Genomic DNA, 122,234 nt, shown 5'->3' with positions numbered 1-122,234 from the left:
TGCAAGATAGTTGCTAAAATAATCACAAATACTCAGTGAAGCTAACTGTGGCTAAAAACTAATTTAGTGACTATTTTTTAGTCATAAATTTTATAATTTTAGTCATCAGACAACATTTAGCACATAGCAACATATATATATATATATATATATATATATATATATATATATATATAGTAAAATTAGAAATTATTATGCAAAGCATTTAATGTTATCAAATATAATTTTCAACGTGACCTATAAGGGAATGATATCTATGGTGGTAATTAAAATAATAACGATTATATTGTTATCAACAAATAGGGTCATCAACCTGACATTGCAAAAAGAAAAAATCAATTGAAAGATCTCTTGGAGTTTTCAAATACAACTTAAAGATTGGGGAAGATGAAATGGAAAGCTCGTGCATTTGTTGCTTGTATCTATTATTAAACATGATCTTCCCAACAAAAAAGGGTTATTATTATTAGGTTAATGTTATGACCATATGAATGGTACCTATGAAGGTAAGACGCCAATAAAAATAATAAAACGTCGCCCTCGAGTTGCAAAAAAAATTAAGAGAATTTATGGAGATTATTGTAAAGAAAGAGTATAAATATCAACCTCACACTATCAATCCCAAAGGCAGATTGCAGCCTTCCATGGTGTAAAACCATGTTAAAGATTATTACTTCCATTGTCCTTTTTTTATGTTTTTTTAACAGCATTCAAGGGAGTTGTAGGCTGGTTACAGCCTGAGCTGCAAATAAAATGCATGGCAAGGAAACAAGGGATTTTATGGTTTCTATCATATTATCAATAAGTTGTGAAGGAGCAAGTGGCACACATAAAGTTAATTTATTTTATATATGTCAAAACATTGAGTGATATAAGATTTTATCTTTTAACAATTTCTAATAGAAACTTGCATGTTGTTTGTTGCACATAGTTTCATTGTACATTGAATCCTCATGCATGCAACTGATGGATTCTTATGGAATAATTGTTAAGTTGTTTAATCTACATGCAACTGATGGTTATTCTTATGGAATGCTTTTTTATATGTTCACCTTTAATTTGGCTTAAGCTTTTTACGTAACATAAACAACTTTTGAGGTATTGGAATTAGAGGAAGTGTCACATTACTTTTGCAGGTATTTGCAACTGTTTCGTCCCTATAGTGAACAACCGAACATGACACTTATGTACAAGAATACATGTAGTATAGCAAATGGTTATTTAGCACAGTAAGTTTAATTTTTATGATCTTCAATGTAGAACTATTCTCTACTCCTCACATATTGTGAAAAACATAAAAATAAATTTAGCTTACAATGACCAGCAAGACCAATTAGTGGCCATGGATTTTCACATCCTAAAAGCAAATTTGGTTATGATCCTAGTGAAACACAAGTTTTGCAAGTCAAACATATTATCCCTTCTCTTGTTTGGGTCTATCACTCCTACCAATTCAGTCTATGTTGGTCGGACCATCCATGAAGAGTGAATAAGAAATTTGCTATTTTTTTTTTTGATGAAAAGTTGCAAGGACAAGAGCCCCACATTTATGTACATAATAAAAATTAAGAAGGTGAAGGATACAACTAGAAACCTATAAATAAGGTACATAGTGACCTTAAGGGTCTGTTGGCCAATGACACAATATGTAACTGTTTCATGATATGACCCAAAGATTGAGGCGATTTATAGAATACCTTAAAAATAATTTCAAACAATTATATTTTCCAAACAAGAGCTAAGATCTTTGGTAGAGGCCAAAGGTCTTCATTGGTGATATCATTACAACAAGCACAAAAAAGAAAATATCTCTTGTGCAATGGCTCTTGGAAAGGAACAAGTGAGAAAGAAGAATTCTAATGAGTACGGAACAATCGTCATCTCTATGCATGTCACCCTAATTAAGGACCTTCCAACATCAAGTTTTTGCAATGATAACTAGGTCTCCAATGTCATTCTTAATCAAAGATCAAATTTCATCAAGAAAAACAATTTTTGACAACACCATTTCAGTATCTCTATTAGATGCAATCTATTCCTATACCTAAATCAAATGCTTGTTGATTAAAAAAATATCTATAAAATTAACAAGCTAGTTTTTGACACCTCTCTTTATCAAAATACCAAATATTTCTTTTAAAATTATATAAGAAGATAGTACTACCATCATGAAATGCCTTATTTCTCCACTACCAAATTTTTCATTGAATGGAACTGAAATAGTATGCCATTTCCCTGCAACCATGCCACCAAATAGTATCTTCTTTGGAGAAAGAAATTATATATATCTTCATTTTTTACCAAACTTGAAACAAATAAATTTCCAATGTTAATTGCATAGTCACACATGCTGAATAAGAGACAACATGCTTGGTCTGCATTCCCCTCTTATAAACCAGACATTTGGAAGCAAGACTCGATCATAAACCATGGAACAGTCTAGAATATGCGATAACGCATCCTTGACAAGCTAGTTAAGAATGTCATGGATCATCTCTCTCGGTTTAATCTTTGCAATGAACATATTTTCTAGGTAAACAAACTAGGATGAAAGATCCGGGAAATCAGAGATGCCCTAAAATGAAGAAAATTATGGTGAGAAACATTACGCTCAAATGGATTTTCATTATGTATTGTATATAAAATTGACATAGATATTTCTATTCAAGCACCCCAAACTCTTTCATATCATTGTTTTACCTTGCTACAGGCAACCTCCATTGCTTCACTCACACGCAACTCACCATGGAGCCTGACATGCAAGTTCTTCACAAGCCTGTTCCAACAACACTCCACTACTTGTGGTTCTAGACGAAAGGAGATATCTTTAGCAATTGCCCACATAGTCATCTTTCAAATTCCATGGATTTTTCATTTCGGGTTTCTTAATTTAGTAAATCATCTTTTTGAGTTGATGGGTATGCAAATTCTTCCTATCGAAAAACATATTTATTTAGGAAGTGAGAGAATTCTCCTTCTCAAAGCTGTGCACCTCCTAGGAGAGGAGTATACCATCATCCTTCTGTACTCTAAAAGAAGTTGAAGTACGAAGGCGACATCCCAATGATCCGAATGTATGCCATGCATCATAACAAGCAATGGGTTGAGTGAAGTGCTACTTTATGCTGGGGATGAGTTTTCTCTTTTACAAGAAATAAGAGAAGATGGCAGCATTCCAAAGATTTGAGCGATCAGTTTTCTCTTTTACAAGAAATAAGAAATAAGAGGAGAAGATGGCAGCATTCCAAAGATTTGAAAGCAAACCATGTACCATGCTGTTGCTCTTTGTTGGGCGGTGGATTTTTGGTTTACCAGAAATAAGAGGAGAAGATGAGTGAAGGAAAATAAGAGAAGATGATGAAAATGAAGACATCACTAGAAACAAGCTCATCATTCGATTATTATATCACCGCTGCTAAGAAAAAAAGGACCCATTGTTTGATTATCACCTCTGCTCCTAAAACCATGACTCAATTATGCTATCATATCACCACTGATAGGGAAACCACGAGACACTCTCGTGTTATTATATCACATAGCAGAAACCATTAGACACTCCGGACGCCCGTAACGGCCACCCTTTTCATTCCCACGTTAACACCCATAGTCCATAAACATGGAATTGACGCCCGCATTTTTGACATGCTCCACTAACCCTGCATGTTCTGCCGGCGCTCCTGCGACCTCAGCTGCTCGAAGAATCGAGCTATAAATTCCTCGACTTTCTCGTCCACCGTGGCATCATGCTCCTCCTCGTCGTCCTCTCATGGAAGCAGCGAGATGGAGGGGCTGATTTTGTCACCGTCGGCAAGGTCGATATTGGAGAGATCGGAGGCGGACAGCTCCAATTGGGGATCGTTGATGATGACATGGTCGTCGGAGTCGTCCGCGTGAGGAGGGTTGCCGTATGCGAGGGAAGGGAAGCAGTAAGGGAGCTTCATCTTGGCGCCCGAGATGGTGCCGGCGTGGAATAAGGGGGAGCCGGAGCTGTTGCTGCAGGAAAACTCGTAGGCCTGCGGTCGGAAGCCTTGGAAGCGGTGGGGGAAGAAAATGCGCCGGAAGGATCTGCCAAGCTTCTTGCCTTTCTGCATCACCATGGCGAGCTTGCGCTTGGGCGTGAAGCCTTTCTTCACCATCGAAATGGCTACGCGGAGGACGTTCTGCAGACGCTTGGCTCTAGTATCAGAGTTGATCTCCATTTTCATCTCCTCCTCCTTATTCTCTGGTAGAGTCTCCCCCTGCGAGGTGTGCGCTCTGAGAAGGGGAGTTCCCCACTTCCTGAATATATATATCGCATACCCATCAACTCAAAAAGATGATTTATGAAATTGAGAAAACCCGAAATGAAAAAGTCGATCGAATTTGAAAGGTGGGTAGTTACTAAAAATGCCTCCTTCGTCTACAACCAAAAGTAGTAGGGAGTTGTTGGAACGGGCTGGTTAGGAACTTTCATGTCAGTCAGCCTCCGTGGTGAGTTGCGTCTGAATGAAGCAATGGAGCTTGCTGATAGCAAGGTAAAACAATGGTATGAAAGAATTTGGTGTCTTTGATTAGAAATATCTATGTCCATTTTATATATGATACATAACAAAAATCAGGTTGAGCATAATGTTTTTCACCATAATGTTCCTCTGTTTGGGGCATCTTTTACTGCCCGAATGTTTCTTTGGAGTTGGTTTACCCAGAAAATACGCACATTGCAAAGATTAAACCTGGAGAGGACATCCATGACATTCTTAGCTTGCTTGTCATGGCTGTGTTATCACAGATTCTAGAATGTCGGACGGTTTATGATCGAGTCTGGTTTCCAAATGTCTTGTTTGTGAGAGGGAGAATGAAGACCATGCTCTCCTATTTAGCAAGTGTGCCTATGCAATCAAAATTTGGAAATTTATTTGTTTCATGTTTTGTAAAAAAAAAGGATTGTATATAGTTTCTTTCTTTAAAGAAGATATTATTTGGTGGGATGGTTGCAGGTTCGTTTAGAAATGGATGCCTAAATTTTGAGTTCTAACTTCTAACCTTCAATCTCATTTAATGGAAAATTTGGTAGTGGAGAAATAGTCATTTCATGATGGTAGTACTATCTTCTTATATAATTTTAAAAGAGATATTTCATATTCTAGTAAAGAGAGGTATGAAAAAAATATCTTGCTAATTTGATAGATGTTTTTGAATCTACAAGCATTCAGTTTATATATAGGGTAAGAGTAGATCCATGAACATGAGGTTATACTGTTTAATTTGTATTGCCTCCTTTTTGAAGATTCTTTTGTACATGCTTGAGTTGTTATTACGCATTTTACATTCGGTGAACAGATAGCATCTAATAGAGATGCTGAAATGGTGTTGCCTGAAATTGTTTCTTAATGGAATTTTACCTTTTACTCAGAATGACATTGGGGACCTAGTTATCACAGCTATAAATTGATGTTGGGAGGTTTTTAATTAGGGTGACATGCATAGAGATTTACAAGTGTTTCACACTCATTAAAATTCTTCTTTCTCACTTGTACCTTTCCAAGAGCCAATCTAATAAAGAGACTTTTTTCTTTTTTGAGCTTGTTGTGATGATGTTACTACTGTAGACCTGAAGCCTCTACTGGGGATCTTAAGGTCTCTCTCTAGCCTTATCTACATGTTCCTTAGCTGTTGACCGGGTTGTTATTTCCTTCCCCTTCTTAATTTTTATTATACTAATTAATGTGGGGGCTCTTGCCCTTCCGGTCTTTCATTGGAAAAAAAAAAAAAAAAAACACTTGTCAAAGGTTTCTCATGTACTCACCAATGGCGATCCTGCCAGCATATACTGAATTTGGTAGATGTCCTACGGCCGATTTGTCACCAAATAAGAGAAGGGTTAGCAGGTTTAACTTGCAAACATGAGCTTCACTTGGATCATAACCAGATTTGCGTATAGGATGTGGAAGTTGCATGGCCACTAATTTGGAGTTACTGGTCACTGAAAGAGACGTTCGTACTATTTTTTCTATCCATACCAAAAATTGTCATTGTATTCTTCATTATGCTGGGCGTCTGCTCATCTTCTCAGCTTCTTCCCTGTCTCCGATTCTCTTCATTTCTCTCTGGTGATGACGACAACCACAGTGAAGTAATGGCATTCAATTCTTCTGCTATCATGTGATTTTCCATTAACCTTGGCGTTTTTCTTCTGCAGATCAAGGAGTCCTCTGCATTTTGTTACCTAACGCTGACTTTCTTTCTCTCTGTACATGGCCTATAGCACAACCTCCAAATTTTTACAGACATTCTTTTGATGAACAGGACTGACATCACTGAAGAATATGTGTTTTCTTCAATGTAAAAGAATCTTCAGTTTAGATTTCTAAATTTCTCAACCAAGACAAAAAATAAATTATGCCTAGGCCTTCAGCAGGCCCCATTTTTAAAACGCTGCAGTACCTAAAAGGGCCACCCAGGCTGAGCACCAAAGGAACTGATAAAGGTTTCCTCTATGACTTTTCTTCTTCTTCTTCTACTTGTCCTTTTCTTTTTTATTTTTCTACCCCTTCTTTTTCTCTCCCTTCTTCCTTCCATAGTCATCTGTGTCATAATCATCATCTTCTTCCTCTTACTCTTTCTTTCTTTGTTTTACCACTCATGTACTTATGCTATGTTTTTTGTTACTGTTATGCACCTTTTTGCTTTATATATATATATATATATATATATATATATACACACACTGATATAGAACATGTTCCCTGTCTGCTTGTACAATTTACTGTTAATATACATGTCAACTCGTATCTTTTGACACTTTATTATTAGTTAGTGTGCTTCAGATACTATCTCAATATTGTATAACGCTTTTCTTTAACAGTACTTGTTCATATTTCTATTGGCCTGTCTAGTGCTTCTTGCTACAGACATAATAACAAAGACGAGTCATCATGACCCTCAAGAGAAAACTTTGGTAGGTTGTAGAAAGGAGCAATACTGCAGGGGTTAAAAAATATGCAACCTTAAAAGATGCTCCCGTGGTTGGTTAAAACTTAAAAGAATTCGAGCAAAATTTATATGTCTGGACTCTGGACTGCCTTGAATGAATTCGCCTGATTAGATTTGAGTGACAGATTTTTTCTGTCACAGAGGAAGGTGAAGACTACAAATGAAGACAGCCAAAGCTTCATGTTAGACTGCACCTGGTAGGCAGCAGAACTTATTATCATGGCAAATGATTCCTCTACATAATGGCCATGGTCTCTGATTCTGATTTTTTGCAGAGTATACGGATTTTGTTATTCATGGAAGCTGTCGCCCAGGCAAATACTGTCTGCTTCTTCCCAAGATTATACTTGAATATGCTGGATCACTTGATAGCCTTCCTGAAGGGGAAAACGAACTAAAATATTATAAACAAAAGTTATATTATATCACTGGATTGAATGAATGTCTGTAGAATTTGGAGATGCTAGAATTTGCATTTTAGGTCTCACAGTGATAGTTTTCAACTGCAACTCTTTTTATCAGGGGATGCTTCACATTAAACTTCGTAGGTTTCCAATCAAATGGATCTTCTTTCAGAGTATAACCTTTGTTGCTTGATGACTTTGTGATGGCATTCATGATTCATGGCTGTTGTTTTTCTTCTTTGGTTCTACTGCACTTATTCACCAGCTACTGCAACTTTTATGATGTCATGAAATTTTCACTTTTTGTGGTAGTTCTTTTCTTTTTCTTCCTGTCCATTTTTTATCCTTCTTGCGACATTCTTTCCTTTTTCTTCCTGTCCATTTTTTTATCCTTCTTGCGGCATTCTTTCCTTTTTCTTCCTGTCCATTTTTTATCCTTCTTGCGACTTTATCACTTACCTAATGGATGAAGGAGAAGTTCAGACCCACAATTTTGAGGGAGGAAAACTAAAACCCACAATAGTGCATGCAACAAATTAGCGAAAGAGAAAATGCTGAAATATATCACCTCTGTTTGCAATAATTTCCACACTTGAAAGAACTTCAAATGAGAGAGACATGAAAGTTATAGGCCAATTGTTTGGTAGCTAGAAATTTCTGTCAAACGTTGTGGATTGAAAGGGACACGTCAATGCCATTAATGGCAGACTAGGGAACGAGATTACCTCTGGACTGGCTAAATAATGCCGGTCAATTCTTTAAGACTATGGTTTCTGATACAGGTCCAATGTGAATTTGTATACAGGGAGAGGGAGATACTCAAATAACCATCGTTCAAATCTGTTATGCGTGTGGAACTCGTGTACAAGTGTTGAACCATGCTTTGATACCAATTTGTAAAAGTATTTAGGAAAAGGGGTTGGCGACATTAAACTTACAACTTTAAAATTGAACTTCTTTGTCAAAATGTGAAGGAAATTGAGCTTATAGTTTATTTCCAGCCTCACTTTTTCTTAAAGTATTTGGAAAAGGGTGTCTGAAATCCTGTTTTCTGCAAAATCTTAAATATTATTTTACTTTCACCCTGAAAGCAAGATTAGTAATGGATCCAGAAGCACAATTTTTGAAGCTTGGAAAAGGGGCTCACAACAGACCTGTTTCCCTTTACAAACTTGAAAAGTTATGTACCTTTAGTGCCTCTTTAATTGTGGAAGTTTTGAAAAGTGAGGACTCCATAAGGCTTGTGTAAGGGTCTTTGATGTTTGTTTGCTGTTTCTGTGTTCAATCATCAATGAAAAGGAGGGGATCCCGAGACCTCAGCAGGTTCCCATTGGGAAGGCTAGGATTTCAATTTAAACCTGTCTTAAGACGAGCTGGACACAGATTAGGAACAGTGGCGGAGTCAAGTGTGGTCAATTCCCCCACGAGCACCACACAAATAATATTATTTATATATGCTGACTCCATATCTTTTTCCTTATTTATATACAAGTGCTCTTTCAGGCTTCAAGTTTTAATCTAAAACTACCACTGACCCTGAGGAAAATGCTTCTAGCTCCACCACTGATTTGGACCCGAATCTTGAACGACATATACACTTAAACTGCAGGATCATCTTCTGTGCAGGATGGCTCAAGTTTAGCAGAAACAAGCTGGAGTCAAGCTTGAGTCTTGTTTGGCTCGGGTGTGTGGGCTCAAGCCGCAGAACTTGACAGCAGCTTGAGTTCCAGTAGAGCATGATAGGCATGAAGCCGGTTCGGAGCCACCTTAACTCAGCTTGAACTCGGCGCGTGGGCAGACCTGGTCAAAAGAGTGCAAGTATTTCCCACTGCCTCACTGTGATTTCGTAAGAAACAGAAAAGATTGTGTATGCTTGTGGTCGGAGCTCAGACCCTTTTCGCTGTGAAAATACAATTAATCCCTGGTTTGATGAAAACCATAGATGTAAAATTAGTAGTCTGATCTCACTCTGCTGTTTAACAGCTATTGTTTCACCGTGGAACTAATGCATTTTTTATTTATACATTTGAATCATTATGCAATAAATAAATGAGTCGTTCATTGGACTTGTGGTAAGTCATGGCTGAATTGTATGAGCATTGAAATTATTGCGATTTTCCCTTCAATCGGAATTTATTGAATTGCATCAAAGTGGTAACAGAACAAAGTTGAGGGAGAGAGATTTACCTGACTCTTATATATGAACTATTCAATTAGCAATTGATTCCATTAAATCTGAACTGCATGAGTGAACAAGAATTTAGCATAGGGATCGCAAACAAGCAATGACATATTCCCTTAGCAAATTGAATATTTAATTTGCATCAAAGTGTATCAGAGCCAGGTTAAGCAATGTAGCTTTGCAACGACTCACATATATTCAAGATCTATTTTGCCAAATTTGACTTTCATGAGATATTAGGAATTTAACCCGACCCCCTGTGACGAATGACAAAAGTGGCAGATTTTTTTTTTTTTTTGTGTGTCTCAAATCAAGTTAGAACTTGATTTGCATCATTTATGTTACCAACCACTGCTGAGAATGGAGTTGTCAAGTGACCATTCCATTTGAGTACCAACTAGCATAGTATCCTTAATTTGGCAATGCCCAAGACCACAAGATAGCATCTGCACTGGAGTTAATGTCCATGGGAAAATTTTTCCTACCGTGATAGGAACCTCCTATCATTGGGAAATCATTTTGAAATGCCTTTGAGGCATAGAACCAGCAGAAGCTTTGTATGTTTCAGTTGGAAGAACGGAAACTATCTACATATTTCAAGAGCAGAAGTATTTACTGCTGCATTCTTTTCCTGCCAACGGTTCCTCTGCTTTCTGGTGGGCACCATCTCATTGTTGGGGAAACTTACGATGCAGCGGAAGTTGCAAGTGGTAGCCTGTAAGATCACCAGCAGCTTTAGTTCCATGTAGAACTCATCCCTGTAGAAAACAACACAAGAGGAAGTAGAAGAGTATGTCAGTTTTGGGGTTTCCTTCTAAGGGGCTCCTCATGTGTAATCAACCATATATTACTTAGTCTCGCTGGATATAAATAGTCAGCCCCTTAGGTTTTCCCCAAGTCCAACAAAGGTTACAGTGAGTGAGAGATTTTAGGTGAGCATTAAAGCTCATAACTGCAAGTGGGCCCACTTGCAGTTACGAGATACGAGATGAATGATAGGGCTCTTGGCCACTACCACTACCCAACACTCATCATACCTGGGGAAATATTTTGAGACTGTTGGCAGACACTATATGCAGGCCGATTGTGCAGATCTCTCTCTTGATTTCGTATGTACGTCCATTCACTGAAGATCAGCAAGAACCAACTTTAACTTGGAATTTTTCTGTTATTAAACAAGCGTATTAGACAACAGTTAAAACCTTCAAATCTGAATGCCATTAGACATGGCCATTAACCTTAAGGTAAGTGATATTTCCAGCTGAACTGTTGAACCTTTCTGCGTGTTTCTCTGAATATACACTGAAAGAGAGAGAGAGAGAGAGAGAGAGAGAGAGAGTATGGAAGGAGGGAGGAAATGGGTGGGATCAGAAGAAGCTACAATTTACAGCATGATTGAAATTTTGTATAATTCAAAGTATGGAAGGGTTTGCAGAACATTCACACCTATGATCAATCCCCATTAGTTATACTTTTTGTAAAAATACTTTGTATTTTTCTTAATATGAACTATACTTGTCATAAAAACTATCAAATAAACATCTCAAGTACGGGTTCTTTAATTTGATAAAAGAATGTTATTTATATTTGTTATTACCATTTTCATTAAGTTACATGCTTACCTTTTAATGCGACATAACAGATTTGAATAAAAGTGAAAATAATAAAATATAATATACTAGAGAATGGTATTGATAAAAGAATTGCAGCCGACATATTTGTTTCTTATATTCATGACATTAAGTTTAGACTCCTATTTGGTAGTTTTTATGAAACTGTAGCAAAGAGAGAGAGAGTGGCTCCAGACAAGAAATTTTCCTAAGAAAAATCTAGATGAATGCGGTCTAGACCCAAGATCCAAGATCCGACTTAGCCTGGCGAGGGATTTATTTGTTTGTGGAATTTTATTTTCAGACTCATTTGCCGCACGTAGAAAACAACGGTTGCCAAAGGGTTGGATGCTCTATGGATTCAAGTAAACCGGATACCCTATCATGCTTCAAAAAATAGGTTACAGAAAAAATGTTACATTTTTTTAAGAAATCCAAATTTAAAACTGACATCTAATCGGGTGCAGGTCCGGATTCAGTTTTGAATATATATCTGATTAGATGTTGATTCAGATTCAGTTTTAAGTAAATATAATATATCTAATATCCATACATTTTGCAGTCCGTTAATATATCATAACATGGTCTGAATTCAGTTGTAATTTTAAAATGGGGTTCAGATTCAGATGTGAAGTTAAACGTCAGATGCATACTAATGTTAGGATTATAAATTTAAAAATCACATTTAAATGTGGTATAAATATTTTCAAGTATGGAGATTACAATAGATAAATTATATATGATAAAGCGTATATCTGATTTGATGCTATTTGCTCGACATCTTTAACAATATATGAACAGTGCACCTAAAACTTATAAAACACATTAATGGTTTCTTCTCGATTTTTTTTGCTAACATTTTTCACTATTATTGGTGAGAAGTATGCCCCATTATGTGGCGATTCGCTAAGAGGTCGAATCTACCCCCCCTTTCCCTGCTCCCAAAGGTTTAAGACTACTTTAGAACTTAGGTGGAGAGCAATACGTCTGTCAAATAAATCTAATTGATTATTGGACTTTCACCAAGCCACTAGTTCAACCAGGAATGCTATGCCTCTCAAGATTATTAAGCCTATTTAAGTGTGCCCGTGGAGGCCATTAAGCCCATTCAAGTGAAGTGGGGTGGATGTTTGTAAGGTTATTTTGCATTTTCCTGAATAACACATATTCTGATTTGGATCAAAACATTTTGTTCTTTATCTTTTACTTCGAAATCGCATTTACTAATGAGGAATTTAGGGATGTCAGTGTATACCATATGGATAAAATATATGGCTGACCTGTATAAAAAAAAAAAATCAGATATGGAAAAGGTTTTAATATCTGGTGAAGAAATCAGATCAGATTCATATTTAAGAAACAGCGTCCGAATGAATTCAGATATTTGAACTGATTTAGCTATAAATAAATATCATATATCCAATGCCAAGTCAGTTATATTTGGTTTAAAATTCAGATTTGGATTCAGAAGTAATTTCAAATATTGGATTGACCAGACTGGATTCGGATTGTGAAAACAGTTTTCATATGGATATACTCTGGATCGAACTCAGACTCGTGAGTAGTGAATATGTGTCAGATCACTAAGGTAAGTAAGAAAAACCAGGCCTTTTAATTTTATGTTAAAAAATATTATAAACAAAATATGTGTATCCTAAAATATTCTTAAGAAATAATTCAATGCCAACATGTTTTAATTCAAGTTATTGTTGTAACAAAACTTTATTTTTTGGCTATCAGAATTTTCATATTACGAAGAGCCGTTCGTTTTTTTTTTAATTATAAAAAACATTATTAAAGTTAAAAAATGACTAACATTATACATGTTCCTGATCAAGTCACCTCTAAGTTCATATCCATAAGGTCAGATTGCATAAAATTCTCCAACCACCTTGAGCTCTATCCAAATTGCATCAGGCGATATGTTGTGAGAGGCTGGAGGATTTTTTCATCCAAACCCGGATGAAAAAATCCACAATATATATATATATATATATATATATATATATATATATATATATATATATATATATATATAACCAATCTGAGAATAGGTTGGCTCCTTATCACATTGGAAATTGATTAAGCCAATTATGCTGGTTGCGTTGGAGAACTAGTTCCTTATCTATTGGAAAACCTTTACTTCCAATATGATTGTGTTTGTGTGTGCAAATGCTACTATGTGCAAGATAGTTGCTAAAATAAACATAAATACTCATTAAAGCTAACTGTGGCTAAAAACTAATTTAGTGACTATTTTTTAGTCATAATTTTTAAAATTTTAGTCATCAGACAACATTTAGAACATTGCAACATTGAACATATATATATCAATTATATTGTTATCCACAAATAGGGTCATCAACTGATATTGCAAAAAGAAAAAATCAATTGAAAGATCTCTTGGAGTTTTCAAATACAACTTAAAGATTGGGTAAGATGAGAATGGAAAGCGTCGTGCATTGTATCTAATATTATTAAACAGGATCTTCCCAACAAAAAGAAGGTTATTATTATTAAAGTCAATGTTATGACCCATATGGAAATGGTACCTATGAAGGTAAAGACGCCAACAAAAATAATAATAACGTCGCCCCCGAGTTGCAAAAAAATTTAGGAGAAATTTATGGAGATTATTGTAAAGAAAGAGTATAAATATCAAACCTCACACTATCAATCCCAAAGGCAGATAGCAGCCTTCCATGGTGTAAAACCATGTTAAAGTTTATTATTTCCATTGTCTTTTTTTTAAGTTTTTTTTAACAACATTCAAGGGAGTTGCAGGCTGTTTTTTTTTTTCACAAAAAAAAAACAACAACAACAACAGCGTGAGCTGCCAATGAAAGTGCAATGGCAAGGAAACAAGAGGATTTTATGGTTTCCATCATATTACCAATAAGTTGTGAAGGAACAAGCGGCAAAGACAAAATTAGTTTATTTTATATATGTTAAAACATTGAGTGATATAAGATTTTTATCTTTTAACAATTTCTAATAGAAACCTGCATGTTGTTTGTTGCACATAGTTCTTATTGTACATTGAATGTCTCATGCATGCAACTAATGGATTCTAATGGAATAATTTGTTCTGTTATTTTATCTACATGCAACTGATGGTCATTCTTATGGAATGTTTTTTTTAGATGTTCACCTTTAATGTGGCTTACATGATGTCATGATATGTGAGAAGCTGTTTTACATAACATAAACAACTTTTGAGGTATTGGAATTAGAGGAAAGTGTCACATTACTTTTGCAAGTATTTGCAACCACTTCGTCCTTACTTGTGTGAACGACCGAACATGGCACTTATGTACCAAGAGTACTTGTAGTATAGCAAATGGTTATTTAGAACTCTAAGTTTAATTTTTATGATCTTCAATGTAGAACTATTCTCAACTCCTCACATATTGTGAAAAACATAAAAATAAATTTTAGCTTACAATGACCAGACCAAATTAGTGGAAATGGATTTTCACATCCTAAAAGCAAATTTGGTTATGATCCTAGTGAAGCACATCCTTTGCAAGTAAAACCCGCAACCCCTTCCCTTGTTTGGGTTATCATTCCTACCAAATTCAGTCTATGTTGGTCGGACCATCCATAAGGAGTGCATGAGAAATTTGTTAGAAGTTTTTTTTTTTTTTGATGAAAGGTTGCAAGGGCAAGAGTCCCACATTTATTTATATAATTAAAATTAAGAAGGTGAAGGGTACAGCAAAGGAACCAATAAATAAGGCTACATAGTGACCTTAAGGGTCTGGTGGCAAATGACACAGTATATAACTGTTTCATGAATATGACCAAAATATTGAAGCTGATTCATAAAATACCTTAAAAATAATTTCAAACAATTATATTTCCCAAACAGGTGTAAGATCTTTGGTAGAGGCCAGAGGTTTTCATTCGTGACATCATTACAACAAGTACAAAAAAGAAAGTATCTCTTGTAGAATGGCTCTTGGAAAGGAACAAGTGAGAAAGAAGAATTCTAATGAGTTTGGAACAATTGTGAGTGTCTATGCATGTCACCCTAATTAAAGACCTTCCAACATCAATTCTTACTAATGATAACTAGGTATCCCATGCCATTCTCAATTAAAGATACAATTTCATCAAGAAAAACAATTTCTCACAACACCATTTCAGTATCTCTATTAGATGCAGTCTATTCCTCGAATCTACAATGCGTAATAACAACTCATGCATGTTCAATGGATTCTTCAAAATGGAGGAATATGAATTTAAGCTAAAACAGTATAATCTTATGTTCATGGACCTACTATTATCCTATACCTAAATCAAATGCATGTTGATTCAAAAATATCTATAAAATTAGCAAGATAGTTTTTGACACCTCTCTTTATCAAAATACCAAATATTTCTTTTAAAATTATATAAAAAGATAGTACGACCATCATGAAATGCCTTATTTCTCCACTACCAAATTTTTCATGGAATGAAACTGAAATAGTATGCCATTTCTAAATGAACATGCAACCATGCGACCAAATAGTATCTTCTTTGGAGAAAGAAACTATATATATCTTCATTTTCTTACCAAACTTGAAACAAATAAATTTTTAATGTTTAATTGCATAGTCACACACGCTGAATAAGAGAGAGCATGCTTGGTATGCATTCTCCCTCTTATAAACAAGACATTTGGAAGCAAGACTCGATCATAAACCATGCAACAGTCTAGAATCTGCGATAACGCATCCTTGACAAGCTAGTTAAGAATGTCATGGATCATCTCTCTAGGTTTAATTTTTGCAATGAACATATTTTCTAGGTAAACAAACTAGGAAGAAAGATCCGGGCAATCAGAGATGCCCTAAAATGAGGAACATTATGGTGAGAAACATTACGCTCAACTAGATTTTCATTATGTATTGTATATAAAATTGACATAGGTATTTCTATTCAAACACCCCAAACTCTTTCATATAATTGTTTTACCTTGCTACACGCAACCTCCATTGCTTCACTCACACGCAACTCACCACGGAGCCTGACATGCAAGTTCTTCACAAGCCTGTTCCAACAACACTCCACTACTTGTGGTTCTAGAAGAAAGGAGATATCTTTAGCAATTGCCCACATAGTCATCTTTCAAATTCCATCGATTTTTTCATTTTGGGTTTTCTTAATTTAGTAAATCATCTTTTTGAGTTGATGGGTATGCAAATTCTTCCTATCCGAAAACATATTTATTTAAGAAGTGTGAGAATTCTCTTTCTCAAAGCTGTGCACCTCGTAGGGGAGGAGTGTACCATCATCGTTCTGTACTGTAAAAAGATGGTCATCAATGTGCAAGTTGAAGTATGAAGGCGACATCCCAATGATCCGAAAGTAAGCTATGTATCATAACAAGCAATGGGTTGAGTGAAGTGCTACTTTATGCTGGGGGATGAGTTTTCTCTTTTACAAGAAATAAGAGAAGATGACAGCATTCCAAAGATTTGAGCGATCAGTTTTCTCTTTTACAAGAAATAAGAAATAAGAGGAGAAGATGGCAGCATTCCAAAGATTTGAAAGCAAACCATGTACCATGCTGTTGCTCTTTGTTGGGCGGTGGATTTTTGGTTTACCAGAAATAAGAGGAGAAGATGAGTGAAGGAAAATAAGAGAAGATGATGAAAATGAAGACATCACTAGAAACAAGCTCATCATTGGATTATTATATCACCACTGCTAAGAAAAAAAGGACTCATTGTTTGATTGTCACCTCTGCTCCTAAAACCATGACTCTTATCATATCACCACTGATAGGGAAACCATGAGACACTCTCGTGTTATTATATCACATAGCAGAAACCATTAGACACTCCGGACGCCCGTAACGGCCACCCTTTTCATTCCCACGTTAACACCCATAGTTCATAAACATGGAATTGACGCCCGCATTTTTGACATGCTCCACTAACCCTGCATGTTCTGCCGGCGCTCCTGCGACCTCAGCTGCTCGAAGAATCGAGCTATAAATTCCTCGACTTTCTCGTCCACCGTGGCATCATGCTCCTCCTCGTCGTCCTCTCATGGAAGCAGCGAGATGGAGGGGCTGATTTTGTCACCGTCGGCAAGGTCGATATTGGAGAGATCGGAGGCGGACAGCTCCAATTGGGGATCGTTGATGATGACATGGTCGTCGGAGTCGTCCGCGTGAGGAGGGTTGCCGTATGCGAGGGAAGGGAAGCAGTAAGGGAGCTTCATCTTGGCGCCCGAGATGGTGCCGGCGTGGAATAAGGGGGAGCCGGAGCTGTTGCTGCAGGAAAACTCGTAGGCCTGCGGTCGGAAGCCTTGGAAGCGGTGGGGGAAGAAAATGCGCCGGAAGGATCTGCCAAGCTTCTTGCCTTTCTGCATCACCATGGCGAGCTTGCGCTTGGGCGTGAAGCCTTTCTTCACCATCGAAATGGCTACGCGGAGGACGTTCTGCAGACGCTTGGCTCTAGTATCAGAGTTGATCTCCATTTTCATCTCCTCCTCCTTATTCTCTGGTAGAGTCTCCCCCTGCGAGGTGTGCGCTCTGAGAAGGGGAGTTCTCCACTTCCTGAATATATATATCGCATACCCATCAACTCAAAAAGATGATTTATGAAATTGAGAAAACCCGAAATGAAAAAGTCGATCGAATTTGAAAGGTGGGTAGTTACTAAAAATGCCTCCTTCGTCTACAACCAAAAGTAGTAGGGAGTTGTTGGAACGGGCTGGTTAAGAACTTGCATGTCAGTCAGCCTCCGTGGTGAGTTGCGTCTGAATGAAGCAATGGAGCTTGCTGATAGCAAGGTAAAACAATGGTATGAAAGAATTTGGTGTCTTTGATTAGAAATATCTATGTCCATTTTAAATATGATACATAACAAAAATCAGGTTGAGCATAATGTTTTTCACCATAATGTTCCTCTGTTTGGGGCATCTTTTACTGCCCGGATGTTTCTTTGGGGTTGGTTTACCCAGAAAATACGCACATTGCAAAGATTAAACCTGGAGAGGACATCCATGACATTCTTAGCTAGCTTGTCATGGCTGTGTTATCAGATTCTAGAATGTCGGACGGTTTATGATCGACCCTGGTTTCCAAATGTCTTGTTTGTAAGAGGGAGAATGAAGACCATGCTCTCCTATTTAGCAAGTGTGGCTATGCAATCAAAATTTGGAAATTTATTTGTTTCATGTTTTGTAAAAAAAAAGGATTGTATATAGTTTCTTTCTTTAAAGAAGATATTATTTGGTGGGATGGTTGCAGGTTCGTTTAGAAATGGATGCCTAAATTTTGAGTTCTAACTTCTAACCTTCAATCTCATTTAATGGAAAATTTGGTAGTGGAGAAATAGTCATTTCATGATGGTAGTACTATCTTCTTATATAATTTTAAAAGAGATATTTCGTATTCTAGTAAAGAGAGGTGTCAAAAAAATATCTTGCTAATTTGATAGATGTTTTTGAATCTACAAGCATTCAGTTTATATATAGGGTAAGAGTAGATCCATGAACATGAAGTTGTACTGTTTAATTTGTATTGCCTCCTTTTTGAAGATTCTTTTGTACATGCATGAGTTGTTATTACGCATTTTACATTCTGTGAACAGATAGCATCTAATAGAGATGCTGAAATGGTGTTGCCTGAAATTGTTTCTTAATGGAATTTTACCTTTTACTCCGAATGACATTGGGGACCTAGTTATCACAGCTATAAATTGATGTTGGGAGGTTTTTAATTAGGGTGACATGCATAGAGATTTACAAGTGTTTCACACTCATTAAAATTCTTCTTTCTCACTTGTACCTTTCCAAGAGCCAATCTAATAAAGAGACTTTTTTCTTTTTTGAGCTTGTTGTGATGATGTTACTACTGTAGACCTGAAGCCTCTACTGGGGATCTTAAGGTCTCTCTCTAGCCTTATCTACATGTTCCTTAGCTGTTGACCGGGTTGTTATTTCCTTCCCCTTCTTAATTTTTATTATACTAATAAATGTGGGGGCTCTTGCCCTTCCGGTCTTTCATTGGAAAAAAAAAAAAAATAAACACTTGTCAAAGGTTTCTCATGTACTCACCAATGGCGATCCTGCCAGCATATACTGAATTTGGTAGATGTCCTACGGCCGATTTGTCACCAAATAAGAGAAGGGTTAGCAGGTTTAACTTGCAAACATGCGCTTCACTTGGATCATAACCAGATTTGCGTATAGGATGTGGAAGTTGCATGGCCACTAATTTGGAGTTACTGGTCACTGAAAGAGACGTTCGTACTATTTTTTCTATCCATACCAAAAATTGTCTTTGTATTCTTCATTATGCTGGGCGTCTGCTCATCTTCTCAGCTTCTTCCCTGTCTCCGATTCTCTTCATTTCTCTCTGGTGATGACGACAACCACAGTGAAGTAATGGCATTCAATTCATCTGCTATCATGTGATTTTCCATTAACCTTGGCGTTTTTCTTCTGCAGATCAAGGAGTCCTCTGCATTTTGTTACCTAACGCTGACTTTCTCTCTCTCTGTACATGGCCTATAGCACAACCTCCAAATTTTTACAGACATTCTTTTGATGAACAGGACTGACATCACTGAAGAATATGTGTTTTCTTCAATGTAAAACAATCTTCAGTTTAGATTTCTAAATTTCTCAACCAAGACAAAAAATAAATTATGCCTAGGCCTTCAGCAGGCCCCATTTTTAAAACGCTGCAGTACCTAAAAGGGCCACCCAGGCTGAGCACCAAAGGAACTGATAAAGATTTCCTCTATGCTGACTCCATATCTTTTTCCTTATTTATATACAAGTGCTCTTTCAGGCTTCAAGTTTTAATCTAAAACTACCACTGACCCTGAGGAAAATGCTTCTAGCTCCACCACTGATTTGGACCCGAATCTTGAACGACATATACACTTAAACTGCAGGATCATCTTCTGTGCAGGATGGCTCAAGTTTAGCTGAAACAAGGTGGAGTAAAGCTTGAGTCTTGTTTGGCTCGGGTGTGTGGGCTCAGGCCGCAGAACTTGACAGCAGCTTGAGTTCCAGTAGAGCATGATAGGCATGAAGCCGGTTCGGAGCCACCTTAACTCAGCTTGAACTCTGCACGTGGGCAGACCTGGTCAAAAGAGTGCAAGTATTTCCCACTGTGTATGCTTGCGGTCGGAGCTCAGACCCTTTTCGCTGTGAAAATACAATTAATTCCTGGTTTGATGAAAACCATAGATGTAAAATTAGTAGTCTGATCTCACTCTGCTGTTTAACAGCTATTGTTTCACCGTGGAACTAATGCATTTTTTATTTATACATTTGAATCATTATGCAATAAATAAATGAGTGGTTCATTGTACTTGTGGTAAGTCATGGCTGAAGTGTATGAGCATTTAAATTATTGCGATTTTCCCTTCGATCGGAATTTATTGAATTGCATCAAAGTGGTAACAGAACAAAGTTGAGGGAGAGAGATTTACCTGACTCTTATATATGAACTATTCAATTAGCAATTGATTCCATTAAATCTGAACTGCATGAGTGAACAAGAATTTAGCATAGGGATCGCAAACAAGCAATGACATATTCCCTTAGCAAATTGAATATTTAATTTGCATCAAAGTATATCAGAGCCAGGTTAAGCAATGTAGCTTTGCAACGACTCACATATATTCAAGATCGATTTTGCCAAATTTGACTTTCATGAGATATTAGGAATTTAACCCGGCCCCCTGTGACGAATGACAAAAGTCGCAGATTTTTTTTTTTTTTTTTTGTGCATCTCAAATCAAGTTAGAACTTGATTTGCATCATTTATGTTACCAACCACTGCTGAGAATGGAGTTGTCAAGTGACCATTCCATTTGAGTACCAACTAGCAGAGTATCCTTAATTTGGCAATGCCCAAGACCACAAGATAGCATCTGCACTGGAGTTAATTTCCATGGGAAAATTTTTCCTACCGTGATAGGAACCTCCTATCATTGGGAAACTCCTCTTGAAATGCCTTTGAGGCATAGAACTAGCAGAAGCTTTGTATGTTTCAGTTGGAAGAACGGAAACTATCTACATATTTCTAGAGCAGAAGTATTTACTGCTGCATTCTTTTCCTGCCGACGGTTCCAGTGCCTTCTGGTGGGCACCATTTCATCATACCTCGGGAAATATTTTCAGACTGTTGGCAGACACTATATGCAGGACGATTGTACAGATCTCTCTCTTGATTTCGTATATACGTCCATTCACTGAAGATCAGCAAGAACCAACTTTAACTTGGAATTTTTCTGTTATTAAACAAGCGTATTAGACAACAGTTAAAACCTTCAAATCTGAATGCCATTAGACATGGCCATTAAGCTTAAGGTAAGTGATATTTCCAGCTGAACTGTTGAACCTTTCTGCGTGTTTCTCTGAATATACACTGAAAGAGAGAGAGAGAGAGAGAGAGAGAGAGAGAGAGAGAGAGAGAGAGAGAGAGAGCGAGAGAGCGAGAGAGAGAGAGAGTATGGAAGGAGGGAGGAAATGGGTGGGATCAGAAGAAGCTACAATTTAGAGCATGATTGAAATTTTGTATAATTCAAAGTATGGAAGGGTTTGCAAAACATTCACACCTATGATCAATCCCCTTTAGTAATACTTTTTATAAAAATACTTTGTATTTTTCTTAATATGAACTATACTTGTCATAAAAACTATCAAATAAACGTCTCAAGTACGGGTTCTTTAATTTGATAAAAGAATGTTATTTATATTTGTTATTACCATTTTCATTAAGTTACATGCTTACCTTTTAATGCGACATAATAGATTTAAATAAAAGTGAAAATAATAAAATATAATATACTAGAGAATGGTATTGATAAAAGAATTGCAGCCGACATATTTGTTTCTTATATTCATGACATTAAGTTTAGCCTCCTATTTGGTAGTTTTTATGAAACTGTAGCAGAGAGAGAGAGAGTGGCTCCAGACAAGAAATTTTCCTAAGAAAAATCTAGATGAATGCGGTCTAGAACCAAGATCCAAGATCCGACTTTGCCTGGCGAGGGATTTATTTGTTTGTGGAATTTTATTTTCAGACTCATTTGCCGCACGTAGAAAACAACGGTTGCCAAAGGGTTGGATGCTGTATGGATTCAAGTAAACCGGATACCCTATCATGCTTCAAAAAATAGGTTGCAGAAAATATGTTACATTTTTTTAAGAAATCCAAATTTAAAACTGACATCTAATCGGGTGCAGGTCCCGATTCAGTTTTGAATATATATATTTTGATTCAGATTCAGTCTTAAGTAAATATAGAATATCTAATATCCATACATTTTGCAGTCCGTTAATATATCATAATATGGTCGGAATTCAGTTGTATATTTAAAATCGGATTCAGATTCAGATGTGAAGTTAAACGTCAGATGCAAACTAATGTTAGGATTATAAATTTAAAAATCAGATTTAAATGTGGTATAAATATTTTCAAGTATGGAGATTACAATAGATAAATTATATACGGTAAAGTGTACATCCGATTTGGATGCTATTTGCCCGATATCTTAACAATATATGAACAGTGCTCCTAGAACTTATAAAAAACATGAATGGTTTCTTTGCGATTTTTTTTGCTAACATTCTTCACCACTATTGGTGAGAAGTGTGCCCCATTAAGTGGCGATTCGCTAAGAGGTCGAATCTACCCCCCCCTTTCTCCTGCTCCCAAAGGTTTAGGACTACTTTAGAACTTAAGTGGAGAGCAATACATAAGTCAAATAAAGAACCAAACAAATACTATTTGCGGTTAGGATGAGTAACACCTATAGAAATCTAATCGATTATTGGATTTTCACCAAGCCACCAGCTCCACCAACAATGCTATGCCTCTCAAGATTTTTAAGCATGCCCGTGGAGGCTATTAAGCCCATTCAAGTGAAGTGGGGTGGATGTTTGTAAGGTTATTTTGCCGTTTCCTGAATAACGCACTATTATCATATTTTGATTTGGAGGAAAACATTTTGTTCTATTTCTTTTAGTTCAAAATCACATTTACTATTGAGGAATTTAGGGATGTCAGTGCATACCATTTGGATAAAATATATGGCTGAACTGTATAAAAAAAAAAATCAGGCATGGAAAAGGTTTTAATATCTGATTTTAATCAGATCAGATTCAGATTCAAGAAACAGCATCTGAATGAATTCAGATATTTGAACTGATTTAGCTATAAATAAATATCATATATCCAATGCCAAGTCAGTTATATTTGGTTTAAAATTCAGATTTGGATTCAGAAGTAATTTCAAATATTGGATTGACCAGACCGGATTCGGATTGTGAAAACAGTTTTCAGATGGACATACTCTGGATCGAACTCAAACTCGTGAGTAGTGAATGTGTATCCGATCACTATGGTAAGTAAGAAAAACCAGGCCTTTTAATTTTATGTTAAAAAATATTATAAACAAAATATGTGTATCCTGAAATATTCTTAAGAAATAATTCAATGCCAACATGTTTTAATTCAAGTTATTGTTGTAACAAAACTTTATTTTTTGGCTATCATAATTTTCATATTATGAAGAGCCGTTCCTTTTTTTTTATTATAAAAAACATTATTAAAGTTTAAAAATGACTAACATTATACATGTTCCTGATCAAGTCACCTCTAAGTTCTTATCCATAAGGTCAGATTGAATAAAATTCTCCAACCACCTTCAGCTCTATCCAAATTGCATTAGGCGAAAAGTTGTGAGAGGCTGAAGGATTTTTTCATCCAAACCCGGATGAATATATATATAACCGATCTGAAAATGGGTTGGCTCCTTATCATATTGGAAATTGATTAAGCCAATGATGTTGGTTGCCTTGGAAAACTAGTTCCTTATCTATTGGAAAACCTTTACTTCCAATATGCATGTGTTTGTGTGTGTAAATGCTACTATGTGCAAGATAGTTGCTAAAATAATCATAAATACTCAGTAAAGCTAACTGTGGCTAAAAACTAATTTAGTGACTATTTTTTAGTCATAATTTTTAAAATTTTAGTCATCAGACAACATTTAGCACATAGCAACATTGAATATATATATATATATAGTAAAATTTATGCAAAGCATTTAATGTTATCAAATATAATTTTCAACGTGACCTATAAGGGAATGATATCTATGGAGGTAATTAAAATAATAACGATTATATTGTTATCAACAAATAGGGTCATCAACCTGATGTTGCAAAAAGAAAAAATCAATTGAAAGATCTCTTGGAGTTTTCAAATACAACTTAAAGATTGGGGAAGATGAAAATGGAAAGCGTCGTGCATTGTGTGCATTGTATCCAATATTATTAAAGAGGATCTTCCCAACAAAAAGAAGGTTATTATTATTAAAGTTAATGTTATGACCCATATGGAAATGGTACCTATGAAGGTAATGACGCCAATAAAAATAATAATAACGTCGCCCTGGAGTTGCAAAAAAAAATTAGGAAAAATTTATGGAGATTATTGTAAAGAAAGCGTATAAATATCAAACCTCACACTAACAATCCCTAAGGCAGATTGCGGCCTTCCATGGTGTAAAACCATGTTAAAGATTATTACTTCCAGTGTCTTTTTTTTTTATGTTTTTTTAACAGCATTCAAGGGAGTTGCAGGCTGGTTACAGCGTGAGCTGCCAATAAAAGTGCAATGGCAAGGAAACAAGAGGATTTTATGGTTTCTATCATATTACGAATAGGTTGTGAAGGAGCAAGTGGCACAAATAAAGTTAATTTATTTTATATATGTTAAAACATTGAGTGATATAAGATTTTTATCTTTTAACAATTTCTAATAGAAACTTGCATGTTGTTTGTTGCCCATAGTTCCATTGTACATTGAATTCCTCATGCATGCAATTGATGGATTCTTATGAAATAATTGTTAAGTTGTTTTATCTACATGCAACTGATGGTCATTCTTATGGAATGCTTTTTTTATATGTTCACCTTTATTGTGGCTTACATGATGTCATGATATGTGTGAAACTTTTTTTACGTAACATAAACAACTTTTGAGGTATTGGAATTAGAGGAAAGTGTCACATTTGCAGGAATTTGCAACTGTTTCATCCTTACTAGTGAACAACCGAACATGGCACTTATGTACCAAGAATACATGTAGTATAGCAAATGGTTATTTAGCACAGTAAGTTTAACTTTTATGATCTCCAATGTAGAACTATTCTCTACTCCTCACATATTGTGAAAAACATAAAAATAAATTTTAGCTTACAATGACCAGCAAGACCAAATTAGTGGCCATGGATTTTCACATCCTAAAAGCAAATTTGGTTATGATCCTAGTGAAGCACATCCTTTGCAAGTTAAACCCGCTACCCATTCCCTTGTTTGGGTTACCCCTTCCCTTGTTTGGGTTATCACTCCTACCAAATTCAGTCTATGTTGGTCGGACCATCCATGAAGAGTGTATAAGAAATTTGCTAGAATTTTTTTGGGATGAAAAGTTGCAAGAACAAGAGCCCCACATTTATTTACATAATAAAAATTAAGAAGGTGAAGGATACAACTAAGGAACCTATAAATAAGGGTACATAATGACCTTAAGGGTCTGCTGGCCAATGACACAAAATGTAACTGTTTCATGAATATGGCCCAAAGATTGAGGCCGATTCATAGAATTCCTTAAAAATAATTTCAAACAATTATATTTCCCAAACAAGAGCTAAGATCTTTGGTAGAGGCCAGAGGTCTTCATTCGTGATATCATTACAACAAGCACAAAAAAGAAAATATCTCTTGTACAATGGCTCTTGGAAAGGAACAAGTGAGAAAGAAGAATACCAATGAGTTTGGAACAATTGTCTGTCTCTATGCATGTCACCGTAATTAAAGACCTTCCAACATCAATTTTTAGCAATGATAACTAGGTCTCCCATGCCATTCTCCATTAAAAATAAAATTTCATCAAGAAAAATAATTTGTCACAACACCATTTCTGTATCTCTATTAGATGCAATCTATTCCTCGAATCTAAAATGCGTAATAACAACTCATGCATGTTCAATGGACTCTTCAAAATGCAGGAATATGAATTTAAGTTAAAACAGTATAATCTTATGTTCATGGACCTACTATTATCCTGTACCTAAATCAAATGCTTGTTGATCCAAAAATATCTATAAAATTAGCAAGATAGTTTTTGACACCTCTCTTTATCAAAATACCAAATATTTCTTTTGAAATTATATAAGAAGATAGTACTACCATCATGAAATGCCTTATTTATCCACTACCAAATTTTCCAATGAGTGAGACTCAAAGTTGGTAGTCAACATTTAGGCATCCATTTCTAAATGAACCTGCAACCATGCCACCAAATAGTATCTTCTTTGGAGAAAGAAATTATATATATCTTCATTTTTTTTATCAAACATGAAACAAATAAATTTCCAATGTTTAAATGCATAGTCACACAAGCTGAATAAGAATTATGTATTGTATATAAACATTACACTCAACTGGAAAAGAAAGATGCCCCAAAATGAGGAACATTATGGTCAGACACATTACGCTCAACTGGATTTTCATTATGTATTGTATATAAAATTGACATAGATATTTCTATTCAAACACCACAAACTCTTTCATATCATTGTTTTTCCTTGCTACACGCAACCTCCATTGCTTCACTCACACGCAACTCACCACGGAGCCTGACATGCAAGTTCTTCACAAGCCTGTTCCAACAACTCTCCACTACTTGTGGTTATAGACGAAGGAGATATCTTTAGCAGTTGCCCACATAGTCATCTTTCAAATTCCATCGATTTTTTTATTTTGGGTTTTATTAATTTCGTAAATCATCTTTTTGAGTTGATGAGTATGCAAATTCTTCCTATCCGAAAACATATTTATTTAGGAAGTGTGAGAATTCCCCTTCTCAAAGTTGTGCACCTGGTAGGGGAGCATTATACCATCATTTTCCTGTAATGTAAAAAGATGGTCACAATGTGCAAGTTGAAGTATGAAGGTGACATCCCAACGATCCGAAAGTAAGACATGTATCATAACAAGCAATGGATTGCGTGAACTGCTACTTTATGCTGGGCGATGAGTTTTCTCTTTTACAAGAAATAAGAGGAGAAGATGGCAGCATTCCAAAGATTTGAAAGCAAACCATGTACCAAGATGTTGCTCTTTGTTGGACGGTGGATTTTTGGTTTACCAGAAATAAGAGGAGAAGATGAGTGAAGGAAAATAGGAGAAGATGAGTGAAGGAAAATAAGAGAAGATTGAAGACATCACTAGAAACAAGCTCATCATTCGATTATTATATCACCACTGCTAAGAAAAGAAGGACTCATGGTTTGATTGTCACCTCTTCTCCTAAAACCATGAGTCAATTATGTTATCATATCACCACTGATAGGGAAACCATGAGACACTCTCGTGTTATTATATCACATAGCAGAAACCATTAGACACTCCTGACGCCCATAACGGCCACCCTTTTCATTGCCCCGTTAACACCCATAGTTCATAAATATGGAATTGACGCCCGTATTTTTCACATGCTCCACTAACCCTGCATGTTCTACCGCCGCCCCTGCGACCTCAGCTGCTCGAAGAATGGAGCTATAAATTCCTCGACTTTCTCGTCCACCGTGGCATCATGCTCCTCGTCGTCGTCCTCTGATGGAAGCAGCGAGATGGAGGGGCTGATTTTGTCACCGTCGGCAAGGTCGATATTGGAGAGGTCGGAGGCGGACAGCTCCAATTGGGGCTCGTTGATGATGACATGGTCGTCGGAGTCGTCCGCGTGAGGAGGGTTGCTGTATGGGAGGGAAGGGAAGCAGTAATGGAGCTTCATCTTGGCGCCCGAGATGGTGCCGGCGTGGAATAAGGGGGAGCCGGAGCTGGAAAACTCGTAGGCCTGCGGTCGGAAGCCTTGGAAGCGGTGGGGGAAGAAAATGCGCCGGAAGGATCTGCCGAGCTTCTTGCCTCTCTGCATCACCATGGCGAGCTTGCGCTTGGGCGTGAAGCCTTTCTTCACCATCGAAATGGCTACGCTGAGGACGTTCTGCAGACGCTTGGCTCTAGTATCAGAGTTGATCTCCATTTTCATCTCCTCCTCCTTATTCTCTGGTAGAGTCTCCCCCTGCGAGGTGTGCGCTCTGAGAAGGGGAGTTCTCCACTTCCTGAATATATATACTTGCAAATATCGCATACCCATCAACTCAAAAAGATGATTTATGAAATTGAGAAAACCAGAAATGAAAAAGTCGATCGAATTTGAAAGGTGGGTAGTTACTAAAAGTGCCTCCTTCGTCTACAACCAAAAGTAGTAGGGAGTTGTTGGAACGGGGCTGTTAAGAACTTGCATGTCACTCAGCCTCCGTGGTGAGTTGCGTCTGAATGAAGCAATGGAGCTTGCGGATAGCAAGGTAAAACAATGGTATGAAAGAATTTGGTGTCTTTGATTAGAAATATCTATGTCGATTTTATATATGATACATAACAAAAATCAGGTTGAGCAAAATGTTTTTCACCATAATGTTCCTCTGTTTGGGGCATCTTTAATTAGGGTGACATGCATAGAGATTGGCAACTGTTTCACACTCATTAAAATTCTTCTTTCTCACTTGTACCTTTCCAAGAGCCAATCTTATAAGGAGACTATTTTCTTTTTTGAGCTTGTTGTGATGATGCCACTAATGAAGACCTGAAGCCTCTACTGCCTACTGGGGATCTGAAGATCTCTTTCTAGCCTTATCTACAGGTTCCTTAGCTGTTTACCGAGTTGTTATCCCCTTCCCTTCTTAATTTTTATTATACAAATAAATGTGCGGGTGCTTGCCCTACCTGTCTTTCATTGAAAAAAATTAAAAAAGAAGACTTGTCACAAATTTCTCATGCACTAACCAATGGTGATCCTGCCAGCATATACTGAATTTGGTAGGTGGCCTATGGCCGATCTGTCACCAAATAAGGCAAGGGTTAGCAGGTTTAACTTGCAAACATGAGCTTCACTTGGATCATAGCCAGATTTGCTTATAGGATGTGAAAGATGCATGGCCACTAATTTGGAGTTACTGGTCACTGAAAGAGCTATTCATATGACAAGCAAAGAGAGAGGGAGAGAGGCTCCAGACAAGAAATTTTGCTAAGAAAAATCTATATGAATGCGGTCTGGACCTAAGAACCGACTTAGCTGGCGAGCCGCTTATTGTTTATGGAATTTTATTTTCACTCATTTGGCGCACGTAGAAAACAACGGTTGCCAAAGGGTTGGATACTGTATGGATTCAAGTAAACCGGATACCCTATCTTGCTTAATTACGTTCTATTATCAGATTATGATTTGGATTCAAACATTTTGTTCTTTTTCTTCTAGTTTGAAATCACATTTAGTAATGAGGAATTTAGGGATGTCAGTATATATAATTTGGATAAAATAGTTGGCTGAACTGTATAAAAAAAAAAAAAGTCAGACGTGGAAAAAGTTTTAATATCTGATTAAGAAATCAGATTTTCAGATTTAAGAAACAGCATCTGATTGAATTCAGATTTGGATCTACATATATATTGCTATTTGAACTGATTTAGCTATAAATAAATATCATATATCCAAAGAAAAGTCAGTTATATTTGGTTTAAAATTCTGATTTGGATTCAGATGTGAATTCAAATATTGGATTGACGACACCGGATTCGGATTGTGAAAACAGTTTTCAGATGGATATGATCTGGGTCGAGCTCAGACTCTTGAGTAGTGAATATATATCGGATAACTAAGGTAAGTAAGAAAAACCTGCCCTCTTAATTTTATGTTAAAAAATATTATAAACAAAATGTGAGTATCCTAAAATATTGTTAAGCAATAATTCAATGTCAACATGTTTTAAATTCAAGTTATTGTTGTAACAAAACTTTATTTTTCAGCTATCAGAATTTTCAGATTAAAAAGAGCTGTTTTTTTTTTAATTATAAAAAACATTATGAAAGTTAAAAAATCGCTAACATTATACATGTTCCTGATCAACTCACGTCTAAGTTCATATCCGTATGGTCAGATTGTATAAAAATCTCCAACCACCTTGCATCAAGCGATACGTTGTGAGAGGCTGAAGGATTATATATATATATATGTGTGTGTGTCTGTATGTGTGTGTGTAACCAATCTGAGAATGGGTTGGCTCCTTATCATATTGGAAATTGATTAAGCCAACGATGTTGGTTGCCTTGGAGAACTAGTTCCTTATCTATTGGAAAACCTTTACTTCCAATATGCATGTGTTTGTGTGTGTAAATGCTACTATGTGCAAGATAGTTGCTAAAATAATCATAAATACTCAGTAAAGCTAACTGTGGCTAAAAACTAATTTAGTGACTATTTTTTAGTCATAATTTTAAAAATTTTAGTCATCAGGCAACATTTAGCACATAGCAACATTGAACTCGTGTATATATATATATATATATATATATATATATATATATATATATATATATATATATATATATATATATATATATATATATATGTATATATGTGTGTGTGTGTGCATGTATGAGATAATAAAATAAGAAATCATTATGCAAAGCATTTAATGTTATCAAATATAATTTTCAACATGACCTATATGGGAATGGTATCGATGGAGGTAATAAAAGTAATAACGATTATATTGTTATCAACAAATAGGGTCATCAACCTGATGTTGCAAAAAGAAAAATTCAATTCAAAGATCTCTTGGAGTTTTCAAATACAACTTAAAGATTGAGGAAGATGAAAATGGAAAGCGTTGTGCATTGTATCTAATATTATTAAACAGGAACTTCCCAACAAAAAGAAGGCTATTATTATTAAAGATAATATTATGACCCATATGGAAATGGTATCTATGAAGGTAAAGACGCCAACAAAAATAATAATAATGCTGCCCTAGAGTTGCAAAAAAAATTGAGAGAAATTTCTAGAGATTATTGTAAAGAAAGAGTATAAATATCAAACCTCAAACTATTGATGCTTATTCAGGCTGATAGCGGCCTTCCGTGGTGTAAAACCATGTTAAAGTTTATTACTTCTGATTATTTTTTTTTATGTTTTTTTAACAGTATTCAAGGGTGTCGAAGGCTATTTTTTTTTTCAAAAAAAAAAACAACTTCAACGGCCTCAGCTGCCAATGAAAGTGCAGTGGCAAGGAAACAAGAGGCTGTTATGGTTTCTATCAAATTACCATTAAGTTGTGAAGGAACAAGTGGCACAGACACAATTAGTTTATTTTATATATGTTAAAACATTGGGTGATATAAGATTTTTATCGTTTAACAATTTCTAATAGAAACCTGTATGTTGTTTGTTGCATATAGTTTTTATTGTACATTGAATGTCTGATGCATGCAACTGATGGTCATTTGAATGTGATATTGTAGTTTCCTTTGTAAAATGACTAGGATTCTTATGGAATGCTTTTTTTTTAAATGTTCATCTTTAATGTGGCTTACATGATGTCATGATATGTGTGAAGCTGTTTTACATAACATAAACAGCTTTTGAGGTGTTGAAATTAGAGGAAAGTGTCACATTACTTTTGCAGGTTTTTGCGGGTGCTTCGTCCTCACTTGTGTGAACAAAGGAACAAGGCAGTTATGTACCAATTCCTCAACAAGTCTCTGATTAAGGGCGAACATGGGGATGTTCTGGTTTAGCAAGCACTAACAATCCAGGGCTTCACACGGCCAGGACAAGTCTAGGCCCAACTCAGGCTCAGCTTGATTTACTAGCACTGAGTAACGTGTTTGATAAGGGTGCGGACATTCTGTCTTGAAAATATTGTGGGTGAAACTTGGAACATTGTCGTTTCATTTTGGTAGGAAGGCACCCCTACTTTTCTTTGCACCAACCACCACATGTCCTTTGTCAGGTGGAAAGAAAAAAAGTTGCACCAAAACACCCCAAATGAAATTCAACTTTGCCTTATTAGAATAGAGTGAAGATTAAGTCCAGTTGCTTCTACTCAGATTTTTGTCACCAACTTACTTTGATGTTTCACCCAGGCCTACTAATATTGCCGCTCCCACACCGTCGGCGTCTCGTCGAGGCGCCGCGAACTCCCTTCCCGGCATCCACGACTACAAAGCAGGGACGGGCTCCCGGAGAAATGGCTGTGGCTGAGACTCTCCACTTTGCTTCTACTCACTCCAACTGCTGCTACAGCCGCCGGAAGGATCAGCTTCGAGGATCTGGAGAGGGAACCACAGTCAGGTCGTCGGAGGAACGCCGGCGAGGCCTTCTAGAGTGCGAGCCAGGGTGTCGCAGCCCCGCCCGCTCCCCCTCTCCCTCTCCCTCTCTGGTTTCCTCTCCCTCTCCGCCCTCTCCGCTCGGCTCCCCCATCCCGTCTCTCGTCTCCCTCTTCGCGGCGGGTCGAGCCATCAATAATGAAGTTAAAGTATGAGGGCAGCATTCCAATGATGGAAAGGAAGCTGTACCATAAGAAGAAATAGAAATAGATTGCATGAAGCTGTTACTTTCAATTGGGCGGTGCGGTGGGTTTTCTCTTTTACCATAAGTAGAGGAGAAGATGGCACCATTCCAAAGATTTGAAAGCATACCATGTACCATGCTGTTGATCTTTGTTGGGCGGCGGATTTTTTGGTTTACCAGAAGTAAAAGGAGAATATGAGCCACAGAAGTAAGAGGAGAATATGAGCGAATGAAAATATGGGAAGATGATGAAAATGAAGACATCACTAGAAACAAACTCATCATTCGATTATTATATCACCACTGCTAAGATAACCATGGCTCATTATTTGGTTATCACCTTGCTCCTGAAACCATGTCTCAATTATGATATTATATCACCATTGATAGGGAAACCATGAGACGCTCTCCTGTTGTCAGGTCACATAGCAGAAACCATTAGACATTCCGGACGCCCATAACGGCCACCCTTTTCATTGCCACCTCAACACCCATAGTTCATAAATAAGGAATTAACGCCCCTATTTTTCCCATGCTCCACTAACACTGCATGTTCTACCGGCGCCCGTGTGACGTCAGCTGCTCGAAGAATCGAGCTATAAATTCCTCGACTTTCTCGTCCACCGCGGCAATATGCTCCTCGTCGTCGTCCTCTGATGGAAGCAGCGAGATGGAGGGGCTGATCTTGTCACCGTCGGCAAGGTCGATATTGGAGAGGTTGGGAGCGGACACCTCCAACTGGGGCTCGTTGATGATGACATGGTCGTCGGAGTCGTCCGCCTGAGGAGGGTTGCTGTAGGGGGGGGGGGGGGCGAATGGAAGCAGTAATGCAGCTTCATCTTGGCGGCCGAGATGGTGCCGGCGTGGAATAAGGGGGAGCCGGAGCTGTTGCTGCAGGAAAACTCGTACGCCTGCGATCGGAAGCCTTGGAAGCGGTGGGGGAAGAAAATGCGACGGAAGGATCTGCCAAGCTTCTTGCCTCTCTGCATCACCATGGCGAGCTTGCGCTTGGGCGTGAAGCCTTTCTTCACCATCGAAAAGGCTACGCGGAGGACGTTCTGCAGACGCTTCGCTCTAGTATCAGAGTTTATCTCCATTTTCATCTCCTCCTCCTTATTCTCTGGTAGAGTCTCCCCATGCGACGTGTGCGGCTCTGAGAAGGGGAGTTCTCCACTTCCTGAATAAATATGCTTGCAGATATCGCATACCCATCAACTCAAAAAGATGATTTATGAAATTGAGAAAACCCGAACTGAAAAAGTCGATCGAATTTGAAAGGTGGGTAGTTCCTAAAAATGCCTCCTCCGTCTACAACCAAAAGTAGCAGGGAGTTGTTGGAACGGGCTTGTTAAGAACTTGCATGTCAGTCAGCCTCCGTGGTGAGTTGCGTCTGAATGAAAGCAATGGAGCTTGCGGATAGCATTGTTTTATGAAAGAATTTGGTGTCTTTGATAACAAATATCTATGTCGATTTTATATATGATACATAACAAAAATCAGGTTGAGCATAATGTTTTTCACCATAATGTTCCTTTGTTTGGGGCATCTTTGACTGCCCGGATGTTTCTTCTGGGTTGGTTTACCCAGAAATTATGCACATTGCAAAGATTAAACCTGGAGAGGAGATCCATGACATTCTTATCTAGCTTGTCAAGGCTGTGTTATCACAGATTCTAGAATGTTGGACGGTTTACGATCGAGCCTGGCTTTCAAATGTCTTGTTTGTAAGAGGGAGAATGAAGACCATGCTCTCCTATTCAGCAAGTGTGGCTATGCAATCAAAAATTGGAAATTTATTTTTTTCTTGTTTGGTAAAAAAAATGATTATATATATTTTCTTTCTTTAAAGAAGATATTATTTGGTGGGATGGTTGGAGGTTCATTTAGAAATATATGCCTAAATTTTGAGTTCTAACCTTCAATCTCATTCAATGGAAAATTTGGGAGTGGAGAAATAAGGCATTTAATGATGGTAGTACTATCTTCTTATATAATTTTGAAAGAGATATTTGGTATTCTAGTAAAGAAAGGTGTCAAAAAATATCTTGCTAATTTGATGGATATTTTTTAATCTACAAGCATTTGGCTTAGATATAATATTAGAGTAGATCCATAAACATGAGCTTATACTGCTTATACGGTATTGCCTCCTTTTTGAAGAGACTATCGTACATGCGTGAGTTGTTATTACTTATCCAAACCCTCGATTAAGTAGTGATGGGCTTAAATAACTAGCCTCATAGGTTTTTTTGCATGCCCAGCACACGGTTACAGCCCGTGATAGATTTTCGAGAAACACGTAATGTAAATCTCAAGTTTTTTAATAAAAATCTTTTTTTTGAGAAATGTTTGCAGTCAAACTCAGAATTGAGAGTGGGCCCATTATCCAACACTTACTACGTATTTTACGTTCGGTGAATAGATAGCATCTAATAGAGATGTTGAAATCGTGTTGCTTGAAATTGTGTCTTAATGGAATTTAAGCTTTCACTCAGAATGACTTTGGAGACCTAGTTATCACTTATCACTGCTAAAAAATGACGTTGGGAGGTCTTTAATTAGGGACATGCATATAGATTGGCAACTGTTTCACACTCATTAAAATTCTTCTTTCTCATACCTTTCCAAGAGCCAATCTAACAAAGAGACTATTTTCTTTTTTGAGCTTGTTGTGATGATGTCACTAATGAATACCTGAAGCCTCTACTGGGGATCTTAAGGTCTCTCTCTAGCCTTATCTACAGGTTCCTTAGCTGTTTACCGGGTTGTTATCTCCTTCCCTTCTTAATTTTTATTATACAAATAAATGTGGGGGCTCTTGCCCTACCGGTCTTTCATTTTAAAAAAAAAAAAGAAAAAAGAAAAAAAAGGCTTGTCTCAAATTTCTCATGCACTAACCAATGGTGATCCTACCAGCATATACTGAATTTGGTAGGTGGCCTATGGCCGATCTGTCACCAAATAAGGCAAGGGTTAGCAGGTTTAACTTGCAAACATGAGCTTCACTTGGATCATAGCCAGATTTGCTTATAGGATGTGAAAGATGCATGGCCACTAATTTGGAGTTACTGGTCACTGAAAGAGCCGTTCGCACTCTTTTTTCTCCCTCCATTCCGCCGGGCCCTCCTCTTCTTCTCAGATTCATACCCGTCTCCGATTCTCTTCATTTCTCTCTCCCTCACTCTCGTGACGACGACAACCACAGTGAAGAAATGGCATTCAATTCCTCTGCTATCACGGGATTTTATCCTAACCTTTCGCGTTTTTCTACGGCATATCAAGGAGTCTCTGCGTTACCTAACGCTGACTTTCTTTCTCTCTGTAGATGGCCTATAGCACAACCTCCAAATTTTTTACACATTTTCTTTGATGAACAGGACTGACATCACTGAAGAGTAAGTGTTTTCTTCAATGTAAAAGAAAATTCAGTTTAGATTTCTAAATTTCTCCACCAAGACAAAAAAAAAAGGGATGCATGCCTAGGCCCTCAGCGGCCCCCTTTTTTGAAAGGCTGCAGTACTAAAAGGGCCATCCAGGCTGAGCACCAAAGGAACTGAGAAAGGTTTCCTCCATCACTTTTCTTCTTCTTCTTCTACTTGTCCTTTCTTTTTTACTTTTCTACCCCTTCTTCCTTCCATGGTCATCACTGTCATAATCATCGTCTTCTTCCTTCTACTCCTCTTTCTTTGTTTGTTTTACTGTTTATGTGCTTATGCTAAGTATTTTTTGGTACTGTTGTACTCCTTTTTGCTTTATATATACTGATATAGAACATGTTCCATGTCTGTCTGTAAAATTTAATGTTAATATACATGTCGACTCATATCTTTTGACACTTTAATGTTAGTTACTGCGCTTCAGATGCGATTTCAATACTGTATAACGCATTTCTTTTACAGTACTTGATCAGATTTGTATGTGCCTGTTTAATGCTTCTTGCTACGGACATAATAACAAAGAAGAGTCATCATGACCCTCGAGAGAAAACTTCGGTAGGTTCTAGAAAGGAGCAATACTGCTGGGGTTCAAAAATATGCACCCTTAGAAGATGCTCCCATGGTTGGTTAAAATAATTCGAGTAAAATTTATATGTCTGCGCTGCCTTCAATGAATTCATCCTTTATTTGAATGACAAATTTTTTCTGTCCCAGAAGAAGGTTAAGACTTAAGACTACAAGATGAAGGCAGCCAAAGTGTTATGTTAGACTGAACTTGGTAGGCCGCAGAATTTATTGTCATGACAAATGATTCCTCTACGTCATGGCCATGGTCTCCAATTCTAGTTTTTGCAGAGGATATTGATTTTGTCATTCAAAAAACCTGTCGTCCAGGAATATACAGTCTGCTTCTTCCCAAGGTCATACTTCAATATGCTGGATCACTTGATAGTTTTCCTGAAGAGGGAAACTAACTAAAATAATGTAAACAAATGTTATATTATATCACTTGATTGAATGTCTGTAGAATGTGGAGATGCTAGAGTTTTCATTTTGGGTCTCACCATGATAATTTTTTACCACAACTCCTAATTTTGCAGGAGAATGTTCTGGGACTTGCTTCTTTTGTCAAAACATAAATCAACTGCAACTCTTTTTATCAGGGTATGCTTCAAAACTTCGTAGGTTTCCAATCAAATGGATCCCCTTTCAGAGTATCACCTTTGTTGCTTGATGATTTTGTAAAGGCATTCATGATTCATGGCAGTTGACGATTTTCTTCTTTGGTTCTACTCCACTTATTCACCAGCTACTGCAACTTTTGTGAAGTCATGAAATTTTCAGTTTTTGTGGTTGTTAATTTCTTTTTCTTCCTGTCCATTCTTGATCCTTCTTGTGACTTTATCACTTACCCAATGGATGAAGGAGAAGTTCAGACCGGCAATTTTGAGGGGGGAAACTAAAACCCACAATACTGCATGCAACAAATTAGCGAAAGAGAAAATGCTGAAATATATCCCCTGTGTTTGCAATAATTTCCACACTTTAAAGAACTTAAAATGAGAGAGACAGGAAAGGCATAGACTAATTGTTTGGTAGCGAGAAATTTCTGTCAAAACGTTATGGATTGAAAGAGATGCGTCAATGCCATTAATGGCAGATTAGGGAACCTCGCATCCAGTGCTTTCCTCTTCACAAACACTGGAGTTGATTAATTCACTTCTGCCTAATTGTTATGAGCAGCTTAATTCCCGATATTTCTGCTTTATGATGGATTCATCTTTTTGTTACTTTAACCATGATTTAAATAATCATATTTATTAGGATTAGGAAAATGGGTTTACAATAATAAAAAATTGATTGCGCTCCATTCATTTCGAGGTATTTTGTGCAAGAAAAACAGTTCCTAATGACGAGATCAATCCCAAACAGTTTCTGATTAAAATTGAAAAAACCATGAAACTAAAATATGTGAAATCGTATATATTTAGGTGACTTTTTCCGGTGATTAGATTGCCTTAAAGAAATTAACTCAAATATAAGAAAATGATTCTTGGGTTTCTGAGACATAATAGAGTGCTGCCTAGTTAATGTGTTTACATATGATGCTAATCAGATCCATGCAATTGACGCATTTACCAAGGTTAATGCTTACGATCGAAAGAAGTTATTCGCTTCTTGGACAATGCTTTGCTGGTATTATTTTTGACAGAAATATAGATAATTTTCAAAAAAAAACTTTCATGTAAATTCTTAAATTCCCGTTTATATGTTATAATGACATGGATCAGGCTCTATATGTACTAAGAGAATATCCTAGATCAGTTCCATGTAGCCCAATTCCATCAAAAAATGTGAAAAAAATGAGAAAATTGTAAACTAATTCTGCCCTTTAACGTTAACTAGGAAGACGAACCAAAATCTCTCTCTCTCTTTCTCTCTCTCTCTCTCTCTCTCTCTCTCTCTCTCTCTCTCTCTCTCTCTATGCCTTTTGATGCGCGGCAGGGAACAAGGAATGACATATTCCTTTAGTAAACGGAATATTTAATTAGCATCAAGATGGTATCAGAGCTAAGTTGAGCAAGATAGCTTTGCCCGACTTACATATATGAACTACTCAAGATCGATTTTGCCGAATTTGACTTTCATGCATAAGGCGGTAGATTTTTTTGCTTTCTCAAACCAATGTCTTGATTCATGTTACCAACCACCGCTGGGGATGGATTTGTCAAATGAACATTCGATTTGAAGTAACAACTAGCAGAGTGTCATTGATTTGGCAATGCCCAATACCATAAAATAGCATCTGCACTGCAGTTAATTTCCATGGGAAAACTTTTCCTATTCTAATAGGAACCTCCTGCAATTGGGAAACTCATTTTGAAATGCTTTTGAGGAATAGAACAAGCAGAAGCTTCGTATGTTGCAGTTGGAAGAACGGAAACTATCTACATATTTCAGAAGCAGAACTATTTACTGCTGCACTTTTTAACTGTCAAGTGTTCTTGTGCCCTTTGGTGGTTACCATCTCATCATACATCGGGAAATATTTTCAGACTATTGGCAAACACAATATGCAGGATGATTGTGCAGATCTCTCTCTTGATTTCGTATACATGTACATGTCCATGCACTAAATATCGGCATCTGAATCAGCAAGAACCAAGCTTTAACTCGGAACTTTTCTCTGATTGAACAAGCTTATTCAACAACAGTTAATGAGTTAAAACCTTCAAATTAGAATGCCATTTGACATGGTCATTAACCTTGGGTTAGGTGATCCAGCTAAGGTATTGAACCTTTGTGTATGTGTGTGTGTGCGTGCGTGTGTGTGTGTGTGTGTGTATATATATATATATATATATATATATATATATATATATATATAGAGAGAGAGAGAGAGAGGGAAGTAGAAAGACTACAGACAAGTGAATTAAGGATAAAAAAGCACTTAATAAAACCATAAAAACCTGGAATTAAATTAGAAAAGGGGTACATGGAAAAGAAAGAAAGGAAAGAATATCAAGCCGGGATAGCATGGAAATACTGGGAGATTGTGAAGCAATAAAATGTGGGAACCAGGGATATCTCCAAGCCATACTGCTATGAATTTAACCCACAAAAAGGAGGGAGGCAATGGGTGGGATCAGAAGAAGCTATAATTTACAGCATGCATCCTTCTCATTAATTCAGTGGTAGTCTATGGAATACTTCTAGCATAATTTAGAACCATGACATGGTCTGTGGTTGGGGACTCTGGGAGTGAGGTCACCGGTTCCATCCACTGCTCCCTCGCGCACCATATCATATCCCTTACATAGTGCAGCGTTAAGGAGGGAAGAATCCTTTGCCCTCTGCATGTGATCTCCACCTAGAGAGAGAGAGAGATTCCCAGTAAGCACCATCTTTATTGTAAACACCATGTTCACTACTTATAGATGATAAACGAGAAATAGAAATCCATATTGCACAATCATAATATATACATTAAATGACATATATATATCATATCGACTAATTTATATTGTTAGCTTTGTGTATATGAACTACTTAAACATGTTGACTTTGTTAACTAGCCCTAACTCATTGGATAAAAGGAGATGTGCAGGTAGGATGTATGGAAGAAAAGAATTAACAAGTTGGCTATTTTTATGAAAAAAAAATGACTCTGTACGTTAGTCCAGGTAAGTTTAATGCTTATTCCTTATAGTCAGTAATCTTGTTAGGGTTATAATACTAGGTTCGTTCCCATAAATATTATTATTATCATCATCAATTGTTAATAGTGGTGCTGGAGTCGTGGTAATTGAAGCATAAGAAGTTGCATTCAGAAGTAATGAGCGAAAACAAGCTCCGCAGAACAAAGAACATGTTGACGTCTCAATGGCACGAAATATTGCCGTTGAAGATTTAATTATTTTTTGTGTCAATAATTTCCATACCAAAAAAAACTTTTGGAAACTTGAAAATATCGCCATTATTATCGACAAATATCACCAACAATATCATCATCGATTCATCTGAATGTCATCTTTTATTACTGCCGTTCTTGTTCATCGTAGAGCTACCATGCATGCATGATAAGAGGCCATCACATGATGATGACGATGAGGACGACGACGCTACCATGCATGGTAACACGCACATCAATCTCACCGACACACGAATCCGAACGTTCCTCCCTTGAAGCACAAAGCTGTTCTGTTGACAGCACGCAAATTGCATTAGACAATATCAGAGCGTTCCCTAGGCGGGGGTAGAACGATCTCAGCCGTCGGAAAATGAAAGCGGACGGTGACATCGCCGGCGCTCGGATCAAGAGACTGAGAATATCAATCATATCCCTGCTTTGAACGGTGAAGGCCAAAGCGTTGGTCCACTCACGTGGACTCACGAGACCCTTTTCAGCGTTGCATATTCCCACAAACAATGCTATAAAAAGTTCCTCAAAAATTCAAAAGGAAAGAAAAAAGACAGAACAAAAGAAACTTTGGATCAGGTGCATGATTATTACTAGAAATCAAATGATGCAGTTGAGTAATCATGTGGTGCACTGGCGTTGGGAACCTTTTTCTTTTTATTTATTGTGTTCCACGGAAATTAATATATAATTAGAACAACCATTTAGTTTTCTGAAGTTTGTGAAACTTAATTCAGCAAAAATATGTTCAAACCAAACTCAGGAAACAAAACGCTCCTCTGAGCTGCTTAATAACTAAAACTAATCCTTGGAGGCGTGTTTGAAGAGACCCAGCCGAACCAATCGGCCGGACTTTTAGCTAGTACTCAACTCAGTTCCATCCAACCTGCACCATTGATATATATATATATATATATATATATATATATATATATATATATATATATATATATATATATAGAGAGAGAGAGAGAGAGAGAGAGAGAGAGAGAGAGGGGTACAGACATGCACGTTCTTTTGTGCGGGGGTTAGAGTAAGGTGCAGAAGAGGGGGGCTGATTCTCAGGCAAGGCAGCAGCAGTAGCTGCAGCTGCAGCGGCACTGCAGAAAGAGGGCACTTACTTTTGTGAGAGCGACATAGAGGGAAGGCCGATATGATTAAGGACGTACCCTGTACGAGGCCTGGACCTCAGGTCAACCATTAGCGATACGCATGCCTACGACCACTGATCCACCTCGAGGGCCATTCCACTCCTTTATCTTTCTTCACAGTGCATGCAATCTTCTTCTCTCTCTCTCTCTCTCTTTATATATATATATATATATATATAATAATTTTTAACAATAAATAACAACTGTATGTATGTGTGAAAAGAGAGATAGAACAGAAGGGTGAGTTGACTAGAGAAAGCAAATATGCTCCTAACGAATTTTATCAAACAGCTTGGGGGTGTTCTTTTAATTCCAGTACCTGTCAGGTTACTTGTTGCCATTAATGGAGAGCTTTCTCTTCACCAAAAACAACCCACTAACTCTCTCCCTCTCTCTTTCTCTCTCGCCGCCCAAACTACATCTTTGTTCTTATATTAAGAATGAGTTCAACTGGTTTCATTTATAGTTCTTTTTTAATATATCTTTTCGCTTTCAATCTCTAACCTACCTTCTATCTCTCTTCTTTTTTAATTAATTTTGTATAACTATCATCCTACCTCGAGTGTTTGTAAACTTTAATCAGGAAATAAGACCTAAAAACCGTCTCCAAAACAAGACTAGTTTTACTGTTTCCCACAAAGACGAAAGACGCACACAACTTCCCTTTTTATCTCCTTATAATTCAATGCTCATTCCTCTTTCCTCTCATAACTTACTGTTGAGCAACCAATGAAATATCTCAGGATTAAACAACTAAGGTTGTCTGGTAATTAGTTGTTATATATATATATATGAGACAATTTTTTTAGGTCAAACCGTTGATAAGAAAACAAGGGGAAAAAAGTGGTAAGCATTTTAGTCATTTATTTTCCACACTAAATGTTACTAAAATCTGGTTTGAATTGAATCGGAATGCTAAATGATTCAATAAATCGGTGAATTGAGTGGAAATCGAAATCGTTTATCAATCGGATTGATTAGAAAATATGTTTTAAATATAAAGTTAAAAATTTACAAAACATTAAATAGAAAAAAAATGAAAATTACATAAAAGGATGAACACACTTTAAGAGAAAAAAATATTTAAAACATAAATGACCAATGGCGTTTTCATAGACGTTAGGAGAGAATAGAATGCATGCTTCTCTCTAATGGCTTGTGCATGGTGTGAATGACAACATTCTTTTTCTTTTATTTTACTTTGGCATTTACACTGGCTAACTATATATATATATATATATATATATATATTTGTGAATGAGAAAAATCTTTCAGCTTCTCACACCATATTATTCTATGCACTGTATGTGTTTGATTACATTCCCCCCTTGTCCATTGCATTGGTGGGCCGGGCGGTGATTGGATATATATATATATATATATATATATTGAAATGTTAATTATGAAAAGCAATAACCTGAAAAGGAAAAAGACTGACACTAGGAATTGCATTTTCCTAAAAACACGGAAATAAGAAAAAGCAAATGCCAAAGGTAAGGGACGCTGGAAGCGAAAGCTAAGCTTTTGTCTCTCTGAATACACCAAAAAGCCTCTTTCCCTTCGATCACAAGTAAACTAAGAAAAAGAGACTCTTCCAACTGCCTAACGTAACAAAACAATCTCATGCACGTCTCCTTCACGTTCTCCCTTTCTCTCACTGCTACTTTTTTTTAAGAATAATATTTTAAAAACTTATTACGTTTTTTTAAAAAAAAAATTAGCATAGAACCCTACTTTAGTCAATATTCCCTTGCAAGCAGAGCTGCCTTTATTCCCTCATTTCCCGGCTATTCTCTTCAACCAACTCATGATGTTTTCTTTCCTCGTTATGTCCCCTCATGCACTTACCTTTTCCATCCGGAAATAAAAAAGATTGTAAATTAATTTGGTCAGTGGAATACATTGCAGAGATGTGAAGTGTCGCCCTAAAAGACCCTTCCTGCAACTCATTCACCAACCCTAAAAAGAAATATTTTTTCGACAGTTGAATACTCTCAGAACAAACTCTTGATGTGTGCCTCTCTCCCAACTGGGGAATAATTTAATATTCAGTTCACTTATTCCTCCTTCATTCCTTTTACCAACTTTCCATTATAGAATACACCAGTGTCTTGCGTCTATGAGCTCTATACTTTCTCTCTCTAGACATAATATTTTATAAATAGACCAGAGATGCAAAATGCAAACTTTGAGGAATTGGGGAGTCTTAAATATTCATTTTTCTGGGAGAGGACACATGGTAGATAGGAGCTGTATACTTTCTATCTCTAGACATATTATTTTATAAATAGACCAAAGCTCCCAAAAGACGAAATTGAGGAATTGGGGAGCCTTAAATATTTATTTTTCTAGTAGAGGACATATGGTAGTTGGGCTTTGGAAGGAAAAATATTAGGGTTTGGTAAGAATTCTCGATAAGGAATTCCACAGAAGGAAAACAAATTAAAGGAAGAAAGCTAAGGAAGAACACGTGTATTGTGCACGTATTGACAATGATACTTGAGTTAATATTTAAGTACAAAATTGAGTGTTGTCTAAGGCATGCAAAGACAGCGAGAGTTGCAGACGTTTCTTGGCCACAGTAAAAGTCATCCCCACCAGCACCGTATGGGGGGCTGCGTTTGTTACCTCACTTCCATTAATGACCATTCACATTTTCTTTTCCTTGCATTATTTTGTTGAAAAAACTGTCTTCCAATGAATAGATTTTGACAGTTTATGGGCAGCCATGATGCATGCGCTGCCAAAAAACAACGTACCAACTTTTACTATATGAATGATGATCAGAATCTTCTAGCCAGTTTTTGACGATATAAAGTTCACCTAAACGTGATGTCAATCAATGGAAAGGCATGTGACATGAAACAAGAAGAAAAAAAAAATGGTGGGTAAGTTTGCCTAACAGTCAGTTCTCATGTAAACAAAGAGAGGCCAAAATAGTTGCCCAAAAATGTCAGCATCTCTGCCTGTTCTTGAAGACCAACTAAACCCTAATTGCGTTTCAAACATGCATGTATGCTAGAGTATGCGTCCAGATAAGAACGATGAGTCCATTTTACGTGCACCCAACCAACCCTAATTGGCCCCAGTACTTTCTCAGGCTTTCAACTGGTAATTAGAACCATTGATAATGCTATGTCTTCCTACTTGACAGGATACAACCTTCAATCACTGCCCAAATCGAGTACCCAAGTAATCTCTCCCCTCCTACACCAAGTAAATGATGACACTTCTAGAGAGAGAGAGAGAGATCCCTGAAATGGTACGTACTCGACTCGAGTACGAGTGAGAGTCACCCAGAATTCATAAAAAATTGTGTACTCCTCGTTCAGGCTTTTGCTTCATGAAATCGAAGCAACATGAAGGGCCTAAAGGGAACAGACGAAGGCACTTGAATTTCTTTGAGGAGAAGTTGGTGGAGTTCTGGCAGGTGGGAACTGACGGATAAGAAGCAATTCAAAGAAGAAGAGTTTAAAGCCCCTTCATTCCAAATAGGTGAAAGGACTTACGGCAGTTTGAAAATTCAGACACGGCAACTACATATTCTCGAGGTTTCGTTTCAGAATTGATTGTTGAACAGTGAGGGTTGGAAGCCAAAATCACACCGTCTTCACAGTATACTTGTAGGCTAAACATGGAAGAAGACATCTTAACCAATAAGCTGCTTCAAAAGTGACATCTTAACCAGAGGATATAGAAAGAATGAATCGAGGTAATTAAATATATAACTTTCACCTGTTGAGAACCGAGATATAGGCAAAGTGAACATGTCAGTTATGAAGTGAGTGGCCTTTATGATGTTGAAAGAAGGTATGCATCTAGTGGAAACAAAGACTAACATAAAATGTCAGGTTTTGCTCACTATGCAACTCGATTAAATTTCCAAGTCAACGTCTAATTTATTCATTGTTTAATGAAAACTTCACCTACCAAATCGAAATGTTAGAAACCAGATCTCTAAATAGTTGAAAAAAAATGAATTCTTGAACAAGAATTCAACTGTACCGAGGAATCGTTACGTGATATGTTAGCTTATGTCAACTAATTGATGGCAGAAACCAAGTATTTACTAAGAAGAAAAAGAAATAGTTTAGAAAAAGAAACACACTACCCGTAGAAACGTTTTCATCCATGCATGTAGACTAAGAATGCATGGATGCGCGCACATAGACGCGCGCATATATAGTCAAGCTCCTGTTTAAGCTTTATTTTTTAAGTTTTCCATTCTCCAACTAAATTCTTTATATACTCTAAGGTTGGAGACTTGAAAATCTTATAATATATATATATATATATATATATATATATATATATATATATATATATATATATATATATATATATATATATATATATATATATATATATATATATATATCGTACGTTTTCCTTATTTTTAATCTCCATCGTTCAATTAGGATGAGGGCAATGTAGAGTCTCACTCTCTTGTGGGACATGTACTTCTCAAGTAGAATGAAATATAGCCGTTGATCAGCCCGCAATGGCATATATGATGCATTTTGAATCCATAATCTTCCTTTCATCGAGCTTTACAAAAATTGAACCATTGCTTAAAATATGCTTTTTAACATAGAGACCCATGTAAGTGACATGACTTACATGTGTTTTAATTTATGCTATTGGTGTTCTCTGTTCTAGGTATATTGGGAAGAGTGATTTTTGCGTGTATGTGTGCGCATGCAGCATATGTTTTTGTGTGAGTCCATAAGAGACTCCTATTTCTGGCTAGCCACAACCATTTGTTTATTACGCCTCAAAGTTAACGAAAGATAGAGCTTACATCCATAAAGTTATGGATATATAACTAGTTTAAAGATTCATGCTGAACAAAAAGGAGCAAAAAGCTCTCACGGACACTAATCCAAATATAAAAAGCAAACGTAAATTTTTATTTTTCTGCACATTGCAGCAGGAAAGCAACCAAAGAAATTTTCTTTGCAATTAGACAGCGACATACAGCAAATGAACAAAAGTTTCCCTTTCCAACTAATTTTGCTGTAAGATAGAGTGAAGACAAAAATCTTCCCTAAATTGGTTTTCCAATGAAAATGTCTTGTGAAACGAGCAAATCATCTATTTTCTCGTTTCACAAGATATTTTCATTGGATAAATTGAGAAAAGAATATATATATATATATATATATATATATATATATATATATATATATATATATATATATATATATATATATATATAAACTGTGTTTACTTGTTACGAACACTATTTCTGGAAAAAAACTAATCATGGGCAGTGATAAATCAGGTAAGAGAGAACACTATTCTTTCCCTAGAAGTATGATTTAACGCCTAACTGTGAAGCTCTAGTGTGTTGTGGTGATGAATCTCATCACGTAAAGCTCCACAGATCAAGTCTTAACAGAACTTCTACCGGTGCGACGTCTCATTCATCGTTGCCTTATTTTCTCCAATTCGCTAACTCTCCTTTATCTTTCCCGGCAAGTCAGAACATTTTCTGGCCGATGGTAATATAGGACAAGCAAGCGAACCAAACTGAACAAGGAAGAAAAGGGAAAAGAAGATACCGCTACGTATTGAACCTTCCTGTTGCTTGCTCGACTAAAACAAATTCCAATTCATCAAACAGTTGCTAGTTTAAATCTAGTTTCTCTCACTTATGATTCTTGTTCTCAAAGGGCACAAACACTATTTTCTATAGCATTTCTTCTCGTTGACAATGTGCTTAGTCTTCTCGTTCTAATTACCAAAGTATGAATAAAATAAAATTATCAGCACAGGTCATGATTAGCCCTATCTCATGTTAGAATCGGCTACCAGTATGATCAAATCTATATTAGACCATTCATCATTACGTTCTAGATGGTTTCTCTGCAAAATTTGCAATTTTTTTTCAAGAAGGGAAGACCCTGCACTAATGGTAGCAGTGGCTATAAATACCTCTGATTCGCTCTTCAGACGCAGCTTGTTCGCCAAGTACTTCATGATCAAAAGCACGGTCATCTTCCCATCTCTGAGACAAATCAGAAAGGAGAAACGCTCAGCATTGATGGCAAAAAGGGTGGAGTTATTAGACCCCAAAGGAGAGAATTTTCTCTACATTCGAGCAGTCCATGTAATGATAACCAGTATTCAGAATTTACAGGCATGCTTGTCTGATGGTATCAAAGAGAGAACAAAAAGAATGAAGAGCTATTTTCTGGAGAAATTGCAGAGACAAATGGCCTCATACATACTTGATTCTCAGGTAGCTCTTCTGTACTTGAGGCAAAATCAACTCCTTTATTCTGCAAAGCAGTAAAGGAGGATATCGTCAAACCGCAGATATAAATGAATGATGGTCACAATGAGGAAGAAAATGGAAACATGGTAGGTCCAACTCACTGCTTTTGCTCGGCCTGAAGTACGAACCAGAGGCCGGAATTCGGCCGCGGCGGCGCATCCACGATCTTCATCAGGCTTGAGCTGGGGCTCGGCCTGGCGGCCGGAAGAGGCGAGCACGGTACGTTCCACGCCACCGAAGAAGAATACGGCATCTGGCGGAAGTTCCAGAGGTACTCCGGCGGCCGGAGCCCGAAGCCGGTGATTCCATCAGCACCATGTTGGTGCAAGTAGAAGGCAGGAGGGTGCAAAGGGAACTCGGAGGCATGGGGCAGGGAGGCCAAGCCGGGTGCAGTAGGCTTCGCGGTGAGCAGATCCAGCTCGACCAAGTTCCGGGGATTCGGCTCCGGCGCGGCGAGGCCGCTGGGCTTGGCCTGGCCGAGGCCTAACTGGAGCCAATTCTCCTCTTCGCTGCGGAAGGGCCTGGAGCAAGATCCCGGCTCGGTGGCTCTGCTGGTGGTGGAGAGTGAATCCTGCTCAGCTGCTTCCATGTGATCGGCCGTGAGATCGGAGGCTACGCAATTGGTGTCGCTCTGGAAGAGCAAGAAATTGTGAGGGGCATAATTCGGGGCCTTGAGTTGGAGGAGGGCTTGGGGAAAAGGAACCATGGTCATGTCCAGCTGCAGAAAGGAGATACCAACGTGCTTTCTTCTTCTTCTTCCTCCTCCTCTTCTCGTCTTTCTTCTTCTGGCTGGAGGTCTAGTACCGCCGATGGGGTCTCTTCTTGGTGGTGCTGCTCTTCTGCCCTGTACTGGATCTTCTCCTTCTTATCTTCAACGAGGTTCACGGCCGTCGCCATGGATGGTCGGAGGCGTCTCAAGGGTGGTGGTGAGCAGAGAGGAAGGGTGGCCCGTGGGTTCCATTCGTGCGTTTCCAAAGGGAAGGGCTGGGATTGAGCGATCGCTTCATGGTTGGCCCCTGCGATACCAACAAGGAGCAGGGTTTCTGATTTCGCTTTCCATCATTCCTCTGGTTTGGAGGCTTATGCGTATATGAAATAAATTCTAGAGAGAGAGAGGGGCGTCGTGGCATCTGTAAGAAAATTTACTAAAATGGCCTACGTTGTCATGATGACACATTTTTTATCTGCCAATTTTTTTGTGAATTCTGGTGAACAGTTCCTGTCCAATGTAGTTGCACAAAAAAGCTGCGTAACCACAATTTTTAAGTTTATTTCCAAATTCTGACAGAAACCGAGGAGACATCGAACTGAAAAAAAGAAAAAAAAAAAAAAAGAGCTTAGTTAAACATGGAATAAAAAAAAGGAAAATCTTGAAAGGAAAAGAAATTAGAACCTTTTATGTTTTTGGGAAGTATATTTAACTATGATTTTTATTCCCAACAAACTGTTCTAAGAGTAGATTTCAAAATTTTAAGACATCTGGATCACCCCACTTGATTAATTTTTTTTTTTAAAAAAAAGAGAATTTTAAAAACTGGAACTTTTTTTTTTTTTTGCACATTTATGTCGAACCCAATTCACAACCTAAACTTCAGAGTTGTCCTCACGGCAAGGTAATGTCTTAACGATGAGAAATACCTAACTCGTATTTAAAATAATTTGTTGTATTGTGTGTCCTGCGCATTTCAGGTCGTGTTTGAGACACTAGGACAAGCTGTCGTCGCCACCCATCTAAGGTGCCCTGTCTACGTCCGGGCAGGAGACTGTTGAGTTGTGACAGATTTAATATTACAATGATATAAATGTCGATCGATGGTTGTAGTTCGCATTTTTTATAATATGTATTTGTTTGTTGAAACAAAAAGGAACTAGAATGTCATCAAAAACAATGTTTGTTGAAACAAAAAGGAACTAGAATGTCATCAAAAACAATGTTATCAAAAGCAAATCGGCCAATTTGAATCAAACTGGTAGCAACATATAAAGAAAGACGCCCGTAAGTAAAACAGCTAACTAATTACCAATCAACGTGTTCTTCGACACCATTAACCAACCAGAAAGAACTCTGTGCCGAAGACTACAAAGAACTGAAAATGAGGTGCATGCTTAAAGAATCATAGATCAAAGCACCTGTCAATGTGAAATCAATAATGGCGATTGTTGTGCAATAAAATGAAGCAAGAAGTCAGGGGAAGTCACCATTATTATCGTGAATCATCACATCACCGCGGGGTCGGCCAGCTTCATCCGCCTCTACGATTCCATTCACATTCTCTGCAACAAATTTTATGATCATAGAACAAGTTTTTAGACATGGGCAGGCGTGGAATGTGGAAAATGTCCCTTGCATCGTGCATGCTTTTATTTCACGACGTTGTTTCATAATTGGTAGCGTGTTTGCGTCAACGCTTGAGCGACTTAAGGGCATGGGTAGCAAAGTTTTGAAGGAAATTGCTTGCACCTGGAAACTAAACCAATTTCTAGATCCAGTTTTTGCTGGAATAGTCAGGTGAAGTCAATGAAAAATAGTTTGAACGAGTAAGAATGGTCACTAGAATAGGTTATCACCAGGATCTTTAGCTTCATTTTATATGCCAACGAATAATGAAGACCAAATTTTAGGTGCCAATGAAGGAATAAGACTAGTTTTATGTTTAATCCAACTGAGTCAAGCGAATAAAGAGTTGACGAACCTAAGATTTTCCAACTGTCCTTTTTAATATTATTATAAAGAATTTCATAAAACTATGTTTGAGTGCGGCAAGTACAAGCCTCAAACAGCCCATAATTAGATTATCTAATTTACACTACAGGTATATTTTTAATATTTAATATGATATCGTTGTTATTTCCAAGTAAATGCGAGCCACCCCGTATATCAATAAAGAGTCAATGGTTTATTCGTAGGTCGTTACTAATTGAGGGGACATAAGCGTAATTGCGCCGATGATGAAAGTAGGGGCAGGAACCCATGTGCTCCCCACCCCTGTAGATGTACGTAGAGAGAGAGAGAGAGAGAGAGAGAGAGAGAGATGTCAAACAAGCTACAATTCTTTCTTTCACACTCTGTTATGTCTCTACCTTTTGTACTCCACAGCATTTGTTAATGCTCAAGTCATACCTGGTCACCCTAAGCCCTTTAGTTCCTTTCTCTCTCCTCACCACACACACATACTCTCTCTCTCTCTCTCTCTCTCTCTCTCTCTCTCTTTATATATATATATATATATATATATATATATATATATATATATATATATATATATATATATATATATATATATATCTCCCCCCTATCTGGATGAATCATGTATGGTGTACTAAATTATCTAACAAGCACAAATGGTGCATGTTTTGTAATATTAAATTCTCTAGCACCAACCCAACACTAACACAACTATATATCCCAAGCCTATGAAGATTGCCTTATTTCTTTTTTATATGAGAATTGGAAACCAAACTCTTCTTCTTCTGTTTGCTAAACATTTTTTGGGGGGGGCAAGCAAAGAAACCAAATTCAAGTGTGGTATCTTATCTGTTTAGGCATCCACGGGAGATTATTGAAGTTCCAAGCAAAATAAACAAGAACCAGAATACCGCTGTCTTCTCACCCACCAACCTGCCTTCATGATGTTAGTTGAGAGAGAGGGAGAGGGAGAGATGGATATTTTTTTTTTCCTCTTTTCAACCTGAAAAGCTGAACGTATGAAGGTCCTCTTTCTCTCTTGTTCTTTTTAATAATGGAGCTACAAAAGGCGATTTTATTTTGGACAAACAGCAAGATGGTAAAGGCGTTTTCGGTTGGTTGAAAGAGCTTTCCATGAAAACCAAAAGACTCGTCCCTTCTGAAATTTTCTAGAGAGAGAGAGAATAAATTTCCTGGCAATCTGCAAATCAACATCCTTTTCTTACACGTCTTCTCCAACTCTTTATAGTGGTCTTCACGTTCATTCCCTTCTTTTCACACGTGCCCCTCTCTCTCTCTCTCTCTCCTGCTTTCTATCTCTGTCGCTCTCTCTCTCTGGAGTGGGACGTGACCTGCCCATACCGTAACTCCAGTCTTTCTAGGGGGAGAAATTGTTTTCAATGGCGTCGGTACGACCCCGAAGGAGGATGCACAGCACAGCACAGCACAGCCTAACTGGATCAAGTTCACCGTGCTTCGTTTGTATATATGCAGACGCCCATGCCTGTCTGCCCCATGTTAAGGGGAATCAAAAGATGAACCGTCAAATTTACGTTCCACAACGCACCAAAAAGAACCAGAGGGAAGCGAAGAAAAGAGAGCGATCCCCCTCCCCCCGACTCCTCACCAAAGCAACAGAGATGATACGTCCAAATCTCATGATGCCATTGACTTCTGCTTTTGCAAGATTGGCGTGCACCCCTTGATTTCAGGGGTCTCCTCTCTTTCCTTGCCCTCAATCTTCGGTGGGTAGCTCTCAAGAGAGAGGAAGTCAGAGAGTTCAAAGAAAAAGGACGAAGGAGGGGGGAGTCTCTCTAGTGAGAGGGGGCACGTAGGCTATGTATGATTAAAAAACAGGATGAGAAAGGGAGAGTTTCGATCTAGAGAGAGAGAAAGAGGGGACACGTAGGGTGTGTGCATGGAGCCCCATGGTAGTGGCGCTTACCGATTGGTTTCTAATTGATCTTTGGCCTTGGTAGACGGGATTAGCCAGATTTCATGGGGAGGAGGAGGAGGACAGTGAAGCTTGTGTTCAAAAAGAAGAAAGATTACGACGTCCCCACTGAGGCAAAGTGGAGGTCTCCATCCCCATCTCCACTACAATAACAGGGCCAAAGTCAGTCACTTGATCTCCGTCGTCCGTTGTCGTCATCATGGCACCATCATTTTAAATGGTCTTCCTGGCTAAGCGTGGCCTATAAAATAGCTTCCTAGGTTCATTCTCATGGAAGATTTTGAGAGAGAGAGAGATGGTAAGCATGAGAATGAAAGAGATTGGTAGGAGAAAAGAGTGAATACCATTATACCAGTGCACTAGATGGTCATTGGAGGCATTTTGAGCGAGATGAGTCAAAAGAGAGAAAAAATAAAATGATCATTATGAGGAAATCTTACTACTCCAACATTGTTCATCAACGAGGACGACCAGCCCATGCAGATCAAAATTTTTATTATTCTTTTTATAACATGTTTAGCCTCGAAATGAGACTGCCCACTATCTAAGACTCAATAATAGTTTAATTGTGGCTTCCACTGACGGCATTCACTCCCATACCATGCATGTGCACTTGAGAAATGCATCTCCCTCTCTCTCTCTCTCTTTCTTTATATATATATATATATATATATATATATATATAAAGCTGTTGAATGTCATATAATTTTTGTGGGTTTAACTTTTGTCAGAAAACTAACATGGATGTGGTTAAAGGTGAGCTTAAATTAATTCTGAGGAAATTTTTTACCACCGATTATGTTATTGGATTACGAGCCCCTGATTTTCTACCATACAAATATGAATCCTATGATTGGGCTGAGGGTGATCAAATTTACTCGTATGAGTAACATGGTAGTTCGGCGTGTTGTAGTGATTTAACCTCTTAAAATTAAATAAAAGCGTGCTCACGATGGTTCAGGACCACGCTTCTTTCTGTCTCTCTACCATACAAGATGATGGTGATGCATGGCGTGCATGAGATCATGCATGCATTGCACGATCGATCATGGGGAGCAACACTTGTCCCAGTACATCCCATCAATTCTTTGGCCCTTCGGACTCAAGTGAATCAGCAAGTATTGATGCAAGTGGGTCGATAAGATCCGGCCATCGACCCGACAAAACGGATCCATTTAGCCGGATTATATCCGAATCATAAATCAAACTCAGATTCCTAAAGGGTTCAGCCCTTCAGGTACATTAATCTGAATCAGAATCTGAAATCCAAAAAAAGAAACCCAACCCGATTTACCAGCTTATTCCTGCCGGTTCTAGCTTTAGTAGTTAGTACCCGCATTGCACACCTCAAACACGGGTACTAACTACTAAAAGCCATCGAATAAAGAGTTTTTTAGGCTCACTGCATATTTGTGGGACTCACATCCTCGTGAGAATATTGTTCAACTCAGGAATGTTTTTAGAGAGCTCCCCCTTCCATTGTGATGCGAAATCCAACAAAAACAACTGTAATCAGTTATTTATTCCTCTCCGGCCCTTTCTCTCGTCCTCCTCTTCCCCTACCTTTCTTCTTTAAAATTGTAAAGTATGTTGCTTCGCCGACCAATGCATAAGAAGGCACCATACAACGTCGTGAATGCCAGCAACGATTAAAATATTCGAGTCTTCATAAGAAAATCTACGTACGATAGAGAGAGCAATGAAGATCATGAATGCCTTTAAGAAAGAGGAGAGAGAGAGAAAGAGAGCAATGAAGATCATGAATGCCTTTAAGAAAGAGGAGAGAGAGAGCAATGGAGATCATGAATGCCTTTAAGGAAGAGGAGAGAGAGAGAGATTCACAAACAGCGCAGGAAAATCGGCCAAAAAGAAATTAGAAAGGGAAGGCAATTTGAAAAAAAAAAAAGGGAAGATACGAAGGTGGGTTGGGACCCAAGGGGGGTGGTGTGGGTCAGGGCCATTAAGGGAGGGCTTGCACGCGGTGTCAGAAAGGGGGACCCGCCACCACCATCAGCACCCACCCACAATCCCATGCAGAGCGTGAAATTTGATGCCCAGGTTGTCGGGGATTCTCAGGCGGATGTCGTCAATGCCCTCTCTCTCTCAAATCTTTCTCTATTGCCGTACAGCATGTGCGTATGCCTCCCTTATCCATGAAGCTTGAGCGCTCCATCAGGGTGCATGATTTGCATACCAGATCTCGGCGACCCGGATTCCCATCGGTATATCAAGCCCCACCCTGAACACGAACCGTCCATCAGGGGGCTCCAGGGTGCGGTAGAAGCGCAAGCCCCACCCCGGTCCCGGTGGTCGTCTTATCTGCGTTACAGGTGGGATGAGGAACCGTCCATCAAAGAGATTGATGGACGTGATGGTGCGCTGCAAAGGATGAGCTCCGAACCATCACCTCAGGGTCACATGTCAAGATGGACGGCTCGGTCCCGGCGAGATGCACACCCCATGTCAGCGCACGGTCTTGTCAGGGACAGACCAACGAATGGGGTTCGCCGTTTGCGGGTTCCCATTTATGGAGATCTTCGTTGTACAAGACAGAATTTCTGAGGCACTCTCTCTATCTCCCTGACTTCGTCAAACACGGCACTGAAGTTAACGTGTTGAACGACTTTCATCTGCAAATAGTTTTGAGACGTAGAAAGATGTTCGGATCCACGTTAGAATGGAAATTTCTTTTCTTTTTATATTAAACATGTTATTTAAAACGTGATTCCTGGAAATTGAGTTTCAAATTGGGCAATTTGCACGCACGTTTTAGCGATGAAGCTGCTAGATGGTAGCCTGGCCTTTACATCCTACAAGCAAGAAATAGATTTTGAAGCGCGTCTATTCAATATTTTTGTAAGATTTCAATTGCACCGTTGAAATGCTCTCGCACCTCCTTCTAGTTCTGACTAATAATTCTAAAAGTTAATGGTAGGTCCTGTCACCGGGATTGGCGGAAAGGAATTTAAAGATGTAACTTAGCATATCATGTGAAGTGCTCCCTTGTCCCACCCTTTATCCCATGAAACACTTGCATGAACATCCTCTCAAGAAAGGACGCTCCATGTACGCCCATACATAGAAAAGACACTCACGAACGAGTCCGTTGAAAAGAAATTGCGTCTTCGTGCAGGAAAGTGACATTGAATCTTCACAGTGAAGCCAAAATTTGACGTTTTATGAATGACCACCACCAGCCTTTTTCATGGAAGTGCTTGTTTAATATACAATAAGGACATTATGAGATACTGTTGTTTAATATCAGTGAGCAATGGCTGAATCTGCTGCTGATTCGGCCCTACCTTTAAGTATAAACTAATTTTAAATATTTTTCTTAGCTTTTAAGTGAAAAAATCGTTTAAATTTCACTAGTTGGATCCAGACCACAATGGCTGATACAACCCGATTCTCTAAGTTGTTTGGAAAAAATAATATGGTACAGGTTGCAGTACTGCAATGAAAACCCTCTTTTATATTATGAAATAGGACCCATTTTATAAGAAAAAGGCTGGAATCGACATAGCGTGGGAATGTGGACATGTGAAACGCTAACAAAGAGCACTATCCACCTAGCTAGGAGACCAAACTGAAGGCTTTCAAATTGAATGAGGTCAAGAGTTCGATACCTGGTCCACCTCGCATTGGCAACACACAGTGCAGGTCCACCCAACCCAATTTTCCGTTCAAAACAACAAAAACATGTCGGATACAAAAGTTTACCAAATTCTTTTACGATCTACTATGTCGCTTTCAACGTGCAAATAACTTCCACAATCTATCGCAAACAAAAATGGACTTGACCTTAGTGCTTCTGAAGTGGCTTAAGCACAAGCACTAATTATGAACAGTGAAATTTCATACCAGCTGAGTCCGCCAAAAGCAATCTATCACATACAGTATTCACATAGAAGTTGCGAAAATGGGGCAATTTTTTTAAAAGATCTAAGAGGTCTACATGTGCCGCACACCTTTAGAGCTGGACTTTAATTGGTAAAAGACATGTCTCCTGGTTACCATTTTAAATTTGTAAAAAAGATCCAGACATATTAAATTTTATTGGGTTGTCACTTTTTACTCTGCTTAAGTACCGTAAGATTGAATTAGCTTTTGTATCATAATGCAGGAAATCATGGATTGCAAAGGTGTATTAATTTCAGTATAACTCATGAACGAGCCCAGAGCAATCTCGTAGATGGAAATCACACCTTTGTCAAGCGGATTTGACATGCTTTTAACTGTCTTTTTGAAATATTTTGGGTGAGTGGAAAGAGTATTCCATACCCTGAGTGAGAGCCCAAACACTCATCTCCCCGAGTCCCTGGAGTCCAAGGCTGTGATTGTGCCTGGTGTAGAGGCCCCATTGAATGTTAGATAGTAACCTCATTATCACAAGGAGATTGACGCTCATGCCACTTGAATTACAGACTCGCCGCCTCCCAGACAGATGGCTTGAGCAGGGGCGGAGGGAGGGGAGGGCCCGCCTAGACCATGGCCCCACCTTGGCCAATGGAAAAAAAATTACATTGAAAAAAATAAATTTTTTTAATTGCGCCATGTATTTTTTGGATTTGAATTTAATTTGGCCCTACTCGAATCCAGAAGTTGGACTGTCGGCCCGCCCCTAAAGAAAATCCTAGCTCCGCCCCTGCTTGAGCCCCTGGTATACCTCAACCAGTACATTCGTTCCACTTCATTAGCACAGGGGGCTGACCGCCCATGCCATTTTTTATAATATTTGAACTTCTTTCCTACACATATTGTGCATCATCTAAAATTATGTTCAAAGTAGTAGTAGCAGTAGTAGTACCGATACCATATCAATTTGCAGACAGGTAGGTTATGGCACTATGTTGACAAACAATGGTGACAACAGGACATCCACTAAGCTGAACCTTGTATATCAAACCCTTGGACCTTGTCTGGACACACCAAATGCAGGATTCATGCAAAGCCTAGAAGGCAGCACAAGCAGTGGGATGTACAGGCATAGCACAGGAAACAGTGTTTAGCACGTTCCAAGTCCACCGTATCAAACTTTCCACGTTCTAACCACATAGCCAGAAGGTGGAGGAATATTGGACGCCACCATTAATGCATGTGGTCATTGTCCATGCATGCAAACAGAGACTGCAGTACAGCTGTGAGAAGGCTGTTCCTGCGTCCCAGGAATTGCAAGGAAACGGTCTCTATTGACTCCAAGGTTCATAGAAGTTAAGTTGCAAAGTTTCGCAACCCGCCAAGGTGGATATAGTGAAAAAAACAAGCTCCATCCTTACCAGCCTGATCAAGTTGCAAATAGGGATGCAACTGAATCAGATCTTAACATGGGATTCTGTAATTTTTGCGTCTATTGAATGTAATACAGCTTCAAGTGATCATGTATTTTAGCTCATCTGAACACAGTCCGTTGACTCCATTCCCTACCTAGCAGCAGAGCTAAATTTGGGCTAGGACGATTACCATTGATATTTAAGTGGCAGGGAACTTCTCTATATTTTAGACGCGTATAAGCTGTATATATATGTCAATAATGGAGATGTCAAATAGTTGCCGAAATGTTAAAAGCACCATAAAGTATTACTAAATCTACCATGAACCATCACACAACATAAATCATTTGCAATATCAACGTAGTGAGCGTTTTTAGCAATAAATCTTAAAATTTATCCATCCGGTGATATCTGACAAAATTGAATTTGAATATATATATATATATATATATATATATATATATAGAGAGAGAGAGAGAGAGAGAGTTTTGAACAAAAATATATTTATTTAAAAATTACCCAAGGCCAGAAAATATCAGCCAAAGTGTATCTTAGATATGGTTCCAGTACCGATTCTTTTGCACTGCATCAGAGGAAAAAGACAAGTGAGCCCAGAGAGCCGTGTGGTAGAAGAAATGAGGTGAACCTTGGCTACTGACGGGGCGTTCGATAGCTCCAGTTTTTGAACTCCTTTCTTATGTATACGGCGACAAGAATTTTTCATGGAAAGCAACCGGACCCTCCTAGGGCCGGCCTCTTTCCTACAAAATTTCTGACTTCTGGTGAAATTTTCACCTCGTGTTGATTTTAGTATGTGAGGACGGGTGAAATTTCTCCTGTTCAATACACGGGTAAAAATTTCATAATACACCCAGATATTTCCAGGGTTATCTAGCACCCCGACACATGAAAACACCATAATCTGATGATACACAAACCCTAATCACCTCATATTTGGTACAAGATTCGAATGAAATGCGAACACAAAAGTCAATAAAATATTACATTCTAACCGCAACTTGCTAAGTGCAATGTACCTCAACACCATAAAAGCGAGCGAAGTTTTAAATTTCTCAAGCTTACGAATTCAGTTTAAATCTAGAGCGCCATATAAAATAAAATTTTATATTCACTGATTATGACCATGGTGCCCCTTTCACTTGCAGTACAACGAGTGGCGCTGCATGCTGTACGTTGGTGGACCGTGGTCCAATAGCAAGTGTCAGGGATCATTATGCGGTGCTGGCAGGGTCCAGCACTGTATCAAATGCAAATTGAAAAAGGAAAAAACAGAAGGGAGAAGGAAAAGGTCAGAGAGGAACAAGAGGGAAACGTGTCGATCACAAGCCTTTCACCAGCAAGGCACGTACGGAGTCTATGAGAAAAGTCACAGAGAAAAGTGGGAAGGAAAAGTATAAAAATAAGGAGGTGGGAAACAGGAATAGGGAAGCATGAGAGCAACGGTGGTTTGTGAATTAAGAAATTGATCAGGGTGGGGGGAGAAGAGGGTCAGAGGAATATTTGGGGGAACAAAGGCATGCAGCAGCGTCATGGTGCATGCCTGCCTGCCTGCCTACCTACCTGCGTGCATGTGTATTGGGAGGAGAGAGAGAGAGAAAAGGAGATAGAGTGAAAAGGGGGACAGCGTGCGATGAAAACAAGCTAGAATTGGCAAAATGGGGAGTAGCGACGAAGAGAGAGAGTGGTTGAATAAATTAACTAGAACAGCGAAAAAGAGGAGATGGGGAGGGGACATCAGCCTTTTGCCTGCATTTGTTCACAGAAAATGCAGTGCAAATTCAAAAGCCCTAAGGAAAGTTGTACCACTTTTGCTTTGGGATGATCACCACTACGCCTCGCTACCCAATCAAAACATACTTTGGTGCACCTTTCTGTGTGAAGAAAAGCCCCTAGGCTCTCTATCTCTCTCTCTCTACTTGAACATATGGTTGGTACCTTGTGGGGGAAATTACCAAATCTTCCATATTCCCTATTTAGACAGGAAAGTAGTGTCAATCTCATCCACGTCACTAATTCTTTTTTATGATTATTTAAGCAATTACAAAAGTTAGCTTCCAGAAAAGCGACGCCAGCACTATAAAACTTCAAACGCATTAATCACCTGCTAAATGTACTTAAAGTTCGCCTACAAATATCTTATGTAACCGCAACAAAATAAAATTGTGTGTGGATGTGTTTTTTTTTTCTTCCTTCTACGAGAGACTAACCTCCATTATTGAACTATTGACTACCATCGCTTAAAATCTAAAGTCCAACTCCCAGCCTGGCAGCTGAATCTCTTGTTGGCATGTGAGCACTTGCACTACTTTATTCACTAATATTACACAAAAATCAAACATGCCGAGGCTTTTTCTTTTTTGCACATTTCTAGATGTGCTATTAAAGGGCCACCAGTCTCTGCCTAGCATTGACACATAGCGGTTAGATGGACAGCCAGGCAGAACCGCTGCATTTCACATGGAGAATAATATGTCCTTTAACTTTGGGTTATATGTTTATCTACTAAATTAATAGTAAAGCAGCATTACGATAACAGCTTCTACGTTAGAACCCCACAGAGGCTATCCCTCGTACGTCTATCAAACATTAATAAACAAATAAAGCTACATACCCGACAACAATTAACAATACATACAGTGATACACACATCCTATACAGGAGGATATAAGAAACAAGTATATGAACTGATGGGAACATTACGAATCATGTAATCCTCCAGATAACAAGGTCGACACATCATAATCTCGAAAGTAGTTCAAGAAATGGATCACAGTTGGTAATTTACCTTTTTCCAGAGACGCTTGAGGACGCAGTATTTAAGTCATCTGATTCAGATACATACCACAGCTTCCTTGGGGATTATATTTTTTTGGGGACCCAGTATATAATATATGAACAGGCAAATATAATGACTATGAGATCTGCTTTTGAGTTACCGCATCAAATTTGATTGAACAGCTCCTGGACTGCCACGCTAATAACTCGTTAAAATCATGCGACTAATTGCACTTCAACATTTTTGATAGATTGCATTCGGCATATGGCAATATGTGAAGCATTTCATCAGGCTAATAGGACAGTTAATAATAGCCATCATATTTTCCTCAACGTACAAATTTCGAGAGCCCATATATACGAAGGATTAGTAGAACATGAGAATTCATGACAACCACTACGAGTCGTTCAATCAAAATAATCAAATGGCTCACACACTGGCACCTTAAGGGCATGCATTTTGACAATATTAGTCGCCTGCCGACGCATAGTAATAACAGGTAAGTTCTACTTAACAAAGTAACAAGGTTTTATCACCCATCGGCTCCGCAAATTAATGTAACGAAAAATGCAGCATTGTTTTAGGTCCACTTTAGTTGGCAACTGGGAGGAAACTTTTGTGATTTACAGGTGCCAGCTACAAGACTCTTGAACAGTCAACGACCAGGCAAATGAAAATCCTTTTTTACTATTTGCAACAAGTTTATTCGTGATTCCTGAGGATGAGAGGCGACTCGTTCAACAATCAGTAAGATCCTTGATAGCAATAAATAGCCATGGCCCTTCCAGTTCATTTATTATGAAGCGGCGTGCCATGTTGAGAACATGGCTCTCATTGATAGCCGCTTACCTCTAATTTTCAAGAGACAAACTCGGTGTTCTCTCAGAAGGAAGAAAGAAAGAAAGGCAACTAAAAATGAAATCAGTTCAAGTGAGAAAAGCAACTTGGACATGCGTCTCTCTCTCTCTCTCTCTCTCTCTATATATATATATATATATATATGTGTGTGTGTGTGTGTGTGTGTGTAGGCATTAAATTCATTGATATCAATGACTCAAGACACACTACATGGGGCTAATGTGGAGAGTACGAAGATTCACCAAAAGATCTGCCTTCAATGGAGAGAGAGCAAGGACCATGAGGACCACGCCCAGGACGATATTCTCAATGTCTGAACTGGGGAAAAAAATTTTTGACCTTAGGCGACAATATGGTTTTCGGAAAATTTTTTTAGTGCTACGTTTGTACGTCAGCAATAAGTTGCAAGCCAATTTTATCGGGGGATGTGCTCAAAAATTAGCAGGCTCATTTAGTATGTCTGCATGCTCACCTGTCACATTCGTGCCTTAAGACAGCAGAATCACGCACACATCGTGGAAATTGTTGTGTTAGTGAGTCTGTGCGTGTTAGTGCTTTCGTGTGTGTAGACATGGTGAGTCTGTGTGTTTGTGTGTGTATGCTTAAATAATATTTTACTCCAACAGAGTATAAATCCATACCTAGGGACTAAAACTTTGCCTTAACCAACCAAAGTTTGGAGGAAAAAGACTCACCTTCAGATGGCTACAAGTTAAACCTTGTCCTAATTTGACTAAACCGTATCCAGAGATCAAGGTATACCCCGGTGCTCGTACTGCCTAACCATAACAAGTACCGCACACCAAATGGTATATCGACAATTCATAGATGTGTTATGTGCACATACAATGGTGCGGACACATAATATGACAACTAAATGTTTTGAAAGAACCTATAGATTATGGAAAATACCATTTAGGACATGGGTAAACTATTAGCTCTTGGTTTCAACTATCAAAAAGTGAGTCATTTCTTGAATTTTCTAATACAGCCGCAGGGTTTCCTAACACAACATAACTGAGGCGTACCATTGTTGGTTAAGTCTAGTTAAAGTAGCAAATAATTTGAAGCAAAACTTTCATGTTCTATTATTGCACTTAATATTCCCATTAACCTTAGGTACGGCCACCAACTCAAAAGCTAGAAGTTGGCATAAGAAACACAATCTGTACTAACAGATTGGAAAAGGTAAGGCTCACAATTGAAGTCAAGTTTAGACGGCCGGGGCCTAAATGATCACTAAATTATACAGTAATTTCAGTTATCAGAAAAAGCTAGTTCTAGAGGTACCAGAGACTCTCTTAGGTTCTGTATATCCAGCTATCCTGTCTAATCCCAAACTCCTGTAGAGTCTAAAAACATAAAATTTACTGATCTACTATTATATCTGATAGAAGGGAATGAATTAGATAAATCAGGAAGCTTCATGAAAACCGTTTCAAATTAGGTTCTTCAGATGACACTGTAGCACAAGTATCAGTATTATCCAAGCTTAAAAAAGCAACGAATTTGATGTTTTAGATGAGACAACAATGACAATATGAGCAGTTGAGCACTACTAAACACATTACCGGATACTTGAAAGTTGAAACATAAAATATGGGTGCAGAAGAAAATGTCATATTATCCCAAGTACTTAAGAAAATTACCATTCTGCATTAATTTGGTATATTTTACCTTTTTCCCTTGCCCTTCTGTTTCCCGGTTAAACTTTTTCTGGCATTGTCTTGTGCAAATGCAAGAAAATATAAAAATTTCTCAATATCTCACAAGAATGAGACCTTATTCATTATGAACGACCGGTGCTGTTTCAGGTCTAATAGGCAGTAAAAAAAGAAACAGTGTTGAGTGTAAGTGATCACTACTATAAATCCTCACCTTAACAGCATCAGCCAAAAGGAATATATACAACAGGAGAACATAGAATGAAAATTCAGGAACATAGGTTGCACAAAGAGGCAGGATGCAAATAAGGCCAGTATGCAGATCCCCAAAAATAGCATGGAAGGAAATGGTCTATCCACCTGCAGATAGATTCAATCAGATCTATCCATCATCTTCAGCCAAAACTGTAAAAATCAACAGATGAAATAGTGCTGGAGAAAAAAAAAACCAAAATAAATTGGGCAAAACAAGTTATAACGACAATAATGAAGGTATGAAAGAACCCAGAAAGAAGGAGAAAACATACAGAACCCTTGACTCCTCGAGCAGTTTATCAGAGGCTGCTGTTGGGTGAATGGTGTCGATTTTTCCACCAAGAATGAAGAATCATGTTAATGATGGCTGCTTTTTTCTCATTCAAGTATTCTCAAGTTTATAGAAACCATAGACATCATCAAATAGATGAGATTGCAACATTTAGATATTCATTTCTAAAGCACTTATATGTTCCTTCACAAATAATTGGCTGAACCTAAGATCATTTGCATACATCGTATTAATGAAGTTGTTGTATCAACATTGAGAAATAAAAATAACTGCAAAAGTGGATGCTGAGAGATTATGCTATTCCATACCTGTGATATAGACGACATATCAAAGTGGAACTACACAAGATCCAAAGTGAAATTTAAATTGCAAGTTCACAAAATAACTCAATATGGGGGAAGTGTTGGGCCACAGAAGGCTTTCATATCTGCAGCTGCAAAAATGCAATCCCAGACCCATCACCAAATTGCAGAAAAGATCTCCTGGAAGCAACTATCTTAAAAAATGGCCTTTAGTGAAGCTACCAAGGAATAAACCACAAACGTAAGTGATTTCTTATTTAATGTATCAATGACTAAACATGCAACGCATATAGTAGAAATATTTGTCAAACTTCATACTAAAATCTCCATAAAAGTTTAGCAAACCAAATTTGCAGGAAATTGATTATATTTTAAACAAAAATGCACTTGAATACCAAATGCACGCAAAGCTAATGTTGTAAAAGGCGTATCATAACGTGTATCGGTCGGGCCAACAAATACACTGCATCGTAACATATTGTAAACATAGTGTAGGATATCATAAACTAATTATTTAATTCATAAAATTAAAAAAAAAAAAGAGAGAAATAATTTAGAAATAATCGGTAAAATCAGGAAAACAAAAAAAAATTGAAAAAAAAATGTGTTCTACATATAAAAAAAACCTTCACATCATTCATAAGCCATAGTATAATAACAACACATTTAGAAATGAGAAATAAGAAATTCATAATAACATAATAAGCATCCATCATAACTTTAAAGTTTCAATTTTAAAGTGTTTTAGATTACATTATCATTTCACAACATATAATGTCATGATTATCATCAATCAATGTTTCATCGTCCCCACAGGGCCATGAGCAAACCTTCTTCTCCACGAGCAACTTCTCCCCTAAATCGACTACTTATCACATAAATGGGCAATTTTTGTAGAAAAACTAGTAAAACTTCCCCTTTCACAACTTTTAGGCGTGTTTAGAAAGAGGGAGAGAGAGGTTTCCTTGTACGATATGGGCGATACGCCTACAATGCACAAGTGTATCGTGTATCGTGTATCGTAAGTGTATCGTATAGGTTTAAACAGGTTAGCACCATATTGAATAACCATGCAAAACCTAACCACGGGAAATATCTAAATATCCTCCATTATAAGATATTGAAAGCATTTTAAATTATGGGATCATCCAGTCTATTATTATCCTCAACAATGCTAAAGGGGCAACTGTTAAAGATGTATGTCTTCTTGAGCTGTCTATTTTACTTGTTCTGGTGGTGATAAATTGTTTACTTGTGTGTTTATTAGTTGCAGAAATAGCTCTTGAGTGAATTCTGTTTATCTTGCAGGCTGTGAGCAAGCTTGGTCTCTGGGGTCTGTTTACACGCTGTCTTCCACTGCATATTGTCATGATGTTGTACAGTAGGCTCACCTAAACCACAATGTCATGTGAGAACGTACCAAGAATCCTGCCACATCACTAATGAATGTAAATGTAGTTTAAGAGTGTAACTGCAATGAAAACAAATGCTGATGGACTTCTGTCATATGTTTCTGCACAAAGAAAACCAATTTGTCAAGGGAAAGGAACAAGTTGAAATGCAAACAAAAATTGCCTGTATCATGATCAAGAAGACAAGAACTGTCGAAGAAATTTGATTGTTCACCTGAAAGTTCATCATTTAATTTATGGTTATAGATGATCCAAGCTTGATCCATAGAGGCAATTACCATGGGCTCTATTTGCCATTTGGAAATGGCCTTTCAGAATTCAAAGCGATGGTGCAGGAGCTTTTGGACCTAGGATGAATGGTAGCCGCCTTGAGGAAGGCCACCAACATCTAGATTGAACAAATGGAATTTCTGTGAGGCCCAAGAAATTGCAATAAGTGCAGAAGGTCCAGTTTTGGCCAGACAATGCACTAACAAATACTTTAAAGTTTAAACATGTATCACCAATAATCACCACATGAGCAGATCCCATTCTTGAAATGGTGGAAGCGATTCATATCCCTGACAATAATTTCACGATCCACAACCTTAGATATATACTTGATTGCAGCATGACAATCAGAACACACACGGAGGTTCTTGATGATGCGAATTGGACTTCCCGTGGGCAAGTTAATGAATCCCAACGCAATAGCTAGTCTTTCACTATGGAGCCAAAGCAATTGTTCCTTCTGATCTTCCCCAACATCATGCAGAATAACATTTCTATCAGGAACATAGCCAGCTCTATGCAGTTTTTCTTTCAACCATTCTAAGGTCTCCTTGATTTCCATAATCTGAGGATGGGATAAGTCTCCCATAGCAAAAGAGTGCACACGACCCTGAATCTCTATCCAACTAAGACCAGGTTCCTTTTTCAGCCCTTTTTCTCTCATGAACTTCCTGATTCCAGCTACATCTTTCCATCTTCCAGCAGCTGCACACATGTTTGAAACTAACACATAAGTGGAGTGGTCTAGTGGCTCCAACTCAAGAACATGCTGTGCAGATACCTTTCCAAACTCTAGATTATTGTAAATAACACAGGCACCAAGCATAGCCCGCCAGACCATGACATCAGGCTTCATAGGCATGTCCCTGATAAACTCCATTGCTTCTCTGAGACAGCCAGAACGTCCTAAAAGCATGACAATACAAGTGTAATGCTCCATACCTGGTACTATAAGATGCTCTTTAGCCATGGACTGAAAATACGAAAGCCCATGTTTTACAAGACCAGCATTACTGCAAGCAGATAGAACACCAACAAATGTTACACTATTAGGTTGCAAGTCATCCGCCAACATAGTATCAAAAAGCTTCAAAGCATCTAGCCCTAAGCCATGCAAGGAATATCCCGTTATCAATGCATTCCATGATATTATATCATGTTCATTCATGAGATCAAATACCTTGTGTGCATCCTTTATGTTGCCACATTTGGCATACATGTCAATCAATGCATTGCCAACCACCACATCACGGTCATAAACAGTCTTAACAGCTAAAGAATGAATCTGAATTCCGATCTCCAGAGCGGCCAAGCTGGCACAAGCACAAAGAGTACTAGATAGAGTAACATCAGTCACTTGAACACAAAATCCAAGCATCTTGTGGAAGAACTTCAAAGCCCCTTCACTATGACCTAATTGTGCATATCCGACAATAATTGTGTTCCATGACACATCATTTTTATGGTGCAGATTACCAAATACCCGAAGTGCATCCTCCATTTCTCCGCACTTTACATAGACATCCATTAGGGCATTAGAAGCAAATATACTTGAATCATACCCTGTTTTCTGAATGTGGCAATGCACTTGCTTGCCCAATGCTAACGAGGCCATGCTTGAACATGCTTGAAGAACACTGGAATAAGTGAATTGGTTGGCAGGAACCAGAGCTTGTTGCATGCGCTGAAATAACATCAATGCCTCCTTGCTTTCACTGAACTGAGCAGATCTAGCTATCATGTAGCTCCATATAACCACGCTACTATGTGGTAACATTTCAAAGACCAACCTGGCATCCCTCAATTCTCCACATGCAGCATACATGTCAAGCAGAGCACTGCCAACAAAAAAATCCGAATCCAATTTTTTTTTTATAACAAAACCATGAATGCTCCTCCCTAATCCTTCATCTTCCAAACAAGCACATGCCTTGATTAAAGCAGAAAAGGTAAACGGATTTGGCTTCAAACCAACATTCCTCATTTGGCAGAAGAGTCCAAATGCCTGCTCTGAACAGGCATTCTGAGCATAGGCATCAATCATCCCTGTCCACAGAACCAAGTCTTTCTCAACTATCCCATCAAACACTTTCCGGGCCTCCTGAATGCACCCACACTCTGAATAAAGCTCAATCAAAGCACTCCCAACAAAGGTGTGATCATCGAATGCCAACCTAATAATGAGTCCATGAATACAACTACCAGCCTCAACAAACTCCAAATTCACCAAGACCTTTAAAACTGTAGTAAAAGCAAATGCATTGAGCTCATAACCCTGTCTAGTAAGCTTCACGAAAAGCAACCATGCCTCCATGAAATTCTCATTCTGAAGATGCCCCTGAATCAAAGCAACCCACGAAACAGTATTCCTCATCGTAATTTCATCAAATACTCGGTGAGCATCCGCCAAACTCCCGCACTTACAATACATATTAATGAAAGTGTTCCACGCAAACAAGTCCACGCACCCACCACGCTTCATAACATGCCCATGAATCGCCTTACCTTCCATCAAGGAATGCTGTTCAACTATATCCTGCAGAAGTTGAGTGTAAGCAAAAGAATCCAAGCCATTCGCGCCGACTATTTCGCGGGCTATTTTGCAGTTTGTCTCCTCCGATCGAATCGCCAGACTGGTCATTCCACAAAGCGTCCTTGTACTCGAAGTACAGGGCCACCTCCAATTCTTCATACGGGTTAGCCTCTTCATGGTTGAGGACTGACACATACAACCAATGGATAGCACAGGCCAAGCATTCGAAAAGGAAGATGCTTCTCCTCAGGGTGCCTCCTCCAGGAGTGCAACCGCTTCATTGAATATGGATTTCGACTTAAGTGACGCCGTCTATCAATCCTGAGTCTGCTATTACAGAGTAGAGAGATGGAGAAAATCTTCAATGGCGGATCACTGAGAGACAGAGAGAGGGGGGGGGGTTTGAACATGGCGGCAAGGCGCGAAGGTCGCCGCCACGGGACAAACGGATTCTATGTAAAGCCTGACTTTGCTGAACGGTTTTGGCCCTTGAGACGAAACTAATCGCATGACTGAGGACTCGATCCAATGGCTTTGGACGGGTCGAAAATGCACAAACATCGCGTGGTCGGGAGTCGGGAGTCGGGTCCCACTTCGCGGTGCCGGTTGCCTGGAATTCTGGGCAGCGGCCCGAACACGTTCCATCTTGGATCCTGGGTTTGCAGAACCACCAAGCAGAAATACGAATTTTCAATACAGAAAACTCAAGAAAGCCATTTTTTTTCATACTAGAAAGAAACTGTCATTTATGTTTTTTAATAAAAGACACATTTTTCATGAAAAGTACCAAAGGAATGACTTGAACCGAATTTTCATTAATTTGAAAAAATATAAAATACTAACTACAATTATTTTAACTTCATCACTAGATTGCCTTTTTTTGTCTTGTTAATATTTCTTGCTTTTCAGGTTAATAAAAATACATTCCAAGCTCTTGCGGATTTCTACGAAAAATGTGCTCACTTTAAAAAATCACAAGCCGTGACCTCGTTTTTGAAACCATGGGTAAAAGGTATGGCGGAAAATGAAAATTCCCTATCAAACAAATAAAAAATTGGTAATAATAATTGTTTTGTATATTGTCACGGCGTAATACACCTACATTTTTGCACCATTGACAAAAACAGTTTTCTACCAAAAAAACCTAAATAAGTACTAACTTATGATGAGGGTTAGTGTTTTATTCAAGCATGTGATTAACATTAAGATGCTTCTATTATCGCCAAGTCTTCAGCATTGTTTTTAACTTTATTTGCATTTTTAATATCACGTTAAAAAATGGATCTTGGTCTGGATCAGGTCTGTGAGCTGGTCGGATACAGGTAACACCGTAACAATAAGCCTCAACCTAATTCACATTGAGTTGATTCCATTTAGCCTTCTACTATGAACAAACAGAAAGCACTAGAATAAGTTGAAAACAAAAAAAATCTGATTCTGAGTTTGCGGCAAAAATTCAGACAGATGATTTTGCACGTCCCAGAACTCATATCTAAACGTTAAATATCGGCATTTCATAACTGGCTCTTCTACGTGGTCCCGTGGAGCATCAGGACTCAAGCGCCTTATGTAATAGAGCATGACGAATGATTTCCCACATTGTTTCAATGGAACGGGTAAACTTTATCGTGTAAAATAGAAAAAGAGCATGAAATGACTCAAGGAACTAGCAGAGTAGAGGAAGGACAGACTGACCAGTAGGCTACTCATGAATTCTGGCCTGTGGACGGATGGTCATGAACTCCAACTCCACTGTAGCCTTACTTATGTTGCTTGCATGATAATTTCGTAGCTTTACCGAAGTGTTTAATAATGCTGCCAAGACAATAATAGATATCACTTAAGTCAATCTCGCACTTCCGGAAGGAATTCATAGTTTTCAAAAAAATAAAAAATAATTTTAGAAGATTCTGATTCTTATGTCCAATAAAAGCATGCATTTCTCGAGCCAAGAAGCTAGCACAAGTGTGGGTACCTCTTGCCATAATAGAGGCGATGTACCTGACGTTAGAGATGCAGCCGTACCGCAGGTTAAACCCGCGCAAGGTCATCCACCACAAGAGCGGTCTTCTCTGATTTGAAGAACAAAAAAGATTGATAGATTAGCTTGTCGTGTTAGCGCCATTTCAGCCCTTTCGTGCCAAAGAAAAATCCGGAGACTGAGACCCAGGCTTTCAGGGCACTTTTAATAAGATTGCACAAGAACAAACCATTGATCCAACTAATCTCACACTCGACCGGACTCGCAATGACAAAACCCAGTAGCTGCTTTCGTTTCGTAACCCTAGAGCCAAACCTTGATTGACTTTCACAAGGCAGGAACTCCAAGTTATAAAAACGGTAGTGTGGATACCTCTTGCAAGAAAAATACAGATCCCGTTTGTCACAATTGTGTCAGCAATAGAGTAAGCAGCTCTACTCAGTGCTCAGGCACTTCTCCTATTGTTTGTTTGGACAAATGAAGTCGAGACAGCTTTAGGTGCTTTATTTAGCAGGAGTTGGTGGAGTCACAATGCAAATGAGCCCGAGCTTCTCTAGGTCAGTAACTTACAGGCCTACGAAGACCTTGAAAGAATCACAGATTCCCCACTGGGCACCAGTCAGTGTTCCAATTATGACAATACGCAGTCCATTGCCAGCTGCCCACGCCCGACGTCCGTCGCCAGCTGCTCAAGCACCCCGCGAAAGACCAAAGAAGATCGAGAGAGAAGAAAAGTCCATACATTTTATTAAAGTTTGGATCTGGTTTTGATTCGAAACTAAATCCAAACGTACCCCAACGTAGCGATGTACCCATTTTGACATACCGGCGCACCGGTACGGGTACTGGGTCATATACATAAAAGTAAAAGTAAGAGATTCTAAACTCGATCGATCCACAAAGAAACGAGAAAAGAAACAAGAGCAAGCCAAGGGTAAAAGGTGTATCTACCTGCATATTGCATTTGACGAGATCCAACGGCGTAACTGCACGAGGCCACAGCTAAGGATCCCCCCGGCTGTACAGGGCGCATAGTAGGCCGGCGAGTGCATGACGATCTTGCCGGGTTCACTCGGCGCAGGAACAACGACCGATCTGTCAACGGAGAACAGATTCCTTGACGGCGAAGAGGGCGAAAGAGGCATCTGCGACGACGATGACGATGACGAGAATCCGCCTTTCCAGTGCCTTGAGGGAGGGCCATTGCCGTTACTACGACGATTTCCGAGCATTCTCCGAGAGGGCCATTGCCGTTACTACGACGAAGACGACGGGACGAAGGAAGTAGGGTTTTAAGCAGATGACGAAGAGAAAAGCGCGCGCGCGCGCGATCGAGAGAGAGAGAGAGACAGAGAGTCTCCCTCGCCCAATTGCGCGGTTCAGTGGCGGAACTGACAGTCTTTTATACAGTGCCTATCAGAGCAAAATTCCCCTCATATGCTTAATCAAATATCAGAAATGCCCTTATTCACTACTTTCGCACATTCTGCTCACTATATGGTGAATTTGGGTATCAAGTATCTATGATGACGTGCTACCACGTTCACAATATTTTTTTTTTTTTTACAACAATAGAGCTAAGCAAGGGGCAGGGAGATGAAGGGGTTCAGAAGCTTGATTTTGAAAAGCTCATCATCGTCATATAGGTTTTTCTTCAGTTCCCAAATTTTTTGGGCCTCTTCACGCAACCCTATAGCGTGTGAAAGTACAACGAAACATGAAAAATATAGAGCCAGTTACTTCTACCTACATAAAACTCTCAACGGGTCGGTTATCATTCGATTATCGACCCGAAACTAGATTTGTCTATAAGAATTTGATGAATCAAATTTGAATCATGGAATTGATTTAAAAACCCGGAAATATAAAAAAAACACACATTCAATTAAGAAATCTGATCGGATTTAGATTTTAAATTTAAAAGTTGGACTTTGATATGACATAGACTCTTTGTCGTTCGCATTCAAATCAAAATTCAATCCAAATATATGAAAATCCTATAAAAGGAACCTGATAAAAGGTACGCCCGCTCTAAAGCCCAATCCATTGAACTACTGGATCCAATTTATATAAAATGATAAAAAAAATACCCAAACCAGTAATAGAAATTTTTTTCTTTATGAATCATTTTGGACTTGAATACTGGATCCAATTTATCATAATTTAATCGTAGATGCGTTATTTTAAACAAAATGTGGACCTTCTAATGTATTTTTTAAACACTAAGTTAATATTAATCATTTTTTAGTTCATGTTATTTTTGCAAAAAAAAAGAGAATTTTCTATTATCAAAATTTTGATGTCATAAGAGCAGTTCATTATTTATTATTAAAACAATAATATTTAACTAAACAAACAACTAACATAATACACGTTTTTCACCAAACCACCCTTAAGATCATATCTGTAAGGTTATATCATAAACATAATATTTTTTAATAGTTATTTGAATAGGTCTGGTTTTTTCTTAAAATTTCTGCCTGAGAGGCACCCGGCTTTGTGTTCATGAGGCTGCGAGGCAGCAAACCGGGTCCAGTAGAGGGAACTCCATCTGGCTGGACCCCGACCTCGGCTTTAACATAAAGGAGTTTCCACGGGCCCATGTGGGCAACTGCCCACACGTGACTCCACCTCTATTCAAATCGACTATCATTTATCAAAGAAAAGTTCAAAGAAACTCCTTGTTACAATATCTGTTTTTCTCTTCATCCAATAAAAGCTTAGTCTTCTTCTATGGCGATCAAGCGTGAGGGGGATGATCGAAATCACGCACATGATAACTGATGATTCGCGCCGAACATGGCATTGGATATGATAAGAACTATGTCACACGGGTGCGGATGCGATACGGGTGTGGATAAGGTATTTTCAAATTTTTTAGATACATGGATACGGCTACATTAAATATTATAAAAAGTGACAAGTTAAAAAAAAAAACATTAAATTAATAGTTCACTCTTAGTTAGAAAATGTGTTTTATCACAAAAGTACTGAATATGTAAAATGATTGTTCATGAAAATAATTGGGTGCATCATAAAAAAATTGATAAAATGAAAAAAAAAAATTAATGACTTATTTTTTCCGGTGTTCGCACCCGTGTCCACGTGTCGACACGAATACATGGGCTATTTTGCCGTGTCCGTGTGACATAGGATAAGAATAATGACCACAATAGTAAGTTAAATGCATACGTATAAAAAAAAATATATTAGGGAAATCAACGGGAGAAAGACGAAATGCAAGGATGAAGGAATTAAGAGATTTTGAACTAAAAAATTATGCAAAAATTGACACCAGTTTTCCATGATAAGTAGATGCATTTAGGCATAAATATGAAGATTATAATGATAAGCTTCAGGTTGTCAAAAACTTTGTCAATAAGCAATAGAAGCAAAATTTATAGAAGCAAAATTTATGGTAAGATGCAAGTTTGAGTGGTTATAACACCACACTATACATCACTATAGTCAAATAGCGAAAATTGTCCTGACATGCCAAAAGTCTCTATCAATAAGGCTAATGTTCAATAACACCAACTGTTAAAATAAGCCCCGCAAGAGGTTTGGTGAGCTGGTTGTGCCAGTGGTGACAGTGGAGCCACATGTGGGTAGGTACTTTCAGGGGCGGAGCCATAAATTTTTCATAGAGGCCGAATTAAAGTTTCTAATTTTTTACTATGGTCGAAATATCATTTTTTAAATTTTTTATATAAAACAAGTGAAATTTTCTAAAATTTACATGTACATTTACAAAAAAAAATTGAGATGGGTTGAGGGCGCATGTGGGCCCTACCTTGCCTCGGTCCCTAGTACATTGAACAATTATTTGTATATATTAGTTTTCATAAGAATACAAATGAATTGCTTTAATTAGTGCTTTTTAACGCAGAATTTCTAGCTCCACTACTCTCATACGCCTATTATAAGGCCAACTGTTGCACAAGCCAAAAGAGGCATAGGGCTTGGGGCCGAGGATACTAGCAAAGTAGGGTTTCCCTGAGTCACAAACCAAACAAAACAAAACAAATGAAAAGGGAATAAAACATCTAATAAAGGTTGAAGTAAAACATCTAATTAAGGTTAACACTTTTCAACTGAATATTTATCTTTCTAACATATTGTCAACTGGTAAGTCACAATTCTAAGTGCTAGTTCATCTCCTATTGGTGTGCATTATCATTTTCCAAAAAGACTATTGGAAAAGGGGTGACTTGTGCATTATACAGTTGAATGTTGGTCTTATAATGAATGCCCAAGGTCTGTTAGCACATTGGTGGGGTTAGCGGTAAGCCTGGGCATCGGCCCGGCCTTACTCAAAAAACTCGGGCTCACAATTATATTAAAAAATATATTTTTAATATAAAATAATATATAAATATAATTAATGGTAATAAATTATTATAAATAAATATATAAATTAATAAAAAAATTTAAAAAATTGTTATCGGGCTCACAAGGGACCAGCCTGGCTCACGTTTTCCCAACCCCAAGTCGGGCAGGGTACCCGACAGCGGCTTGGCCCGGTAACCAGGCTTAATTAGCGGCAGGTAGGCGGCCGATTACTGATTCAAATAGAGACATCTCCTCTGCTTGGCTCGAGTAAAAATCGAATAGCAAAATGCAATGGCTACTTATTTCGTTTCTTCTCTTTTGAGTTTCATTTCTGCAAATCGACTTCGCCTCTTCTGCAGATCAACCAAACGCCTTTCAAGCTAGGGTGGTTTTAGAAGTCCTCACTCAACTAGGGCTGAGCGAGCGAGGGTTTCCCCTCACTAAGCTTTGTTCACCCCTGTTTGGAGGACTTCGTTATATCAGCCATAGATAGAAGTGGATTGTAGATGTGGACGAATCTCGGATTGAATCCAAATCCGGACACTTTTCAAGTACGTAAATTCCGATCCAAATAGTGATGTGTCAGGTTTGACCCGGACAGGGGGAATAATGGATTCTTAGACCGCAAAGGATGGTACACTCTTTCAAGGCAATTATGTTCCTCGCCCGTTTGGATCTGGATCCGCATGAAGTCTGCATGGTTCCGTATCCAGGAAAATAAAGGCCTGACAGCGTCACAGCTAGGGACCCAGTCCATAATCTGCCTACTGATCCGGATTTGAACCACGTTGCGGGTCCCACAAAATGCGGCATAATGGGAAAATGGCGGTTTCCACGAGGCTTTTTCAGACATTTCAATGGTCGAGGGCACCGTCGCCTCAGCCACGAGCGCTTTGACGGTTTTGCCTTCTGGCAAGTTCGATATCACAAAGCGCGCCAAACTGATGGCTTGTTAACGGTAAAATATCGTGTTATAATCGGACAAATTTGTTTATAAGTTTGTTTACTGGTAAATACCGGTGCTTCGATATCTTTACCGCGAGCAGCACGGGTGAGGTAAACTCCGTTCTTTCTTGAGAGAAGGGACGGCGAAATTAAAGCGAGAGTTCGGCGATATTTTTTTATTTATGTTCGATATTTTTATATGAGGTCCAGAACGAGAAAGGAAAAAATACCAGCATGGGTGGGACTCGCGGATCAGCTCCACGCCATTGTGGTCGTGAAGGATGGACGGTCAGGATTCGACTCGGACTTGTATAGAATGCCAGAAGCGCCCCTTCAGGGCAATAAGCCGTTCTCTTCTGTTTTCCCTCGTCTCCTTTTTGCTTCTTCCTCTCCCTTTTCTTCCTGGTTTTTCTGAATTTTTATATTTATTTCGTTTTTTTTATGCGAGATTTCTTCGTTTCCCAATCTCTTGTTCGGTTGTTCTTGGTCGCGCGGTTGCCTTTTTTGCTTCCTTTTCTTTTTTGGGCGTATAAATAAAAACAAATCCCTAAAAAACGAGGTAAAGCTTGCCTTAGATCTCGGTGATTCCGCGCCCTGGAAAATTTTCTTGTTGAAACCCTAGGGTTTCAGTTTGATCTCCGGCCGATCGCGGCCTAGATCTTGCCGGATAACTGCGGGCGGCGACTTATGCGCAGCGGCGGAGCTCTCTGTGTCTTAATAAACCCTAGCGCGGAGGAGGAGGCGATGGCACGGGCTGAGTTGGGCGGCGTGGACGTGGAGGAGGGGGAGATCTCGGACGATACGGTGGCGTCTGAGGGGAAGAGGCTTGATCGGGTGCGGGAGTCAAGGGAAAGTGGTGGTTCTAGGGTTTGGGGCCAGGGTTACGGCGATGGCCGCTGGATGTCGGAGTTCTTGAAGTTTCCGTCGACGGCACCGAAGTACCCGCCAGATCTGTATAACTTCGCCTGGGCGCAGGCCGTGCAGTCGAAGCCGGCAGAAGGGACCGGGTTGAAGGATATTAGGTCAGATTATGAGAAGTGGGTCTCGACGTTTGTAACCGGTGGCAAGAAGGAGGTAGAGGCAGAAGATGTCGACAAAGTTGATGTGGAAGATGGGGAAAAAGAAGGAGTTGGAGGAGGGCCTGGTGAGATCTCAGAAGACGCGGAGAAGGAGGAGGGTGAGATAGAAGAAGGGGAGATTGAAATTGGAGATGCTCCTGAAGATGGAACCGCGGTTTTGACGACGGAAGAGAGTCCTGTGGAGGAGGTTTTGCAGGAGGATGGGAGTGATGCGGAGTTGGAGATGCTTATGGCAATGCAGAACTCCCTAACGGAGTTCTCAGTGAAAGATTCAACAAAGTAAGTACGAAGGATGATCAGTTCGAGTTTTGGGCTTAATCGTGTTCCCTTCTAAAGTTGTAACTGAAGAAACCTGGATGATTAAGCCAAAAAAAAAAAAAAGCAAAAGAATCCAACTCTTGATATATTATATATTTTTATCTTTTTGGTAGAGAAAAAAAGCGAGCTAAATATGTTCTGGTTAATTTTGTTTTAGGTCCGTCTCAGAGTGGTGCTTCGCTTTGAAGGATTCCCTAGAGAAGCTGAGATCGGTGAAATCTGAAAGTTGTGGTGGTAAAAAACTTAATTCTATTAGGGACTCAATTATTCGGCAGATATACGACCGGGTCCATTCTGTTTATTCTGTAAGAGAATCCGTCATTTTGGCTCCTTATATTTTTCATTTCTTATTGTAGTTGTGTGGCTTACTATTTTTCCTGTTTTACTAAGTGCACTTTTATTTGTTTGTAGATTTACCATAGTTCGAATACGAAGCTCGGAGAACACGATAAGGAGACAATGTTGAGGTTGATGAGTGAAAGTTTTATTTAAGACGTTATTTTGTGGCCGTACTTGGATGTAATAACTCACTGATGTTTCTTTTCTCTTTCTTGTTGTGTGTTTTCTTGAATTACAGTTTGCTTGCGTCTTTATCGAGTTCTTCAGTCGATCTGTTTTCCCGTAAGCAAATTAAAGAGGTTAGATTGATCTGAATTTCATTAAATGAAATTGATGTAGTTTTAGATTACTGTAGTCTAAGGTTTCACGACAATCACGTTTTGGCAGTTCGAAGCGATGGTTTCATATATTGAGAGAGATAAACCAGTTCAAGGGATGGACCTGCGTATTGACTTATCGTTGCCCAATTTTGATGCCAAGGGGAAAAACGATGCTCCTGCCAAGAATGTTCCGGCACCTATCCTTGTCAATTCTATTGAGCGGGTTGGTGGTAGACCAGAGGACCGTTTTTCTTGGGGTCAATATGAAACAGAGCTTCCTTCGCCCACCCCGCCTTCCCGAAATGACAAGCCATCAGCTGATCAAAGTGAAAACAACAATCAGGAAGTGCCTCCTCAGGTTGCAAAAAATATCAGGGTGGGAAACGATAATGAGGATAATTGTGTGTATCCCTGTGAGACTGATGTTGTGAAGGCTGTCTCCAGCTATCAGCAAAAGTTTCTGCGTACATCCTTTTGGTCTGGTGATCGGCTGCCTAGCCCGACTCCATCTGCAGAATTCGAGGTGGAAGATGGGGATTCTAATGAAGAGGTGTCTAGCTCTGTGCAAAACAAAGCGGTGGGATCCCTGAACATTCCGCCTACCATTCAACCTCTTGACACTGCAGGACAAAAGGAACAACTGACAGAGAGAATATTGCAGCCTATTCCAGTTACCAATCTCTATACAAGAGCCCAACCAAAGGCGAGGGATCCAAGACTCAGGTATGCAGAGTCGGATGTTGGTGCAATTGATCTTAACAGCTTCCCAGTTTCCACAGATCTTGGATCTAACAGAAATGTCGTTCATGGAAACAACAACGATTCTAGGAAGCAGAAGGTTATCGATGAGGCAGTCGTTGATGGGCATCTTGCTAAAAGGCAACGAAATGGTCAAGCAGACGATGCTTTTTCCGTTGCAGTCCAAGAAGTGCCTGGAAAAGGTGGGTGGTTAGAAGAAAGCTCAATTGCTGCTGTATCTGGGGATAGTAATAAAAACATCAGAGCAATGGACATAGACGTCAGTTTAGCGTCCACTGACAGAATGGCAAAAAAGGAAAATAGGGAAGTTGTCGGATCCTTGCCTTCTGTGTCGGAATCTAATACCATGCACAATAAACTTCCGGCTAGCAGTTTGAACACTATTTTGCCCTCCATGGCCCTTGCGAATGCTGTGCCAGGTCTTGCTGGTCGTTTACCGGCAGGTAATGTTGCTTCTGCTGCACCATCCGCATCTTTGCCTGCGTTGTTGAAAGGCATCAACCCAGCAATCCTGATGCAACTTATTAAGAATGAACAAGAGAGACTGGCAGCACAGACTGTGCAAAACTCTGCAATTCAGGCCCAGCCGACTTCTTGCCCACCTACACCGGTTGTACCGTCTACAGCACTGCCGGCTGGAAATGGTGCTCCTCTGAAGGCCTCTGAAGTAGACCAAAAACCAGGAGTCGCGAAGATTTCTACCCAAACGGTGTCAGTGGTAAGCTCTTACTTCCAGTGTAAACATCGAAATTTGAATAGAATCGGCGAGGGTGCCAATTCTGGAATTCAGCTGAATCGGCTATGGATCTGAAAAGAAAATTTAAAAAATAAGAGAAATAATATTCAAGAAAAAGTAGTAAAGAGAACTAAATAATTTTTTTAATTAAAATAAAAAATTGAAAAGTGTATATGGCGTGGCATCTTTGTATCGGCTGACGGTAGGATCAATATGCCACCGTTAGACCGATTTTTAAAGAATTGGTTACTACTAATGCTTTTTGACAATTCCCGTACGTCACTAAATTTTTTGAAGAATATATCAATAAATTTAAGCATTATTATATGGATGACCCAACCATTGGTTTCTTTCCATTGAAGAAGTTGGAGTTGTAATTTTTTTCTGCCTTAGGACTTTCCCATTGTCCAACTGGTTTGTGTTTTACATGACGGCCTAAAATAATTGTACAGCCAAACAATTATCTTCATAGAGTTCGTTTTTCCCCTCGTCAATGGTCATCTGTTAAATCTGAATATTACACCTAATGATTCAGGCTTCTGAAAGTCTTTAGTTGTATTCTTGGTTAACATGGAGCATAGGGTTCTTGGCTTTTCTTTTTCTCCCTTCTGTAAATGGGCATTGTTTTTTGCCTTATCATTGGCACTGATAACATGAAGCAAGCCTCCTCTATCATTGCCATGCAATATTTCTTGATTGGTCATCTTGCCTAGAACCTCCTGGCGTGCAATATTTTCATTTATCCTTCTTCTATTTAATCTATCAGGGCCCTCCAATGGAAGATTCAGTGAAAGTTCGTATGAAGCCACGTGATCCTCGTCGCAGATTCTTACAGGAAAATGTGTTACAAAAAACTGAAAGTTTGGAACCTAAGCATCCTGAAGTGAATTCAGTTGCTATGCAGAACCTACAGGGCAGGAAGGACCTTCCTGCGGAGGGAGATCAGAATGAACAGGCCAAAAGGGCTGCCTCCTTGCTCTCATCGGGGCCTTTGCCTGATATTTCTCAGAAGTTAACTCACACACTCAAGAGTGTGGCTGACATTTTGGCTGGATCACAACTTACCAACGTGACCCCTGGGATCATACCTGGAAAGCCGAGTGGTTTAGTTGGTTCTGGAGTAAGGGACCAGGGAAATAATGGAATTGCCAACAAAGGCCCTGCGGACGATGAACAAGGCCAAGATCTATGGGGAGACGTAGACCATCTTTTAGAAGGTCTTGATGAGCAGCAAAAGGTTGCCATCCAGAAGGAGCGGGCAAGAAGGATAGAAGAGCAGAATAAAATGTTTGCTGCCCGAAAGCTGTGCCTTGTCCTAGATCTCGATCATACCCTTCTCAATTCTGCGAAGGTGATAGCTCATTCCGATATTCTTCTGTATTTTTATCATTAATTTAGTCTTGCTTATGCTCTTCTTCTGTTGCTATGTGCAGTTTGTAGAAGTTGACCCTGTTCATGATGAGATATTAAGGAAGAAGGAAGATCTGGACAGAGATAAGTCACAGCGGCATCTTTTCAGGTTTGCTCATATGGGAATGTGGACCAAATTGCGGCCGGGCATTTGGAATTTCCTTGAAAGGGTCAGTGCTTGGCAGACTGTCAGTTCGTTTGAATTCTTTCTGTGTTGCTTCATATCCTCCATTTCTCCTCTCTTACACTGCTCCACTGGGTACTTTTCCAGGCAAGTAAACTATATGAGCTGCATCTCTATACCATGGGGAATAAGGTATATGCTACTGAAATGGCGAAAGTTCTAGACCCAACAGGGGCATTATTTTCTGGTCGTGTTATTTCAAAGGGTGATGATGGTGACCCTTTTGATGGTGATGAGAGAATCCCCAAAAGCAAGGATTTAGATGGAGTCTTGGGTATGGAATCTGCTGTATTGATCATTGATGATTCCGTGAAAGTCTGGCCTCATCACAGACATAATCTGATCCTCGTTGAAAGGTCTCTTATTATTTCCATTTGTATGTTGTCCCCTGTTTGTGCTGCATCCGTATCCTTTTACCATTAGAGGACTGTTTCTTCCGCAGGTATACATTCTTCCCTTGTAGCAGGCGACAGTTTGGACTTTTCGGTCCATCGCTTCTTGAGATAGATCATGACGAACGGCCGGAGGATGGGACTCTTGCTTCTGCTTTGGCTGTGAGGATCTTCATTGTTGTTTGCTGGTCCTGCAATTCGCTGCTCTTTTAAAATCTGACCTTCCTTTTCGTTTTCATTATCTTTCCAGGTCATTGAGAGGATCCACCATAGCTTTTTCTCTAATCAGGCATTAAACAGTGTGGATGTCCGAGACATCCTCGTCTCAGAGCAACGCCGGATTCTGCAAGGTTGTAAGATAATCTTCAGCAGGGTGTTCCCTGTTGGCGAGGCCAATCCACATCTGCACCCTCTTTGGAAGCTTGCCGAGCAATTCGGTGCTGTTTGTACAAACCAGCTCGACGAGCAGGTCACTCATGTTGTTGCCAATTCTCTTGGAACAGATAAGGTTCGCCAATCATCGCTGGGTGCAAAATTGCCAACCTTCTTCATCTTTACTGTTTAATCGATCTGACTGCTGTTTCTTTACGAATTTTTGTTGCATATTTTGCAGGTTAACTGGGCTATCTCGACGGGGAGATTCGTAGTTAATCCTGGATGGTGAGCTGTTTGAATATTTCTGTTCTTGGCATGGACTTCATGCCATATACCGTCAACTCTTACTGATTTCCTTCAAAACCCATCCATGAAGAGCTAGGTCAAACGTGGCTAGGAGATTGGACTTAAAGAGCCTCAATGCCATGCTAACGTTGTGATCATCTTGCAGGTTGGAGGCGTCGGCGTTATTATATCGGAGAGCGAACGAGGCTGATTTTGCTATAAAACCTTAAGAACAAACTGAAACGTTCAAAAGAGAAACCTAACCAACCGGCCCCATTGAACTCACACGGACTCACTAACTGGTCCTTGGTGAAAGCCTGAACGGTGTTGTGCTCTGTTCAGCCGTGATGAGCAGCATGTCAGGCTCTCCCAAGCTCACAGAGTGTCCCTCCGGTCCTCCGCCCGGCTCGTTTTGTCGACTCACAACTACCCTTCTGAATCCACCCACTTACCTATAGCGTTCGGTCCCGGTGCGCTAATGGAGGCTTCTTAACACTGGGCCTGCATGTGCCAACCACCATTTTTGTTAGTTGCAAACCCCCTCGTCAGGCACAAACACAGACTTTACATTGCTGACAAAAGTGGGAAAAAGAAACCGACTACAGTGAAGGGGACAGAGATGTGCTTTTAGTGTTCACAACCTCTTAATTATTCCTGATAAACGGAAGTAAAACCATGTAAATATTCAAATTCTTCACTTAGAAGAAGAAAATTGATGAATGGACGAAGGAAAGGGACGGGTTTTCTACGACCAATTGAACATCATTATTCTTTCTTGCTTTCTCTAATTGATCAAAATATAAGGAAAGGATATTTAGAAAGGGAAAGCGGAATATCAAGCGCCATTGGTTTGACAGATGAATCTTTTTTCTTCTTTTGGTCTTCTATTTCCTATATTTGACTGGCTTGGTGATAATTACCGAATACAAAAAGAAAAAAAAAGGTGGGTTGAGAGAGAGAGAGAGAAGACTCGAAAGCAAGTCCGAGTTTCTGATTAATTAAATTGCCGATTAATATTTTTCTTCCTTTGATCTTTTATCGGCTGTATTGTCTGGTTGGTGATGCTTGGTGGGACCCACAGCAGTGTGTTGGGTGATCCTCCGGCACTAATTTTTCTTCCTGTTTTTCTACGGCTAAGAAAAGAGGAAAAGGAAATCCTAGAACTTGTTTCTCTGTCAGAAAAGGCGAAAAGGAAACCTAATCTTCTATGTGTGGCTATCCTTTAAATTATCGGTGACGTGTTTTGCACTGTACATGCCAAGGCCAGCCATTACTATATCTTACGTGGAAGTTTTGGGGCTCAAGTTTCCTGGTTGGCCGATGTCAGCCGTCATGTGACGCTCTTCGAAGGACGGGCTTTCGCTTTCTTTATCCATAAGTTGTTGGATGCGCATCTCTGGGTGTAGAATCCCGGAACTGGCGATCCGGTAATTTTATGGTGACATGAAACTCAAAATATACTTGATGCGAATAGGCACTAGTGGGCCCAAATATTTTGCAGTCTTGGAGATCAACTAGATTGTGACATGGAAAATTGGTTTCAGAATGAAAGATGGTGACATGCAATTTGATTAATCAAAACATTGAACGATGGATCGAGGAAGAAGCTTCTCCAACTCAGAAGTTCCTAATCATAAGCGGTTTGCGTTGGAAATGGCCAGGCTTTGATCTTCAGAGAAGCAGCAGGAGAAGACATCTGTTGGCAGCTTGAATTCGGGGACTGATTGGTTCTCTATAATCCGATTGCTGGAAGGAAGGGAAAGGTTTGATGAGATTCGTGCTTTAAATCTCTGGATGCTTGGAACTCACAGCATATTCACCTTCATTTACTATCCGGTGAAACCTGCTGAGAGATATTCCCTCTCCCTTTCTATTAGCAAAAAATGGGATATTTACAACAAAAAAATCATTCATTTACTGTCATCTCTCTTCAATAAGATAAATTAAAACGTTAAACTGCTAGGATCTTCAATGCCCAGAAGTGTCATAAATGTGGTATGTTACAAATTAAGCTTCTAACAGGGTTTTTAGCTGTCGCATGGGCGTGCGGTAACGAATCACCGTATCATGACTTCTATGATTCCATCATTATTTCAACCTCCCCAAAATATTGCTACCATACCTAAGGAGTGCTCCGTTGACTCTCATTCCGTATTTCCTTCTACGAAAATTTATATTGAGAATCAATGTCGTTAAAATAGGCTCGTTCCAACTGGTGGCAAGCCGATTCATATGGGCGAGTGATTTAAGGCCACGACATATTACATTTTAGTTAATTTAAAATTTTAATATTTTTGTATGTTGAACTAATTTTATATTTTTTTCATTTATGTTTTCAGAAATCTTGTTTTAATATTTGTAGACTGTTCACAACAAATTCAGCTGAATCGGTAAATCAGCCGATCCACCGAACTGATAGCGATAGAAAATGCATGTAAGACATCTCTCTCTCTCTTTATCTCTCAGAAGGAGCGAAGGGCACTGAGCGGTGGTTGTGTCAACAAGAACCGGAGGCGGCGTCAAAGAACAGCAGCGTTGCTTCTCTCGTAACCACAAAGTGGACAACCAACCAGCAGTCATTGAGTGGTCACTGGTCACCGTATTTAAAAACCTTCTGTCCTTCTCCGCGACTGAGCTGTCGGCGCCGCACAATTCAAAAGAAGTTTAAAACTGAAACGTCACGAGAAGTCTCAAGTCTTTATTGAGTTCAGAAGTTATGACTTATGACCAGTGAAAAAAATTATAGCGTGTGTAGAACACAGCTTCCGTTGTCGTGTCGAAGCTTCACTCGACACGGCAGGAACCGTTCAGAAGGCAGACGTCAAGAAAATTTATGAAGCCGACACGAGTCATTCCAGTCCGTTCGGCCATATTATTTTGAAAAAATAATGATAAATAATTTCTTTGTAGCTTTTTGTATCTTGAATATGGACCAGTAAATTAGGACGGCGCTTTGTTAAGGTTTTCAAGATATGCAGAAACTGAATAATAGTGCTACCAGATCATGTTCGGCCTCGTTCTTAGTCGTGAGGCCATTTTATAAATTTAGTAATTTTCTGAAGAAACCACACTTTTCATGAAAGCTTTTAGTCTATCAAATAAGAGTACAAGTGAACTTCCATTAACCTAAAGCCTTAACTAGATTTTCTTTCACAGTACTCTACCACTACGTTTTTTTCCATTAATGGGAAGTTTATTTCAAACCTTCATCTGACAGTCTTTTTGATAAATATGTGCAGAAGTATGCAAATGGAAGTCTTTTTTCAAATTACAAGCAAAGGATAGGCCTGAAAAAAGAAATTTCTCTAGATCATTCTAAGGCATGAAAGGTATATAAACCTTGCACAGCATCATCTGTGGCGGTTTGGTAACAAGAATACTGTGTTAACAAGAATATGTCAATTCTTCCATTGGATTTTTTGTTAATGGCCGTTCATGGTTGAATTAGTTAAAAGAAGCAAGACATGTTAACGTCAACACGTAAACAATTTAAGTGGGTCGTACTGAGTCGAGCTCAAGCCGATTCTATGAAGCCTGACTCAATTCGAGCAGAGTTGGAGTTTTTTTTTAGTAAAGTCTAACCTGAGCCGACTTATGTGCAGCCCTACCTTTAGCCCATGATTGAATGATATGAACCCCGGACAATTCCAAACGTTAGGCCCAGTCGAGCTCGACTTGGCTCATGTGCAGCCTACACTTATTCCATCAATGAACTATACAACCCCACATAGAATTCCAATTGTTAGGAGCACCAAAATATTTTTCTCAGTTTTTAGTTTTTGGTCGCTATCCTCTCATCATGGGTCAGCTCCTTGCAATACAACCCTAGTTAACAAGAAGTTTCAACTAAAATCCTATAAATTGGGCTGATATTGTGTAGAGAGAGAGAGAGAGCCTCTACTAGATTATATATATTATCCACATAATCGCAGCAGCCTGGATATTGAACTCTTGACCCCTTGGGTGGACTTGGTCCCTTAGCACAGTGGAAGCTTCCTTGGCGCCTTTGTTTGGCAATTTTTTGCTCAATTTTTGACCCTTTGATGTTCCCAACAGCTTGGGAAGTCTTCTCCTCATGCAGCAGGAGGTGCTTTCGTTCACATTCTTGCACTCATGTATCTACCCATTTCAATTGCCCCAATATTAGGAGGCCTCAGTGGCAGCAAAGCCAGGCTCTGAAGCGCACACTTCTGTCCAAAACCGACTCTAGATGCTTGCTAGTTCGCTTTTTGGCTTCTGTTTTGGTACTGGGGATTTCACAAATGAGTAATAGATTGCACTCATTCAAGAGGTGCCAGATATTCTCAGGGTGCTAGTCCAAACCAATGCTGTCGAGCAGGCCACTATGGACTTCATCTCTGTCCATTAACCATTAACACTACCAGTAATCCCCACAGGAACAGTTGCCGTTCTCGAAATGGTGGAATCTGTTTGCATCCCGGACAACAATCTGACGGTTCATGATCTTAGAGACCAACTTCATCCAAGCATGGCAGTCTCCACACATTCTGAGGTTCTTAATTATTTGGATAGATGAACCTGGAACAGAGTTCAGGATTCCAAAGGCAGCAGCAAGTTTTTCACTGTGAATCCGCAGATTGGTTTCTTTCTCCTCTTCATCTACATCATGCAACACGGATCTAATATCAGGCACATAACCAGCTACCTGCATTCTTGTGCTCAAGCCATCCAAGAATGTGTAGATCTCTTTATGTTGTGGATGCTCCAAGTCCCCAACTAAAAATACATTGATCTTACCATGCAGCTCCACCAAACTGTATCCTGGTGGTTTCACAACTCCCTTCTTCTTCATCAAAATTCTCATCTTCTCCACCTTATCCCATCTGCCTGCATCCGCATAGATATTAGACAGGAGAACATAATAACCAGCATTTCTAGGATCAAGCTGAAACAATTTCCGAGCTGCAATCTCTCCAAGCTTGACATGCTTGTGGATCCTACAAGCACCAAGTAACGCACCCCACACAATGAAATCGGGCTTCACTGACATTCCCCGAATGAGTTCATAAGCGTCATCCAGAGAACCAGCACGACCAAGCAGATCAACCATGCAAGCGTAATGCTCAACCCCCGGAGAAATGCCATACTCGTTAGTCATGCTCTTAAAACAACGCCACCCGTCGTCGACCAACCCAGCGTGGCTGCAAGCTGCAAGAACTGACACAAATGTTATATAATTTGGCTCAACACCTGCCTCCTGCATCTTATGAAACACCTGAAGAGCTTCCTTTCCACGCCCGTGCATCCCATACCCTGACACCATTGCTGTCCATGACTTAATGTTCTTATTCTGCATCCTGTCAAATCCCTTCCTCGCCATCTCTACTTTACCGCACTTGCAGTACATATCAATTAGGGATGTGCCCACGTAGACATTGTCCTCCAATTCCATCTTAAAAGCTTGATTGTGTATACACTTTCCCGTCTGCAGTGCACCTGAATGTGCGCAAGCCAACAATGCTGCCGACAGAGTTACGGCATTATGACCAACCGTACCATCTCTGATGAGCGAGAAGAAGAGATCTAAAGCTTCTTTCGCAAGACCATTCTGCGAATAAACTGCAATCATGGTGTTCCACGATACAACATCCCGTTCAGTCATTTCGTCGAACAACTTGCGAGCGTCTGAAATCCCCGACGATTTCGCATACCCATCCAAAAGCGTATTGTTCACTGAAACATCGGATTCGAACCCTCCCTGAACTACGAGCCCATGAAGACCCGTCACCAAATTCATCTCTGCCAGTCGCGCGCAGGCACAAATGCCGCTAACCATAACTACAGAATCCACATCGACCGCACCCTCAGCCCTCATCGCCTTAAAAACCGAAACTGCGTCTCCCGCAAGCCCGTTCTGGACATACCCATTGATCATGGCTGTCCAGGAGACGACATTTCTCACCGGCATTTCATCGAACGCTTTCCGCGCCTCGTCCGGGCTCCCGCACTTCGCGTACATGTCAACAAGAGCGGATGCGACGAAGACGTCGGAATCAAGGCCGGAGACAATGGCTTGGTGGTGGAGAATCTTCCCGGAAGCCAGGGATCCAAGTGATGCGCAGGACTTGAGGGCGCAAGGGATCGTGGAAGGTCCGGGACCGACGTCGCGCCTCCGCATCGAGGCGTAGGCTCGGAGGGCATCCGCTGAGTCTCCATACCGCGCTAGCTCCGCCACCACCGCGTCCCACCTCCAAACACCCTCTTTCTTCGTACCCTTCTTCTTCTTCTTCTTTTCCTGTAGGTTGGCCGAGATGGTAGTCTGGACGAGGGCGCTCGACGCAGACGATGAGAAGGAAGACACGGAATTTCGCACCACCAGCACCGGTTTGATGCGGCTCGTCCTCATTCGACGGCTCGGAGCTCCGTCGTTAGCATGGCCCGAGTTATAGCGATGCAGCTGAGAAACACGCCAAAAGTAAACGGGGATGGCCTTTGTTTCGGTGGCAGGAAGACAACCGTTTAGAAACATTAGATTGCAGGGGCGCTTATATATATATATATATATATATATATAAGTAAATATTATATTTGTTAATGTAAAAATAAAAAAATTAACATATGGTCTCGTTGTCAAACAGTGGAGAAAACATATAGAACAGACGTCACTAGGCACAAATGACAAGACAGACAAATGTCTCTCATGTGAAACAAACACGAGACAAAACACATTGGGCTATGTGACAATGGTATCGATACGGATATGGATACGGATACGGATATAGGTATAAGGGTATGGGTATGGGTATGGGTACGGTATTTTTTTAAATTTTGATACCAATACGGTGACTATTATATATAATTAATTCAAAAAAAAATTATTATATATAATTAAACCAAAAGTTGTAACAAAAATGCCAATAAAAAGAGGCTCATAATGAATAAATTATCAATGTTTTATCTCCTTAACGAGACTTATTATGTTAAAGTATAAAAAAAATGAAAAATAAGTAATTTTTTTGATTTTTTTTAGTTATAATGCAGTTTGGATCTGAATTCAACCCGGATCCAAATCCAAAAACATACTAGGACGTACCGATACGACGGTACTGGTGTACCGCCGTGTACGCCACTAAAAGTGGCGTACCACTGTGACTTAGGTTCATGAATTCGTCAAACAATGGCAATGAACTGTAATGTTCACTTGAACATAGCAGTGTTGGTGGGGGTGTGATGGACAAGGTGTCATGTTTATCCTGTTTCAAGGAACAGTAATGAACATAGCAGTGGTGATGGTGGTGTGATGGACAATATGTCATGTAATCAAGCGGTGTTTTGATGATTTTATATTTTATATTTGAAAGTAACTATTGAACCCACAAAGTAAGTTCTATTTCACCATCGTACAACACGAGGACTTGAAATCCTCGACATTTAGAGTCCAACATTCTGATGGAGACCTCGCAAAAATATGACATAATTGCACATGATTGTTTTATCTTATGCTGCTCATCACCCAGTTCTAAAAAGGTTGGGTCTGAATTCGAATTTGAATTGGATTAGAATCCCATCTAGTCGACTTCAATAAAAAGTTGAAACAATCCAAATCCAAATCGTTCATAGACCAGTCTTAAAATGGTAGTGATGACCCCATGTTTGCAATGAGAGACATACTTATAAAAAAGAGCCCATAAAATGAGAATGCATAATAAAATTTAAAAACAAAAAGTCCTTTAAATACAATAACAAATCATAAAAACAAAATAAAAATAAAGAAATATACAAAACTGCGGTACAATAAAATAAAATAAAAAGGATGAAAAAAAGTGGATAAACGAAACGGCAAAATCACTCCACAACAAACGAAAGACGTGCCGTAACCCAATAGCAAAGTGGGCATCCCCTACACTAGGCGTGCTATAGAATTCGAATGTATCCTTGAAGACCTTTGTTGCGCTTATCGCAAATACGTCACCAATAGAATATGAACCACAACATCTCAAAAAAAAAAAAAAACGTATTTAATATAAATAAATGATACTGTTGGTAGGCACCACTGCGGCTCTATCTCAATAATCCATTCCACTTCTTGAGCATGACCATGTTGATGTCAGAAGACTCAGAAACCAATGACTCTATACGTGACCAGTGACCACTCATCCCAACAATATCGGATCTAAAAATTAAAAGACCCGATCCATTCCTTAAACATATATTTCCATTTTCCATTGTGGTGTTTGACCATCAGAATGCGAGGCACGCCTCTCATTCCTTTTGGATCCTTGTATCTTGTACTGGACCCGATTCGATCCAGGATCCAGCAAACCAAGGCATATAAAGCTTGCGACTAAATAACCAGAGGTGACAACGTTGCCCACTCCTTCCACCAGGATCAGTCGACCACCGTCCATCGCAACATCGGATGGCTCCCAACTCCTGACGGAGACAATCCGCATTCCGCAACCGATCTCTTCAGATCCGCTTCTCCATTGAAGGGAAGCCGAGGAGCTCTCCTTTCTCGCCCCGTCGAAAGGAGCTCGAGGGTTCTTCAGGTCTCCTCCGTGACTGGTGGAGGCATGGAGCGGTACAGGGATCTCGCTCCGATCAACACGCGGCCGAGGAGTCGCATGTCCAGCAGAACGTCGTCTCCGGCGACGTCACCGACGCATCGCCGCCTGGACTCTCGGCCCACCTTCAGCAGCCCGAAGAGAACCGTGTCCAGGAGGGACGGCGCTCAGCGGCTTCTTCAGCTCATGGACAAGAGAAAGGATGATGATCAAGGTGCGGAGGTTTACGATCAGAGAGAAGCAGAGGAAGGAGAAGGCGGTTCTCTCAGATTCGCTTACAACAGACCGGCGGAGGCAGCAGTAGCCGATGATAAAGCGGCGGCCAGTCCTGCCGTCTCGACGGAAAGGGCCACCTCTAGAATGCCGTCTTCTGCCGGAGTAAGTATCCTCACGTTTTTTCCATCTTGCTTCTTGACGCTGCAATGTCGCGTGCATGACATTTTGGTCCGCATGGTTTAATTATTCACGAGAAAAACGCATCCAGCTATTATTTTACGGCGTTTTTAACGGCAAAATACGGTTAAAATGACGCACGAAGGACGACTTGAAAACTAGCAGATATCAGTTTTCAAGGCATCCATCGGTGATAACACGCGGTTATATTGTTCAAATTTTCGTAATTCTGTCGTTATTTTAGACATCCGTGAAAGTCGTTGTTGACCACTGAATGGCCTTCACGGTTTGCCGATATTAGTGCCTTGAAATGCGCTTGGATTCGTTACATTTATGTCATGTCATCTCCATTTTCATAGCATTAATTGGTATCTAACTATTGCCCATTAATCATTGTTTGATGGACATCATGTGGTGAAGAATAATCTTGAAATTGTTAACCGTACATATATAATATAGTTAACTTATATATATATATATATATTTCTGCATGTTGATGAATTTATGGTTGGCCTGTTCGAAGAGGTTGGTGTTAGCTCAATCTCAATAAATCTAAACAAACACCTAAATGTCATAGAAAATCTCTTTCTCTCTCTAGAAAACTAAGCTGTTGTAGCTTGGCAACTTTTACCACGTCAATCCCATCCATTCTCTTGTCGTATAGCTGCAAGCATGTGGAGTTTGATCGACTTGATTGTTTTTTTGTTGTAAGAGTAGAACTATAGTTTCAAAATTTTAACAGAAATCAAAATATAGTTTTTTCCAAAATTTTTATATAGGTTGAATTAAAATTTTTAAAGTTTACAAATAAAATTTTGATTATCTGAAAAACTTCTTCATCCATTGTTCTTAAGGTGGCGTTTGATGGCTTGGATAAATTCATCAAGACGAATGTAGACCCATTAAACAAATTATATACAACAAAGCACATATTTTAAGATATTAATATGAAAATGAAAAAACATTGAGGGGTTAGAGGATTAACTACCCATACCAGCCCACACGTGGTTCGGCCATTGTCATCGTGCTAAACTCTCTTTAGAATCCTTTTTCTTTCTGTGAGACCTCCCACTTACGAGTTGTGAGTTGCGATATACAATAGAACCTCAAGATTGGTGTGGGCAACTGCCACACCAGTTTCTTAAAATTTTTTATTTTTAAATAGACATCTTTAAACATTTATCTTTTTATATATATAAGTGTCTCACCAAATATGAATATTTATAAATGAGTGCTCCTCCAGTCAATTTTTCTGATTCCACCAGTAGAGATAAAGTGAAATATTTCACATTGACTTATTTGTTAACCGATTACCTTAGATCAATCCGTCCTTCTCCTAAAATCCACATTTTTACACGACGTGGAGATCCACTGCTTGTTTAGACAATTTGTCTCACTACTAAGTGCGTTTCAGATTCTTTCATAACTCGGATCCAAGGGAAAACAAACATGCCTATAGATAGTGTACTTGAACGACCAGTCTTCCGTGAGACAAAAGTTACTTAGAATATCAGTCATCCCACAAGAGCAAATTGTACTGTTAGCAGCACTACATGACTAGACGTCATAGTTGTTACATGACTAGACGTCATAGTTGTTGCGCATTGTCCTCCAATCAATCAAGGCATGAAGGGACGTTGAAAGAACATAAACATATTTAAAATTCTTAAATTACTATAAGTTCACTTAAGATGTACCTTGGATTTTGTTTGGCAGTTTTAATTTTATAAAGCACGTCTTGTGAAAAATGATAAAAAGTAAATCTATATTGTTAACATAACTTGCAGCTGCACTTTGTAATTGAAGTTTTATGAGATTAAATGAGTTCTTACTTCCAATATTTGAACAATTGATATATAAGACAGTTTGCCAACAGAAATATATTACTATTTCATGCATGTGGCTTGCCCAAAGATTGGTGCTATTTATATAAAATTTTAACAATTGTTTAATGAATCGACCTCAATTTTTAAGATAAAGACATGATTGTTGTCAAATGCTTCAAAAGTGTATGTGTTATAAGTTAAACCAGCACAGCACAACTAAGTTTCACACACTATCACAAAAAATGCGTTTTATTGAAAAAAAAACGCGAATAATATATTAATGTGGCAAAACATTGTCAGTCGTATAATACCCATACAAAACACGTTTTAAAAAAAAAATGTCAAAAAATAAAAACAAAAAAAATGTGTATTATACACGTATTATTTATGTTCCCTTTCATTTTTTATAATCTTTATGATTTTTTTAATAAAATTTAAGATTTATTAATTAAATTTTAAAAAAATTTGCCAAGTTTTATTTTAGAGATGTGCAACTTTGTTATATTATACTCTGTCTTTTTCTTCGTGTTATATATGCATTGGCTGCTAAACAATTATCCTTTTATTTTTTTTGTAATTCAATATTTGGCGACATGCAACAAACTTTAAAAAAGGATGAAAATCAAATCATGGTGAGGTCGCCATTATCACCATAAATTATGGGCTTTAGTACCATCACGGAAGGTACAATCACAGAGCTCATAACATTTTTGGGCGCATAGGATTCTCTTTTTCAACAACTCGCCCTCGTGGCTCATGTTTCTCATTATCACAGTACTTTAGTTGGCCCAAATATTAGTTTGTTAATAGATCTTCGATTCCATTTTACGCGAGATGTAAGATCCGAAACAATTCATCAAACACCAGCACAGCCAAACGTCCAATCTCATATTAAAGATAACGTCAGATATTATGATTTAAAATAATTGTCTTCGAACACACATTGTGGATGTTTTGTTTGAAAGGTGCATAAAATATTTATAATATTTTAAACAACAATTTCAATACTATATATATATATATATTATATATACCTAAAAGAAAGGAAGATCAAAGGTGTGATTGACTTGCTTATTTAAAAATTGGAAGCTGAATAAACGTGTATTCATCTATAAAATGAGAATGAAGATCCCAAAGATACTATAATGATGATTAGGTTTTGTTGTTCATTTAGCTAAAGAAATAGACTGAATCACACTATTGAACTATGATAGCCAATTATTGTACTTTGGCATGTCATCTAAAGCAACCTTTTTAACTCCGTTACTATTGGTGTTGCTTGAATTTATCTTCAGATTTTATAAAATATGTAGCATGTGTGCAACTGCTTTCCATCTAAAATGCTCGCTAGGAACATAAACGTATTTGTGTTGCGTCACCATATAGTGTACAATAAGAGATGTTGCATTGCTCCATCCAAACTTCCAAATAGTTTGAAAACGTCTCCCTTATGCCAAAGCACAATAATGTGGGCATAGCTCTCCAATGGCGGAGCTACTTGTGTGTGTGTGTGTGGGGCAGTTGCCCACACGGACTCGAATACATTATTTATTTATACATTGGTTTCTCCACATAATTTTGTTAATAAGGCCCTCAGCTACAAATTTCTTGCTCCACCTCAAATTATTGTCATGGGCGGAGCCGCATGTGGGCAGGGGAGGAGGGGAGCTGCCTAGGCCGTGGCCCCATCCCAACTACTTGAAAAAAAAAAATTACATTATAAAAAGTTGAAAATTTTTGGTTGGGTAATGTATTTTTTATATTCGGATTTAGTTTGACCATACTCATATTTAATTTGGCGTTACCCCGATAAGTTCCCGTTTGGCCCGCCCTTGAAAAAAAACTTTGCTACGCCCCTGTATGTGGGCATGTGTGGTCAGTTGCCTGCACAGTCCCACACATTTTATTTCTTTTCACATAGGAGGCTTCCAATAATTTGTTTATTCATATATGCGCCCCTAATTATTTGCTTAGTGCCCCTTAATATTTTTTAATTACCTATAATATATTCTTAAATGAGTGCCGGGTAATGAAAGATTTCTGGCTCCATTCGTGCTCCTTCTTCAAATAGCATGAAGCATGGATCGGGACAATGCAATACTGGTTTATCTTTCTGGTATGCTACATGGCTTACGTTTAAGGCCTAATTGTCTCGTGTTATGTTACGTATGATATGTAATCCAAAACCGGTACCCTAACCAACCAGTTATATCCCTACCGGAAATGCGAAAGGAATGTGCATAAAACCTTTGATTGCTTATTTAAGATACATTGCATTCATATGTCTACGTCTATCAATTTTGTTGTTGGTAGCAACCCTTCTTAAAGGCAACCATGCTAACCCTATTTACTAGGTTTGGTTCATCGTTGTACCAATTTCACGATAAACAATATAAGGTATATAATTTAATATATTACAATCTCACGTGTCAAATGTTTATTTATATTATTTTATTTGTGCACTAATAAATCCGGCTTGAGTTAAAAAGCATTCAGCTAGCAATGGTATAATTGGAGAGCAGGTCATTACAGCTATGTTTGACAACTTCGGGTATGAGATAAAAAGTTTTTCACCGGGACCGTGGATTCAAAAACTGCGGATTTCAGTCCCACATTACATTATGGAAGCGTTTGATTACTTCATTTTTAAAATCTATACGTTTGATATAGATCTAACATGGCATGAACGCTTATGTAGTAAAAGATTCATGGTAGAATTCATGCTTATTCAAACTAAAGATCATAGGTGAGACCCAAGATTTATGCTTATGATTTTTATTTTACTTATTTGCATTAAAAAAAAAAGTTGGATTTAATACTGGAGGGAAAGGGTCCAATATTAAATTCACGGTTTTCAAATCTCGAGGGTTTCAAATCTAAAGCTATCAAACAACTTTCTAGTAAATTCTTAAACCATGTGTTCTAAAAACATATTTATAGAATATAAAGTTATTTTTTATCAAGCGCCTTATTAAAGCTACAATTTGAAGTCAGGGGAACCATCCTCGCATTTGAAGTCGAGCCTAAGTTAACCTTCGAACTCGGTTAGGAATAAAAGGGTATGGTGACTGAAACCTTGCTCGGGCAAAACGTTGCGTTCACCGACGAAGGGCATATTGGTATTCTAGCATTTTTCCTGTTTAAACTCGGAGCGAAGGTTAGCGAGAACGAATTTTACCGCCATCTGATTCATTCGCCCTAGCTGGCCACTGAGTAACGTTCTCGTCGGCGGATCCCACCGGGGGTCCGGTGCGGCAAGGGAAGCGATAAATAGCGGGAGTCCTCCCGGGCGATCTCATCCCGATTAGAAGACTCGTTCTTGTTGCGGCCTCGTCCTGCTCTCTCTCCGGGTCCGATGATCGCCGTCCGTCGAGAGATCGGACGGTTCCCGACTTCGGAGAGGGTTTTGAATTAGTGTCCTGGGGGCTTCTTCTTCGGCACGGTGTTGACATAGGCGGAGGAGTCTTCTTCAATCAACCTGCTCTGGTTCGTGGAGGACCCTAACCATCGTGCTGATCGGTGTATAGGTAAGAGAAATGGATCGGTTGAGGGCCGGGAGCCCCGTTTACGCGCGGCAGCGGAGCGGTTCGAGCAGCACGGGATCTTCCTCCCCGGCCATGTCGCCGGCGCATCACCACGTTCGCACCGGCTCGACCGGGTTATCGAACATCAAGAAGACGCAGAACGTTGCGGCGAAGGCCGCGGCGCAGCGGCTCGCTCAGGTCATGGCGTCGCAGACGACCGACGATGATGATGAGGAGGACGATCTGCCTTTCCGATACAATGCGACATCGTTCGCCCCCTCCGTCGGCGGCAGTATTACCGACAGGAGAAAAGTGCCTGCTAGATCTCCGTCTCCTGCGGTAAGTTCGCCGTCGCTCTTCTGGTTTCGTTTTAGGCGACGAAGTTCCTCAATGAATTTGGCGCTCCTTTATGAATTTTGTCGATCTGCATGATTTTGGGTCTTCTTCGTGCGAAATAAGCGCTATTTTTTAGAATTCTTGATAATAAGGGTGAAAACTTTACAGAGTTCATTTTGTCTGACATGATCATCTTTCCAGAGACTGAGATTTATTGTGGACGATATATTTTTCGAATGTTATTGATCTCTGTTGTTTATTTTTTCATTTCGATTGTTAAGATGGTAAATGGAGTGTATTTATTATTTTTTTCGTGGGTGCCGTGGTTACGGAGACCCAGGTACAAATGAATTAGTGAAAATTGAGGCAAATTTCAGCCACTTTTCTCTCTTGTATGTCCATGGAATTCCCTTTTACCTCACATTCCACTTCGGGAGCAATAATGGATGCATGACATAGTTCAAAAAAATTGGGTGAAATTTGCAAATTCCAACCAGTCAACCACCGGTCTTTTCCTTTCTCTTGTGAAGGGAACTGACTGCGGCATCATGAAGTCAGTGCAGTACGCGTGCCTGATCAATTTTTCTTAAAAAATTTGATGCATTGATAAATTTTATGACCTTATTGCTGTATTTTCTTTAATCTAACAAGCACGTGCATTGTCACTTATCTTCTGCTGTCGATTGTTTAGCAGATTGCTTTTGCTTCTCTGTTGTACCTCTGTGCGTGTCAATGTAGAACTCCAATTAGTGTGCTGGATCAAATTTTTCTTAAAAGGTTTATGCATTGATGAACTTTATGGCCTTGTTTCTCCATTTTTTTTGGTCCGACAAGCAGGAGCAATGTCACTCACGTTCTGCTGTCAACATTGTTCACCCGACTGCTTTTGCTTCCCGTAGTACCTCCATGCATCTCAATGTCCGACCCCGAAATAATAGTGTTTGCTAGTTGTGCTTTGTTCATCCATTCGAATGCAATAGTGGTTTATTAAGGATGATAGGAAAGTAATTTTGCTATTTGTTCGCTCTGAAACTTATAACATACTCTAGTGGCTAATAGTTGTGTTTGTGAAATAGTTTAATGAACTGTTCTTTTCCATCTTGCGGGGCTTAATGGGGCTTGTGATATTTTTATTAGTTAGGTCGGAACTATGCAGAGCAGGCTTCTTCTGTTCGTTCGACATCGGCTGGTCGGCCTGCAGTATCTACCCGTCCGACAACAACTATAGTACCACCCACTAGGTCCACTCTTAGGATGCCATCTGTATTGCCACCATTAGATCCTCCGGCTGACAGGAGAAAAGACATGAGGTAATTCTATCTTTAGATAATGGATATCATCTTCCTAGTTCTTTTATCTTCATTTTGTGGTTTTAATTTTCTGCAATGGGATACTCACTTGTCTATGTCACATGGATACACCTAAAAGACATGGAATAGTAATATACCGTTCTTTTTCAATTTTCGTCAAGAATGATATGAGGAGGCATGATACCGGAGCAGTTTGGTGCATGCCTGTTGTATACCATAGTGTTGATTGTCTTGATTATCTATTTTCTCTTGGAATCCAAAATTCCCTATTTTTTGAGCTACCTTGACAAACCAAAAAGGGTTATTTGGCTTCTAAGGGGGAACAATGAAAGTGAAGTTGGTGATATATCAAAAGAGGAAGAGATGCGACCCTCTGTTGATATTTTTCAGGAAAGGTTTGGTTGAGTCACTTCCTTTGGTGCCTTAGAGAACCTCTGTTTTAATGGTAATGAGGTGGAGAAAAGAAAAAGGGTTCCATAAGATATAGACGAATTGTTTGCTAAATGATTTTTTTGTCTTTGTTTGACTTGGTTTATTTATCACTCCTGTATAAGCTTTGTCAGATTTCCAAGTGGTGGAAGTACGGTGCCATCACGCCTAAGATATGATGGTGCATGGGGGGTCTTGTGTCTGCTTTGTCAAACATTATTTCTAAGTGCTTTTTGGGGTGCATGTTGTTTCATTAGTACTGCTAAGGTTAATTTCCTTGTCTCATTGAATCTGCTATTTAAGCATCACTAAAATCCCTTGCGTTGATTAGTTGCGAATCATGGACTGTATGTGCTGTTGAAGCTTGATGTTGAAACGATAACTTGATTTTGTGCTGCAGATTTAGGGGTGATACTGGAAATGCTAGTTCCCGAGATATAGGAAATCAACGTGAGGCTTCTGCCCTTCAGGATGAGGTGTAGCTTCTTACATTTTCTGTATTGTTGCTTCTTTACTATCTGGTGCTTATCCACAGCAATCTCTTTGTTTAATTAGCTTTTCTTTGAAAAGTCCACTAGTCTGAAATCAGAAACGCATTCTCTAATCATGGAATGGAATTTAATGTGCAGCTTGATATGCTTCAGGAAGAGAATGAAAACATTCTTGATAAGGTGTCTCCTTGTCCTTCAGATATGCTTTATGCTTTCTAGTGGATAATAGTTGATTTCATGCATACACACACATTATATATGAAGGTTGTTCTGATAACTCTCTTCTGATCAGCTTCGGCTTGCAGAAGAGAGATGCCAAGACGCGGAAGCCAGAGCTAGGGAGCTTGAGAAACAGGTGATGCCCCCCTATCATTTTAATTAGCTATGAACTTTCTCATGCCTTTTGCTTTGATTAGCTTGCTTATTGGAAAAGAAGTTAGTTTGTTGTTTTGTTAGATTCATTGGTATTCAAACAGGCGCTTTGACTCTTTTAGATCATCTATGTTCTGTTTTATTATGGACATTTGCTTTGGACATGCCAAAAAAAAAAAAAAGAATAATAATTGTCGCTGTGGGGACTTGTCAGTTCCACTTTTTCAACCTGCCTATCCCCTCTTTTTACTCTTATTGTATGTCAATGCTGCAGTGCTTTGGTTGTGATGTTTGTCTGTTCATTTTCTAATGTCATATAAGGGGCTGCTGCAGACTCTAGGTGTGCCTGTGGCATTTTTACTAAATGCTTGGTATGGGTGGAGTAAGGGTGTGAATTTACACATACATGTGTAAGAAGCTTATTTTTATCCAAAAGAAGCTTATGTATACATATGTAAAAGCTATGTCACATATATACGGGTACAGATGCAGGTATGGGTATGGGTGCGGAGTACTTCAAAGAAACTTGGGTATGGGGACACGGCTGCACACACACACACACACACAAATATATCTAAAAACAAAAAATAAGACTTTAGGCAAACAAAATAATATAGAAAGTTCTATTAAAGAAAACTAAGTCACCAGAAAAAATCGCCGGCTGCTGGAAAATCCTGTTGAATAGCTGGAGTAAAGAACATGAATAGCCCTTTAGTTTCTGTCAAGGGCTCTTCATTTCATCATATATACACGATTATTTAAAAAAAAACTTAACTAGTGGACAACGGACTTGGTCAACTTTGATCGAGTCTAAAAAAGGTTGGATGTGGGTGTGAGTTGCATTGACTGGACCCGACACAGATTTGACCATGTTCGGGCCATGTCTAAGGGGTGTCCATACCTGTACCTGTGTCGTACCCATATCGACACGGAAGCTCACCCAAATAAAGTCCCCATATGACATAGTGCAAAAGAGTATATAGGATTGAATTAGGGTATGAAGCACATATAAAAGCAAATGCAAACAGCTGCACTCAATAGCACACCTGCATCTGCATCCGCATACAAGCTGTCATTGGTATGACAGCTTGTATGCTGTGATCATGTGCCATATCTTCTTTCTTTTTCTCTTTTATCTATTAACAACATTCTTTTCCTAGTCAGGTTGCTGCCCTGGGAGAAGGTGTGTCCCTGGAGGCTAGGTTGCTGAGCAGGTAAAAACTAGAATTCATGTTAAATGTCTGCCAACTGATTCCATCAAAATCTCTAAACATTTTGCGAACTTTGCATGCAGGAAAGAGGCTGCATTACGACAAAGAGAGGTAAACTTAAATCTTTGTGGATGTAGTTGTGTGTCAGTTTCAGTAATATGGAGGCTGTTTTGTTTATGGATTTTGATGCATAAACATGCTTTTGATGGTATAGCAGTTTGTCAAAAATATTTTGTGCCATTTGATTAATTATTTGTAGATGCTTTTTTGTCTCGGTTTGGTTGACTTGGAGGCTGATGTTTGTTGCTGATATGAAGTCCTTACTGCTCATATTGCTTCCATTGAATTGAGTGGTTGTTTGTGGGATTCTGATGTCTTCTTAGACTTTTAATTTTCTGTGCAGTCAAAATTCTGTTAGTGGTTCTTCCATAAACATAAAATGCTTAGTTATTGCTGTTATATTTCCTCTATGTACTGCTGTCTTATTTGTGAAGTGTGCCTATCGTCTATTCTTGTTCCATCTATTGCCGTTCTGCTTTATTTCAGTTGAAAACACAAATGGATATTTTCTATTAGCATCTAATAGGGGTGAATTATAGATAATATGTTAACATTTGGATGTCCCTAGTTTATGATGCCAACATCAATATTGCTTGGGAAATAATTTAAATGTGAAGAACTTGAAATGTACAAATGATCTATATAAGAAAGACATCCTTTCCTAGAGTTTTTCTCAATCAGCAGTTCAGATAGCCGATCCTGTATTCTATATTTATCTAATGAGAATACAACATCACAACCATGGTCCAATATTTGCAAGATGAAAAATAACTTTTAAATTTAATTTTGGTGTAAATTAACTTTTGGAATATAGAGGTTTTTATTTTTCTTTACAACTATTTTCAAAATACCTATGCATTCAGTTTTTAAAGACCTTCCATTGGCTGTAGGAATGCACAATTCACTATTGTTTGGTTGACATTTGGATAAAATAAACTTGTTTGGGTCATAGGGAAAGATTGTCTAGAGCCAATAACTGAGAAGTGAGAACACATATTGGGAGTGATCAGTGAAGTCTTTGAAATGATAATAATCTTTGAATAAGCTCTTTTAAGAAGTGGTTGGAGTGCTTCTGCCAATTGGGACAAAGACATTGATCCAATTGAGCCACCTTTTTCTTGTAAGGATGAAGGTTTACATGGCCACCTTCTTGTTATTGGGCTTGAAATCTTTCTTCAAGTTGGGGCGTCAAAGTTTAATATGGTCGTGTTCATAAAAAAATTGTAGACCATCTTATATTCTCTATTGTTTTGATGTTTGTCAGTTTAGGTGCTCTAAAAGGCTTGTTTTGTCCATTTTTTGGACAATGTATCTAACACAATATCCACATCTTTATTCATGCTAAGCCTTGTTTCCTCGCCATTGAGTTTGCAGGAGTTTCATGAATAGGTGGAGATGAAAAAAGAAACACCCTAACTTGTTCAAATTCTTGTCTCAGTCATTGCAAAAGAAGGAATCTTTCTTCCTCAACTGAAGCTTTGCTTATCTCGTTATAATGACAATTCTCTCATTTTTGTGGAAGTTGAGATAGTTCATTCCAAATGGACGATAACTCTATAAGTTAGTCTCTCGCAAGTCTTTTAATAATAAATAAAACTAGAGGTAGTTAGGTTCAACTTCACTAAAGTTGGGCAAAATTTTTTTTTGCTTTCTTTAGCCTACTCATCAAGGTTTTTCTTTTGTAATATTCATCTAGGACTTTTTGATTGTTATCTTTCTTCTCCATCTTTGGTTTTTTCTGCTCTGTTATCAACATTGGCTAATTTATGTGTTGGTCTGAAAATAACACATTGTATGTGGTGCCAAAGACCTTTCACTTCTGTTTTCAAATGTTCTGCTCAAATGGTGTAATTCCTTTCATTTAGCTTGAAGCCAACGAAGAGCTTGTATAAATGCCATAAGCCATTCAGAACTTGAACAATGGGGAGGGTCAAACTAGAAACCGTCGAACTGGCGTGCACTTCAAGGCAATGTTGTAAAACGCGTATCGTAAGCCGTATCGGTCGGGCTTTAAGATACGCCGTATCGTAACCGTATCGTAATTTTTTTTAAAGAAATAATAAATCAGAAAAAATTAAAAAAAAATCGAAAAATTCATAAAAAAATCAGAAAAAAATAAAATAATAAATTCTTCATAGAAAACATGTTTTAGATAATGATAGACTTATTATTGTTAAATGCTATAAACTTACGCATTCACGGTTCATCATTCATACTTCATAGACATCAAAATTCATAACAATATCATTCAATTTCAATTAACAAAGCATAAGCCATAAAGTGATAAAACATTCAAGTGTTCAACAACCATAGATTCATCACTCTTAAGTCGTTCGATAATCGATACATATAATGATTCATCATTCATAATCTTCATCATCTTCATCTTCATCTTCTTCTTCATCTTCATTGTCAAGAATTGGAAGATCCTCACCAACATATTCAGCATGTATTTACATATATATAAGAATGCACATGTATTTACATAAATTTGACATCCATATGTAGATAGCTTCATAAAATTTTTTCAGGAATGGTGCATACTGCATAGCTATTTCACTGGATGTGGCATGTAAAGATGTAAATGTGTGTGTGGAAGAGGGGGAGGGGGACAGCATGTGGGTTATAAATGAGTTCAGGGGCTTGTGTCTGTGTGGGATCATCCAGTGTCTTGAAGAAGGGGAGGGTGGACAGCATGTGGGTGTATAAATGAGTTTCAGGTGCTTGTGTATGTGTGGTCTCGTTCAGTTTGTTCATTGACATTTGGGCTTTTCTGTTCTTAGCGTGGATTTCTAGAGCTTGTATTTACGTTTGCAGGCTGCGCTTAAAGCTGCCAAACAAACTAAGGATGTAAGAGATGAAGAAATCATGGCTCTTCGGTTGGATGTTGAGGTGAACCCTTGCTCATTTCATTGTTTACTGCTATTTTCCAGATTGCATACAGTAGATTACAACAGCATAATGGTGCCATGAATATTAATATTTTATTTTTGGATCAGAGTGCAAGAGAGGAGGCCACAACTGCTGCAGCACAACTCCGGGAAGCAGAAACAGAGGCAAAATCTCTCCGTATCATGACTCAGAGAATGGTTCTAACTGAGGAAGAGATGGTACGATGGCTTGAAGATTACGTAGTGTTAGTTTGTGATTGCACATGGTCTTTATTTTATGTTTATCATGGTTGATCTGATCCCAGGAAGAGGTTGTTCTTAAGCGATGCTGGCTTGCTCGCTATTGGAGTTTGGCTGTTAAACATGGTAATTTTTTGCTTACAATCACCAAATTTGTTCTGTTTATAATAATGGTTTTTTTCATTTAACATCTTGTTTAAACATAGAAAAACTTACCTTGTAATGTCTGTATCTTTCTGGACTTCATGAACTAATTACATGGATAGCCTGACAAGTTTTAAGGGCTTTGGATTTAATGACTAGAGAAATGAACAATATTCACCCATCAAAAGATAAGAAGAAACAGGTCAGCCGAGACACCCCCACCCTTTTATTTTTGGCTTGGAGTTAATAACTATCACTGGTGCTGACAAGAAACTTCTATACTCTGTTGCACCCGTATCCCATCTGCACAAGCTCAATTGTCATTAAGGCTTCATGACTAGGCCTGATCACCGAGTTGAGTAGCTTGGACTCGACTTGATACAACTTATCTCACCCTGAGTTCGAGCCTACCCCTGAGTTCGAGCCTACTCCTTCCACGAAACGAGTCAAGATCGAGTTTTTTTAACAACTCGTTTGTTTAACTGAGTTGAGCTCGAGTTCATTGAATTCGATTTGATAATGCTTGACTCAGCTCATGCATTCTCTAGTTCAGTTAATTCTTTTCGCCTGTAAGGGCTGAAAAGAGAAAAGCAAGGAGACTGCAATGACGACGACTGACATTACTTTCTTTCTCTCTCTCTCTCTCTGACATTTGAGATGGATGACGACCTCTCCTTCTGACTTTTAGGGTAGGACAAACTAACATTAATTACTCTCTCTCTCTCTCTCGTCGTATTTTTTGGTCCACTTTATGTGAGTGTGCTGTAAGATTGTACTTTGTTCTTTCTTTTTCTCTCTCTGCCATTATTCCAAACGTTTCTGTACCTTGATACTGAAATTGGTGGCAGGTTTTGGTTGATTATTTGAAAATCAAACAAACGAGCTTACCGAGTCAACTTGAGTTCTAGAAATGCATTATCGACTCGTTCTCGAGCCCAATTTGTTCAGCTTGAGGTTCTATCTGAGTATTTCAAGCATAAAGCCTAGCTTTAGCTCAACTTGGCTCATATTCAGGCCTTTTCATGTCCATTATAGCTCTCACATGCACACACACGTTTACACATTACACATGTATATATATATATGTGTGTGTGTGTGTGTGTGTGTCTGTTAAGATTATTTTGATCATGTAGCTATTACCCTACACACTCATGTCCTCAAATATACCCATGCAACATGGAGTCAAATATTTTTGTTACATAACTATTTTGTAGCTCTGACGTGTTCTCATAATTGAGAATCTCTATTTTCATAAACGGAGCATTTTGTACTGTGTAGCATAGAGCACAATTATGCATTTGAGCATGCATCTGCGAACACACATATGCATATTTGTAATTTTAACCATATGTTACTGCAAGCATTCATGCCTATCAAAGGCTTTCATTTTTTGAGAACCTTAGTAACTTATTAGATGCAAGGGTTCATGTCCCAAATGCAAATTGTTTAAACCAATGTTGTAAAGTGTGTATTATAATGCCGGGCGATTAGATAAGTTGTATCGTAAGTTCGTAACATATCGTCAATATGTTGTAAAATTATTTTTGAAATTAAAAAATCAAAATAAATAATCAAAGATAGATAAAAACAAGTTAGGAAAAATCAGAAAAATTCAAGAAAATTATGTTTTCATAAAGAGTATGTCCTTCATAAATATAATCTTAAAGGGATGAAACTTCATCAATTTAACATGACATAGTCATAATGTCATAACTCATAACACATCAATTTAAACGGCGAGCTTGAAAAAAACAGAAAAAATACGGTAAATTTTTAAAAATTTTTAAAAACTAAAAATGGGGGGAAAATGAAAGAAGTGAGAAACCAATAACACAGACATCACAAGATAAGTAGATTTGCAGCAAATAAAAAATAGAAAATGAAAAAAAACACATTGTCTGTTAAAGTCTTATACATTACAAGATGAAATTGTTTCATGCAAATAACAAACAAAAATAATAAAATATCATCTGTCGATCATTCATCATCTAATTATAAGACTTGAAAATGATTTTCAACCAATTGTTTTCCTCACTCTTGTGCACCATTTTCATGCAGGATTGTCTAAAACCATATATCCACAATGGGAATCTGTGGCAATGTTCAAAAAACAATAGAAATCTATAGTAATGTTCAGAAGCCGATAGAAATCTACAGTGAGTTATTTTTATGCATTTTGGGAAAGAAATCAGAAACCCCTCTTCAATCACAAATTGTTCTCTCAAGCACAAATCTTCCTTGATGTTTTCTCTCTTAAATCAATAAGAGAACTACTTCACTCAACTCCTAAGGGTATTTAAAAGCGAGGAGAGGGGGCTTTTAAAAAATTGAAACCCAATTGAAAAAAGGGGTCTCGAGTACCCTGTATCAGAAAAAGGGTGTATCATAATTTTTCCAATAGTTACGATACGTACAACACTAGTTTAGAACTTTAGATAGTCATTTGTGTTTTCATTTTTTTATGAACTGGACAGAATGTGTGGAGGACCGGAGGTCTATTAGTAAAGGTAAAGCAGGAAATGCTATTTATAGCATAGTGCAAAAACATGTTATTTTTGAAAAAAATGCGAGAAAATAAAATGCCATTTAAAACTAAAAAAACACGTTTTATTGAAAAAAATGAAAAACCCGTTTTTTTCACTTTTTTTTTTCCATTTTTTTAATGCCAAACAGTTTTTTTTCATTTTTTATTTGTTGCAAATCTACTTATCTGTTGATGTTTGTGTTATTATTTCCTCACTTACTTTATTTTCCTCAATGTTTAGTTTTTTAATTTTCTTAAAAAAATAACTAAATAAGTTTTTTTTTCTTTTTTTCCCATATTTTTCAAGTCCGCTGTATTATACCCGAGAAAAACCTCGCCGTTTAAAACTCTGAGACGTTATTTGTGACTATGATTTATAGAATACTAGAATGGTTGATGCAACATACATAAATAAATTCTGGAAGTACATGACTATAAATGGATTTATGGCTGTGAATTGGGAAAAAGTTGCATTGCGTCATGTTTCTTTTTCTGTTTTACTTGTTGACTTCTCACTCTCCATGCAGGTATTCATGCAGATATTGCAGGTCCAAAGCATGAACATTGGTCTTCACTAGCTCCTCTTCCTCTTGAGGTTGTCCTTTCTGCTGGACAAAAGGCCAAAGAAGATTCTTGGAATCGAGGCTAGTAATTGTTGTTTAAATGGCATGTACTTAAAATCATTTTCTTTAAGATCATCGTAAAGTTGTATGTCTGTTTTTGTAGCTTCTGATGATCCAGAGAGAAGAGCCAAGCTAGCACAAGATTTGAATGACCTAACTGGAGAAGGAAATATTGAGAGCATGCTTTTGGTTGAAAAGGGCTTACGGGAGCTAGCTTCTTTGAAGGTATTTGCCTTTTAGGCTGGGATTTCTTATTCGTGTTTGTTCTTTCATCTGGTCTTTTTCTGGGTTGTTTATCCCTTTAGCCTCTTCTACAATCTTTGAGTGTTGCACGGTTATTAGCTGATAACTTGAATCTTTGGAGTTTGGATTTATCTTTTCAGCATTTGCTGGTTTTTGTGTTTTATCTTTTCTAGCAGTGTTCTATACATCATATCGCATCATATGATATGTTCCAATATGTAACATAATGATTAAAACTGTTGCATTACACCCCTTAATTAGTTGGAGGGGTGTATTGCTCTGTATCAACTTGTATCTACAATACACCTTGTATTGTGAGATATGGAATTGGCAAAAAACAAAAGCCGAATTCTCTTTTTCCGTTTTGTTTTATAGAATCCCCCCACATCCAATTCGAGTAAGAGGGATATTTTGTCATTCTAAAGAAGAAATGTCAATTTAAATCTACTTTTGTGCGTGGAAGTTCCTTTTGTGGTTGAACATTTCCTTCTTTTTTTTGTATGACAACCTACTTCCATTGTGGAAGGTGTACCTTCTTCCACTCTTACCGTAGATCTGTAACCTTTTAGGATATGGCTCGAAATGCCCCCACAAGCAATGTTGCTCTCATAGGAAAGATGATAATATATTGAAATTAATTTGTAAGTTCTATAATAAAGAAATTGATGCAGGAATACCTCAACTAAAACACCATTTAGTTAGGACCCCATGCACCTCTAGAGATGTGCCAAGACCTATGCAATGGCAGATGATTGAAATTCTTGAAGCCGCAAAATTTGAAAAAGAGATGGAAAATGCTGAAAATTGAAATGGGCTTATGGTGAGCCCTGACAAGTGGAGTATGGTGATGATATTTGTGTTTCCCACTTGCGATCCTACTGATGCATTGGTTTGTAGTGTATTGGTTACATAATATACCTTGTTAGATGTGCATCGTAATAGTTTGCTTTCATTGTAAGCAGCATATTAGCCACTATATCACATGGTCACTTTCTTTTGGACGCCACACTTATGTTGGGATGGTGAGACACGGTACAGCTCAAACAACTGTCACGCATTATTTTCAACTAAAGTTAGATTTAACAAATTAACTAAGTTTCGATTTTTTTCAGACAATGAAAAAAGCTTTAAGCCTTTGGTGTACATTCTTAATTTATAACCATAATGTTAACTTTGTTAAGTCTTTAGTATAGGCACAGATAACTTATGGTGACTTATTCTTTGTGTCATGATCTTTGCAAAGATCTACTTATTCTCATCAGGCCCAATTTCTTTTAGGTCAAAGAAAATCTAAAAATGAAGTCATGATATTTGGAATTATTGCTATCATTGACTTGCAAGGTATCAGTTTGTTCTGTAACTTGTATTGCATATGAGAGGCTGGAAGGCAAGCTCTGCATACTGTGTGTGCTAGAACTAATATGGAGCTTGTGGTGCTTTGTTTTCTTCTAGAATTATAGAACTTCACAGCTTCATGTTTGCATATTTTGCTTGTAATGGCTATATGTTGGGCCAGAAGGAACCAACCTTCTGAGGTTGTAAGCCATATGATTTTTTTGCGTTCTAGTGCTGAACTTCTATTGGCTTGTTTTCTCTACCTATTTTAAGGCTGTGCTTCTTAAAGTTAATTTTGTTTTATTAAATTTCACTAAGTTGATAATGCATTCTTCAGTCAATCTTTCAACTAGACATCACATTCCCTATTTAGTAATGCTATTTTTTTGCTTGTGGAATACTTTTGGGCATTTTTTTCCCATCATTCTACCAATTATCTTCTGTTAATGCTTCGTGGTTCAAGGTAGAGGATGCTATCATGGTTGCACTTGCTCATCATAGGAGACCGAACTTGGCTAGGATGACTGGTTTTTCAGGTTTGGTTTTCCATCGGCAAAATTTTTCATTGTTTTTTCTACTGCATGATGATCTTAAGTGTGCAAGTAATGTGTTTGGTTTGGTTGCTTATCTATCATGTCTCTTGGTGGGTCTTGGTGGTTGAATCCTTGGCCTATTAACTGTCTAGCTTCATGACAAAAGTAGATGGATTATGGACAAGTTGTCAACTAGTTGCCTATATAATACAAAGTTGCATGGCCCTTCATTTGGTTGGGATGCCGAAGTGGCCGGCCCATCACCTGGACTGCTCATGCCTCAGCCTGTCTGTGCAGGTGCAGGTTAAAGGTCCAGTTGGATGGCATCTGGTTTCTCGAGAGGCTTACTGGCTGTACCTGACTGCCTTCAGCACTATACATGAAGGTAGTCTGGTATAAGTGTGTCTAATTTAGCATCAGAATAAGTTAAGAATAATCCATATTTGAAGTTTTAAAAGAGAATGTTAGCCATATATACCTAGATGTCAAAGCCCCGTTACTGCTTAAGTTTTGCTTCTTAGCATTTTTGGGTTGAACAAAAGCAGGACAGGATTGGGATCTGTTAGACAGGCGCTGGGGTCAATTTTTGGTTTGTAGTTGCTTATACTAGGTCCATTTTTTTATCCCTTCTTAAAAAATTAATGCTGGTTGATAGTTCATAATGAGTGATTGTTATAATTGTTTATGCAGGTGAATTCAGTTTCCTTGTTTTGTATATCTCTATTGTATTAGTTCCCCTATTATCTACAGAATTTTTATCAATTGTAGCATGACTCTAAAACAGCTCAAGGTTTATTGCTATGATGTTAACGAACCAGTAAAATGGTCGTGCTTGGACATGATTCTTCTAGGGTAGTTTTCTTGTTTTTCTTTGTGAACTAGATCATCGTTTATTAAGCTTTCCATCCATAAGCATGAGGATGTGGTGTTTGTTATTGCAGCACACAGCAGGAGGTTGAGCAGTATAGACGACCCATGAACTTGACTTGGACTATGTCAGTCAACCAATGGAATATAAAGAATTACAAGTTATCTCTGCATATTGCATGATGCCAAATGCATTCAGATGCAATGGCTGCATCTACCTGGCAAGTCAGAGTAGAACTCAGAAAAAAGCACTGAACAAGACATTTTATGAAACCGAATGTACAATGGTTGACGGAGTATTTGACTCTGCACCATACGCACATTGACATCTCATTTTGATCAGGATTAAGCCCACTGGAGAACTCCTAGCCTAGCTACTTAACATGTCAATACCACTCTTCAGTTAAAGCATTCTTGCAAATCAGTTGCACGAAAATTCTGATGATTCATTGCCTGCACCTTTCAGAAATGCCTACTTCATATGAATATATGAATTGAACAGCCTCAACTCAAATATTCCCAGGGCTTTCCCCCCATGATTGTCTACGTACTTTGACTACTTAGCAACTATAAGCAAACTGTGATGGAAATAAGAGATATCTTTCTATAAAAGTAATAAGGCTGTATTGCAGCTTTTGGAACTGTAGCATCCAGTCCTCCTAACTGGGACTAGTTTACTGCATGCGTTAGTGACAGATAGGTTATGGTTTCCTGTTAAAGTGTTAAAAGCATGAGATGCATCGCTTATAAGTTATAAGATACAAAACTGGAAAATTTAATTTGTGTATATTTTTACTTAAGAATGATATTGTATAGAAAAATCAAGACAGACCTATGTGGGTCATGGTCCATCTTTTTACAAAGTCATTTCTTAACGTCCTCTTAAGTGAAGAAATGATCCTTCTGCTTTAATATATTTAAGCTGAAACACAAAGTTTCCGTTATTTGTTTGGTTATGGCAATATCTTTGCAAAGCACACTTTTGACATTCCCTTTCCGTGCCAAATATAAAGCTCATGCAGACACTAGCTCAAATTGTGGTTCCATCTTTCATCTTATTTATGTCTAGGTTTTGAACACTTTTTATTCATCATCATAGTTGGTAACTAAAGAAAGAAACCACATTTCTGTTATTAACGTCTTCTCTTTTGTCTATGTATCAGATGCCAAATCCCCCGGCGAACCAAAGTATATGGAGGCATTCGGTAAGATACTTGCACTACTTGTATCACCGTCTTTCCTTTCCTATGCCTGTGTAATTATACAGGTCTGAATGCAGGCATGGGATATGTGAAAATGAAATAGTAAAGGCTGGCATAGCACCATAGCTAAGAGAATGCTTGTAGATGTGGCTTGATTTTATTTATTCTTCAATTTGTAGAAAATATTGGAAATCAAGAATCCCAGAACACATTAGAATATGCACATTAATTTTATGGAATTGTTTATCCTATATCAAATAGTATGTTTTTATCTTTCAATTCACTTATCTTTTTCTTATCCTATAGCATATGTATATCTTCTGATACATTCATCTCCTCCATACGATGTCACCAATGGCATAACATGTATACCCGCTATGGGTGGACTGTTGGGACATGGTGTTGATGCACTTCAGGAAAAAAAGTAAGACAGCATAAATATGTAAATGAAAAATAAAAATGTTTATGTGTAAGACATATTAATCATTATAATATGAATCACAGGCCATTGAAAACTCAGCATGAAAAACTAAGTTGAAATTGAAGTGTAATATAATTGATCATAAATTTTAGAAGAAAAAGGATCCAAGTGAATGCAAAATATGCGATTAGAAATGAAATGTGATGAAGTTAATGGCACAGTGTTGACTATGTCAATAAATCACTACTGATTCGACTATGTTCATGACGTATTTGTGTGGGAGAGCCTAAGGATCCAAAAGTGCTAAGCTTCAGTACATAAACATGGAAATTTTGCCGAACTTATGATGTTAGGAGATGCTATGACCTAGTATTCTTTCAGAATATAGACCCCTGTGGCTATTGCAACTGGTGGGATGTTGGCTTCCTTGGATGTTTGGTAGGCATTAGTACTCTTCTATTTTATTATGACAATTGTGTGTCCTTTTCTGCAGAACTGAGCCCGGAAGAAGCTGAGGATGTCCTTTTCAAACAGGTTTTACTTTTTTCTTCAAAAAATCAGTTGCCTTTTTAGTTATAATCAATCGTAGTAGTGCTTGACTCATTGTGTTTTTTGTTAAGCTCCTCCACTGTAAGCCATATGTGCAAGTTTGACAAATTATAGTGGCTGTAATTGCACAGATACAATCCAGCAGTTTTAGCATTTTTCATTTGAGGCCAACTGTTTGTTGCTTCTATTAATGTTAATATCTTTTTTGGCATTTATGCAACGAAACAGACATATATGTTGGAGATCTATTGTGGGAAATTTGACAGCCATTGAATGTGTTTCCGTGTGTCCATACAGAGAAAGGTTTTGTGTGTGTGTGTGTTTGGTTTTGGTTGGGGAGGGGGTGGGGGGTTTGATGCTGGGGTACATTTTCGTTCTGATAGCGTAAATATGTTTAACCAAGTATTCTATCACTCTATGTCTTAAGAGAAAAAGGAGATGTCGTCTTGCTACCTAATTTCATTAAAGATCGTTCTTGAAACAGTAACAAGTTCTTCCTACCAGCACCAGAAATGGCAATTTCTAATCGGTTGTTCTCATCCTATCTCAGGCATGGCTTACATACTTTTGGAGGAGGGCAAAAGCCCATAGTGTAGAGGAAGATATTGCAGAAGAAAGGTTGCGATTCTGGATTAATCGAAGTGGACAGACACCAACCTCACATGATTCTGTGGATGGTAATTTTCATGATCTGTGATACATATCCAGATAGTCAATATGAGGACTCATTATTTTGAGGCTACTGCTATGTCAGTTCCATTGCTTAGCCACACAGACTCATCAAAGCAGTCACCAAATCAGGTGCATATGCAGCAAATTCGATGGTTGGCTGAGTTGGGTGCAATCAGCTACAGCCAACTCAGTTAAACAATCTTTTCATGGTGAAAAATTTTTCTAAAGTAATTGCAAAATGAAGGGCACCTCTCACCTATGTGACATAGAGGTGTGTGCAGTCAGCTACAGCCAACTCAGTTGGACAATCTTTGCATGGTGAAATTTTTTTAAAAATAATTGCAAAATGAAGGGCAATCCTCACCTTTGTGACCTTCTTGCATGGACAGTCAACTCTACCATTATCTCTCTTTTTCCCACCCATGATGATAATGCAGTAAAATGGGCAACTTTGTGCTGATCATCCTACCATTCTTGGCTTTTGCCTACATCTTCTTGTATATCTGGTACCCTAAACTCCATGAATTATTGGTATATCTTTCAACCTGCTTCTGCATTCATGTGAAGTAGGTTGTAAATGTGTGACTGTTTAGTAAGGAGAGTATGATAATGCAACTACAAGCTGCATCTGCTTACATGCTATGTGTTTATCTTTCAGTTGAACGTGGTTTGATAGAGCTGAGGAAGCTTGGTATTGAAACACAACTGTGGGAGGCATCTCGCAAGGAGATTGATCAAACTTCAGCTGCTGCCAAAGCCGGTGTCGATTCTGAAGTTGCTGCTTGACTCAAGTCTTCCTTTGGCCGATATGACATCTGATTTGGCCAGCATGTTTCCGTAGAATCCTGCTCATCCGTCTGTTGATAGAAGTATCTCTTGGGCAATCTTATGTTGGGCAAAGTTTCAGGTGTTGAGTGATGAATGGGATGCCCCCCGCATTAGTATTTTGGTTATCTTGGAGAAACTTCTTTCAAGGTATGTAATTCATTTTCCACATGTCCATGTGAATTTCCCAATATCTTGTCCATGTCCATACATTTTTTAGTTCTGTATTCTTCCACCTTTTGTAGCCATCACTTTGTCAACGGTGATGTTTCTTAAATATTCTGGTTGTAGATCCCACACCCCCCTCAAAAGGAAATGGGAGAAGGAGGAACGAACTACTGTTAGCTTTTTTATTTCACGATAGTATAATATAATCACTTGCAACACATTGTTTAGCTCATTGCTACTTTGGTGTGGTTGGCTCAGTGGAATATATGAAGAATCATTAGAAATTATTGTACTACTTTTGGAAGCTCACAGTTGGTCACAATGAGTTGCATAATCTATAAGCACAAGTGATGTGTTTTCTTGCAGAATACAGGTTTAGATTTCAAATCTCATCACTTGCGGCTTAGATAACTTTTTAAGAACTGAGTTGAATTGTGATAGGTCTAGCATTCAAATCCTACTACTCTCAGGGGGTGTTGAGCAAACCTTGTATTTGTGTTCCTGTCGCCAAACGCCCCCTCACGACTGAAGAGAAACCATCTAAGGTTTTCAGCGAGTGAGCTTATTTGACCCTTGTCTATCATAAGCTTGAACTAGGTCCACTCGGCTTGTTTATCAACTCTACTTGTGCAGTTGTGTTCATCCAACAAAGGTGCACTGCATGGACAAGTAAAACTTGGGCGACCTTTCATCCGCAGGACCCCTGGCCAAACTGTTTAGTCTGCCTTTGCACCGTCTTTACCTTAGCCCTAATGAAGCTCTAAAGAAACAAGTCCCCGAGGCCTGGTCTGGGCCCATGGCTATTCTGGCTCTCCTGTTACAGAGGGTGTTCACCCTCGTCGATGATGCCTGTTTGGGTTGTTCTCATGGAGCTTGATCTGATTCTGGGACCAGGCCCAGCTCACTAATAACGAGAGACAACTCAGGTCTGTGGTGCAGCGTACTCGAGGCAACAGTTACAGGCTCCTGCACCTGAGATAGGAGCAGGCCAATTGGCCAGTTCTGAACGCTGCAGTCTGTGTTCTGTGTTCTTGGTCCATCTTTAAGTGGGTCCTCGTGGGGCCAACTCGGCTTTCTCTTCCCTCACCCTTCTCCTCTTTACCTGGTAAAAGATGGTAATTTTTGCAGCGTAGGTGGTCCTGTCCGTGACCCCTTTTGCACCTTTCCTCAGCTGGTCAGTGCATTGCTTGGGGAGGTGAAACAAAAGGGGGGCCCATAGGTTAGCCTTTTCGCTGCGTCTCTCTCTGGCGGATGCTCTTGTTGTCTCCTATGTGACGGGTGAGACAAAGGATTAGCAATTATGTTTTTCTGTGGTCAATGCTTGAGACAAATTTAAAGCACGGAGTTTTAAGACGAGCCAATTTGGTGTGCTTAAAAGGTCTGCTTCAAGAATCATTCGCGCTTGTTGCCTTCTGCATTCAGGCATTGGAGCACTTTCTCAAGCTATTGTTTTTCCCCTGCCCTTTCCTTTTTCAATGGTTGATGTAAGAAGCAACCATGATGCTGTGCACTAGAAGCATAAAAGCATGCAGACGAAGAGGGTCTCACTTATGTACGTTACAGCCCTTTTAAATCATTTTTTGAATAGTTTTTTACTTTTTCAAAAGATATCTTGCGCGATTTTTTTTTTTTAAGTTTTAAAAACTGAAAAGGCAGCTCTTCTTGAAAAAGCAAAATTAACTACATATTGTGAGCGAACAGTTTACTTTCTTTTTTTTTTTGAGTTGACTGTTTTTGTTTCAAACCGGTGTTCTCTAGAGGAACAAACGACTTACCTTTTGATTTCACGATAGTATAATATAATCACCCCCCAAACCAGCTTGTGTTCAGAACGGAATGTACCCACATTCTTTCAAACGCTTCTCCCTAACTTTTCTCCGCTTTGAAGGATTTTTTTTGAACTGCAATTGCCACTCACTCACCGTCCTTTCTCGATGTAGAGAGAAGTCACCAATGCGTTTAATTTTCATCTTTTTGTACAGCGGCACTAAAGCAAAGCGGTTCATCGGGCCCACGGGCTTCCTGAGAAAAAACCGTTCCCTAGGGACGCTTTTACTGTCTCTCTTTTCTCTCTCTCTAGGCGTTGGTGGAGGTGTGAGGTGAGGGGACTGAAGTTTGGGGTCAGATGAAAACTTGCAATTAATGCCTTTGTGCAGGTTTGTACCAGTGCGTGCAGCAGTCGACATGTCAAAATCATCACAATACGGATTCCATTGGAGTGTAATGATCATGCCTTCATTTGACTCCCAAAACATTGTTCTTCTTATATTCTGTGGATAATGGCTCTAGTTTCTTGTGAAAATATTGGCGGGATATTTTGAATAATTTAGTTTCCATTTTCTGACCGGAAGCCGGAAGATATCGGTCTGCATGTGAGAAATTATAACAGCTCTAGACTAAAAAGTGGGTAGAAAGTTGTAAAAGATTAGGTAAAGGGGTGAGAGATTCTAAAACAGAACCACCAGCACATTCTTAGAATGATGAATTCTTAAGGACTTGGATTGAGTTCTCTAGCCGTAGTTCGGGTGAATTGGGACTTCCAACGCCCAAAAAGTTGAAACCCCCACCTAATTCTTCATCCCTACACAATATAGAACACCTTTTTGGTGTTTTGGAGTGCCACTATGGCACACTCCAACTTACATGTGGTCTTTTTTCTGCAGTTGATGTTCTGGAAATTTGAAATGTAGAGTGGATGCCTGCTAACCTCCACCCCTTCCATTGCACAAACCTGTTTAGGGTTTCTCTAGCAGTAGTTGATAGTTTGAGATTCGATATAGATGCCACCGTATCGTTCCTGAGATTTGGACTTGAGCGGCTCTATCCCACGGTTGTGTGGAAATTTTGGCCCTTGAGAAAGGATTTCACCTTCTTTTTTTTCAGGCGGAAGCAAGAAATTGTCCATAGAGGATGATGATTTAAGATCCCGTTTATGTGGGATCCATAGTACAAATAAAGAATGATTTTAACAGTGGAAGAGAAAAAAGACTTGTTAGGTCAAAACAGGAGATTTGAGGTCTGAGGAGAGGGGGTTTAACCTTAAATCTAATAATCTTGGATTTCCAATTATCTCAAATCATGTTGGATCTCCAAATGAAAGTCATCAAACGCCCCTTTTATTTTGCATTGTTTTTAAACGCTTCAATGCTTCTTTGTTCATTTTTATATCTTTTGCTTAAAAAAAAAACTGAAATATGATGATATTTTTTGCTGATGAATGCTGAATTCAACGACGTTTACAAAGATTTCTCTTGTTTGCTAAGTTGTATCTACGCACTGCGATACTTGTGAATCCTTCTTCTCTGTTTCGTTCCATTCACTGTACATTGGAACTTATCTCTCAAAACTGCCATGAAAAATGTGTCATCTTGTCATTGTCATTATCGAGTAAAACAGGTCCCCTCTTCGTACTTCTATTCACAATCATCAAGGTCACGGCCATTTCCAAGCCCCAATAGCCGACTCGATTGCAGCGATCTATAACCAGTCCCATCAAAGGCACAAAAAGAAAAGGAGTGTGAAAAATGGAAATCCAACTATCCCCATTACGTTTAAATTGCACGGATAACAGTGCTACATCTAATGCTGAAGTATGTCAGGAGACATTCACTGCATTTGAAATGATCAGACTTTTTTTTGTCCATCACTGAAAAACCCTGGATTTTATTTACCTAACTATGATTTTCATTGACTTAATCTTTGCCCTGTATTTACTTAAGTATGCACATGACTAAAGCTTTCTCTCAATGTTTTTAAGATATATGTTATACTTTTAACTTACATATCAGTAGTTTTTTTTAGCACAAAAGCACAAAAGGTAATGTCACAAAAATTTGAAATGAAAACCAACCTCCTAATAATGACATCTGCCCTTGAGGATTCCACCAACTACCTCAAAGATCCATTGACCTAATCTCATTTTCCAAAAGTCCATATATATATATATATATATATATATATATATATATATATATATATATATATATATATATATTCAACATGTGGTCAAAGTTTTAAGAGAAATATCTATTTAATACATCTCCTTTAATCCACAATTCCCAAAAATGAGCCCCATCTCACTTTTTGCTGACCACCCTTAGTGAAGCCTTGCTTTCTCTGTGGACCATTAACAGCAGCGTAAATTTTCTTTTCTCCTAAGAGCAGTGAACAAGCCCTTTTCAATTCAAAAAGGTCGGCAGTAAAACAGAAGGTTGAGAATTTCACATGCTCCAAACGACAACTTTAACGTGAAGCTCATTTTAAAGCCTTGCCAGTAAAAGTTGGTCCGCTACATAAATTGTAAAGCACGTAAAGTGCCTATACTATAGAAATTATAACCAAATACATTGCTAAAGTGAAACTTTTTTTTTTTTACCCTTATTTACCCACTTGCAAACTGCAGAATCATATCATTGTCTCTGTTTTTCGCACTCAAAACACTTGCTAAGTAACCGGTCCTCCGCAATTTTTCAAAAAAAAAAAAAGTATTTTAATTGATTAGATGATGATCAAATAGGAAAAAATGATAGAATAAATTTAAAAAGATTAACAAAGCCTCCCAAACAAACGTATGCATCAAACTGAATAAATAAAGTCGTTTCCTCTGTTGCTTTGTTTTGTAACGATAATATGTGTGGGTGAGTGTGTGTAATATGGGAGAGAGAAAGATGGAATTTCTAAAGTTTGTTTTGAAATATCTGCATAAAATAAACAAAAAAAAAATCTTCTAGTATTTATGAGTTGTTTAATCTACTTCATCAAGAGGAGTGCTTGATAGCCTCAAATTTGAGATTCTCAAGATTTGAAAAATGGTTGATTTAAGATCTGATTGTCCCTACTTTAATCTTAAATCTGACTTCTTTCAATGCAAAGAAGTAAAACAAGGGTATTAAGTGATCTTAGGTTTAACATAAAATCTTTAGCTTGAGGAAAATCATGGCCTTTACCACTGATCTTTTTCCATATGAGCAGAAGTACATTAGATCCATGGATTTTAAATCTCAAGCAATCAAACGCCCCCTAAATAGTTTCACAAGTTGGTTTCTTTTAAGTGAATGTGGTAGTTCTGAACGAGTGAACGTGCCATTTTTGTGAATTATGAATCAAATTTATCAAACACATGCTTCGTACACATGTTCGAGGAACCTACATATACATTTCCGTTTCTGCATATCATAAGAACCCTTACCATTAAGTTTATCTTTCTCTTTAAGCAATAAATGCTAACAAATGTTATATACTCCTTGAACAAATCAATAGACGAAAACTTTTTGCCATTGTATCATATATGTGAGGGAAAAGTCAAGCATATATAAGAAATTATGACAACGTAGGGCATAATTGATTGCTCACTTGGTAGCTTTTAATGCCTATATGAATGAAAATATTACAAAATTCTACTTCTTTCTTCTTCGATTGCCATCTTCCTAGCTTTTAATGAAAAGAAAAATTGATAGTAGCATCGGAGTGTGTCATTTATGCCAGTATATCGTGTATATGACAACATAGTCAAGCCAAGTGTATATATCAAACTTATTTACTTGCACTATAGCAACAAATTCATTGCATCATCAGATACAAGATGAAAGTATGCAGCATTCCACAAACTTCTTTATCTCCCTATGTTTTAGTTTAAAAATTTTAGTTTGATTCATTCGCATGTAAACCATGAATGTTTGGAATCCATATTATGCTAGGAGACATTGCTTTTGCTAATTCTAATGAAAATGTGATCTGAAATTGGTCTATTTTCGGCATAAGAATCACAGTTAGCACATAGAGTAGTTCTTAGCATCAATTTGTCAGTGAAAAAACAAAAACAGATTATCTATGAATAAAAAACAAAAAAACCTCAAAAAAGAACAAAAAAACAACAACTACATCCTTTTCCTCGAGAGAATTTAGCTACAAGATGCCCAATAGCAAGACAAAGATAACCACTACACGCAGGAAAAAAAGTACTAACAAAAAGGCGAAAAAGCATGGTCACTTTCCAAATCAGAAAGCCAATAAACTTTGGAATGAATTGATGGGCACCCAACTATCGTCTTTTGTCTCGATGATTAATGATGAACAGTTAGCTGGTAAACGAGCCGAACAAAAATGAGCTCCAGAAGATTAAGCGTGTATAAAGTTTTATTGAAGATCTTATAAAAACCATGTTTTTTTTTTTTGGCATAACAAAAGCAAATTCAAGTTTGAATTTTTACATTTAACTGTCTCTTTTAAGTTTTAAATGCCATTTTCTCCATTGAAAATTCTTGTCAAAGTTTAGAAGATCATGTAAAAACTTTCTGAGCTTTTGTTGGTATGACAAAAAACACGCTTACTTTGGAATTCTTGCGATTTAACCGTCTCCATTGCGTGCAATTTGCCTAGATTTTGAGATCTTAATTTATAACCCAAAGCTGCGATATATAGAAAATCATTAATTTCTTATAATGTTGTAAGAAATGAAATGAAGTTTCTCAATAAGAATATCTTTCACATTTTCACTTAATTCAGTCTATCTACTTCTTGGAAATTATACAAAAAAAAAAAAGGATCTAGTATTAGACTATATGCTATCCTGACCCAACGGCGAGAAATATTAACTTATTTTTGTATATTTGCATTAAATGAGATAATGTCTGCAAGATAGTCATGCTCGAGCCTCTTGTTAGCGGAGTCCAACTGAGCCGAGCCTCAAGTCAGTTTGAGTCGATTATGGACCCACCTAATAGTCCATCTCCATCTCCACTACAATGTTGGACAGCCTTACCCACTTTCCTGTAGGATAATTTGTTTCCTTTTGCTGTAAATCTTGGCCAGGGTTATGATTCCATGACCATGACTGTGTTTGCCTTTTTTCCTCCTTTTTTTCAATAATTTCCGTTTCAAAACATATTTCTTAGGTTTTCCAACAATTTTGCTTTAAAAGATGTTTCTTAGGATTACGTGTGTCAAGATGTCTGATAGAGACATTGTATCTCAATTTTACTCTTAGGAGGCATTGGATAGACGCGGATTTAAGATCCTTAGGATTTGAGAACCGTGAATTTAAGATTAAACTCTCCTTCATCAATCTTAGATTCAACATTTTCTCGATGCAAAAGATGTAAAACAAGGATCATTTAAGTCTGACGTTAGATTCTTAGTTTGATGAACCACGAATTTTACCTGGACCACATGTCCTGATCAAGCTGAGAGTACCCTCTTTGGGACAGTCAGTTTTCTAAATCCAAACAGCCGCGGACAAAGTTTTCCCATGGAAAACATATCCTATACAAACGAAAAAGTTTGAATTGAATTTCTCATCTCATCGGCAAGTTGCTATGGACGACGGCTCGAATAGATCAAAAGGACGAATCCTATCCAGGGTGCTATGGACGACACCGTTTTCTCGTTTGAAATGAAAGCTCGGGACCCACGAAGACCTCACAACGGAGAAATCGCCGGCCATCGGGAAGTTCGGGTCCACCAGCCTCTACTTTTTATCCCGATAAACCGGCAGTCAAAATGTTTTTTCCCACTTTTTCCCAAAAAACACCGAAGTTATTCTCAACTGCTCCACTGACACGTCGCCTTCTTTCACGGCAGATCCGATCATACCTGATCCAAATGTTAACGTGAACCTGACCTGAAAACTCTTTTAATACATTTAATTTGTTTGATACACTTTTATATATATATATATATATATATATAACAAAACCTTAACATATATATTAAACTAATTTTATCAAGTTGGTGTGGTCAACTGCCCACACCAGCTGCCAAGTCATAAATAAATTTCATTGAAAGTGTGTTGTGGAAATGATGCCAAGACTGAAACTCATACCTTTTTCTTCTACCCTCTAAGTCTCTAATGCATATTAAATATCAATTAATTAATTACATATTCAACGTAACCTAAGATTTAGGATCTTGAATTGGAGGACTTTAGATCATTGATAAAATTTATAGTAAGAATTTAAAATCTTATGCCTGAGAAATGCAAGGATTAAGGTAGGATTTATAAATATGGCATCTTAAAATCTATGGATCTCAAGTATGAGACCCTCTCCCCTTTAGGATCTCAAGTATTGAAGTTGGAATAGTTGTTGAATTGGGGCATCCAATGTGAAATTTAGAGGGGAATCAAATGCCTCCTAAGTTAGTTATTCGAGTTGGTAGTAGAGTTCACCTAATCCTCTTAGCTGTTCAGTCACAATTATTTGAAGATGAAGATCGCTTCTTTGTGCCTGTCTTGCACATTATTTATTCAAAGCTAATTTAACCTAAGTCATGAAGCTAGGAGTCTTAATTTAAAAATCTTAGACCTGAGACGTGACAAATTCGCATTTAAATTATAGGTCACTTTTTACTCATGGGTTTGCATATGCATTCTTTCATGTAAAGGAAATAAACAATAATTCAATCAATTAGTAAATGGATTAAATGCATGCATCTAAAGGAAATAAACAATGGTTCAATTAATTAGTAAATGGAGTATATATTAGCAGGAAGTGATTAGAAGGCAAATAATGGTGAATTGTGTGATTCTTTTTAATGGGCATTTACTGCCAATTGTGACGGAAGACAATATCCAAGAAAAAGTTGAATAGATTTCTAATTAAGGAATATATATATATATATATATGCCCACACTCACATAAACTCGAAGACTTAATCTAATGTCTCGAGCTTAACACTTTATCATTCTCCTATTAATTAAATTGTCCCTTATCTATAAACCAATTTAAACTGCTCAAATTCGTAATCCAGTCGGAAGGTCGCAAGTTCAAGCCAAGTCATTTGCTTAACGAGTCGAGCTCGACTCGTTTGAATAATCGAGTTGAGTTCAAACTCAACACGTAACTTCCGAGTCGAGCTTCTACCTTAATCAAGTTG

General features: G+C 38.5%; 5 protein-coding genes across 20 annotated transcripts; 2 read left to right on the top strand and 3 right to left on the bottom strand.

Annotated features, from left to right (window-relative positions):
• Nucleotides 1-39,505: 39,505 nt before the first annotated feature.
• Nucleotides 39,506-48,986, bottom strand: LOC116257761 (protein LAX PANICLE 2-like). The gene is made up of 4 exons (XM_031634737.2): nucleotides 48,003-48,986; nucleotides 47,855-47,905; nucleotides 47,559-47,631; nucleotides 39,506-39,921 (listed from the first exon to the last, which is right to left on the bottom strand). The coding sequence occupies exons 1-4, from the start codon at nucleotides 48,611-48,613 to the stop codon at nucleotides 39,751-39,753; spliced, it is 906 nt and encodes a 301-aa protein (XP_031490597.1). The 5' UTR covers nucleotides 48,614-48,986; the 3' UTR covers nucleotides 39,506-39,750.
• A 14,324-nt stretch (nucleotides 48,987-63,310) lies between these two features.
• On the bottom strand, nucleotides 63,311-71,531 carry LOC116257993 (putative pentatricopeptide repeat-containing protein At5g13230, mitochondrial). 12 transcript variants are annotated; one of them, XR_004173554.2, is made up of 7 exons: nucleotides 71,127-71,531; nucleotides 70,196-70,266; nucleotides 69,890-70,009; nucleotides 65,905-68,847; nucleotides 65,606-65,779; nucleotides 65,371-65,492; nucleotides 63,311-64,110 (listed from the first exon to the last, which is right to left on the bottom strand). XR_004173554.2 is itself a non-coding variant. In XM_031635044.2 (5 exons), exons 4-5 carry the CDS (start codon nucleotides 68,387-68,389, stop codon nucleotides 65,739-65,741), a joined length of 2,526 nt encoding a protein of 841 aa, XP_031490904.1. In that variant the 5' UTR covers nucleotides 68,390-68,847; nucleotides 69,890-70,009; nucleotides 70,170-70,266; nucleotides 71,127-71,531; the 3' UTR covers nucleotides 63,311-65,738. The 12 variants fall into 12 exon arrangements, 4 of the variants coding, with proteins under 4 accessions (XP_031490904.1, XP_031490901.1, XP_031490909.1 ...); XR_004173556.2 differs by having other exon boundaries at nucleotides 65,400-65,492; XR_004173551.2 differs by having other exon boundaries at nucleotides 63,311-63,490; nucleotides 63,658-65,779.
• Nucleotides 71,532-75,784: 4,253 nt separating this feature from the next.
• Nucleotides 75,785-82,505, top strand: LOC116257436 (RNA polymerase II C-terminal domain phosphatase-like 3). 2 transcript variants are annotated; one of them, XM_031634182.2, is made up of 13 exons: nucleotides 75,785-76,810; nucleotides 77,007-77,154; nucleotides 77,261-77,316; nucleotides 77,427-77,487; nucleotides 77,576-78,231; nucleotides 78,337-78,985; nucleotides 79,770-80,354; nucleotides 80,437-80,583; nucleotides 80,685-80,953; nucleotides 81,040-81,151; nucleotides 81,240-81,497; nucleotides 81,603-81,649; nucleotides 81,816-82,505. In XM_031634182.2, exons 1-13 carry the CDS (start codon nucleotides 76,140-76,142, stop codon nucleotides 81,877-81,879), a joined length of 3,723 nt encoding a protein of 1,240 aa, XP_031490042.1. In that variant the 5' UTR covers nucleotides 75,785-76,139; the 3' UTR covers nucleotides 81,880-82,505. The 2 variants fall into 2 exon arrangements, with proteins under 2 accessions (XP_031490042.1, XP_031490041.1); XM_031634181.2 differs by having other exon boundaries at nucleotides 77,576-78,985.
• A 2,853-nt stretch (nucleotides 82,506-85,358) lies between these two features.
• LOC116257015 (pentatricopeptide repeat-containing protein At3g26782, mitochondrial-like) lies at nucleotides 85,359-88,115 on the bottom strand. The gene has a single exon (XM_031633601.2). The coding sequence runs from the start codon at nucleotides 88,014-88,016 to the stop codon at nucleotides 86,028-86,030; it is 1,989 nt and encodes a 662-aa protein (XP_031489461.1). The 5' UTR covers nucleotides 88,017-88,115; the 3' UTR covers nucleotides 85,359-86,027.
• Nucleotides 88,116-95,571: 7,456 nt separating this feature from the next.
• LOC116257415 (coiled-coil domain-containing protein SCD2-like) lies at nucleotides 95,572-115,633 on the top strand. 4 transcript variants are annotated; one of them, XR_004173394.2, is made up of 18 exons: nucleotides 95,572-96,256; nucleotides 97,391-97,563; nucleotides 98,393-98,468; nucleotides 98,622-98,663; nucleotides 98,776-98,838; nucleotides 100,020-100,069; nucleotides 100,150-100,177; nucleotides 102,944-103,018; nucleotides 103,126-103,236; nucleotides 103,323-103,383; nucleotides 106,453-106,569; nucleotides 106,652-106,773; nucleotides 108,590-108,662; nucleotides 110,690-110,731; nucleotides 111,643-111,683; nucleotides 112,249-112,375; nucleotides 113,029-113,345; nucleotides 115,520-115,633. XR_004173394.2 is itself a non-coding variant. In XM_031634136.2 (17 exons), the coding sequence occupies exons 1-17, from the start codon at nucleotides 95,930-95,932 to the stop codon at nucleotides 113,154-113,156; spliced, it is 1,656 nt and encodes a 551-aa protein (XP_031489996.1). In that variant the 5' UTR covers nucleotides 95,572-95,929; the 3' UTR covers nucleotides 113,157-113,590. The 4 variants fall into 4 exon arrangements, 1 of the variants encoding a protein (XP_031489996.1); XR_004173393.2 differs by lacking the exon at nucleotides 115,520-115,633 and adding an exon at nucleotides 115,346-115,414; XR_004173392.2 differs by lacking the exon at nucleotides 115,520-115,633 and adding an exon at nucleotides 113,487-113,590.
• The last annotated feature ends 6,601 nt before the right edge of the window (nucleotides 115,634-122,234 follow it).

This window comes from Nymphaea colorata, chromosome 7 (genome assembly GCF_008831285.2).
Source record: "Nymphaea colorata isolate Beijing-Zhang1983 chromosome 7, ASM883128v2, whole genome shotgun sequence".
NCBI lineage: Eukaryota > Viridiplantae > Streptophyta > Magnoliopsida > Nymphaeales > Nymphaeaceae > Nymphaea > Nymphaea colorata.
This window is presented reverse-complemented; position numbering and strand designations above follow the sequence as displayed.

What these genes read in the sequence shown, in the direction of transcription:
- LOC116257761 (XM_031634737.2), bottom strand. Translation starts at nt 48,613, where the DNA reads ATGACCATGGTTCCTTTTCCCCAAGCCCTCCTCCAACTCAAGGCCCCG. An exon ending in CTTCAGGCCGAGCAAAAGCA is followed by an intron (nt 47,906 to 48,002) that starts GTGAGTTGGACC and finishes ACTGCTTTGCAG; the next exon opens with AATAAAGGAGTTGATTTTGC. An exon ending in AAGAGCTACCTGAGAATCAA is followed by an intron (nt 47,632 to 47,854) that starts GTATGTATGAGG and finishes GATTTGTCTCAG; the next exon opens with AGATGGGAAGATGACCGTGC.
- LOC116257993 (XM_031635044.2), bottom strand. Translation starts at nt 68,389, where the DNA reads ATGTGTCAGTCCTCAACCATGAAGAGGCTAACCCGTATGAAGAATTGG. An exon ending in GAATGGGATCTGCTCATGTG is followed by an intron (nt 65,780 to 65,904) that starts GTGATTATTGGT and finishes TGTTCAATCTAG; the next exon opens with ATGTTGGTGGCCTTCCTCAA.
- LOC116257436 (XM_031634181.2), top strand. Translation starts at nt 76,140, where the DNA reads ATGCGCAGCGGCGGAGCTCTCTGTGTCTTAATAAACCCTAGCGCGGAG. An exon ending in GGGTCCATTCTGTTTATTCT is followed by an intron (nt 77,155 to 77,260) that starts GTAAGAGAATCC and finishes ATTTGTTTGTAG; the next exon opens with ATTTACCATAGTTCGAATAC. An exon ending in CCCTTCTCAATTCTGCGAAG is followed by an intron (nt 80,355 to 80,436) that starts GTGATAGCTCAT and finishes TGCTATGTGCAG; the next exon opens with TTTGTAGAAGTTGACCCTGT.
- LOC116257015 (XM_031633601.2), bottom strand. Translation starts at nt 88,016, where the DNA reads ATGAGGACGAGCCGCATCAAACCGGTGCTGGTGGTGCGAAATTCCGTG.
- LOC116257415 (XM_031634136.2), top strand. Translation starts at nt 95,930, where the DNA reads ATGGATCGGTTGAGGGCCGGGAGCCCCGTTTACGCGCGGCAGCGGAGC. An exon ending in CTAGATCTCCGTCTCCTGCG is followed by an intron (nt 96,257 to 97,390) that starts GTAAGTTCGCCG and finishes TATTTTTATTAG; the next exon opens with TTAGGTCGGAACTATGCAGA. An exon ending in TAGGATGACTGGTTTTTCAG is followed by an intron (nt 108,663 to 110,689) that starts GTTTGGTTTTCC and finishes TCTATGTATCAG; the next exon opens with ATGCCAAATCCCCCGGCGAA.